At 33.1% G+C, this 144179-nt stretch overlaps 1 protein-coding gene across 3 annotated transcripts; it reads right to left on the reverse strand.

Moving 5' to 3' along the window:
• Nucleotides 1–2303: 2303 nt before the first annotated feature.
• Nucleotides 2304–121189, reverse strand: LOC115878584 (PDZ and LIM domain protein 1-like). Of its 3 annotated transcripts, none has more exons than XM_030895132.1 (5): nt 121027–121189; nt 62683–62850; nt 15524–15675; nt 2590–2663; nt 2304–2446 (listed from the first exon to the last, which is right to left on the reverse strand). In XM_030895132.1, exons 2-5 carry the CDS (start codon nt 62776–62778, stop codon nt 2319–2321), a joined length of 450 nt encoding a protein of 149 aa, XP_030750992.1. In that variant the 5' UTR covers nt 62779–62850; nt 121027–121189; the 3' UTR covers nt 2304–2318. The 3 variants fall into 3 exon arrangements, with proteins under 3 accessions (XP_030750992.1, XP_030750991.1, XP_030750993.1); XM_030895131.1 differs by lacking the exon at nt 121027–121189 and adding an exon at nt 96533–96778; XM_030895133.1 differs by lacking the exon at nt 121027–121189 and adding an exon at nt 96529–96778.
• Nucleotides 121190–144179: the final 22990 nt, after the last annotated feature.

The raw sequence follows: 144179 nt of genomic DNA on the forward strand, positions 1-144179 counted from the left end.
AGGTCGTACCTGGAGTATATTTGTAAGTCGACTGATAGAAGAGTTCTGTGGAAAAGTCTGAACGGTATGAATATTTACCGTAAGGCTAAAACCAGCAGAACTCTTCCCAAGCATTTATGTAATCCAAATTCTATTAATGACTTCTTTCTGGACTCCATTAATAAGCTAGCACTGACTGTCGATTCTGACATAGTAAAAAAATACGAAAATGGCCGGGGCTCGAATCATGTTTTTCAATTTAGAACTATACTGGAAGTTGATGTGTTGAATGCTATATCTAATTTAAAATCAAATTCTTGTGGCTTTGATGGGTTATCCCTACAAATGATTAAGTTGTGCTCTCCAGTGATTATTCCTTTTCTAGCCCACATATTTAATGAATGTATAACTTCCAGAGTTTATCCGACTCAATGGAAGGTAGCTACTGTAACGCCTATTCCTAAAATAAATAATCCTGGTAGTTTTTCAGATTTAAGACCCATAAGCCTTTTACCTACCTTGTCAAAGATATTTGAAAAGACGATATACATACAACTTGTTAGTTATCTGAACGATTCGAACCTTATACCGCCCACTCAGTCAGGCTTTCGAAAGGGATATAGCGCAGCTTCTGTGTTATTAAGTGTGCTTGACGACATTATATCTGCAGCTGATGAAGGTCGAACTTCTGCTTTGATAATGCTGGATTATAGTAAGGCATTTGACACGTTGGACCACATGTTGCTTTGTGCTAAACTTAGGTATTACGGGTTCTCTGTGGCTGCTGTTAATTTCTTTCACAGCTATCTAGTTGATAGGTCCCAATTTGTTTCGATTAATGGTAATCAATCGGAGGCAAAGTTTACTACTAAGGGCGTTCCTCAGGGATCCATTCTCGGTCCGTTACTTTTTATTATATACACCATGGACATGGCAGTGGACGATAACCACTGCAAAATGCATAGATATGCCGACGATACCCAATTACATTTAAGTTTTAGAAAATCAGAAGCATACGAAGCCCAGAACAAGGTTGAACAGTGTTTAGAAAAAATATACACTTATTCCAGCAAGAACGGGTTAAAACTAAATCCGACAAAGTCAGTAATCGTTTACTTCGGACCAAATAATAACTGGGCGGCCCAGAACATGAAAATAAAAATGTCTGATTCGATTATCTCCGTAGAAAGGGAATCAAAATATTTAGGACTTATATTTGACTCGCAGTTGAGGTTTAGATCTCAAGTGAGTAAAGTGGTCAGGGCATCGTTCATCTCCTTAAGAAACCTATACAAAAACAAAGATTTTCTAAACTATAAATTAAAAAAGCAATTATGTGAGGCTCTTGTATTATCACAGTCCAATTATTGTAATTTTGTTTACGGGCCTTGTCTCGATCAAAAATCTAAGAGACAGTTACAGAAAGTACAGAATTCATGTATTCGCTTAATATACGGATTAAGATCGAGAGACCATGTTACATATAAACTAGATATGTTGAATTGGCTAAATATTGAAGACAGACAAAAGTTACATTTTGCATGTTTTTTACACAGAATTTTGCGGAATGGTTTTCCTGAGTATTTAACTAATAAACTTAAATTTCGATACTCTAACTATGCTATAAGGCAGTGTAATAATATGGAAATTCCCAAACATCGCACGGCGCTATATCAGCGTTCTTTCTCCTACCTGGCAACCAAGATGTACAATTCCAACTTGAATCTATACTCCCTTGATTTAAAGACGTTCACTTTCAAAACAAAATTAAAAACTTATATGTTGAGCGGATATAGAATTACACAATAATTTGATTTATTAATTCTTGTATCCTTTACGGAACAATTTTCATTTTTTACTGTTTTTGCTTTAACTTATTAAGTTGTTGATTTTTCTTTATCTAAAGTATATTGTTAATTTTCATTTTTCTTACTAATTCTTTTTTTTTTGGATGTTATTTTTTAAGAATGTATTATATTATTTACTTTTTTTATATGCTCGGTTAACTTAACAGCTCTGCTGAATTTCGCCGAGTAAAAAATAAAGACGTTATTTATTTATTTATTTATTTATTTATTTACTTCTCTAATGAAACTCGACTTTATTTTCCTCGTAGAATTCGAAAATCAATTAATATATAGGGTGTTCCATTACAAAATCACAACTTTGAATCGTAACTTTTTTCTAGGACACACTGTAATTTTAAAAAATGCTCTAAACTAACCTACATATATTCACAAAATTTCATTTCAATACAAACTGTCGTTCTCCTTGGAGCCTCAACATCGTATGAGAGGCGCCACACTGTATACCGTATAGACAATATAATGAAATTAACTTTAATTATTCTTACCTTTTCCGTTCAAAAATCCGGCAGATTGATTATTAAAGGCCCCAATTTCGTTGCTTGAAAATTTCTTGTTTACAGTTTCGATAGTTTCATTTAATGAATAAGTTATGCTTGATCCTAGAACGTAACAGCATACACACATAATTAGTATTATTAGGAGATTTAATAAGTATTAAAAGAAACTAATAAATAAATTAGAGATAGCAAGCAATTTGTTAATTGTTGCGAGCAAAAAACAAACATGTTTTGAGTCTACTTACTTTTTATGGTTTCTTGATGAGTCTCTTGGCGTATTGTCTTATAGTTTCTTCTTTTTGGAGAACCGTCGAGATCTCTGCAAATGATAATGTTTTTTAGGACAATATGTACTTTAACATATGATATTAAAATAAACACAAGATAACTTTGTATTTATTATTTAATTATTATGTTATTTAAACTATTTATAATATAAATAACGTAATAAGTAAATAATTAAAAAATAATAAATATAAAAATGTAAAATAAATTTTATACAGGGTCCGGCAATAGAGCGTCGGGCATCTTAGAAGAATAATAGGAAGTGGGCAGCTGCTAGAATAAAAAACTTGAGAGTTTTGTAAAATATGTACGAGGATGTATTTCAGGAAAATATTTCAACTTCTATAGGGTTGCTCAAAAATGTGTGAGTAGATTGGGCATAATCCTAAGATATGAGTAAAAGTGTTTCAACAATTTCAGAGATATTAATAAATAAATTAGAAAAAATGATTTTTCAGCCTCTATTAAAATAATTATTAAAAATACAGGAACCTGTTCTGAAATCAAAACTATATTAGGTATTAACTTTAGATGGTCTATACCCAGTGGCGCATACAAAGGGTGGGCCCATGGGGCCCAAGTCCCCCATAAAATCTATAGATTTGGTTAGATATTAAGATTTTCGGTTAAGTTATTTTTTACCTACATTACTTATTATTTGCCACCCCCTAAAATAAAATAATAATAATTCCTGTGACCGTCCCTGTCTATACCTCCTTTGCTATAAATATCGTATTCTTAAATCATACAGGATTTTCAAAATTCTATGCCAAACTCTCTAAAATATAAAATATATTTTTTTGTTTTTTTAAACACCCTCACCTAATTTGTTTAAGAAAGGCTAAACAATATAATTTGTTTATTTATGTATTAATATCTATGAAACTATCAAAATACATTTACTCATATCTTGGGATTAAAATGCAATAATATACAGGGTGTTCCATTTTAAAACATCCTCTCAATCCACTCACAGTTTTTTGATCTACTCTATAGAAGTTAAAATATTTTCCAGAAATACATCCTAGTACACAGTTTAGGTTTCCACTTAAACAAAATTCCTAAGTTTTTAATTCTAGGAGCTACAGAAGCCCGACGCACTATTGCCGAACCCTGTATGAACGAATGAGCGAATGAAGTGAATTATGAGTTGTTAATCAACAAAGCGTATTCGAAATTACACTATTAATTTAATATAGATAAGTTAATCATTTCTAATGGCTATAAATTTTATTTCCTCCGTTTTAAACTTATATTTAGTTCGGTTTCTCCTCTGTAGGTTGAAACGGAAAGGATCCCACTTGAGTAATTATATTTTTATTACATAACGGCGTGGGTGTAATGCAAGATATGAAGTACGTAGGTATTTTTATGTTAAAGAATAAAAAAGATCGTGCAAAAACAATCATTTTTAATTATTAGGTCGTCAGTTCAATAAGTTTAAGACTTTTTAAACAAAAATAAGGAGTTGAAACTGTAGAATAAAGTTTTCATGTTATGTACATATTTATGTTATGTAAAAAAATGTCATGTTATGTACAACCCTGAGGTACTGACATATGTCTATGTCTATGTCAGAATGTCAGATGATTGTTAGAATTTAGAATGGCGCCTAACCTTGGCCTAGCCAGCAAAAAGCTACTTTTATCTTTGACGAACCCGATGTTTAATAAATGTATTTAATAAACTTGTTTATTATTATTATAAGCTAACAATATAATACAGAAATTTTTAACGTAGTTGGTTTTGATTAAATCAAAGTCTTGCCCTTAAATTTCTTATGGAAAATGTTCGCCATCTTGTTAGCATTTTTTTAGAATATTGCAATTTTCATTTTTCGGCATAAGAAGTTATGAGCAGATTATATTCAAATTCTTAAATGTATATAGGGAATTAATATATAAAGTATATAGGGAAATCTTTTCAACTACACTAAAACTTCTATATCTTGAACTTAACATTAACCACCTAACTCGAAATACCCTGTAACTCAAAAATTGTTTTTAAGTAATTTGGTTTCGATAATTAGTGGAGTGCCCGGAGAGTTTTACCTCGGAATTCAATTACTGTGAATGTACTAATGAGAAAAACCTTCTGTATGGTGTTTTATACATAAAATACTAAAATGTTTACCCTTTTTTTTTCGTTGATTTTCATTTTTTATTTTTCATTTTTCATTTTTAGGGCTTAAGGCACCCCACTAAATCTGACTGTGTATTTTTATCTCTTTAAGTCGAATTTCTTTATATTTTATACACTCATTCGAACTGAAATTTACTTCTGTTCGTTTCGTTTCAAACAAGTGAGCGACAAGCTTTACAGTACAGGGTATCCCATTTTAGTTGAAATCATATGGTATCTCCGTTATTAGTATAGATAGAAGGGTGCGGTTTGCACAAACCTGTGCCACTTTTTTGTCAAACGGAAGATGCCGTAAACAAAATTTTCATAGCTCTCTTTGTTTCTGAGCTACAGGGTCTTTTTGAAAATTTTGCAATTTGGGACACCTCTTGTATCTCTGTTACTGTTAAATCTATCGAGAAGGTGAAAACTGTTTATTGTAGAACTTTTTACATATAGAATACAGCGACGTAGTCTGTTGTTCTACGAAAAGAATATTTTTAAAGATATGAACTAAAGTTATGTTTTCTTAAATGGAACACTCTGTATATTTATGAATTAAATGATCGGACTTGCCATAAGCTTCTCAAAAATATATAACACTCTATATTTATTTTTATTATTTAATGCAATATTTAAAAAAATATATTAAAAGATCATTTTTATTAGTAGGCCACGATTGATAATAAAAGAAACGAAAGAATTATTAAAAGTAATATTGCTATCTGTCTCTTGTTTTATTTTGAGAGCCACTAATTAATTCTTTGTATATTAGGGAAACTTAAATCTCTACCGCTATATGTAAATCTTGGAAGGTATCTTATTGGAACTTTTAAATATCTCTTTAGCTAATTTACCTGAAATATAGTTTCAGCAAGATGGGGCTTCCCTTCACAACTTAACTTACAACGAAAATATTAGAAATTTGCTAAATTAGTATTTCTCAAATCAATGAATTGGAACTAATATGATGACCTCTCTGATTCCTGGATTTGTCCGTTCTCGATTTCTGATTTTAGGGATTTTTGAAATATGAAATATATCGTGGCAACTAATACAATGTCGAACACCTGGAAAATGCTTTAATAATGCAAGCTTTTAGATATTTGCAAACCCATCCCATTATAATAAATTCCGTTATAAAAAAGAGAAAAATATATTCAGAGGTTCAGTGGTAACAATTCAAAAGTAAAATATATTAATCCCAAATAAAATTTTAATATGTGTATGTCTATGTTAGTAAATACCATTTTGATTTTGTTATTTATCACGGCCTACTATTAATAAATGATATATTTTAAATATTGCAGTAAATATTGAAAATAAATATCAAGTGATATATATATTTGAGAAGCTCATAGCAAAGCGGATCATACGACTTATAAATATACAGGGTGTTCCATTTGAAAAAACCTAACTTTAGTTCATATTTTCAAAAATATTTTTTTCGTAGAAAAACAGACTACGCCACTGTATTCTACATAAAAAGTTCTACAAGAATCAGTTTTCATCTTCTCCATATCATCTACAATAACGGAGATACGGGGGCTGTCCCAAATTGCAAAATTTTCGAAAAGACCCTGTAGCTCAGAAACGAAGAGAGCTATGAAAATTTTGTTAACGGCATCTTTCGTTTGACAAAAAAGTGGCACAGGTTTGTGCAAACTGCACCCTTCTATCTTCACAAATAACGGAGATACCGTATGATTTCAACCAAAATGGGACACCCTGTACTCCAGATCGGTACTATAAATTCTAATTTTTTTCTTCCCGGTACTAGCGATTCCCTGCGAATTCGATCTCTCGTCGTCCGCGGTACTTTCCGCTAACGGGTCGTACGGCGACCGATTGAAGGATCAAGGTCTTTCGTACAACGAAATTGCCTATCAAAACTCTTCGTGCCTATCCGTCAAGCAATGAGTTTATTTGCGGCAAAATGGCCACAAACCAGAGGCGGGAACAGCCAATTAATACATATTTATTAATTGTGATAAATTAAAAATATATGTACATACATAATATAAAAGGTAGGGGGAAAATAACGATATCCATTTTATAGGAATTTGTAAGTAATCAACTTAATCTGTTGTGGATATCTTATCCCAAACACATCCTAAATTGTAATTGAATATAACAAACGATGTCCAAATGATAACGTAATAATTTTTATGTGTGATTTATTCTAACTTTCATACGGGTCAACATGATATTTGGTAACATTAAATTTTTAATTTAAAGTTTTCTCTGCGAAAGTCAGTTTTGTGACATCGTCTGTTTTTCGTCTTACCCTTGCCTTTTCCTCCACCCTTACTTTTCCCCCACCCTTACCTCTTACAGTAAATTTTTGTCAAAGCCACACAATGATTTCTCTCGTATTTTACCGTTGAAAGAGCCATATGAAATATACCGCGAGTATATGCGAAACTGTTAAAAATTTTGAAATACTCTGAAAAAAATGATATTATTTTAATTATCCATTTAATAAAAAATAATATACAGGGTGTTTCATTTAAAAAGACATAGAAAAATTATTTTATATTTTAGAAAGTTTGGCGTAGAATTTTGAACACCCTGTATGATTTAAGATTACGATATTTATAGCTAAGTAAGTATAGACTATCTAAAGTAGATAGGTACCTAATATAGTTTTGATTTTAGGATCTCCGAAACTGTCGAAATATAAAGTAAAATTTTTATTAAATTTTACTAATAACTTATAATAATTAATGTAAATTAAAAATTTTACTTTATATTATTTCGTCTCATTTTTTCGTCTCATTTTTTTCTCATGAGTTTATCAACTCATATCTTAGGATTATGTAAAGTGATCTGAAAGGTAGCCAAAAATTCAATAATATACAAGGTGTTCCATTTAAAAAAAATCATCCCGATCCATTCATACTTTTTGAGCCACCCTGTAGATGTTAAAGTATTTTCCTGAAATACACTTAAACTTGCACTTAAACAAAATTTCGCTTGCACCGTTTACACTTAAACAAAATTTCCAAATTTAAATAATATTTGGGGGGCGTTTTCACCCTCTTGGAATTTGAGATTCGAGAAACCCCTCCTTATCGAACCTCTACACCCCACAGTCAATCCGTTTGCCAAAAATCAGCTTTAAACGTCAAGCAGTTTAAGCAGAATAGTGATTACTCAATGGTCATATTTTATGAAACACCCTGTATATATTTTTAAAAAATCTTAAAATATGTAAAACAACAAAATAAAATATACGTGTTTTAAGAGTTTTTCCGAAAAACTCATTGCGTTTTTTTTTGCATCTGAGTGTAAATTAAAATCGGAAGTCAAAGGAATTCTTAACGGTAATCTGTTACCCAAATTTTAATCCGTGGTGGTTCGGCGTCTATACCGGGTGCGTCTCAAAAGTGGCTCACCTCATAACTTTTTTTATTTTTCCATGAACTCGTCTCGTTCTCGTCTCGCGCTCGTCTCGTAAGGTCTGTACGCACCATAATGAAAATATAAAAAAATACACGAAAGCGCCAGCTATCTTTCTCCTTCTGAAGACTCTGGCGTCAATGGGCGTCGATGTAATTATTACTTAATTAGATTTTGATAAAACACCTTTGCTTTGGATTTTCCAGGAATTTGGTGATATGAAGTAATTCCCTGAACTATTTTGTAGAAATTATGCTCTCCTAGTAGGAGTTCCAATGCCTCTGCCCCTGATGAATTTTGAGGTTGTTTTTTTTTGACCTTTTGGGTGGTGGTTTTGCAATGGGAGAAGAATAATAGACCTCAAAGTATGATGGTTTGTATACATCGTTATTATAGTTAGTCGTTATTATAGATATTTAAGGTCGCGGTGATTAACCCCTCTCTCCCATCCAAAAAAAATAAAACCTCCTCGTAATGGCCTATAGAAACATATCAAACATTCACAAGTTATTGATTAGAAAGAAATTTTATTCGTTAACACTATTTTTTGCTAAAATCCGTTTAACCGTTGATTGAAAACGGTTAACTATGGCACAATTGTGCTTAATTGTGTATTCTATTTATATCGATCATACAAACGTTATCGATCATACAATCGTTACCGTTTGGGCATACAAACAGTAACAAACTAATACATGTTCTCATTATAGAAGATATATTGAATTAGAAAGGAAATATATACGATTGAACAAATACTACGATACTACGATAAGTGTGATATATAACGAATATCACACTCTATGAGACTGCTCGTTGTATGAAAAGAAGAGAACTGGAATTTATTTTAATATTCCCATAAGTTCCACTTTAAATTACATTTACAAACCTACTTAACGTTAATCAACGAATACTATTTTAAAATGCGCATTTAACTAATCAATTCATTAATCTGTGTCCATCGATCTCTACTTAAATTGCCGTTTGATAAATCAAACGAGTAACGCGACGATTTTATAAGGATGACTGCAACGTTTAGCGGTTACGTTTTGGCCTCACCCTTTAGTTTCGGTGAATACGACTGTTATGTCAAGCAGAAATCCTCATTAGTTGCCGGTATATATGTTTCGACTCCCACATGGCAGCCAGTGGCAGGTATATCAAAATTGTTTATTATTAATTAAATACCAAAAAAATAAAAACCCATGCATTTTTGTTTTAATTTAAAGTGGATGTTTTTTTTTCCATATTTCTAAATCAGCTCTTATAATTATTTGTATTCATTTAAAAACATTTTATTCAGTTATTTTCATTTTAAGAGAATACTTAGCAAAAGATTAGAGAGGATTAAAAGCTGTAATTAGTGTTGAGCGATTGTAAGACCAACACCAAGCCTCGCTTGATCTTGTCTTGCAGGGGGTCTTGCTGACTCTTGCAATTCTTGCACTTTTTAAGAGATTTTTACTAAAGACATTTTTTATAGTTCACATCAAATAAACTTTTAGTCACGTGGTTAAGCTTGACCGGTACAGCTTTGCCCACTTTGACATATTTTCGTTTAATCAAAATATTTTAGGAAATAAAAATAAATTAATTGAAGGGGTGAGCGGCAAAAGGGTTCAAGTGGCATTTTAGAAAAAAATGTGTTAAGTACAAATTTACCTATTTGAAATGACTATTTTTTGTGGAAAAAGGAATCAAGTGATTTTCGAGGTTTTAGCGCCATCTCTCAACCGGTAGAAGAAGTATGTTAAGAAAAAGCTGGAATTTGTTTGAGGCAAAGCGGTCCAAGTGCGCCTAAGACCTGTTTGCCGCTAAACATTTCGTTTGTTATGATCAGCAGTGACTGAATCTCACCCTGAAAGTGTCGAGCATCTTATTTGCTACAGTGATTCGTACGCTGGACAAGAATAAGAATATAGCAAAGCTTTTTATGTTTTTAGTACAGTGTAGTCATGTGAAAATAATAGATCATACATTTTTTGAGGCAGGTCATTCATACACGGAGTGTGACAGATGGTTTGGTCAAATTGAGAAGCAAAAAAAACAATCCGTAAGTGTATTATTTATTCCTGAGCATTGGTCAGATATCATTCGAAAAACATCAAAAAACTTCTGCATAGTCAACATGAACAGTTAGGTTAGGTTACGTAAGTTTTGATTATCTAAACAGTATAATATTGGATCCAAAAAAGGATGAAGAGAGAAACGCTATTAAATGGCGTGAAGTTGTATGGTTTTGTTACAAAAATGATGAATTTTACTCTTTTTCATTTAAAACTACAAGAAGTTGCCTTTTTCCATTTTTGAAGACACAAAAATGTTCTAAGCTGCCACAAGGAAGACCATCTATTAAAATTACCAATTTAGACAAAACATTATATCCCACGGGTTTAAAAATAACGAATGTAAAGTGGGAAAATTTACAACAACTTTTACCCTATGTATACTCTGTTTTTTTTCTCAGGTAAGATTTCGACAGACGATGACAGAAGAAAAGCAGATGACGTCCCATACCAATCTATTTATTTTACTAAAAAAAGTTTCTAATAATTTTTAAGTTATCTATGGATGGGTTTAAATATAAATCCGTCCTGCGTCGTGTCTTGTTGTTTTTAACCAGTTTTATTGGTTTATTTAAAAAATGACAGATCGTATTTCAATTTTATTGGTTTGACGGAACGATGAACGACAAACGGACGCCGATGCGTATGAACTCGCCTTTAGATTTTTGTCATTTTTGACGCTTGTCAAAGTCTTGCCAAATTATTGGTTATAATTTTGTGTCAACTTTTGTTAAATACCCTGCATTTTGAAAGATGATGCATTTTGATTCGTATTATTACGTGTGTTTTGTGTCTTTTGAAGTCAAGTGGAGGAAAAATCGAGTGAAAATTAACTGTAGGCCCAGAGCACAGTTTATGGTTAATACACGCTGCCCAGGCAGAAAGTCTTATACACCAATGAAGTTGCCATCGATAAAGTTTGTATACCATTTCGTCGTAGATAAGTGCATTTCGTATATAAGGATCAAACTAAACACATACTAAAAACTGGAGTAGCTGTAAAATATCGACATCACACGATAGGTAAATAATGGATTTTAGTACTGGTGCAGAAAAATAATGTCAAAAGGTACTGGTTTAAAAAAATTAAGATTAAAGGTAATTAATCCACCTTTAAGGTATAAAATTTGGTAGGTGTTATTATTAATAAAATAGTTGTTGTATTTACCTATGTTGTTTTATTTATACCTGTGGAATATTACAAATTTGTATTTGTACATAAGTTATATTGATAAATATAATCATAAATGCGGGTAGTTTCATAAAGCTTGAAAGTAAATAATAGTTCTTTTTTATATTTTTTTGGTATGTAGTGTCTTGTTCTTGTTTGTTTTGTATTAACACATACCGTTTTTATTAAATAAAATAACTCAATTACATTTTTCCAGTTTTATACAGTTTTTTTTCGCAATATTTTGAAGTAATCACTTGTCATCTTGTCAATCAAATTTTAAATATATCCTGCTATGCGTTCCAGTTGTACCAACTTATTTCTTTGTAAAATAAAATAAACTACTTTGAAATTAAAATGACAGACACATCTATCACTGTCAAGGATCTTCTCGTTGGACAGACTATACCTCCTATCCACCATAAGTTTTATAATGAATTACAACATGAAGGAAAAAATACCAAAAAATAATCGCGCGCCAATTCGAGCAGACAAATTGAAGAAAGCAACGATGACATAGCTCTTAGTGAACCAGATAGGGCAATTTTCGACTCAGACTGTAATAATTAGAAACAAGAACATCCTTTTCGTATTTTTGTACTACATTTTTTGAATTTTTGTTATCATTTTGTACTTTTTTCTACCAATAAACATGATTTAAGTGCTATTTTGATGTATTTTTATTGTAGGCAAAAGGGTTCAAGTGCATTTTTTCAATATTCTATCGAAAGGTAATAAGATGTTAACTTAAAAGCATTTGGATCTCGAAAAAAGGTTTTGCAAATTTTTCACCTATATTTTACAAAAATGAAAAAACTTTAAACCGTTTTTACTCTATTTTTTATATTTTGCTTTCCTTTTGCTTCTGACCCCTTCAATTATAAATATATAAACAAAACTCACCTTCTTCACCTCAATTAAGGAACATAAAGGGCTATTTACTACCGCTGTCCCGTACAAAATATTCTAATAAAATTGCGATAAGTTTTTTACGGCTATTAAGCTATCTTGTACATTACGCACTAAAAGAGGTTCTAAAAAGAACAATGTTCGACTGTAAGGTCTGCTACTAAAGATTTTAAAGCTTAAAGTATCACAACACTATTTATTTAAACCAAAAACTCGTAATACAAAACTAAAGTGTCAAAACGAATGACAGTGTCACAAAATAGATAAGTAAATGTGGCAACTTGGCATTTTTCACAGCAGAGCTACCACCTGAATCCCTAGCGGGAAATGCAAATTCCAATTACTCGACCGGGCGTCGAATATTTCCATGGTTGGCAACAATGCATTTAAAAATCGCGCCCTCAATTACATAACTAAAACTTTAATTGATATCAAATATACATAGAAAATCTTTAAATAAATAATGTTTTAAGTAATTTTAGTAATACAGGTTCCGGAGAAAAGTTATTACTCTTCAAAATAGTTAAACAACATGTAGCAATCCTTCCAAGTGGGAGTCTTACGTCTTACTAACATCAAAATCCAATTTCTCATGTAAAAAAAATATCCAAGCATACCAATTTTCATCCAAATGTCGACGTCATTTCAGAAAATTATTTGGAAAAATCCTAAATAAAATTGAAATTTCTACACTGGGTGGGTCTCAAAAGTGGCTCACCCCTATAACTGTTTTATTTTTTTCAGATAAAAAAAACGAGCTTAGGTATGTTAGTATATGACATAAATTAGGACCGACTGACGTATACAATTGTTTTTGGTCACTTCCTGTTTTACCGGAAATGACTACAACTTTTGATTTTTAAATGGCACCCTCGGTATATTTCTATTTAATTGGATAGAAAATGACACTCTGAATAGAATGACATATCATATGTGAACTTTTGACATTTTGGCTTACAAAAAAATCGAATTTTAAATTCCAATTTAGAGTTCCATGGCTGTGTTAAAAACACTAATTTTTAATCAAGGAGCCTTTGAAAAATAGATTTGATCATCTAGTGTTTTTCGTGTCTTGTCCTGGCAGGTTAAAAGATGCCCAAATCGTTTTTTAAATCATATCTCAGTTTTTTCAAATGGAACAAAGGTGGCTCATTAGCATATTTGGAGAAAGCATTTTTTTTAAGAATAATTTGGTATCACAGACTTGGTATTTCGAGTCAAATTGTCATATAAGGAACCGCATGTTACAATTTCAATTTATCCATATTCGAAAATGTCAAAATTTGACATATGATATGTCATTCTATTCAGAGTGTCATTTTCTATCGAATAGATTAAAAATATATCAAGGGTGCTATTTAAAAATGAAAAGTTGTAGTCATTTCCGGTGAAACAGCTAGTGACCAAAAACAATTGAATACGCCAATCAATCCTAATTTATGTTATATACTGATATACTATAATAATAATAGTTCCCGTATATAGCGTTTAACGCCTTGGGAGTAGCAAGGTGCACCTTGCCATGCTAGAGCCGTTCGGTATACAAGGAAGGTTTTGGCTAGCACTACGCTTAACAGCCTATTATTACCTCAGGATTGTGAATCCCAAGTACTCATTTAAGGCTTAGTCGACCTAGGTACCCAAACTATTTTTATTTTATTAAAAAGAGTCGGCTGCTGAACTGCAGACTGTAGGATTCGAACCCACATCCTTTAAATTGGTAAACGAGAGCTGTACCTCTACGCCATCGGGCACCTTACTAACATACTAAATCTCGTTTTTCTATCTGAAAAAAAAATAAAAAAGTTATAGAGGTGAGCCACTTTCGAGACGCACCCGGTATATCTCCGAAACTAAGCCATTTTACGACATTAATTTATACGAACTTTATTTGCTTTAAAACACTAATTCACCACAATTTACCAAAACACTTATTTTCATGCAAGCGCAGAGAAAAAGAACTTCTAATTTTTGTTTTCTTTAAAAGAATTATTCAATTTTGTTTTCCTTGATACTTTAAGTGGGTCATGCAAGATATTGTAAATAAGCCAAATCTGTACAGCTATAATTTTTATTTACATAGATAAGACCAAGTTGTTCCACCACTGTCACTGAAAATTTATAGCACATTTTATCTGGTTAATGCTGTTCGATTTGGATTCGGTTATATAATACCCATTACCCATTATTTATTGTTATTTTTCCCTTGCTGTACAATTACTCTTCGATAATGTACATCTCGGAAAACAATGTTCTAATGTGGGATAATCGATATGTAGAATTTCTATAGATGTTCAAATAATGCACTTCTATTCTGCTAATGCGCCATTAGAATTGAGCAATCGCTATAAATATATTAACGGATTGTTTAGTTCAATAGGTAGTTTGGATGAAAGGACAATTTATTAACATAATTACGTATCCTATTAATTAAAACTTAAAATTTATCATAGATTTTTATTAGAAAGGACAGGATCATGTGTACAAATGACTCAATTTTAATACTACTTACTACATGCTTAGATTTAAACATATGATGATGATGCTAACATGGCTAGCGTAACGCGCATCTTACAAGAAATCCTATAAAGATGATTGATATATAAATTCCCCAAATTATCTTTGAATCCACTGTGTCGGGAGATAGTTAACTTCAAAATTATCTTGAGTTAGTTTTACTATCTTTTCATTCAAGTCTTTCCAATAAAGAAAACACAAAAAGATTTTAATCAGAAGAAAAATACTACTAATACTACTAGATACCATGTGATTTGAATGTGATGAAAAATTTACATTGAGAATACGAACAGACTATTTTATATCTAAAACATGTTTGCTTAAATTAACATCAGATCTAGTGGCCAGAGGATACAGTTTGGTGGTCAAAGATAATGTAATATTTTCATCCAACCTATAGTTGAAGTGCCAACGGATTTCAAAACTTTTCTAAAGAAACACAGTGCAGAAGTCCATGTGGTCTGCCAGAGGGAGAATGTGATTTTTATACTAGAATAATTATAACTCGTATATAAATTGTGTAGCTGAGGATGTTTAACTATAGTAACCAATTGATAAGGTAGGGCCATTTTGTGATTTAGTTTTCTACTGGAACATGGAATTTAATTTTAGTTGTATTAACAAAATGAAACGCTCAATCAATATTTTATGATATCTACTATACTAATTTTCAGCTCATTTATTTAGAACAGAAGATCACGTTTTACTTACTCGTTTAATCCTAATTTTAGGGTGTTCCCGGAATTTTTCAGTAAATTGTGTGCCTCGCTATTCGTTAAATTTTTGGTACTCCTGCTGTTTATCGTTGTAATTAGGTCCCCCTCTCTTATTCCCCTCTGCGCCGCTTTGCTTCCAGGATTAACCTAAATCAAGAGAAACACCATCATTTATTACTGTCTTTAACAATAAGTTTACTTTCCTTATATTAATCATTTAGCTGTATTTGCAGGATGTGTAAATATTAGAGGAAAGTTCTCAATCTCAATCTCAAAGTATTAAACAATAAAATATAGGATAACCTTCGTACTACCACTTAATTAAGGGCATTATACCGGGTGGTATGGAAACCTAAGAAATCCCATGCAAATTTTGAACTTTTTCTGAAACTATCGAAATATATTTATTCATGTCTTAGGATTATGTAAAGTGATCTGAAAGGAAGCCAAAAATGTAATAATATACAGGGTGTTCAATTTAAAAAAAATCATCCCAATCCACTCACACTTTTTTGAGCCACCCTATAGAAGTTAAAATGTTTTCCTGAAATACATCCTTGTACACATTTAAGGTTTATACTTAAACAAAATTTCCAAGATTTTTATTCTAGGAGCTACAGATGTCCGACGTATTATTGCCGGACCCTGTAATAATCATTTACCACTCTTATTGTATCAAATATAACTACAACAAACATTCATTATTTATTATTGACATTTTGTAATATAACAAACAAAATTAGTATGTTTAATAATGAGCTTTTGACGTATTTTTTGAACTGTACTATAAATGCAATATATTTTCTATTTAATGTCTATTAAATAGAAAATACCCTGTATAAGTTTTCTATGTAAAACTTATTTTGATGTCAGCAAAATAAAAACACTAATTTAGTACAACATATACACCAACACACTTTACATTTAACATTGGACGCGCGTTTCGCTAACCATGTTAACATCATCAGCAGATGATTAAAACTAAAAAAAAACTGAATGATAAATTTTGAGTTTTTTTAGTTTTAATCATTGTTTTGGTGTATTATGGTGAATGAGTGTGTTTATTATCCTGTTGTAACACCAAAGGTTCCAACCCCCAGCTGTAATCTTATTTCGGCCTGTTAATTTCGATCTTGTGTCATTAAGAAATCTAATTAACCTTCGTAAGACACCGTGGGGTCGCATATACCCCAGGCTTTATATTACTGTAAATAAATTTGAAATAAAGCGACAAAATGTGCTACCCTCTGGTGTAAATTTAAGTTAGCATGTTATCCATATGTCGCCCGCAGCGTTCGTTGACATTTGAATTAGTTGACTTGCAACAGTAAGATAAACTGTGTGTGGGGTCCGTTTGACCCCAAGGTGTCTTTGACGTTACATACTTATTAGTAGTGAAAGTTGTTACTACTTTACATAATTTCTATTTGGTGAGTACTTTTCATCAGTTTTCCTGATTGTTATTTATTACTTGGCTATATTTCAGAAAAAAAAAACATGGATCAAGCCAGCAGTTCTTTCGGCATCAAGCGCCCTTGATAGAAAAAGAGCTCGAGGAAGAAATGAATGAAGTTCTTTTAGAAGAGGAAAACGAAGAGGATGATTTTTTTAGTGACAATTACACGGAGAGGGATTCAGATTATTTGGAAGAACAGTAGGTGTCAGATAGTAAGCAGAGTGATGAAGAAATGCAAGCAGAACAGCCTCTAGAGGAAGAGCAGCAGGAATCAGGAAGTGAGTCAAGTGATATGGATATGCAAGAAAAACAGCCTTCTATGAATAGAACTGCAATACTGAAAGGTAAAAATGGCTATGAATGGAGTACTGAACATCATGAAAGTAGAGGAAGACGTCCAATAAGGAATATTGTATCCATTATGCCAGGTCCTAAAGGACAGGCTCGCAGCGTGAAAACACCACTTGAATAAAAGTCTATAAAAATAATGTTGGATTTAAAGATATAAGAAATAGTTGTTTTTTGTTAGTTAAGGTGTTATCTAATACATATGACATATTTTTTTGACCTCCAAAACCTATAAATAGTCTGCATGGGTCTGCATGACCCCATGGTGTCTTTCAAGTTTGAAAAATTAACGGTGTCTTATGAAGGTTAATAACAGAAATTTGCCACTGTTTCACATTCTAATTCTCGTTATTTTAAGCATTGATATAACATAAACATTTTTTAGTTCCTCCAAATGGAGATATTATATAAAAAAAACATGTGGGGAAACGAGCAAGAAAGCTTTAAATTTAAAAGTCCATTTTTGGTTCTATATCGAAACATATTTTAGCACTATCATTATTGCACGTTTTATTGCCCTTCTGGTCTTTTTATATTTGTACTGTTAGTTTTAGCATCATTTCGAAAGCAAGCCATGTTTTGAATGATCTGAAAAGAGAGCTGAAAAGAGAGTAAAATCTGTCCAATGAGTCAGGGAAGATTTCGATGATATTCAAAAAATCACGGAAAATAAAATTTACCTGCAAAATAAAATTACAAAAAACTGTCACTGTCATGTATTCGCTCGTAGGATAGACTTTACATATACAGAGTGAGTCTTTTAAGACTCTTATCACTTATTTATAAGTGCAAATATTTTCAGGGCTGGTATATTTCGATCCCAGGAACACGTCTGTGAGGTTTATTTCGCAAAAGAATGTTCAAAATTGTGCATTTTCTTTTAAATTTCCCTGTATATTTTTCGAAAACTTTTTAGAACTGCCTGTTGCACTGCAAATTTTCCCACGGTATAATTTTTTAATCTCTGATATTACCATGGTTATGGCACTAAAAGGGATGCAAAATTGCCAGTTCCTACAAGAGTTATATTTTTAATCATTCATACGAGAAAATGCAACTAACAAGTAAAAAAATACTGAAAGAGGGTGAAAATTTCAGAAAAGGTGGGAACAAAATACCCTGTATGGTAAAGTGCAGAGATACTAGCCAATTATGATTAATTTATCTATTTCAGTATAAAAATATACCCTTTTAACCGTTTTGAAGTTTAATTAGAAATAACGAGAACTAAATCTTATACAATGTATCTGTAATCAATCAAATTAGTACAATATACCTGTAATAACGAATCACGAAACGTGTGTTTTGAGTAGGTAATAAATTGTACTCGATTTTAAGTGTCTTACCTTGTCAGATCAACTCAATGATTCAATTTTACAGATGAGGGTTGAAACTTTGGTGTTAGAAAAAAATAAAGCACTAATTTACCACATTATACACCAAAACACTTTTCTTTTGCACCCCTAATTTATTGATACATAATCCGTGAAATACAAAATATTTTTCCCACTTCATACAAATTACACGAAAAACATTTTTTCTATCTATACGTCTCCTTGTAACATTACAATTTTTCAAATAAGAAAGAAAACTTTTTTCTTTGAATTTTCAAACTGAAATAACTCGGTTATTTTGACTTATTTGAAAAACGGCAAAGAGAAAATATGTTTCTTTTATCGAGATAAGGGCCTACCAGGCCTGAAAATATTTGCACTTATTTAAGACTCACCCTGTATATCTATTCTGAAAAATTTAAAATCAAAATTTACTAACCGTTAAGGATCGACGTTTTCCATAAGGCGAACAGAACTTCAACATCTTTTTTTGCAAAAAAATCAACAAATCACATCGATTACTCAACAGACCCGTTTTGCGTTTAACCGTCGCGTCAGAGGCCGCTGACATAAACTATTAACGATTTTAACGATCAGTGTATTAATCCTTTATTTACACTGTAGAAGTTTCAATTAAGACTGCTTAGACCATGTAATGTAAAAGACATTGTGAAGGACCCTCGACTTCCTTGAGAGCCAAACAGTGGGCCAGTTGTAGCCAAAAACGATCCAAGAATAGCCTTTTTCATTTTATAAATTTTGGTAATGAAAAACTAACTTTTTTGTTACTTTCCACAAGAAAATTATTCATACGTCTTTTATAATGTTGATAATATGTAAATACCTAGTATTAAATTATTTGTTTGGATACCCATTTTGTTTGATGTTGATTTAATAACCATCTTATAGCCTAAATTTTAATCACAATTACAGCTATTCTGAGGCTGTTCGATCTACAATTTCAATAGTTAGGTTAGACAAGTAAGTATCTATTGAAATTGAAAATTGAAATTAAGAAAAAGTAATTGGAAATATCAATTATATAAAAAAATATAATATAATAAATTGACATGAACGGAATAGATTTTCATTTTAAATTTGGTTTAATATCTAGATTACTACTAGTTCATAATACTATATGAAAAAAAAATCATGATACTGTAAAAATTTAGCTTGGAAATGAAGAATTGATGATATTTCCCATATAATTTTACATACAAAATAACAGCGATCTTTATTTCCAAGTCATCTCTGACTTTTGTAGTTCTGCATAGAGATGATACTAATGTCTGTAAGAGTTGGAAGATTTCGACAGAATACAACCAAAAAATAACAGAAAAAAATACCTGTGAGTTAAAGTAAAGCACACAACTGTCGATATCACTCATCCACTTGTTGAACAGACTTTAGCTGAACTTGTTTAGAAAGAAAACTATATTATCTATATAAGTATACTGGATACACAAATGTCAATGTTTTTTATTCTGGAGATAGTGGGTGTTGTTGAGTATTAGACTATGGAGTGTAGAGGTAAGGAAAATAATTTCTTCGTACATTAAAAAATGGCCATAAAAAGGCAAGACTTTAGATGGCGCTGCTGTAGCAAACACCTAAAATTTAAAATATGCACCGAAAACTTTTAGAACAGAAAATGATTCAAAAGAGATAAATATTTGATGTGAAGGCACGAGTTTCAATAAAATACAAATTTTATTTTCATTTTAACCTATAACTTTTTCATTTCAAAACGATTTTTACTCAGCAGCAATAGACTGGGCCTCTAATACCGGGTGTGTCTCAAAAGTGGCTCAAACTTTTTTATTTTTTCAGATAAAACAACCATATTTGGTATGTTAGTAGGTATATTACATAAATTGGGATTGATTGACGTATTCAATTGTTTTCGGTCACTTCCGGTTTCACCGGAAATGACTACAACTTTTGATTTTTAAATGGCATCCTCGGTATTTTTTTTTACTTTATTCGATAGAAAATGACACTCTGAATCGAATGACATATCATATGCCAATTTTTGACATTTTGGCCTATGGTTTATTTGAAATTGTAACATGCGGTTCATAACGACAATGTGACTCAAAATACCAAGTGTGTAGTAGCAAATTATCCGTCAAAAAATGCTTTTTCTAAATATGCTAATCAGCCACCCTCGTTCCATTTGAAAAAATTGAGATATGATTAAAAATACGATTTGGGCATCTTTTAACCGACCAGGACAAGACACTAAAAACATTAGACGATCACATCTGTTTTTTCAAGGCTTCTTGATTAAATTAGTGTTTTTAACACAGTCATGGCACTCTAGATTGAAATTTAAAATAGAATTTGTTTTTGAGTGACTATGTCAAAAATTCGCATATGATAAATGTGTCATTCGATTGTGTCCCCAAATGTGTCATTCGATTCAGAGTGTCATTTTTTATCGAATAAAGTAAAAAAATACCGAGGGTGCCATTTAAAAATCAAAAGTTGTAGTCATATCCGGTGAAACCGGAAGTGACCGAAAACAATTGAATACGTCAATCAATTCCAATTAATGTCATATATTAACATACCAAATTTCGTTGTTTTATCTGAAAAAATAAAAAGTTATAGGGGTGAGCCACTTTTAAGACGCACCCGGTATATAAATAAAATTGTTTTATATTCTAAAAAACAAAAACAAAGCTTTTTTGGGTAATATTTGGTTATGTTACTTTTATTCTTTTATCCACGGTTACTTTCAATTTTTTAGATTTATGCGTCATTAGCGCCAATGTGGTCATTTGGTGAACCCTTATGCTTCCCATTTTTGTAGCCACTTTGTCAAATAAAGTCCTATAAGAGATAATTTCTCCTCATCTCTACACTCCTTACAGTATCTAGACTTAACTGCTGTTAATAAATTTAATGGATACCTAATTTTTTCGTTTAAAATAAAATTCTTTTTCCCTAAAGTTTTCCAAAATTAAAAGTTGTCTAAAATTAATCTAACTATCTAAATTCAGACTGAATATATAGGCTGGGTATATTCGGTATCACTGACTGTTATCAGTTCACACTTGATAACGGTCAGTGATATTTCTGACCAAAACGTGTAAGCGAAAATAAATAAAGACAATGGAAGTTCGAAATTCTTTTAGTTTTAATCTTGTCTATCACATTCCAACTATCTAAATGTTAGATTTGAAATTCGAAAATGTTAGAAATCGAAAAAAAATTTGGTTGCTCTCAAACTCTGTAATTTGCGAACAGAAAAATATGTGCTTTAAAGTTGAATCTGAGTAACAAGATATCTACTAATGGTTTTCGTTAATTTTTGTTCATTTTATCCACTGCTATAACCACTGCGTATCCAAGGACAGAAAGACGTGTATCTGTCCATCTGTCCATTAAAATTCATATAACCATTCCTGTACTTATCTGCATTTTAATTTATATATTGCATTGTTTTTTGGTTAACTCGCTACTATATTTGTACGTTTAAGTTCTATCAGATAAGGAAAACGAAATGGAATATATAGAAGATATGGAAGATGAAAATATGAGCATCTACTATAGTGTGTACCGTCTTTTTGCATTATGCAAAGGTAGGTAGTTGAGACAAAATAAAACGAAATATTACAAGTTTTTCTAATGAATGGTTTAATCATCTCGTTGATGTTTCCTTAATATTTATACAGTTGCAGAGGTAAAGTGTGCATCATATCTGTTTTTTGTTGCCGGATAAATATTGGACTGAAAAACTACCATCAACTTTGTTGTGATGGGATGATTTTGTTAAAAGAGATTCTGAAATAGGAATGGAGAAATGGCCAAATTACATAGTCAAGCAGCCTTAATAGCGATTAACTCAGTAACCATCAGTTCGAAGTTGTTGAAAGAATGCCTAGAAAGCTAAATAAATTAGACAAAGAAGATAAAGTCCTTCTACTCTGGATGTCAGGCCACCACGGGATAGAAAGTAATGAAAAAGCAAACGATCTAGTTAGAAAAGGAACGCACACTCCGCTAATTGGACCAGAACCGTTCTGCTTCCTAAGTGGAAACGAACTTAAAGAGGAATTCAAGAACCTGGAAGACCTGGAATGGGAATCCTCCATCGGTCTAAGACGCTCGAACAGATTTCTCACAAATTTTCATTTCTTTCGATTAAAAAAAATAAAAAACGTTTATTTAGATTTTTTTTTTAAATTTTTAGTTAAATAACATAATAACATAACATTTTGACAATATGGTGTAACATTAGGTAGTAGATTAAACGAGGGGTAAACCGCTGCGCTGGTGGTATTTATTGTACAGGCACTTGGTAATACTGGTATTTTTTGGTACTAATTTCGTATTTTTGGTACTAATTTGGTATTATTTGGTAATAAACTAGTATTAAACAGGTATTTTGTTGGACATCTGGCTGGATTAGACGCACGTGGCGACGACGCGAAGGCCGGGAAGCTGATTGCATAATTTCTAGCCCATTTGCATCTAAAGCTAATACTGAAAAATATCTGGAATCTAAAGGTGCTTTGACAAAATCGTTTAGTTCTGGAAGTCTTTCAGAAGATACCACTCTACATATTTTGGTTTGGTAAATACTAAAGCAATGGTTAAAGTCAAAAATTGGTGATGAACTCTGGAGTACTCAAAACTGCAATAGTCTGTTTAATAACTTTATTTTTAGCACATAAATTTTACTTCCAAATTCGATTGCAAACTTCGAGGCAAACTCGACTTCGGTATCGACTTTAATATGCAAAATAACCTGATTTTGTAAAAAGCAAGTAACTTTACAAATAAAATATCATCCTTCTACAAAAACCACAAAAACAAGAGCACGCTGGGTAAGCTCAAATTTTCAAACACACTTGATAAAGCATTTTGATATAACAAATAAATTATTTTTACCAAAAATTAGTAATAATCGCAGTGTTAAACCCGAGGTTAAATCAGACGTAAGCAATAATTCTTCAAATACCTCTGAGGCACAATCAAAAATAACTTCATTTCTAAAAAAGCCTTCTGAGCCTCCTACGGAAAATACAGAGGAAATTACAGAGGCATGCAAACCTCATGTGGCAAAATTGTACCCCCTAATCTAATATGCGAAGCTCCCTGTAATCAAAGAAATTCTAATGTAAAAATACTAGACTGCGTAATTATCCCCCCAACTAAACGAGCCTTGGAACTACCCTTATCAGCCGCCACTTTATCCATACTATCCACAAGCAATAATAATGATCTCCCCGATGTTACCGCCAACAAGCAATAATTCCATTTGGAAGTCTACAAAATACAGCTGCTCGCAAAGGAATAAAAGAAGAATTGAAAAGTTTCAGTATAATCAACATCTTATAGCCAACTTTATTTCGATATTAGAGAAAATAAATTCTGCTCTTTAGGAAAATGGAGAAATATCGAAAGCTCTTAAGGAAACGATGATGGTTTGTCTAAATGAACCCGAGAATGAACCTGATGAGAATAAGCCAGAATCGAGGCCAGATCAATGCCAGCAAACAAATTTTTAAACATGTTGCTTAAGACAGACTTTGGTACTAATTTGGTATTTTTGGTACTTTTTTCCCAAAATTGGTATTTATTGTACACCATTTTTGGCAGCTGTTTGCCCCTCGAGATTAAATTTGCAAGAAGGAAAACCCAGAAAATGTCCAATGGGTCTAAAATTTAAATATAAAATTGAGAATAGAATAGATTTATATTTTTAATGAGTATTTTTTTTATCTAAAAAATTAAAAACTTAAATCCTATTTAATGTGAGTCAAAATAAAATTCACACACTACAACGCGCTTTCAATCAGAATCTTGTTTATTTTTTATTTCTTTTAACGTCCGAAACACAAATAATTTAAAATTAATATCCATTCATACGAATACAGTCTCTTCACTTTCTTCATTTTAATGTAGACATACACGCTTCACAAAAGACCTTATTGTATGCCACGCATGAGACTAACCAACTTTGAAGAGGTCTATTTAGTATGCGCCTGCGGTGGCGAGATACGATGACAGACAGTTTTTTTAGACACTTTGCATGCAGCAGGGCAAGTTATTCGAGAGTTTTTTCGTAGTAGAAGATAATGTAAATGTTGTTTGAATTGTAAAGCGGTCCTTTTAAAATGAACCGTTTTATAGTGAACACAGTATTGGAGGACTATGTTAAACTATGAGCTTCTTTGTTTTTTTATATTTTAAAAAGATACACTTCTTTTTGAGATTACCGATATTTACATAAGTTTCAATTCACTGTCTGGGATATTTTTTAATTGTAGGTATCAGTATAATAATATACAGGGTGGTCCAAACTGTTATTCGGGAAACTTCAGCAGAATATTCTGCAGATAAAAATAAGTAAAAAAGTTCGTATGCATATATGTCCTAAAATGCTTAGTTTCGGAGATACAGGGGGTAGAGGTTTCATTTTTATTTCAATCTTTTCTAAATAATTTCTGAATTAACGTCAATATTTGGATGAATATTGGTGTTTGGGAGTTTTTTGGTATGAGAAATTTGATTTTGATATCAATATGACTCCTGCTTGTAGGGGGCGCCACCTACATAAGTTTTAACTGTTTTGAAGAGTAATAACTTTTCGTCCGGACCTGTATAAAACTACTGAATGAAAAAATATCATCTACGTGATTTTTTACGTAAAAAATGTCTCTTGGTAAAAATCGCTACGAGCAACCGTTCTCAAGATATTGAGAATGGAAATAGTCAATACATGTCATTATTGACAAAAAATAAACACGTTGAGTACATATTGGACTGAAATAATAAATTTGATAAATTTTTTATTTTTTTTAAATTAATCATAATTTTTTTTGCGAAAGAATGATTATATTTTTATTATATATTATTTTCTTATTTATTAAAAACGTCGTAAATGTACATTTTCTTACTAAATAGTTTTATACAGGTACGGACGAAAAGTTATTACTCTTCAAACTAGTTAAAAATATGTAGGTGGCGCCCTCTACAAGTAGGAGACATATTAACATCAAAATCAAATTTATCATGTCAAAAAACACCCAGACACCAATTTTCATCCAAATATTGACGTTATTTTATAAATTATTTGGAAAAAATCGAAATAAAAATGAAACTTCTACACCCATCTTCGAAACTAAGCATTTTTGGACATACATTTATACGAACTTTTTTACTTATTTTTATCTGCAGAATACGCTGCCAAAGTTTCCAGAATACAATTCGGACTACCCTGTAAATGCAAGGTTTGTGACATAACCCCATACATTAAAATAAAATAAAAAATGCATCTTTCGCCCCCTTCTTATCTTGGTTTTTTATAACTTATAGAAGAGGTGAAAACTGAGCTCCATAGAGTTTTTCACGTAGAATCGAATAGTGTAAGTAGTTTTTTTGCTGAGATCTGTCATTTTCAAAATATGACTCAAACTCATGTTTGTTTAAATGGGATACCCTGTATATTTTTTTTTATTTTATTCGCCTTGCAAAAAATATAATATAATATATTTGCAAAAAAATTGCAAAAATATAATATAGTCTATTCCTATTTTCACAAATACAGTAAAAATTGCATTGTTTACCTTTTTAAAGATAATCCAGATTAATATCAAATATACTTTTAGACACGTGCTTAGATTAAGCTTGACGGGTACAGCGTTGCCAATTTTTAAATATTTTCTTTTAATCAAAATATTTTAAGAGACAGAACTAATTTTTTTACGGCTATTAACGCGAGGTTGACGGCTATTAAGCAGGATTAAATTGTTGTGTTGCAGGAACAATGTTCGACTGCAAAGTCTGTTAGTAAAAATGATCAAGTTTAAAGTATCACAGCACAATTCATTTAAACTAAAAACTTGTAATACAAAACTAAGTGCCAAAACAAATGGAAATGTCAGAAAATAAATAAATAAATGTGGCAACTTGACAATTTTTACAGCAGAGCTACTACCTGAATCCCCAGCGAAAAAATTAAATTCCAGTTTGTCAGAATATGCCTATGGTTGGCAACAATGAATTTAAAAATCGCGCCCTCGATAACGTAAATAAAAGTTTATTTGGTATCGAATATAGCTTTAAAATGGTATTATTTTATGTAATTCAACTGGATAATTTTGTCAATGGATTATATCGTGTTATCTTAATAAACTGCACTGGACATTAATTTTTGCAGCTTTTAGATAACACACTGGCAATCAGGGTTATTGATATTTTTGAGGCACTTGTGCAATATTTTTACAGACAAAAACTGGGTGGAAAAACTAATAAAAAAATTTGACGTTTAATATTATTCGATTATTCGCTATTTTCATAAGTGAGGTAAGAATGTATTTTTATCTCATTTGTGAAAATAGTTATACAGGGTTTTCAACTCATTCGACACGGAGTATTTTTAAGCCACACGTGGTGGGATCGGTCGAAGACTACTAAAGCTACAATTTAAAATTATATTCAGAAGGAACAGAGTGTCCCAAATAAATAAAACACATCAAAGTTGCATTTTTTTAAATGGAACACCGTGTGTATTATTACATTTTTAATTTCTACGACTGAAATAAAGGTAAATTTGGTTTTACCGCAATTTAATCTTACCGTTTTTGAAATATTTATGATTTTGTGAAAGTGCAGTAACATTTTTAATGCTTCATTTCTCTTGGCGTATTTAAGTTTTTAAAACCAAATATTGTACTGAAGTTTTTATATTTACTAAATTTTGAAATTTTGTGTTGCAATAATAAAAATAATTCTACCTTTTTACAGAGTGTCTAAAAATCTATATTAAATAATTACCTACTAGCTTAAAACGGCAATAACTTTTTTAATTATAGTAGAACATCCTGTATATTTTAATTGTCTATGTAATTGTATTATACTTTTATTTACTTATCTCTTCACGTTTTCGTAGAAACTGCATTTTCTTACATCAATCTCATTTATCAATATACCCATGGAATATTGATTTTTTAGATATTTTTTTAAGGCAACAAATGAACAAAATGTACAGGCGCTAAAACGATAATATTGCTAGCTCATTTGTTTACAAAGGAAAACTATTTAAATCTTAGTAAAAGAGAGTACAAATTAAATATACCACTATTATTTCCGCCCAAATATTAATTAATTACATACTTAATTGAGTTAGTTTGCATTTGAATCAGAAATCGATATAATAATAAGTTATGAATGTGAACGTCTCTATTATTATAAATAAGTATTCGTCAAAAAATTAAATAAAATTTCTATGGTGTTACTTTTTACCACACTGCCTAATACACAAACAAAATTCAGTTTTTTTTAGTATTTGGAACAATTTTTAATCAACGCAAACAGTCAATTAATTTAGTTCAAATAGTTGGATCATATTAATTGGTCCACTTTTACAAGTCTTTAAACAACCTTTTTTCATTTTTTAATGAAGTAATCCAAAAGATATCGACAATATTAGTATACAGTATTCTGAAAATTTGTCATATTTTTAAAAATAATCTAAAATGTCAATATTCCGTGGATATATTGATAAATGTTGTATACATTATAAGAAAAGAAAATATATAATATTACAAAGAAAAGCATTTTCTACAAAAACTTGAAGATCTTTAAACAAGTTATTGCTGATTAAAGCTAGAAATTATTTAAAATAAATGTTTAGACACTCTGTATAAGTTAGTATCATTTTGTATAAGTTAATATTGTAATATACAGGGAGTTCAATTTAAAAAAAAAATACAACTTTGATATTTTTATTTATTTGGAACACTCTGTACCTATTGAAAAAAAAATTGTAGCTTTAGTAATCCTCCAACGATCTCATCACTTACAATTTGTAAAAATCTAATCGTGTGGCTACAATACTCCGTGTCGTATGAGATGAATAACCCTTTATATGTATTATAACTTTCGAAAACTCATAACAAGACAAATATAATAAAAAAATAATATGTAGTTTCCAATGTAAAGAAAAAACTTTGGGTCATACTTCATGAATGACAGCGGCCATAAAAAAACTAGTTATGGCACTGAATTTTGCGTGAAAAACTCTGCGATAACCGAGATACGAGGTGTCAAAAAATGCAACATTTTCGCCATATATTTCAGGAACTAAGATGGCTAGGACAAATCTGTGCGTAGCATCTTTAGTTTCATAAAAAAGCATTCAATAAATAAGTATTCAATAACCAAGTATTCATAAAAGGGAGATTCTGTAAAACACACGAAAATGGGGCACCCTGTATTTGCTGCTTTTTATAATATTTTTCCAGTTCAACGGAAATTGCGGAAATGGAAAATATTTTAGAGGGAATGTATCATTTTCATTACTAAACCACTGAATGTAGATCATGGGAATAAAATTAAACATCTTAAATAGTTATTTTTTATACAAGACGATAAAATTGTATTTTATCGTCGACCGAAAAGATTAATTCACGAGAGATTAATTCCGGGAGACGATAATACAATTTTATCGTCGTGTATAAAACAATATTTCTTTCCATAGTGAGTTACGTTTTAAAAAATATTCAGAAATTATTATTTCAAGGAATTTATTACGAGTAGAAAAAGTATTGTGCTGGGTTGGCGTTGGTTTCTATGTAATTTGACAAATAAGTAAGGCTGTCACTTTGGTTGTCAGTTTTGAGTCAATATTTTTTAATTTTCTTTCGTGTCGATTGCTGATTGAATTGGAGCCAGAAATGGCTCAAAACGAAATAAGTAAATTACCAACAGATATTCAGGCTGAGGCGACAAACGCCATATCCAATCTACTTCTATTTAAATCCCGAATAACCTATGAAAAGGAATACAAAAAATTTCAAAAATGAAAGCAATTAAAAAACTTGCGAGAAGAAATAAAGTTTTTAACCTATCCTCGCTCTTAAAGTATCATTTAATCTAACCTTGCTGTTAAAGTACTATTCTATCTACTATTTTTGATAGATGTAAGGCAATTTTAACAGTTGCTATGGAAAAAACATTTAAATATATTTGCATCTAAATTTAATCCTTAAATGCAATTAATGATTGTATTTTGTAAAATATCCTGTGTACAGGGTGCGTCAAATTCGACGCTTTTAAATGGAAACAACCTTTTCTATAGGAGACAGACAAAAACTAATATCGGTGTCTGGAGCTCAATTTTTGTCAAAAACATGATGGTGCCGCATATCGATATCTGTTACCGTTTCGGAGTTACGGGGTGTTTTTCAAAAATATGCATTTTTAACAAATCGCTGTAACTTTTTTGCTATGGAAAATTTTGTATTTTTATGCAAACATTTCCAAAGCACCTTTTTACGTAGAATTTAATGGTTTAAGTATAATTTTTTTAAAATTAATAATGTAAGAATTATCAACAGAAAATTTGATTTTTTATATGGGACACCCTGTATATTTTTAATTAGCTGAAAAGAATTTAAAATTACCTTTCCAAAAATATAGCACACTTGATATTTTGTTATAATCCCCTTCGAAATACAGATTTTTTAAAAGTTCGCCACTTTTAACTAGTAGCCTTTGGACCCCTCATTGATCATATGCCCTTAATGGAACTCGAAAACATATTTTTCCAGCAAGACGACGCACCGCCTCTGAACGCTGAAGTTATCAGCAAATTTCTGCAGCCAAATTCAAGAATAATTGAATAGCTGACCAAGAACCCAGCCGTTGGCCGTCGAGGCCGCCTGACTTAGTGCCCATGGATCTAATCCTATGGATATATTTGCGAAAGAATAAAGGTTCCTTATTCTTCTGTATAATCTAGACAAGAATTAGAAATACTTAGCAGTCATGAGAGGGTATCTTTTACCCCCACTGAGTTAATGAATTCCGCAAGAAATGTTCAAAAACTGCCCCGTCTGTCCATAACAGAAGACGGTCGATATGTCGAACACCTGTAGCAAAATCTCATGTCCTGGTTGCTATTTATTTTTACTGTTATGAGATATAGTTTAAATGTGTTGATGTTGGTTAAATATATTTTAAATTGTTATAAAATTCTGCATCTCTCATAGCAAATATTATTTTCGTTTTAATTGATGCTCACAGCTAGAATTTTTTTGCATTACAGTCGGTGCCGTTCAAAGCCTACTTATTTAAAGCGGGCGAATTTTTATATACTCTATATCTCGAAGAGGAATCGAGCAAAATATCAAGTGTGTTATATTTTTGGAAAGGTAATTTTAAATTCTTTTCAATAAATTAAAAATATACAGGGTGTCCCATATAAAAAATCAATTTTTCTGTTGATAACTCTTAAATTATTAATTTTAAAAAAATTATACTTAAACAATTAAATTCTACGTAAAAAGATGCTTTGGAAATGTTTTCATAGAAATACAAAATTTTCCATAGCAAAAAAGTTACAGCGATTTGTTAAAAATGAGTTAGTTTTCGTCTATCTCCTATAGAAAAGGATGTTTCCATTTAAAAGCGTCGAATTTGACCCACCCTGTACATTGAGTCGAGATTGCAATATTTTATATACTATTGATAGAAACAATTTAGAATAAATCATGCAATTTTGATTATCCAAATATAATATGTGTGTGTGTATCAGCAAAAATTACACAATTTTTTGAAACTGGAAATAAACCTACAATTTAAGTCAAAAGTAACAAAATCCCAAATAATTTTTATCTTACGGCATTTTAAGACAAAATAAATGTCAGTTTACGGGTTTAAAAAGCTTTTTCAGTCAAATGAATGATCGTTTCATTTGCACTAAATTGTGCATTCGCTAAAGGCACTATTCAGGAACGTTTTTGGCTCAAAACTAAAAAGAAATTACTTTGTAACAATTACGATCACTTTGTTTCAGTTCACTCACTAACTTTGACACTGAAAAATCGAGACCTACATAACAACTGATGTTCGCCGCATGTTAATTTTTCAACGTTCATTAAGCGAGAAATTTGATATTTCAATCTTTTTTTTATTTACGCCCCATTTAGCTATCGAGTTACACGGCCAAACGTTACTACCGGTGTTACTACTATATAAAAGAAAATTCATTTTAAATGTTGTTTAATTACAGTATGCCTGCTTTTAGTTGACGAAGTACACGGTTATTCAAAATTTTGGACTAATGGTAAAATGGCAAATAAAAATGCAAAATTGGTTCATGGGATTCAAAAAGGACTGAGTGGTTGGAGTATATATGCTACTGTAAATATCCGAAATGCGGTAAAATCTAGGATAAGCGCGCTAAACCTAGGATTTACCAAAAGCATTAACTATTAGGTTAGCCTGGTTATGTGGAGGATGTTAATGCATTCGTTAGCCTGGTTATTTGGGGGGTGTTAATGCATTGGTTAGGTGGTTATTTGGTGGGGTTGGTTGGTTTTTACTACCACTTGCTTTTCGTAAATCCTAGGTTTTACCGCATTTCTGACATTTACAGTAGCATATATGTAATGAGGGGTTTGGATATTTTTTACTATCGATAGCTTATAGGAATTTAAAAAAATGAATATGAATTAACTAAAATTAGTTTTTTCTCTGATATACATATATCATTGAATTTTTTTTTATTATAGATGGAAATAATATAATTTAACCCTTATAATAAATACCTTTTTTTGGACCCAAGAATCCAAAAATGAAATAAAATACAGGGTGTTCCATAAGAAAAAATATAACTTTGGTATGGATCTTAGTTCTGAAACTCCCTGTATATTTCAAAATAATTTTAAATTGTGCACATTGCCTTCCCACATATACTCATAAAATATTTTGTTTCTACATCTTTCCGTTTTCGTATAATCAACCGAGGCGAATAAGGTGCGCCACCCTGTATATTTCTACTATTATTACTATTGTAACATGTGGTTCATAACGACAATTTGACTCGGACAGCTGAACGAAGAGTCCCAAAAATTAAGATTTCCGATCTAGTTCCAGAGATGATTCGATCCCCAGAAAATTGGAATAGTGTTCACACTTTTATGGAGACACTAATAGATGCAAAAGAGAAAGAAGCTAGACGAAGTAACTAAAACATCGCAGTAAAACCGCCTCCTCGAGAAGTAATGCCGAAAGTTAGTTTCTCGGGGAGATATTCAAAGCGGCTTGTGGAGGTTTTTTAGTCGGTAAGGTACCTCAACCACCCCGACAGTACCACATACGGTCTCTGGTTTGCAGATTTTTCCCCACAAAAAAAAAACAAAAAAAAACAACGACAATTTGAGTCGAAATACCAAGTGTGTGGTACGAAATTATTCGTAAAAAATGCTTTTTCCATATATGCTAATGAGCCACCCTTGTTCCATTTGAAAAAAATTAGATACTTATTATTAAAATACGATTTCGGCATCTTTTAACCAGCCAGGACCAGACAGGATAAACATTAGAGGCTCCTTGATTAAAAATTTGTGTATTTAATATTTAATACAGCCATGGTACTCTAGATTGAAACTCAAAATACAATTTTGTTTTAAGCGGAAATGTCAAAATTTGACATATATGTCAAATCAGTAAAAAATACCGAGAATGTCATTTAAAAATGAATAGTTGTAGTCATTTCAGGTAAAGTGGCCGAAAAGAATTGAATACGTCAATCAATCCTAATTTATGTCATACATATCAAATCTGTAATAACAAAAAATAAAAAAGTTATAGGGGTGAGTCACTTTTGAGATGCACTCGGTATTGTAAATTCTTAGATAATATAAAGGGGGGGGGGCATGTAACTCGTTTGACATTTTGGGTTGGATTTATAAAACTAGAATTATAAATTGACGAGATTATTGTTTATATTAAAATTTATTATATCTTCTAATTTTAGTAATTTTAAAAATGTGATTTTTATGTAACACTCGGCGTTTTCGTCAGGGCGTTTGGATGGGTGGTTATAGAACTATATGTTCTGACATATAAGAATATATTTGCTGTATGAGATGAATTAAAAACCTTTAATATAAATTGTTTAAAAGGATATGTTCTTTCTGATTATGAATGAGAAATAAATAAAAATACTTCTCTATTTATTTAATGTGCTAAATTTATAAAAACTTATCTGTTCGGAAAAACATATGCATATAACAGTATAATGCTAGCTGACACTCATTTCCATGAACCGATTTGCAACGGCTGTTAAGAGTTAAAAACACCAAGCCCTTTTTCTTAAGAAAAAAGTAAATGTTGAATTTACTTTCACTCGTTAGAATTGCAAATAATCTATACATATAAATACATTTAGAACGTATGTTTATAATTTTCAAAATTGTAAATATGGAAATAAGTTGCAAAATGTACAGACAGCATAAAATCGAAAGAGTTAAAAATGTGTAATTATTATTATATTACACTTAGATAATACATAACAGGAGGAGTTCTCTCTCCTCTTCTGTGAACCCTGTTAGCGGACGACCTGATGGCAATCATCGATGCATACGAGGCTGAAGCACAAACATATGCGGACGACCTGGTAATCCAATTAAAAGGACACAAAGAGGAGGACATCTCCTCAAAAACACAGGAAGTCCTAGATGCAAGTCACGGCTGGTGCACACTGGAACAATTAAGTGTAAACCCACAGAAAACCGTGATCATACCATTCACCAGAAGAAGGAAAATAGACAAACTGAAACCGCCCATTCTTCTTGGTGAGACAATTCCGTTTGCGGAGGAGGTTAAGTATCTAGGATTAAACCTGGACAAAAAACTTAGCTGGACCTCTCATCTGGAAAAAAACATGAAAAAAGGCTTGCTATGCTCTATGAGCATGCCGCCGAATTTGTGGTAGAAACTGGGGATTAAACACCAAAAATATGTACTTGCTCTACGTGACAGCCATCGGACCTACTATCACGTATGGTGCAGTTGCCTGGTGGCAGAAAGCCAACCAAACAACGGCAAAGAATAAATTGTCGAAACTACAACGACAAGCATGCTTAGCAGTGACTAGTGCTTTCTATGCCACGCTGTCAAAAGCTATGGAAACCCTACTCGATTTACCTCCTCTTCAAATTCATTTGGAAAGAGAGGCGAGATGGGCTACAATACATATAGGTCTCTAAATATGGCACGAGAAAGCCAAGGAACAATCATGTTCATACGAAACCGACTAGTAGACGAACTTCAGTCTGATGAGATTCTGGGAATGGTTTCGGATCTCTCACCACCACTCCAACTCTTGACACGCACCTACAACTTCCTGTTTCCGACGAATGGGATAAGCCGGGAAACGGTTTAATATATGCGGAAATGTGTTGGTACACGGACGGACACAAAAACAAAAAAGGATCTGGCGCGGGAATTTACTGCAGCAGTCCAAAGACTGAGATCTACCACAGTCTTGGAAAACACACCACAATTTTCCAAGCTGAGCTATATGATATTGAAACTGTGTGCAACTGCTGGTAGAAAGGCAATACACCGGGAAAACAATATGCATATTTTCGGATAGTCAAGCCGCGTTGAAAGCACTTGAGGCAACGAAAAGCACACGTCTATGACGATTCTTCATTGTAAGAAACTACTCAATATATTAGGAGATAGGAACAAAGTGTCGCTAATATTGATACTGCTGATTCCCTCGCCAAAATTGGTGCAGGCTCGCCATTCGTGGGTCCAGAACCGACACTTAGCGTTCCAAAAAATCTCGCAAGAGACATGCTCTGTGGATGGGTTAGGGGTGCGACGTTCCGGGACTGGAATGACAGCCCCGGAATGGAACATGCCAAGAAAATCCTAGCAGGGCCATCCAAACATAGAACAGGAGAACTCCTAAAGGCTGATTGAATATACAGGGTGTCCCAATATTCGGTAAACATAGAACTACTACGTATTTTTGAAATCAAAATAAGTTTGTCCGCTATAGGGCACCAAACTTTTAAAAAATAAACACATTTTTTCAGATATTTGAAGAACTGTTATTCCGATTTGAATGAGATTTTGGGTGTCTATGTTTCGCTAAGTGCGCTAACATTTAGTTTTCAGAAAAATCAAGAAAAACTACGGGAATGGTAAAAGCTACCCCCAGCCCTACATAAATTTTAGTATAAATATTTTCAAACACCACCGAGGGCCGATTTTCTTTCGAGGGACCATTTGGTAAAATGAAAAGAAAGCCTGTCGTCATGGAGTTGAAAAATATTTATACTAAAATTTATGAAGGGATGGGCGCAGTTTTTACCCTTCCCGTACTTTTTCTTGATTTTTTTGAAAGCCAAATGTTAAAGCACTTGCCAAAACAGATACACCGAAAATCTCATTCAGATCGGAATAAAGGTTCTTAAAATATCTGAAGAAATGTGTTTATTTTTTAAAAGTTTTGATGCCCTCTAGCGGACAAACGAAGCACTTTTGGATAGAGGTAAATTGTATCCAATAAACGTATTTTGATTCCAAAAATACGTAGTAGTTCTATGTCCACGGAATATTGGGACACCCTGTATAAAGCGTCTGTCCGAACTGGGAATCAAACAGGCAATTCGAGTCAGCATCATCAGGCCCAATTGAGCCACAGATAGCCAAAAAAGCAGTATAATTTTTGCAATACAAATTAAAGTCAATTTAAAAACGACAAATAAGAATTTTATACAAGCAACAAGCACACAAGCAATGCATGCGTATACAAGCTTGCGTGTTCCAAAAAATAATTTGGATATTTTTAATTTAATGACAAACATTGTGAGTAATCAAAACTCATTTAAATAATTATATTAATCGAATTATACCAGCAGTGCACGAATAAAATAGTTTTGTATAGTACTTTCAATTTGTGTGCAGCATTTAGTGCGTACGCTTATATGGTACGCTTCGACTGATGTCGTTCAAGTGATCTGACCTTTAGTGTGCTCGAAACCTCTTGACTCTTTAATTCGTCTCAATTAGAAAAGGACCATTGAAAATCCGTGTTATTAGGTAGGTATTGCGTGGGAACAGAACAAAAGACAAACCGTGTCGGTTGATTATCGCTGATTGCAGAGGATTATGGCTGGAGATTAATAATTATTATTTAGTGAATTACATGTTGTTATGTAAAAGTTGTTTAGGAAAGAATCGCTCTTAAGGAATGATATTAGAGGTTTATATAAATAGGAACGTTTATGTCTTGTAATTTTTATACATTCTTTCTACAATCTGTGTAATACAGTGTGACTCGTATAGATTTTCTTTTTGTGATTTTCACTTCAAACTATTTCACATATATTGGGTGTTTTTTAAAAGTGGCTCGCCCCTATAACTTTTTTATTGTTTTTTCAGGTAAAAAAACATTAGGTATTTATATGTATGTCAAATGAGGATTGATTCACGTATTCAATTAGTTTCGGCAATTTCCTGTTTCACCGGAAATGACTACTAAGTACAATGACTACAAGGTATATCTTTACTTTATTTGATAGAAAATGACATTCTGAATAGAACGATATATCATATGTCAACTTTTCTTCGCTGAAAAAAATGTATTTTAAATTTCAATCTAAAGTGCCACGGATTTAATTTTTAATAGGAGATTTGATCGTTTAATGTTTTTCGTGATTTTTCCTAGCCGGTTAAAAAATACCCAAATTGTATTTTTAATTACTATAACTCAATTTTTTCAAATGAAACGAGGGTGGCTCATTTATATGCTCATGAGCATATTTGAAAAAAGCATTTAGTGAATAGTTTGGTATCACAAACTTGCTATTTCGAAACAAATTTTTGTTATGAACCTAGCCATGACACTCTAGATTAAAATTTGATATAATATTCATCGAAAATGTCAAGAGTTGACATATGAGATATCATTCTATTCAGAAGATTATTTTCTATCGAATAAAGTAAAAAAAATGTCAAATGTACCATTTAAAAATCAAATGTTTCAGTCATTTCCGGTAAAACAGGAACTGACCGAAAATAATTAAATTCGTCAATCTATACTGACTTATGTAATTTACTTACGTAGTACCTTTTCTGTTTTTTTTTTGTTTGAATAAGTAAGAAAATTATAGGGATAAACCACTTTTGAAAAACACCCGGTATACGGTGAATGTTAGACAGGTATACAGGGTATCCCAGGCTGAGCGTGTATTAGAAGTTTCTAGAGAACTACTATAGCTAGGTCGGAGATTTTTTGCATGTTATTGTCTGACAACGAGATCTATCGAGATATCGATTAAAAAATATGTTCAATATGGCGGCACTTCCGGAAATACCGGAAGTTGACAGCAACTTTCTTATTTTAAATCGGCACCCCCCATATTTTGATACATATTAAATTCTCTATAAAATTTTTAATATTTTTTTTAATATTTTTCTTCTCAAAAACGGTTAATGTTAAGCTTCATTCAGAACTTCGAAATTAGTAGAATAAATTAGTGGTTTCAATTACACTTTATACTTTTTAGTTTACGATCATTCACAATGTTTAAAAATCACAATTAAAATTAATAGAATATGCTAGCAACAGCTTGCGTTGGTCAGTTGTATCCATAGAAAAGCCTAATATTTAGCTTATAAAACAATCAACTTTTGATTTCTATAACCACAATTTCTCTTGACGGAGATAATCAAAGGCCAAAATGATATTTCTCACAAATTTTGAAGTATAATTAGTGGAAAAGTTAAAAGTTTGATAACTTTACGAGTTTTTGATAACTTTAGGAGGCAATTCTACTAATTGAAAATGTCTATCACTAATTTTGACGTTCTCAATGCTTACATTGAAATTAAAGGGACAAACTTATACGCTAATTGAAATTACTAATTTATTCCACAAATTGCGAGGTTCTGAATGAAGCTTTATGTATAGAGTGTTTACCTAATATCCAAATTCATAAAATTTTACGTAGAATTTAATTTAAGAATGCAATGAAAAATGGGGATACCTATTTAAAATAAGAAACTTGCAGTCAACTTCCGGCATTTCCAGAAGTTCCGCCATATTTGAAAATATTTTTAATCGATAGATCTCACTGTGAAAGTAAAAAAAGAAAAAGGTGAATTACATATGTGTTTTATTTTTACAAAATCTAAACTTATTCAATAAATTAAATGTAAATTAGGAAGTCCTATAGTAAAAGCTTGCGTAGAAAAATCATCTAAAAATGGTGGTATATCAAAGACGCTAGGTATAGATTATGACATAATTAGATTTTTAAAATACAAATTGTATGCTACAATTTACGTATAAAAATATATTTGAATCATTCTGAATATTTGTGAAAATATTTTTAAAACTTGCACTTTAATGCCAGTATATTTTAAAAAAGACTGGAATGAAAATCTCAAATAGAAAATCTGACATGGAGCTTTTTAGGAACACTGGGTCATCCTGTATAATGTAATTTACATATTAATTGTTAATTTTATTTTTCATTTGTTCGAACCTCCATAAAATATTATGTAACTAGTAGTTTTATTAATTATTTCCTAATTCTTCGCTAATTTAATTTATGAATAACTAACTCATTTGAAATGCATATAAAATCCAGCATATTGCCTTTGGCATGTACCTTGACATATTAAAATGCTTTTTCTCTTACCGAAAAAAATACCTAATTGTCTGTCGCTGTATATTGTTTTTCTGAGAGTGTTAATTTTTTGAACTTTAACTTATAACCTATTTTAATTAATTATATTTTGTTTCGGGATGAACGCTATTTTATTAACTTAATAAATTTTAATCTGTTTTAGTTTCAGCGCTCTTATATGATAACAATATTCTTTATATTATTACTATTATTAGTCTTTATATTAACCATTACGTTATCCAGATACTATCTATTTTTTATTCCTCATAAAATATAAAATTAATTTATTTGTTAATTAAGTTTACAGTGTTCGCCAAAAAGTTCTTCATAACAAATGAAAAAAAATATTTCGAATTATGGATTTTTTACGGCCGAATCAATTTATTATGCCTAATAACAAATAATATACACTTACGTGCATAGAAATCGGCCCAAGGGAAACTTTTGAAGTTAACTATTAATTTTTTAAAATATATTTGTCAGATTAAAAAAAAAGAATATACTATTTGAAAGACAATTTCATATTCTTTGAAAAGAGTTTAGAGATATTAATTTGTATTTCGGTTTCTTTGGACTAAAATTATTAAATTAATGCATGAAACAAATTATCGTTTTTTATTACTAAGATGTATGCCATTATTTAATTTATTTATTTATTGACAATTAACTAAAATAAAATTTCAATAATGGGTATGACCCCTTCTTGCTCTTACAACATCACTCATATAATTTGGCATAGATTCAATCAAGTTTGATATTGTTTCTTGTGGGATGTTAAGCCACTCTTCTTCTACTGCAACAATGAGCTCTGTGATAGAAGTTGGAGGTTTTCGTTTAGCACGAATTCTTCGTTTTAGCTCATCCCATAAATGTTCTATCGTATTTAAGTCTGGACTGCAGGCTGGCCATTCCATAACCCAAAAACCGACTTCTAAAATGTAATCGTGTACGATTCTTGATTAGGTTAGGTTAGTTGTGCCCTCGCTTTGCCATGCATAAAAGTGAATTCGTTTCCAATGTAGTCGACGTAAGATACCACATGAACTGCTTAAATCTCTTCAATATACCTAGCACCAGTTAAACCTCTTCTCCCATGCCGACGGTCGTTCCAACGGATGAAAACTGGGTCGGTTCGCGCAGTCATAGAAATTGTACCCCTGATCATGCAGAAACCACCTCCATAAGCAATCCGCTCCTCAATGCAGCATTCTGCGAATCGCTTACCTGGCCTCTGGTACACCCTTCTTCTTCGGTCGCTATCATAAAGGCATATCCTGGTCTCATCTGAGAATAAAACACATTCCGATTGTTCTAGTATCTAATTCAGATGTTCCGTGCAAAAGACAGGCGTGTTTGACGATGAGCTGGGGTAAGTTATGGACCAATTGCGGGTATTTTGGGGGTCATGTTACTTTCCTTTATTCATCTTCGTCTTACTGTTCACTGACTAACAGTCACTCCTCGTGTGTCACTCCTGAGCTGTTGTTGAACCTGAATAGCCTTAAGATGCCGATTCCTTAGTATTGTTGACACAATAAAGCGGTCATCATGATCCGTTGTATATCTCTTTCTACCAGTTCCAGGTCGCCTACGAAAGGATCGAGTCTCCTCATATCGTTCACAAACTCTTCGAACCGCTCCGTGTGTCATATGCAGTGTCATGAGATCTCTGTTTAATTCCATTTTCGATTAAAGCGATTACTTTGGCAGTTTTTTTCAGTGATGTATGCATTAAATTGAAACACTAATAAAACAATGAAACACAACAAATCAAACAACGAAAGAACAATGTGCAAATTTCGATTACAAAGTAACAGTAAAGTAGTAATTGCAATATTTGATAAGTTTTTTATTCTTATTGTCACCATCACAGAAATGCCTTTCATTTGTTTACCCGTTGCTACGCATATAAACGATAAGTACTTTGGATAAATTTATACTCTTATCAAAGCATGTTAAATTGTCTTTGAAACAGCTCATATTTCTTTCTTGCTCTGATAAAAGATTCTAAAAGACACAGTTAAAGTCAAAATTTCACAGTGGACCGATTTCTATGCACGCAAGTTTATATTCTATAGACCCATTTAAAGAAAACATCCTTTACATATGCATAAAGTGATATTAAATAACGAGATATCATCATCATTATCATAATTTTCTCACCTCATCATATTGCTCTCACCGAACAAGGAATGCTCCAGAGAGACGTAGCAGAGATAGTAGGCGTTACCCAGGGTGGTGTATCGAAAACATATGCAAGGTAATTGGAATTAGGAACACACAAGGATAGGCCCAGACAAAGTCGTCAAAGAGTCACAACACTGAACAACAAGACAGCCTTGTGTGTTAAACTGCTAGAATAAATCCCAATATTCCTCGTCCAGAGCTACAAAGACAACTTTTGGCAGCTACAAGTGTGAAAGTTTCAGTTGAAACCATAAGAAAAGGGCTTCGTGCATGAGGGTTTTACAGTAAGAGAGAGTCGTAACTCTGAGATAACTGTGGGATCCGTAGATCCCACAGTTATCTCGGCAAAATAAAATTGACCGGCAAAACTGGACAACTGAGAATTGGTTAAATCTTATTTTTTCGGATGAGACCAGAATTCGGCTAAGATCAGATAACCATCGAATTCGGGTTCTTAGAGCTCCAGGAAGACGAGTGAGACCTCAGGCTGCTAAATCTGTACCAAGATATACAGGAGGAACTGTAATGTTTTGGGGAGGTATTATATACTGGGAGCAAAAACTCCATTGTTACCACTTCAACAAATTTTAACAAGTCGAAGATATGTTGATTTGGTGCTAGAACCAATCGTTAGTCTTTGGAGAGCTGCAATTGGGGATAATTTTAATTTCATGCATGAGAGTGCACCTCCCCATACCAGCAGAGTGACTAGAGAATGTCTTGAAACGGAAGGTGTCATAGTTTTGGACTGGCCTGCCTATTTACTAGATCTAAACCCTATCGAACACTTGTGGGACTAGCTCAAAAGAAAAGTTAGAGCTCGTCCAACACAATCCAGGAAATCTAGCACAGCTGATTGATGCAGCATTAGCAGAATGGGAAAACAAAAGTGCATGGTTTTAATATAAAAATACATAAAAATAAGTGTCTTCTTCAAAAGCGAATATCTCCAAAAAAAGCTATTGGGTTGAATAAAAAAATAGACTATCGAGAAAAGATACACCTAGATAATAAATTCCTTATTTTGATAACTAAATATCAATATTTTGTTTTCCCTCGTTTAATTCACAGACGGTAACTTTAATTTTTTAATTTAAAAAGAGACACTAGAAAGTAAAATAATTTAGCTACAAATTACTTAAAAAATCATCAAAATCGGTTAACTAGAACATAATATATAAAATACTGTGTGTTTTTTTCTGTAATTGACGTTTTTCATTAAAACAATGAGAACTGAACTGAAAGAGTTATTTGAAAAAAATACAGAATATTTTTTTATATCTACACTAAAAAAGCGACAGATTTATGTCATTTAATAAAAAACAACTTACTCAAAATAGTAACTATAGAGAGAGATGAGGAGCCTTAATTAAGCGAGACTATAAAACTAAATAAAATAATAACGACTATGATGATATTGATGTATTTTTAGCAGTGATAATGCCAAAACGGTTAGTTGTCTAATAGAAGTATTTGTATGAGATGTTTTTAAAGAAATTAATGAAGACCCATCCATTAGCATAACTAGAGAATATGTGTTTTCGTTTCTTTTAATAATAATAAATATTTAAACTACATATTATAGTGCCAGATACTAGATTAGATTATAGTTATTTTTTATACAAGACGATATTTGATAGATATAAGACAATTTTAACAGTTGCTATGGGAAAAAGATATTTTTTGGGGGTGGTTGTTGAGCAATTCGACCTTTACAGATCTATTGTAGTGTTCTCCTCCTTCCTAGCAGTCGTATCTCTTCCAAACGTTTAATAACTTGGAGACTAAACCCTTCATCTAGGTATTTGCCAATGACTTATAATTTCCTAATTTAAAGAGCCTCGCATGATCCCAACTGAATTTTTCCATATTCCATTTTATTATTTTATTTTTCTGGATTTTGGAATAAACCTTTTAAATATTGTACATATTACATCGTTGATAAATGTGCAACGTGTCAATTAAATTTGATTATTACTAAAAAATATAGGAAAAATGAGCAAGTAAAATCCTCTTCCGTTTTTGCTGGATCATAAATTATTACTTTTCAAAGAGAAATAAAATGAAAAAGTGTCAGGCTCACTACATAAGAAAATATATAATACACCGGTTTCTATTGCGTAAAATTAAAGAGTAAGTATATAACAAATACTATGAATATATTGCACAAACAAAAGGGAATGGAATGTCGTAAGCAACAAAGATTTTTTATGCTGATGAGTGATTCAAGAGAATTTTAAAAATAGTAAAAGTAAATTGCTCAATCATATTTTCAAGATGATGCGGTTTAAGTCTATTTATAGAATAAGCGTAATTAGTATAGTACTTTTATTTTTGTAATAAATCTAATATATAAAAATTATCGTGTCACTCCTCCAAAACGGCTTAACCGATTTAATTGAAGTTTTATATCTACATACATATGTATATTCAGTAGCTCTAAGAATGAATTTGATGGTGAATGTCGTGAGCGATATTTTGATAAAATTTTATATCTATATTTAGTAGGTCTGAGACTACGTTGTTATCGATTTTCTTACACGTAAATAATAAGGGTGGCCTACCCCAATTTTTTTTATTTTTTGGACAAAATTGTTTATTTTTGTTTTTTATGACTTGGCATTAAAAAGTACATAGAATTCTAAATTTTCACCCTTCTACCATCAACCCCTATTCTTTAATAGTTTTTTTTAGTTATTTGTTACTATGCTCCTTGCTTGAACGGCTTTGGATGAACAACTAAAAAAATAATAAAATGAGGATATGCCATTCAAAAAGCCAATATTTAGTCTACAGAAATTAATAATTATTCATATTAAGGTGCGTATTCATTATCTGAACGAACGAATGAACGAGCGAGCGAACGAATGGAATTCGGTATATTTGGACGGTGGACCGAACGCATGCGGTCGTTCGTTTGTTCGTTCGCTCGGCCATCCGTTTCGAGTCGGTACATCAAAGGCTTTCGCAAACGAATGGGTTAAGGTGTTTTCGTTTGGTTCTAAAATCCGGTCCCGTCAATACTACTACCTTTATATTGATCATTCGTTCGTTCGTTCGGATAGTGAATACGCACCTTTATATGTTTCAATTAGGAATACAGGGTGGGTGACAATTTCGATGCTCAACATTGGCATCTCAGAAACTACAAGAGATACGAATTTGGTGAAATGGGACAATAGTTGCGTAATTAAAAGTTTGACAAACATCTATGCCTATGAAGAAAACCCCGGTATCTTGTTTAGTTTTGGAAAAAATGAAAATAATACGTTTATTGTATATAAATAACAATATCTTCAAAACTATTGAATCTATTGCAAAGTAAGTTAGAAGTTTTATATTTTTGACCTCGGCCAATTAAATACCATTTCAGAAAAATTCTATGCCTTTTAGATTTCGGACAATAACAGTCAAGTTTTTGTTTTCTTATGGCCGCCATTTTTTGCCATTTCGAATTTTTATACTATTAGATAGAGCGAAAAGTCTATACGGTAGTATCTAATTTTTATCCATTTTTATTGAAATTTACTAAAAAATAGATTTTTTAAGATCAAGTCTGCCTTGGAAATCCAATTGACACTTTATATGTCAGCAAGTTATTTTTTGTTTATTCTATAAGTGTCAAATCTGGACGCATATTAAAATTGTATAGTAGAGTTCAATACAGGCCAATACAGAACCTAAAATATTATTGTCAAGAATGCCAGCCCAGACGTTCAAAGAATATCTTATTTGTGGTCTGGTTTCTCTAATTAAATAAGGATTTTCTTTCGCGTAATGTATTTTTTTCTGTCAAAGGTACCAGAATTTGTAAATAAAGATTCATGCATCCCGAAACCAATGGCAAAATTCTAATCTTCTCTCGTGATCACCAGCATGTAAGTTTGGTACACATTTAAATTTAAAGTTGGTTAGGATCATAAGAATCACTAATACAACACTCACGACTTACTTTACGGCTAGAAGTCTCCGGATTTATTTCAATCTGAGCTGGCACATTAATATCGTTAAGCCTTTTAAAATATTGCTCTCTTGTTTATTAAAGCTACCAGTAACTGCTAACTTTCTTGAAATCCTTGCGAAAAGAGTACGATGAGGATACAATGTTCTATAACTTGCGCATGCTATATCGGAATTTCTATTATTTTTTATGTAAACGTCATACATATCTCGTTTTTCCTCACTGGTGAACATTTGTTGACTGTTAATACACTTTACACTATCTACTATAAATTTTTGTGTGTCCAAATTTGACACTTAATAGAATAAACAAAAAATAACTTGCTGACATATAAAGTGTCAATTGGATTTCCAAGGCAGATTTGATCTTAGGCGAATTTTTAAAAAATCTAATATTTTTAGTGAATTTACATAATAATGAATAATAATTAGATACCACCGTTTAGACTTTTTTTCGCCCTATCTAATAGTATAAAAATTCAAAATAGCGGTCATAAGAAAACAAAAACTTGACTGTTATTGTGCAAAATCTAGAAGGCTTAGAAATTTTCTGAAAACGGCATTTAATTGGCCAAGATCAAAAATATAAAACTACCAACTTACATCGCAATAGATACAGTAGTACTGAAGATATTGTCATTTAAGATAAACGTATTATTTTCATTTTTTTTTACATAAATCCAAAACTAATCAAGATACCGGGGTTTTCTTCATAGGTGTTTGTCAAACTTCTAATTACGCAACTGTTGTCCCATTTAACCGAATTCGTATCTCTCTTAGTTTCATTAGCATCGAAATCACCCTATATAGTTGTACCTACTAGTTCCATTTCCGATCTCTCGAATTGTTTTTTCAGTGTATATTTAGTAATAAACATATAAAAAAACTTCTGAATGAATTCCATATTGCTCGGATATTTAGATACATTTATGATCTGTTTTAAGCTGCTTTAAAAAATTAAAATTAGAATAGACCACAGACCATCCTCTCATTCGAGTTTATTTTAAATTTAATATTATTTAGGACACTGTTTTTGATATTTCTGTCACTTTATATTTTCCTGCTCGTAAATATAACTCTTGTTTATAGAGCACCGTCACGGTACGCTATGTTTTCTAGTTGACATTTACATGTTTTCGACCGCCACTAAAAAAACCTAAATTTGCGAATCGATGTGGTCTTTATTCTACATCCTGCTTTCTACTTTGCAATGATCTATTTTCTGGTAACAATGATTAATTACTGAAAATGTTTCATGCATTGTCTACTCGTAGTTAATAGACTAAAAAATATCGAATTATTAAAATTGATTGAAATGAGCTTTTTACCTTAGATATACCGGGTGCGTCTCAAAAGTGGCTGGTATATTAGTATATGACATAAATTAGATTGATTGACGTATTCAATTGTTTTCGGTCACTTCCTGTTTCACCGGAAATAATTACAACTTTGAATTTTTAAATGCCACCCTCTCCTTTCACTATTCGATAGAAAATGACAGTAATGACAGTAAGTGCAGCAACTGAATCGAATGACAAATCATATGTCAATTTTTGACATATTCGCTCAAAAACAAATTGTACTTTAAATATTAATCTAGAGTGTCTGACTGTGTTAAAAGCACTAATTTTTAATCAATGAGCTTTGGAAAAATAGATTTGATCGTCTAATATTTTTAGTGTTTTGTCCTGGCTGGTTAAAAGACGTCTAAATTGTATTTTTAATCTTATCTCAATTTTTTTAAATGGAACGAGGGTGGTTCATTAGCATATTTGGAAAAAGCATTTTTTACGAATAATTTAATACCACATTGGAAAATTTCGGGTTAAATTGTATAGTTATGAACCGCATATTACAATTTCAAATATACCATATGCGAAAATGTCAAAAGTTGACATGTGCTATGTCATTCTATTCAGAGTGTCACTTTTTTATTACTTTTTCTATCGAGTAAAGTAAAAAAATACCGAAGGTATCATTTAAATATCCAAAGTTGCAGTTATTTCCGGTGAATCAGGAAGTAACCGAAAACAATTGAATACGTCAATCAATACTAATTTATGTCATATACTAACATACCAAATGTCGTTGTGTTATCTGAAAAAATAAAAAAGTTATAGGGGGTGCACTTTCGAGTGTGTACTTTCGAGATGCACCCGGTATATAATATTTTAAAATAACTTCTTTTAACTTTTATGATATATTCAACATTACACCTGAATTGAATTAAACAAAGCTTGTTAAATATATCAAACATTGATACTTTAGTTTTTGTATTAATTCTAAAACAATATAATATAAGACTATTAGGATCAACTATTACGAGCCTTGTCTCAGTGAAGTTGGCCCAACTACCAAAACTATGTTTTTAGAGAGATTTGCTAAATTAATGAAAAATATCAAAAACTATAATATATTTCTTATAACATACGATATTTTTAGTCATTTGTAACCTAAAATACTAATTTTTTTGTAACAGAGAAAAAATGTGTCACAAATTAAAAAGAGTGCCAATTAAAACAAATCAACGAAACCAAATAGCATCAAATTACCACTGCATTACAATCGTGTTTTCGAGTAATTACTGCTTCGATAGGTCTTGACATAGTGTCAACTAATGTTTTGTAGTCAACTGAGTAAATCTATTCTAAATTTTTTGAAGACGCGTTTGCAATTCTGGAACTTCATGATTTGCCATAAGATTTCAGCGACAGATCTGGGCTACTGGACATCCATTTTAAGAGTAAAATATTGTTTTCTAATATTTTCTAATATTATTAACGGTGTTATTCTGTTCATTGACGTCAAGTCTCCTCTGCATAGATGCTAGCGCTGCCTTTATTATATAAGGCCTTCCTTCCATATGTCTCCCAGGTCACCGATAGAATTGGAAAAGTTCTCAGGAAATACAACATCAAAACAATATACAAACCTACCCAGAAAATAAAGGACTGCTTGAGACCAGCCGAAGATAAAAGGGTACCATTATCCTCTGCAGGGATCTACCGTATACCTCGTTCCTGCGGTAGCGTATATATTGGAACTACCAAACGCTCAGTAGGAACGAGACCTACGGAACATAAGAGAACAAGAGATGGTCTAAGAGATGGTGACCACAAAATCCAGTTCGAAGACACTGAAGTCATTGCTACAACATCTGGATATCACCCTCGTCTGGTCAGGAAAGCTGTTGAAATTCACAAACATCCAAATAATTTCAACAGGAAGGAAGAAACTCTCTACCTAAACAGAATTTGGCATCCAGCTATATCTAGGACCAAGGTAGCAGTACAGAGAAGTAGACCAGTTCCGCAAGAACTACCACTTGAACAAGCCACGCCCCCTCCGCCGACGCATAAATACGCGCTACGCCGACGCGGAGGCATCAGTCATCAGTATAGTCAACGACGTGACGACGTACGTTACTCAGCAGTGGCAGTTCCTTTAGTATTCGCGCTCGGTAGTGCTCTCGCGCTCGGTAAGTGCTTCCTATCATCATTAACTTACTCGATTCTTCAGAGTAAGCTTCGCTCCCTACGGCCCTTTCCAAGGGTCTTTCTTTCCTAATCGCCTATCATGGCTTCCAAGAAAAAGAAGGTTAAAACCCGTCCCATAGATTCTCCCCTAATATCTTCTAAAATAGCATCCTTCCCAGACCCATTCATCAGTCTTGATGAATCAAGGAATTACTCCCGCGACGATATCCCAGACTTAATTTATTCTTTCCGTTTCTTTGAGGAAAAAATAATGACAGTGAAAAAAATTCTTCTCCACCAGCATGATCTCGACTATGTCGGGATTTACTCCTATAAGAACGTATGCAAGAAGACACGACAGGCTAGTTCTGACGAGTCTCTTGCATTACCACCCATCCCAGACAAAAAGCCAGCCTCAAGGGAGGCTTCCCCAATCCGAGCACTGTCCTCATCCCGCTCAATTTCATCTGGTGCAAATCCTGATGAAAGTGAGCCTGATTGTCCGGAACGTCAGGTCTCAAAAACCGAAAACCCTCCCGCTGTTGCTCCTCAAGCGCAACAGGCGTCCCATCCCATAACCCCCCTGCTGTTCTTCAAACGCAGCAGGTGCCAAGACCTAAAACTCCCCCTGCTGTTCCTCAAACGCAGCAGGAACCACAATCTAAATCCAAAGGGCCCAAAAAGCCTCCCCCAGTCGTACTTCGTGATACTCGTCTCTGGATGAGCATCACAAGAGCCTTCAAAGAGCAGAAAATCTGCTTTTCAGACGCAAAAACTGTGCCTCTCGGCATTAGGATCACTCCCTCCTCCTCTGATGACCATAGGGCCATCGTCGACTATCTCAAAAACAAGCAAATTCCCTTCCATACTTATTTTTCCCCTGAAGACAGGGATCTAAATGTCCTAATCAAAGGTGTAGAAGTTTTTGTCGATAACTCGGCAATAATTGAAGACCTTACTTCCCAAGGCTTCGAGGTCAGAGAAATGCATCGTCTCTCACGAGACGGTATTCCTATGGCCGTCATCAAAGTCAGAGTACCCAAACACCAAACCCACATCTTCGACATCACGCACGTGGGCTCGCTGAGGGTTCGAGTGGTGACGCCGAGGCGCGGTAATGGGGTACGTCAGTGCCACAATTGCCAGCAATTCGGCCATGCCGCCTCGAACTGCTTTGCGGCCCCGCGTTGCGTGAGGTGCGCCAAATCCCATCACACCAAATCCTGTGATAAAGAGGCTGATGCACCTGCAATTTGTTCAAATTGCGGAGGTCCGCATCCAGCCAGCAATAATTCATGCCAAAAAAATCCGAGAAATCGTATTCCCAATCCCAATATTAACGTCTTTAGTCAGCCGGAACCCCCAAAGGTCCCTACTTCTATTCCTCCAAATCCTACACTTTATGCTTCAGTGCTCAAAAGCAATCTCAACAACTCGCCACAAGGAAATATCCCTGCGCCATTCCTTCCCATCTCTTCAATAAACCAAGAACTCCAAAAACAACTACTTGAACAAGTAGCCAGTCATGTCAAAACCATGGTTTCAAACATACTTACAAGTATGTTACCCCCTATGATCTAATTTCCATTCTTCGGTACCAAATCCCCCCTCCCAAAACTGTCTTCCGGACAATCACAAAACTCTTCTGGATGTAGTGTCCAATCGCTCCTAAATCTCGCATTCCAATACTAGCCTTCAGGCACCTAGGGCTTCGCCCCTTCCCTTCCCCAACACATAAGCAGGAATAAGAGCAGCCTTTCCTCGACCGCTGATTCCTCGGAGGTGGATCATTTTTAGTGGGTATTTCGAATCCCACACTGTCTAGGGGTTATTTCTATGACTATTTCTCTCGAGATGGTCATGGAAATGATCACTATTCGTCTATAAAAGATTTTTAAACCACCCCCTCACCAAAAAAAAAACGGAGGCATCAGTCTAGTGTGAGCAGTCGGAGCAAACACACCTCTGAGGATGCTAGCCACTCGTGCTAGCGAAACGTTAGGAAGCAATTCTAACCGACAACGCGCGACCGCTAAAAACCCGAAAAAACAAATTTCTTCAAACCGTGATTTATTTATGAAGTTCAAATTAATTTAACATAATCACCACTTTACTACACAACCTCGAAATAAACAGATTACGGTCCAAATCTTCTTTAGTACCTTTTTTAGCCAACTCCCTAGTTTTATACTGGTGACACTTGAAGAAACCTCTGCGAAATTAACTCACTCTTTGAAAATGTAACAAATGCACCAATGCATAATCACCAAAAGATACCTATATCGGAATTACCGAAGAAAATATGGACAGGTACCAATCAGAATTAGAACAAGGCCAGGAAGTTGGTTTGCAAACAGAGCGTGAAATTCTCAATACCTATACAAAATTACTGTGAAGTTGCACGGATCATCTGCTACATTATCGAAAATATCTTAACGTTATTTAATAGAAGATTCAATTTTTGTCTATAATTGAATGTTTAATTTAAGCGATCATGTATACCTAAGTAAATAAATAAAATAGTCTTAATCTTAGAGATTAAGAATGAGTTTTAATCATGACATGGTCTAGAGGATAACTGTTACTTCTTCGCCAAGTAGGGACAGGTGTGTCTAACCAGGACTGTTACATACACCTTGTAAAAGCTCCGCAAGCGACCAACTTCGCCAAAAAGGTAAGGGACGAGGACAAAGCAATACCAGAATAAGATTCGCAACATCCTGAGAGGACCATTCAAACTGAGAACGATTTTTTTTTTAAATTCAGACACCAATAGCGTAAGTATTCTGAAGTCAGTGAAGTGAAACTGAGATCACACATACAGAGAACGGAATTGGCAGTAGCGTTAAAACTGAAAATAGAACTAATCCTATTTCCAGCTTAAATGCGTGGTTTCTACAAACTAACCAAACCAAACTATGCCAGAAGTGAAACTGAAGTACAAAAATCATTACTAACATTAGACGAATTCTGATTGTATCGTCGAGACGTATTCTAAGTAGAAATACAAATATATCAATAGGTTACCAGAACCGTTCTGTTTTCCAAGCGGGAACCAACTGAAAGCGGAACTGAAAAATCTGGAAGACTCCATCCGTAAGCTGGAATGGGTGTCCTCCAACGGTCTAAGACACTAGAAAAGGTTCCTTAGAAGTTACGACCGAGAAAAATCAAAGGTTCCCAAGCAACACAGATAGTTCCAAATCCCTTCGGTTTAAGCCTGGCTACCAAAACATAGTTCCTGGGTGCACCCTGTTACCTAATTTGTCACTATATCCGGTAATACCACTGCAAAGTATTTTTGGATAGTATCTGTTACCACCCTGTTACTAGTCATTTGGAATTTAAACACCCAAAATTATGGTAGCAAATGGGTTGTTGCGTCTAGTAACTGGGACTACGCAAATCCTTTCATTGTTACCACTAAGTGGCAAAATCTACATAGTGACAATAAATACGGAACGGTTACCAGCCTGTGCTACTAAAATGGGTGTATAAAGTACTTGTTACTATATAGTCCCATGCTTAGTCGCAGAATAGCCGCAGCACCCTATATTTTGGGTCTTAAAGTTACGAGGTATTTGGGTACTAATTGTTGGTCCCAAAATAGTAGCTGCGACTATGGTTTGTTACTATAAAGTAACGGGTACTATACTCTTATTGACGTCTTGCTACTATAAAGTTGTGGAAACTAAAAAATATTTCTTTATAGTAGCAGATCGCGTATTTACCCATCCTGTCCATTACCACAAGAATAAAGATCAATAAAATTGTTTGTTCACTGCGCTGCTGGTGGAACTTCCTAGACAAGTTCACCAGGATAAAGGGTTTATTGGATTAAATTTAGAGAAATATGACTGGGCTTTGATATGACAATAAATTATTTTAAATCTATATTTGAAAATTCATATACATATTATTATGTATAATAGTCGTATTTTCTATATATTTGTAAAGTTCTTATAGATGCATTTTTCTAGGAATGTCGAGTTGATGACTACTGATGAATTTAAAGATAAAACAGAGCTCAGAGAAGACAGTAACATCAGTCAGGAACTAAGGCATTGAGTCTTAAAACACCAAATTAGCAACATTGCTTTAACAGATTTACTGAACAGCAATGAAGGCTTAACATCATTGCCAGGAAACAGCAGGACTTTATTGAGTACACCGAGATATTGTGCCATTGTTCCAATGAAAAATGAAAAATTTTGGTACAATGGAATAAGGAAGATTTTAGTAGCACCTTTATCCGAAGAGACCAACCTAGAATTGGCGTCTCTAATTTTTAATGTTGACGACTTGCCTCCATTACAATTTTGGCCGATACTCCTAAGAATGCATGAATATCCTTGCGATCAACCCTTTATTGTGGCGAGTAAAAAACTCCATTACAAGAATTTTTACATGCTTTTGTAACAGAATTAAATGAGATTTTGGAGACTGGAATTGAAGTAAATTAGATTAGGGCGAAAGTAAAAATTCGATTTTCTCATCCATCATTTTTTTTATTCAATTGTTTTTGGTCACTTCATGTCTCACCGGAAAACACAACTTTTGATTTTTAAATCGCACCCCCAATATTTTTTACTTAATTCTATAGAAAATGACACTCTGACTAGAATGACATATCATATGACATTTTCTCATATGGTTTATTTGAAATTGTAACATCGGTTCATAACGGCAATTTGACTCGAAATACCAAGTGTGTGGTACCAAATTATTCGTAAAAAATGCTTTTTCCAAATATGCTAATAAGTCATCCTCGTTCCATTTGAAAAAATTGAGATATGAATAAAAACACAATTTAGACATCTTTTAACCAGTCAGGACAAGACACGAAAAACATTAATTGATCAAATATATTTTTCCAAGGCTCGTAGATAAAAAATCGGTGTTCTTAAATTGTTTTGAGATGAGAGGTAGGCGGAACTTTATAGAAACATATGGAACTATATTGTCACAAAATGCCTGATTGTCCGACTTTCTGGGTGTTCAAAGTAACTTTCTAGTTCCAGTAGTTACCATAGTGTACACAATTTAAATACATTTAAGAATAACAAAGTTCCAAGGTAGTAACCGATACTACAAAGTAACTTTTGGGTAGTAACAACTTAATCACTGGAAGTAGCGGATCTTTTAAAGTAAAAAATGGGTAGTCTCTGCTACTTCATAGGGAAGAGCCTAACTTTATCGTAGCGAAGTGTGCGTCAGCCATTTTTTACTGTCAGACATTTTTTAATTAAATTTATTTGTTAATATATTTTCATTTTTTATTTATTTTCCCAAGTTTTATAGTGCCTTAAGCATTTATTTTTCCAATTAGAACTCGAACACACATTCGTGCATTACGAAATATTATTTTTAATATTTTTGATATTATTTTTTGTCCTTAAATATCTACAAAATTAAATTAATTCGAAGGCGCGTTAAAATATTTCCATCTAACTCGGTAATATTTGTCAGTAAAGTGACGTGCGTTATAATTAATATTAGTCCTGGAAGTGTCCGAAATGCCCGATTAGAAACCATCATTTTCCTCATAAACATAACACGCCATTATTAACTTAACTTTAAGATGGCCATGCACCACGGTTGTCATATCATATTATTATTTTATTTCAAAACGTTTTTTAAAAGTAGAGGTCGCTAGAAGAATGTTTTGCTACAATATAGTAGCAGTTACCAGGCGGCTACGTAGGGGCGACCAGGCCGCTACGTATCAGGATAGTGGCCGCTACTACCCTTTCACTTTATAGTTACGAAATATAGTGGCAGCGTTAGTCCCTAGAACCACCCGGTATACTACCAAGTTACCCTAAATTCTTCCCCATTTTAGTAACAGTTACGTAGCGGCTACGTAGCGGCAACGTAGCCGTCGATAGTGGCAGTCTACTTGATGGTCGCTTTTCTACTGTGTTGCTTCGGTTTTCATTGAAAAACAAACTTCGGATTGTCACGGGGTTTCTAACAGGACACTGTCTCCTCAACGAACACCTCAGCAGGCTGAAGCTGAGAAACAACGGCGAATGCAGATTCTGTGGAAAAATGGAGAAACACCAGAATATTTTAGCACTGAGTGCGCCGAGACGACGACCGTTCGTGCCTTGAACTTTGGTACGGCTAACGTCGAGAATGGAGAGCTGGCCTCTGTGGAGCCGTCTCAGATACTGGCTTTCTTTTTTTTAAAGGTCTGAGACTGTACGATGAGTTATAACGCGTTATGACTCAAGAAAGGGTAATAGATCTGTAAGGTCGCGGTGATTAACTCCCCTCCTAAACAGTCTGCATTTTATCACAGGTTTGTTCCAATGTTATCGACTTGGATAGTTCTGTTACTATACCAGAATTAAATGCGGGTTGGAACGGTTCTTGAACCGATTATAGAATCAAATTCATACCATAATTTTTAATTATTAATATATACATTTAAAATTTTGAATTTTATTTGATTTATTTACGGATTATTCAGTTTATTTAATTTTTAATCACAAAACCACTTTTGCTTAATTTTTACAAAAGCTACAAATAATTTTCAGTGGTATCTACATACTTAGTTATTACTGTCCTCTTCGTTACTTATCATCAAATTAAAAACAGAAAATAAAAGAGAAACAATATTCTGCCGATAGACAGGCTTGCTTTTAGGCTGGTATCGAGATCACGGTTCCAAATACGGTTCATGAACGGTTACAATTCTGGTTGGAACGCAAAAGTTATCATCCCCTAAACGATTATTTCGTTGTGGGAATTAATTTTCTCTACTGCGCATGAGCGTAACCGTACCAAGAACGATTCTCTGCTATGCAGTAATAAACCTAATATCAAGTTTTAGGATTTGAAACTAGTGTATTAAAAAAGACATTATACTATATATTATTCATCTCATTAGGGTAAACAATATAAAATATAATAGGTACTTCTTTTAAATATAAAAAAAATAGATAATATTATTTTTGTATCAAACTGAAAAACAATAAAAATCTGTCGGTGTTGAATGAAAGTAAATAATAACAAACACAATGAATAAAACAATAGCAATTCATAGCATCGTAGCGAGCAAATTGCATTACATGCAGTGTAATCTATGACAGCCCACATCGTCGGAATAGTGGGACTCCTTCCAAAAAAATATCATGTGACTGACCTGGCGGTGATTCATACCAATGCAAAATATATGCAGAATAAATAAAGGAATATTGTCTAATATTTTTTGAAATTAATTAATTAATGCCAAATTTTTTTAATTTCATTTTGTCATTAATTTAATTTTTAAATCAGTGTTCATTTTTTCCTTTGGTATCATAGTGCAAAATATAGCTTAAAAAAAGTATGCTAATGCTTTAGTCTACATGGCAAAACAGTGACGTGTTCCAGAAAATCAGGCTATCTGTGTTTATTATTTTCCTAGTTTTAAATAAGCTGTTAAATGTGAGTTAATTAAGTGTAAATTGATAAAATACGATCGCGAGAATTTATACAGCTATAAAACTTGTACTTATAGCAGCATTTCCTTCTTTCATTTGGTTATGGTAAATCTATATAAATAATATTTAATATCGTGAAGAAGGGAACGTTAAGAGTCCATAAGTAGCAAAATAAGCGTTAGGCATTTAACGTTTTATGTAAAACTGGTTAGGTATTTTTACACAAATGAAGAAGGAAATTAAAGATAAAGGATTATCTAATATCCGTATTGAAACACATTTTTAGACAACTTCTTTATTTTTAAGATTTTGATGGTCAAACATCAACAAAATATTCCTTATGTTTCGACTAAATTTTCTCGAAAATATATAAATTAAAATTCTGTTACAATACGGAACTTGACTGAAGTTTTGTGGTTACAGTGATATATAATTTTTATGGTTTTGTAATAAATTGTTCGCTATTTTATGGCAAATGCTGAAGCTCTGCAAACTTTAATCAAAGCACGTGTGTTTGGAATTTTGGATGTGGCTTAACACGACAGGATCGGGCTAAGCCTTTGGCAGATTTCTGAACATATATTTCGTTCGGTCACATACCCACTTTACCCGACCCCTTACAACGATCCGAACAATACAGCATAATAGACTGTTTAGGGAATATTGTCCTAGTATTTTTAGGAATTAGTATGTATATTATCAAATGATTTTTAATTTTATTTTGTTATTAATTTAATTTGTAATTCAGTGTTGTCCGTTTTTTCTTTGGTATCATGGTGCAAAATAAAACTTTAAAAAAATGTATGCTAATGCGTTAGTCTACATGGTAAAACAGTGACGTGTTTCCAGAAAATTAGACTCTCTGTGTTTATTATTTTCCTAGTTTTAAATGAGCTGTTAAATGTGAGGTAATTAAGTGTAAATTGATAAAATACGATCGCAAGAATTTATACAGATATAAAACTTGTACTGATGGCAGCATTTCCTTATTTAATTTGATTGTAGTAAATCTATATAAACAAAATTAAATACTAGCTTAATGCTGTTAAAGAAGGAAACGTTAAAGGGTCGACCCGGAAATTTTTTAGTCTCAAAAAAAATTTGGAGAAAAATTATAGCTTAGCGTATTTTTTATACAATGATAGCTGAAATATTTGTAAAAAATGGAGAAGAACATAATTAAAAATTCAGAATTCAATTTTGTGTGTGCCAGTTTCGAAAAATATACTTGTATCTAATGGTATAAAAAATTATAAATGCAGTTTTCAGGATATGTGTGTGGATACATAGATAAAAAATGACAACTGCAAACAAAAAAAAGATACATAGATAGATAGATAGCATATCTCCATAGCGTGATCCACTGCTACCTTTTCAGATCTGTTGTGGTCCTCTTCTAATCCTTAGGTTACAATCTCCAGTTCTATCCTTTTCAACAACCTTTCAAGGAGTCTTGGGGACTGAACCCTCTTGTAGTTCTCTGTCAATGGCCTAACATTGCCTATTACCCAGAACCGCATATTTGCCACGTTAGATGACTATTCAGCTTACAATACCCTGCTAGTAAACCCACGACAGCTTTGGCTGTCTTTCTGTCTTTGATTACCAGATCTCCCGTGAATTTTGGCAAATGTTCTATGAACTTTTTCGTCTGTCTCTGCCCTGGTGAGTTTCTCCACCTTTTTAGAGATTTGTCGGCCCCTCAGATTTGTTTGCAATGCCGCTGAAAGGTTCTAGGCCTATATGATTGATACTGATGAGCCTTGCTTAGCCATTTCATCTGTCCTTTGGTTGCCCAGGTACAGGGTGTCCCAGTAAGAATAGCTCTCGGCTGTATATCGGAAAGTATTAGCCGTAGGGCTTACGGAAAAAAATATTTGTAACTAAAGGGGCTATGAGAAATTGCTGGAAATTATTTTCAAGTTTATAAAACGGCCGCTAGAGGTGGAGAAACTGCTATGGAAAATAAGAAAATAGAATTTATACAGAATTTTGCCGAATTTTACAAACTTCATCAACATTTTGATAGTCTTTTATCTTTTGATTGCTTTTTCAAAATGTCAACAACTTCAACTACTTCAAATAATAAAGGCATTTTGAAAAAGCAATTAAAAGATAAAAAACGCTGCTAAGACCATCAAAATGTTGATTTAATAACAATTTGACGTTTATACTATTACGTCAAAAGCAACTTTTTTCCAAAGCCTACCATGACTTCACTAAATCATCGTTTCTTGTTCATTATTATTAGTATCTTAATTATTACATCTGGTATTATGGTATTCTGGTACTTCGTCGATTTTAAATAAACTAACTGTTTCCATCTTATTTTTTTGTTAGAATGGGCATAATCAAGAGGGCTACTGATACTGTGTGGTAAAAATAAGGTAATTAATGGCTTATTTTTTGGTATTTATTATAATTTTGCTAATATCTTCGGTTTGAAACAAGATATCAAGATGCGGTTTTCGCTGACTTTTTAAGCTTTTACTACTCTTTACTATCAGCTAAAATTACATATACTATCGTATTTAATTTTTTTGAAAAGACGCGCTGTTTGTTAAATTGTAAGATAGCGCCCCCTAGCGTCTACGTTCAAAACCTTATTATTATTATTTTTATGGTATAATATAGAGTAAGAAACGCTCTTTTAAACGAGCCCTCGTTTGTTGGATTCTGATCATCCATTCCGGAGTTATTAACATTTATATAAAGATAGATCTAACCTTCCCCCCACCATTTCACGTTTATTTTAGCAGATAGGGAAAAATGGTTCTCACAAAAAAAATCCAGAATTTACCAAAAATTAAACTATTATTTATAGTACCCATTATTTAGGTAAAATTCTGTAAAAATTCTATTTTCTTATTTTCCATAGCAGTTGCGCCCTTTAGCGGCCGTTTTACAAACTTGAAAATAATTTCCAGCAATTTATCATAGCCCCTTTAGTTATAAATATTTTTTTCCGTAAGCCCTACAGCTAATACTTTCCGAGATACAGCCGACAGCTATTCTTAGTGGGACACACTGTACACGGGCTAATGTAACATTGCCCCGTCCACCAAAAGTATTTAGTGTATCACTTTTTATGTATAATCTAGTATTTATAGCACCACAATCCCGCACTAGTCTAGAACTGACCTCCGTAGAACCGAGTGCCTTTTGCGTTATCTGGCTGTCTCTGAAGATGGCCACTGAACGATGTGTTCTTTGATGCCTTACTATTTCTTCAATTTTTGTTCGGTTATGTTAAATTTGCTGTTAAAGCTATACCTTGTAGCTGTTGCATCTAGCGGTAATCCAAATACTGCTTTTAGCTCGTCGCTTAGCTTCTGGTTTTCGGCACTATGCATCTGGCTTATGTGCTTCTGACCATGAATTAACCTGTGCGTGACAGATCTGGCTTCGCCTTGTATGAAAATATGTAGTGGTTCAACAAAATTTCCATAGCATTTGTGGGAGTTGTTTTTATAGTCCCCTTTACACACAGGCAAGGAAGCCTTTGTGTGAAACTTAACAGCCTTATCGCGCCCACTTGCAATGTTTTTGTTCACCACACCACCGACCTGTAGGTTATCATGGGTCCCTTGTGGACAACCATAATCATTTCAGGGTTAAGTATTCAGTTTTTTCCACACATTCTTCTGCACCTACCTAAAGAGATGGCAACCTTCTGTGCCGTCTTCGCTATGTAAGTATTCCATGTGAGCCTTTGATCAAAAATACCCCAATGTACTTCTTTCTTTATATACTTTCTCCTCAACAAGTATCTCTTGTTTATACACATATCTGTTTTGTTTAGGGCTGTCTGCTTTCTTCCTGATATCATCCCAGCGAACTTACCCCAGACCACAATTGCATATCCTAGACAATAAATAGACAATAAGAATACAATAAAGATGTGTATGTCTGTTTCATTGATTTTCAAAAGGCCTTTGATAAAGTCCAACACGACAAACTTATAGAGAACTTAAAGAGCATCAAATTGGACCCAAGTGATATACAATTAATAAAAAATATCTACTACAATCAAACGGCAGTGGTTCGAGTTGGGGACATCGAGACTGATGAAGTCGAGATTCAAAAAGAGTTCGCCAGGGCTGCGTTCTATCACCACAACTGTTCAATCTATACTCTCAGTTTGTATTTCAAAAAGCACTTTACGAGAGACCTGAGGGAGTAAACATTGGAGGGACATTGATTAACAACCTAAGATTCGCCGATGATACTGCCATAATGGCGGAGAGTGCAGAAGATCTTCAAACCCTGTTGGAAGGAGTCAGTCGAGAGTGTGAAGAAGTGGGACTTGCAATAAACACGCAGAAAACTAAAATGATGGTCATAAGCAAAAACCCAAATATTAACCCTATTCTGACAGTAAATGGGAACCGAATAGAGCAGGTCCAAAAATACAAATATCTCGGCTCTACCATAAATTCTGAAATGGACCCTGATCAGGAAATTAAGATCAGAATTGAAATGGCTCGAAATGCATTTATGAAATATTCCACATTGCTCACAAACAGAAATTTAAACCTTGTCATCAGGTTGAGATTCGTGGAGTGTTATGTGTGGTCGGTGTTAATGTACGGAGTAGAAACTTGGACGCTGAAGACTCAAATGATTAAAAAGCTCGAAGCATTTGAGATGTGGCTCTATAGGCGCATTCTGAAGATACCTTGGACTGATAGAATAAGCAACGACGAAGTGTTGAGACGCATAGGCCGAAAACGAAAACTTCTCACAATCATTAAGATAAGAAAAACATCTTACGTGGGACACATATTACGCAGTGACAAATATCTACTATTACAAAATATTATGCAGGGCAGAATTGAGGGGAGGAAGGGTATCGGCAGAAAGAAAAAATCCTGGCTCCGAAACATTAGAGAGTGGACAAATCTTGGCGTTGGAGAATTGTTCCATGTTGCAAAAGACAGAGAAGAATTTAGAAAAGTGGTCGCCAACCTTCTATGAGAAGACGGCATGGAAAGAAGAAGACAATAAAAGTGTTGTGTGGACAAATCGTTGAGGAGGTCAGGGTTGCCCAAATTAGAGGATCTCCTCCCTGTGGACAACTTCCAGTCGCAACTGCTTTGGTGGTAGCTTGCCCCAGCGTGGAAGTTTTGTGTTATCAGAAAAAAGTTGTTTTGGTAACTAATGTTACTTTTTTGTAACACAAAAGTTAAATAAAAACAATTTTATATATCGGTATACGTTGATTTATATTTAGTCTATTCTCATTTTTTAGTTAAGAGTATATTTATGGAATGAAATTATTAAGTTTATTTTTGTAAGCCAGTAATTCACATTAAGATTCAAGTAATGATTTAGCTTTGAGAAATGTAAAGGAATTTAATTTAAGAACTTTAACCGATTCTTATTGCATTTTAAGCGTTTTTTCTTTCAGTAAAGTTCAAGTGGTACATTAAACAGACTCGTGTTCCTATTTTTAATTTCATTTGTATTGCAACTGAGCCATTTCTTAACTTTCTAGATGTATGCTTATTTTTATATTCCGATCGTCTAAATATTTTCAAATCGTGCACTCGCTAAGTTTACTTTTTAGACAAAAATATTTTTTTATCGAATATCCTAAAATATATTAAATAAGTGATTGACACCACTGTGGTTGATCCAACTGACGGAAGAAAGATAAAACCTCTACACCCTAAAGTCAATGTGTTTTCCAAAAATCAGCTTTTTACGTCAACCGCTTTAAGCAGGATCGTGATTAATCAATGACCAGATTTTTCGAAACACCTTGTATACATTTTTAAAAAATCTTAAAAAATGTAAAAAAACAAAATAAAATATACGTGTTTAAGCGTTTTTCTGGAAACTTGACCGTTTTTTAAATAAAAAATGTTGTAATATTTGAGGGGTGGTTTCACCCTCTTGGAACTGGAATTTCGAAAAATCCCTTCTTATCGAACCTCTACACCCTAGAATCAACCTGTATGCCAAAATTGAGCTTCTTACCTTGAGTGGTTTGAGCAGGATTGTGATTAATCAGTATGTCAGTCACTTAAGGATTTTATATATTAGTATAAATTGTTTCATCAGCACGTAAATAGCCGTGTCTATGCAAAAAATATTAAATGATATTGATAAAGTTAGTTTCCCTCATTTTAAACATTTTTTATGACTATAGGGATACATTGTGCTTATTCTTGGTTAGGCAAATTTGTTGAACTATTAAGCAAACAATTATTAGGCAAATTTGTTGAACCAAAAACTGTTGAGTGTATGATATACGTTGAAATCAAATAACATTTTACAAAAATAAATATTTACAATTTTTAGTTTTCTCTTTAAGTGTCAAAATTCCCGACTGTCTAGTAAAACACTAAACAATTTCCTATATCACAAAAATAATTCGTTTAGAGAAAACAGTGTGAGAAAACAACAAAACAATAAAACGGTTAACAAGCAGCAGAAATAAAACAATGCATTAAGTGCCAATAAAACGTTCCAAAGTCCTCCAAACAAGCCAGATCTACTCACCCTCGACACTTTCAGCGGTGTTTTCGCGTCGACGCCGCCATGCATGCGAAATCCCCAGGGTAGTCCACCTTCCAAAACCACTTCGCGTTGTGTCATAGCCCACTTGGTGCCGGCGTTCGTCTATTTTCGCCCTCGGTCGTTAACGGGCGACTTTTGGAAATGCGCCAGCTGCAAAAACGAGGTTTAGTACGTTAGTAAATGTACTGATTTTTATAGCAATTCTGATAGGGAGCAATTCAGCCTGGACGCAAACAGAAAGAGCAAAGCAGTTTCAGTCAAAAACGTTGACTAGAACTGTTTGCATGTTATGCCTCAATGCAAATTAAATGGGCTAACGCACACTGCTCATTCGTGAGCGTTAAAACAGATTTAAGCTCGTTTAGGGCTCAAACACACTGACGACCAGGTCGCACTGGCCAGGCCGCACCTACCTCTAAAACCATTAAATCAAATGAAATAGGGCACACTAACGTCCTGGCCGTCCGTTGGTCGTTGCGACCAGAAGACTGCACGGTAATATTATTATTTTCTGCCGCTTGTTGCCGGTTTTCTTCCAAATTAATAATTTTTCAGATGAAATCCCTCAAATTCAAGGCACAATATTTTATTTTCTATAAGATATAGTGTTTTAGTGTAATTTTTGCACACGTGCAGAAAATCCAAAGAAATAGTATACAGACTGGATCAAAGGTAAACTTAAATCTAATCCCCTTTTTTTATCAAGGGTCGATTCTAGTAAGAACTCAAAACATTTTTATATGACATACCTACTCTATTTATGGTTGGTATGATACCTGTTATTATACCTTTGAGTTTCGATGTTTAAAAAATAAAAAAAAATAATATTTCACGTTTTTCTACAACCACTTGTTTTTTTTAATTACTTTTTTTAGTTGTATTGTAGTCATGTACAAGGAGAACAACTGTATTTTAAATATGATATTTAATTTAACGTTTTTCAAACAGGGTTCATTAGACTATATTTCTACTAGGTACATTATTTTGAAAAAAAAATTAAGAAAGTAACTTAAACATTCATAAAAATAGAAGTAGTTATACTGTTGTAGATTCTTCGTTATATTGTAAACATTGAAATAACTGGAAACTAAACTTTCTACCTGCTTATATTTAGAGCCAGTGTCTGACGATATTTTTTTACGATGGCCCTAATATCACAGCTAATATGTTTACTTCTTAAGTCGATAAGGGCAGTAGAACTTTTTAGTTAACTCGGATATTTTAACATTTCTGAAACAATACTTTCTAATTGGTAAAACGTAAAAAATCGTTAGATTTGACAACTCTGTTGAAACTGGTCGTTCATCTGGCCGCAGCTAAAAACGCAATACATCCGGCCAGCCGATGGCCAGGTCGTTGCGACCTGGTCGTCAGTGAGTTCGAGCCCTTAGTCAGGCATAAAACATTTTTGTCACGACGCAATCGCATTCGATGCCGGGCTACAGCGGCATCCCAAGCAACAACAAAGCCAATGAGGTATAGCTAGGCAAGGATCATCGGCATCCTATCTTGGTCTAGAGCCAGTACTGGTAATACCCAAATGTATGCCCGTAGTGCACTAAAACTCTGGATCAGAGAAAAGCAGAATGTTACTGCAGGAACAAACAGAGGGACATCAAGGCCTTTACCCAAGGCCCTAGCTCAAGAAACTGTAGAACTGCTAATGCTTAGTAGGAATAAAGTGCGGATTACAACAGGCCTCTTGACAGGACTGTCAAGTGTTACCTGAACAAGCTCAACCTGTATGAAGGAAGTCTTTGCTGCAGACTCTGCGATAAAGATCGTGAAACAGCAGAGCACATAATATGTCACTGCGAGGCTTTGGATCGCAAGCGACACTTTTTATTTAGGTAAGCTAGGCTAGAACCGGAGAAACTATGCTCCCATCCTATCAAGGACCTGCATAAGTTAGTGCAGGGCAGAGGGATAGGAGAATGGGTGCAGATATAGAAAGGGGACAAACAGAAAAGGCCTCTCATGTCGCAATGTTTCCGACAGAGGACGGCCCCTTGTTATTGGAAAAAAATTGCAAATAAAACATTTTGCTCCTCTTTGAAACATAATGTATTTATAAAAGACAAAAGAGTTTTGCTCTTTCTGTGTGCGTCCCGCCTTAAAAGGACATATTCTATTTGATATTCATTTTTAATTAATATCTAAGAATAAAATACCTTAATTTTATATGTTGATGGTTTAGGCCAATTATGAAACTTGCCAAGAAATATGAATAAATATGAAGGAAAAGAGAAAAAACTTGGCTTATTTATATTTAAATTGTAAAAGTCAAAAATAAAAACAAAATACCATCTAATTAAGCTGACTTCATAGTGATCATACTACATAAAACTCAAATAGAAAAAATAAAATAAAATAAACTATATTTTATATGGCTTTATTACATGTGTTTCCAATGTGGTGGCACTAGCCGTTTTTTAAAACGTTTCGATGCGGAATCAAAACTTTTAACGTTTCTTAATGTGAAGAAACAAAATACCACACTGAAATAGTCTATGTCTGTGTGTGGATTTCAAAATGAAAACAACCGTCAACAATGTCGACCTCCGCCATAATTTTTTTGGTTTAAGATCTTTGTTTTGATATGATTGACATGGAGTCGGACACAAATCATCTGCATTATATCATATTTGTGTCTAAAAAGCTTTATAAGAGAGAAACTCGTGTTTCCAACATGAGTCGACCATAAATGGAAACCTTGTTTCCAAAATGTTTCGATTTAGTGATATCTGTGTAGGAATTTTGAACTAGTCACCTGTCAATGAGGTCAATCAAAACTTCTGGTCAAAATAATTAATAATAATAATGCCTTTATTTCCAAAAAAAAAGTAAAATAAAATACAGTTAATTATTAATACATTAAAATAGTAAGAAATCATAGAAATTAAATAATTACACCATCAGAATATATATATATATATATATATATATATATATATATATATATATATATATATATATATATATATATATATATATATATATATATATATATATATATATATATATATATATATATATATATATATATATATATATATATATATATATATATATATATATATATATATAATGGAAAATAAATTTCTTGCAGTTTTTAGGTATATAATAAAATTATATAAGAGTTTCTTGCCTTGATCTGCTAATATAAGAAATTAATTCCACGCTGTGTTCGACATAATGTGGATCAACCTGCTCTCACTACCGGTTTCGGGGCCCTACCCCATCATCTGGTGAGCTTGGGTATTTCCACAATATGTCGAGCACAGCGCAGAGTATATAAACACGACTTGTCGTAAAGTAGCGGTAAGATATTAAGTCCCGCATCGCGAGATAGCGGCCTGCGTGCAATGGTAGTACTTTCGTACCACCGAGGCACAACTATCGATAGTAAATAAAGGCTTTTTTCGGCTAGCCCAAATTATATAATGGAAAATAAATTTCTTGCAGTTTTTAGGTATATAATAAAATTATATAAGAGTTTCTTGCCTTGAACTGCTAATATAAGAAATTAATTCCACGCTGTGTTCGACATAATGTGGATCAACCTGCTCTCACTACCGGTTTCGGGGCCCTACCCCATCATCAGGTGAGCTTGGGTATTTCCACAATAATTTCCACAATAATTTATTTTCCATTATATAATTTGGGCTAGCCGAAAAAAGCCTTTATTTACTATCGATAGTTGTGCCTCGGTGGTACGAAAGTACTACCATTGCACGCAGGCCGCTATCTCGCGATGCGGGACTTAATATCTTACCGCTACTTTACGACAAGTCGTGTTTATATACTCTGCGCTGTGCTCGACATATTGTGGAAATACCCAAGCTCACCTGATGATGGGATAGGGCCCCGAAACCGGTAGTGAGAGCAGGTTGATCCACATTATGTCGAACACAGCGTGGAATTAATTTCTTATATTAGCAGTTCAAGGCAAGAATTTATATATATATATATATATATATATATATATATATATATATATATATATATATATATATATATATATATATATATATATATACATATAAATAATCAAACCCAATTTTGGAGTGGAGTGAAATTCAGAAGCATAATGCTTCTGCTCTTCCATTAACTCCGAATGCATCCGAATGAAGTACAACAAAAAAAAAATAGTAAAAGGTGAAAAAGATTAAAATATGTCATATGAAAAAAGAACAATAAAAAAAATAATAATAAGCAAAACAAATCAATAAAAAAAACAGTGAAAAAAAAAACTCAATTTCAAAGAAGAAAAAAAGTTTCAGTTAGATAAAGAAAAAAAAAGACCTACTGATTTTCATAAAGCCATCGACGGGTATGCATCTTAAGGTGCGTATTCATTATCCGAACGAACGAACGAACGAATGAAAGTGCGGTATATGTAGACGGGGACCGAACGCATGCGGCCGTTCGTTCGTTCGTTCGCTCGACCATCCGTTTCGAGTCGGTACATCAAAGGCGTTCGCCAACAAATGCCTCCGGTCTTCTCGTGCGGTTCTATCGTACGGTCCCCGTCCATACCACTAGCGAACATTCGGTCGTTCGTTCGTTCGTTCGTGCGGATAATGAATACGCACCTTTAAATGTATGAATATTTAGAGTTTTTAGGTTTGAAGGTACCCAACTAGCATTTATAGTGGCAGATACGTAACTGCCACTATCAAAGCCACTACAAAGTGGGCGGTTACCATCGGCGGCTACGTCGTATATTCGTAGCGGCTAAGTAACTGCGACCAAAATGGGGAAAGATTTTGAGTAGCCGGGTAGTGTCTTGGGTAGTTTTTGCCACTAAAAGAGTTACTATGATGTGTTACTATAAAGTAGCCTACTGGTGAATGCGACTTATCCGTTACGAAACTGCCTAGTCGCGGGTTCGTGGCAGCCAAGTGTTAGCCACCGACATGTGGAACTTTCGTTAAACCGTTGAACTTTATTCGCAGCGACCTCTTCATGCAATTTCACATTTCATAAAAATAAATGTCATGATGGAAAATAATTATGGAAGCCATTATTATTTTTTCGTTATTTAATTTGTTATTTACCGTGCGATTTTAACGCCTTTTTTAGGTAAATTCTAGAACGCAATCAACTTTACTGAATAAAATAGTGGGTTTATATAACAAAATTTTCGAGCGCCTCTCAAAATATTTCAAATTATTATATTATTTGCAATAAAAACTCATGTTTGTAATTAAAAAATAATAATAATTTGCTTGAAACCGGGGTCAAATTTTAAAATATTAGTCCACCGTCAGAAATAACAAAATAACTAAAGAAAAAAGCTTTAATCTAGGTATATTTAGCTTAAAAACGCATAATGTTTGAGCCATTTGGCTGTTCGTCTAAAAATTCATGAAAAAAATATGGCCGTTTAATCCGAAAAATACTGTATAGTCCCATATGCTTCCACAAAGTACCGGGAACAATAACATATTAGGCCAACCCTACCCGTTTGAACCTTTAAAATCTTCGGATTGATAAAGTGACAATTGTAGCTATCCAAAGGCGACTTTATAGAAACAATAACTTTTTTGGAACTACATGGTCAACGATTCTTTGGAACCATAAAGTGATTTTTCCAAGAATGTTCCCTGCGCCACCAAATTACCACTTAATTGGAGCGTTGCTACACTGATCGTGGTGGTGGCGACTATACATTCCATTGGTGCCACTATAACGTTCCGCCTTGTCCTTTGAAGTTATTTTTTATTTATTGTGCATTTTCTATTATAAGTGTTTCTATATTATTCAGAGCTACAAGAGGTATAGAGTATTTTAACGCCCACTCTTTTAGCTCTTGTTTCATATTGTTATTGGTTCTCAAATTAGTTCTCCTCTGAGATTCAGTTTCAGATGAACTAACACTACACTCATCTACAGAAACAGCTTCAAAAATGTCTCAGTCACTAACTGATTTATGATGTTCATCAGTAGGACTATAGAAAGATGTAGTTTTTGTTTCTGATGTTGATGCATCGGCTCGCAGTGATTCATTTTGTTTAATTCTTCGATAGAAAGTACTAGATATTCTAAATTTCTTTTTATTCACCTTAGGGATTTTACAAAATTTTAATACAGCTTAAAAGCAAGTAAAAGAAAACATTAAAACAGAGCAGCACACTATGCAATCTGACGCAATTATATTTATTAGGGTATATTAAGTTACGGTCACTATAAAGTAGCCGTTTTTGACCCCCGTGACTTTTTAGTGGCAATGGATGTGCGACGGCTACTTTATAGTGACCTAGGAAGGTAGCAGTAACCATTTTGCTACTTTCAATGCTACTATAAATTAGAAGTAACTAGGTGTTGTGGCCGCGACTACCCCGTAACTTAAATTGTTACTATAAAGTAACAAAAACTTAATGGAGGCATTATGGTAGCACTTGTTGGTAACCCCTACTTTGAAAAGTTACTATAAAGTTTTTGGTCTTTTATGGTGTCATATTCGAAGATTCGGGTAGTTCCAACCACTTCTTTAAATTACATGTTTGCGACTTGCAATCGGGGTGTTTATTTTCCACTTTTATGGTAGGTAGGGACTAACCGGTCACTCTCGAAATATACTTCAAAGTGACTATTCCTTATAGAGTAACATTTTAAGTGGCAGATTGGGTCTAGGAACTATACTTTAGGGGCAGTGACATTTTAAAAAGGACTGGGAACTATATTTGCTAGTTGGGTAATTCATTATATATTTTCGCAATACAATAACTGAACGAGCCTTCAAAAAGAGAGGTCTTATGGTAGGGAATTGTAAGAGTGTCCTTTGCGCATTCTCTCTAAGTTGAATCTTTTCAAACAGGTAAGTTGGTTCTTGGGTAGTAATAATAAAATGATACAGACTCAGTGTGCCCAAACGATGCCTATTCTTCATACTGAGCCACTCCAATTCTCGAAGTTTATGCGAAACATGGTCAAATTTTCTTAGATTAAAAATATATCTCAAACATGTATTGCATGTATTGCACTTTTTGTATTCGATACACTTCATGAGTGTTTAAGCCTTGCGAATACAATGGAGCACAATGAGAAAAATGCGACAAAACTAGGGCATTACACAAGTTAGCCTTGAGCTTATGGCTCAGATAATAACGGTGAGGATACAGTCGTCTCAAACCAGCATATGATCTTTGAATGCAGGACGATACATGCCTGCTATAGGCAAAGGATCTGTCTATTATAACTCCCAGATTTTTTGCCTGTTCGACCACAGGCAGTATGGCACCATTAATTGATAACCTAACCTCGCCGAGGAGATCCTGATAATGATTTCCGCCTGCAAACAACATCACCTTTATTTTTGAGGGTTTAATATTAAGTCATATTTAATGGATTCAAGATATATGTTATGTAAATCTAAATTAATTTTATTAAGAGCAAGGCCAAAATCAGTCTTAGCAAAAAACGCATATATCTGCGTATCATCAGAATAAGCGTGTATGGGAATACCGGACTACATTTGTTATTTGCGAAGTATAAATACAAAACATAAGAGGCCCCAAGATTGAGCCCTGAGGCACTCCCCGACCTAACTCAACAGGTCCGGAAATGTTTGCTCCCAATCTAACCATCTGCAGCCTATCTGTAAAATAACTCCCAATCATCCGCACCGCATCGTTCGAAAATCCGTAATAATGAAGTATTGACATGAGTACGTTATGATTCAAACAATCAAAGGCCTTACTGTAATCCAGCAATACAAGGATCGAAATATTACCCCTATCCAACTCTGTCAATATATCATCAGTAAGGCACTCGCACAACTATGACCGGCACGGAAACCCGACTGATGACGGGTCAAAATCTGATTGTTTTTGGCATATGTTTTTATTTGGTCATTCAATACATGTTCTAATATTTTCGACATATACGGTAATATGCTAATGGGACGTAGGTCCTTATATTCCTTAACATCCGGAGACTTGGGAATAGGCCGGATCAAGGCTATTTTCCATTTTTCTGGAAAATAGTTTTCTAAAATGCAACTGTTTATAATATGTAATAAAAAAATTTGTATAACTGGATAACTCATTTTAATCATTGAAGAACTGATTTCATCGATTCCTGAAGCACAAGTTGTTATTTTATTGATTATGGATAAAATTACTTCTTCGTTGATTAAGGTAAAATTAAATTGAGAATCAATCAAATTATGATAAGTATTGTTGTTAAAATATTTCAGCAAATCTGTGTGATTTTGGTGTAGGGGAGGAATGCCCTCAATGAAAAACTTATTAATTGAATCTACATTGCTTAAGCAATCCGGTATATCGTTGTTTGCAGTCAATTTACCAATATTAAAATCCCTCATTTTTTTCCAAAGCGTCCTGGTATTACTATGACTGTATAAATTTTGAAAATAAGCCCTCTTTTCCTGCTTCACCAAGGCTGTAATAAGATTACGCAATTGTTTGTATTCCTCCCAAATACTAAACGATTTTGTTTTTTTAAATTTATATTTTAATTTGTCTCTAGTTTTCATTAGCGACTTTAAATCGTTGGACAACCAAGGAGCAGCAACCTTTGTTATCTTAATAGTTCTACGAGGAACATGTGTATCAAAAACTTCTATTAATGCGTCATTTAAAAACTTTAGTTTCATATCTATGTCTTTAATATAATAGATTTTATCAAGTTCTTTATTTTGTAAATCGGAACAAATTTTATTACTATTGGCATTTTTAAAATCACGATAATTCTTAAAAAGTGCCGGTGATCTAGGCATCGAAAGTATCACGAAAACTGCATCATGGTCAGACAGGTCAGGGGAGTTGACTCCAGAATCAAGTACAACTTCAGTGTTTGTAGTTAAGATCAAATCAATGAGCGTGGAAGTATCATGCATGACTCTAGTATAGTTACCTATAAGCTGATTGAGGCTATAATCACTCATAAACTATTTGAGACAACCAAATCCAGCCGAATACTGATTTAAGTAATTAACGTTAAAATCACCCATACAAAAAATATTTTCACTTAGAACAAGTGCATTTGAGAAACTTACATCTAACTCTTCAAAGAAAGCCTTACAATCATTAAGAGGGGGCTTATAAATAACGGCACAAACTACTTCCCATGTTTTATATTTAATATTTACCCATAATTGTTCGATATTAGGAGTAGACTCAATAATGACAAACTTTAAACTGGTAGAAATATACAGTCCTACACCCCCACCCCTGGAGCCTCTATCTCTTCTAATAAATCTATACCCGTCAATGTTCACATCTCTTGTTTTGATTTTAGCATCTAACCAAGTTTCAGATACAGCCAAAAGATCACATTTATGCAATAAGAGATACATCTTAACGTCGTTCACCTTATTGAAAAGTGATCTAATATTAATATGATGTAAGCTCAATCTATGTTTATATTGTTTATCCATAGTCAATTCTATTCTTAAAATTATTAACATAATTTATATAGAATGAACATTTATTATCCGTCGCCAAATGATCAAAAGGAATATTATTTTTATATTTTTTATTATGGTTAACACAGTTTACACATATATTTTCGGAAGACTTACAGTCTTTAAAGGAATGTTCGCCACTACACCTACCACAGGTAAACAAAAACATTTTTATTTACTTATTATATTAAAAAAACACAAAAAACATGTATTCCATTGTGAAAAAAAAGGAAAAAACTTATGCTGGTAACAGTTTTCTTCTGTGTCTCCATATGTGTCCAATATATTCAAAAGAACGAGCGGTGGCTTTAATAATTATTTCATCGAGACTAATGTCCCTATTGTAGGATTCGGTAAAACTCATTTCGCATTTCTAAATGCTACTAAATCACGTCACTGACCAATACATTTTTTCAGAAATATTAAAATTACAACAACTTGAACTACTTTAATTCAGGATTAGTAAGGTAGCATATGTTCACTTTTTGTCTGAAACGAAATACAGATATTTGATTTCAATAAAATTGATAAATAATTCTAATGAATGTTTTACTTGCGATGGTGATAAAACTGTTTGATCGTCTGGCATTTTGCAGATCGTTTATCACGTTTCAAAGTATTTGTTTTGAGAAAAAATATTCTCTATTATTCCATCCAAAGTTTGAAACGTAATATAATTTAGTCATACTCTATTTTGAAATTTGAAAATACATGAATGCGCAATTATAATAATGGTTATACGTTTTAACACGATGCATAATCTATAGAGCTCAGTAAATCAATAAGCGTTAGAGCTAATTTTGTTTTTGGCTGTTATCCAAATATCGTGCTCAAGTTTATGATTTATTAATTAATTAATTGATATTTGGGGTTATTTTTTTAGGTGTGGTTATATATACTACGTCATTATCATAAATAATGGTAGATTATTTATAGATAGATACTTAGTTTTTCTTAAAAGGAACTTGACTGATTTAATGTATTATTAAAAACGTCCATTGCCCAGTGTGAGTTCATTATAGGCTATAATGAGGCAATAAAGACACACTATCCTCACAATCTTGTATTAAATGTTTTTTATTTCATTTTTTTATAATAGTTTGTTAATAATAGTTTGTTAATAATAATTTTTTATAATAATTTGTTAATAAAATTTGATACCATTATTGTTCTAAAATGGTATCAAATTTTATACTCTACAAGTATATACTTATGAGTATAACATGCAAATTTCGTGCGAAAAAACAAAATCTATGGTAATATTTAAAGATCCAAAACGGTGCGAACTAGTAGTAAATGAGCGCATTATAAATCAGGTAATGAGTTTCAATTATTTAGGGATAGAAACATCGAGCTGCGGAAATATAACGAAGTGGACAATCAGATTAAAAAGGCCTCAAGAATATAAGGGTATTTATGTGATGTAATATGGAAAAATAAATACATGAGTACAGAGAGTAAGATAAAGACGTTGTCAGATGGGTAAGAGCAAGGCGTCGCTGGAGAGACTACATAGACAGGATAGGTCCAGATCGAATTGCCAAGTGGGCCAAAACACAAAAGCCAGAGACAAGATGCCAAGTTGGTAGGCCCCAAAAGCATTGGTATGAGAGGTGGACATCAACATCACAAGAGTGCAATAATTGACAGGACCTCGTACTAGAGCACAAAAAAGAGCTAGTACGCATAATTGTAGGTGTCGTCACTGGAAAGTGCCCCACGGGGGTAAACCTCATGAGATGGAACATTTCTAACGACGACTACTGCAGAGAATGCGGAGAGGAAGAAGAAACCATAGAGCACCTGCTATGCCACTGTCCGGCACTGGAATACCGACGGTTTAAAACTCTAGGGCAAGGTTTTTGGAGGGACTAGAGGAAGCAGCAGAAGCCAACATCAGCGACCTCGGGAACTTTGCTGAAAGTTCCCCAGGAAAGAGCTGGAAGTGCTTTAACGTAAAGAAAGAATAAGGGAAAGGTTTGGTACAACAATACATTATGGGTATCGCAATGGACCCAAGGCCTCCAAGTGAGGGATCAAACATGATTCCAAACCCCAGCAACTTAACCTAACCTAACCTAACAGGACCTCGTCCAATTGCAAGAAAAAGAAGATGCTTAAGAGTATTTATGTCAATCTAAAAAATATATTTTTTCTAATTTTAACATTTAAAATGACACCTTTCATAATCCTTCGATGTTTAGAAAGTTGTTTTAATTGGCAACTAATTAGGATTTAATTTTCTGTTTGCATCTAGTGATGAAATAAGTGATTAATTTTATTGATTATTGTTTTATTTCGATTATTTAATTAGGCAATATGTGCTTAAGAAAGGTTGTTGTTTGTTGATTAATGTAATATTGTTGATTGCCATCGGTTTCTATATTCCCTAAATTTCTATCCGAAGTTTTATGAAAATTGATAAAAAAAGGTAATTAATAAAAAACCTAGACAATGACAAGGCAAGCCTGGTTGGTTGGTTGAGTGGCGAGTGCGATCACCTGTCGAACGCCAATTACCCGAATTGCCTTTTTGATACCACTCCCTCTGAGTCCCTATCCCTACGGAGTTTACTAAGTTGGATTTTTAAGTATTTATAATGTAATAATGTGGCTTGTGTGTGTGTGGTGTAATAATTCGGTGGCATTGAGGTAACGGGTGTGACTTTCGTTATGCTCTTCCCGATAACATCTTCAAGACTTACGAAGTTGTAATTTTCTAGGAAAGGAACAGCGGCATATGAAATGGAGGACCGTTTCCCCTTTCTTCGGGTCCTTGCAGCTTCGGCAAACTTCGTTAACAGGAATGCCCTTTTTCGCCAAATGCTCACCAATTGGTCAGTGTCCCGTATATACCACCGTTAGACTGGCTTACATGACGTAATTATGAGTTCTCTCGGTTTCTTAAGGTCGTATTTGGGCCAAGTTTTCCTAGTAGTCCGCCAGCTGCTTAAAGTTTTCGATCTAGTGTTCGCCATAGACAAAAATGTCTCTTTTATGGCATTGAGAATATAAAACTTCAAGCTTCCTCTGATTCCTAAATAGCCTTTAGCTCAAGGAACAATCCTCACCTTGCAAGTTCATCAGTGCTTTTGTTCCCTTCGATGTTCCTGTAGCCTTGAGCCAAAGCAAGGTTATGCTTGGCTGTCAGCTCCTCGAACAGTCTGCGATATCAAAGCCCATCGAGAAAATCAATGATCCAAGATGGATTCAGCCGTAGATGCGGGGGTATTATCGAAGATATATAAGACATAATATATATAAGACAGCGCAGGTACTTATCGATATTAAACTATTGCCCAACTCCTTCACTAGTTTGTTAGTCTCTCACTCCTTTCTGGTTGGGATTCTGACCAGATAGTTCCTGCCAAGTTCCAACCTAGAGGGTTTCTCCGTCCAGCAACCAGTTTCTCTGAGCCTGATTACATTTACTAGTGGCTGTATATTTAATATGAAGGTCTAATGTTAGGAGGTGTAAGAGCACGTTTAGAGTATCTGTGGGGGTTCTGGCACACGCACGCATTCCGCTGTACCTTTCCAGGCATGGAAAGATTGGTTGCATGTTGATTGGTCGCACAATGGTAATGAGACAAATCTACATATCGAAGAACAACATATCTTAAAGTGTTGTGTTTTACCGAGATAATATTCAGAAGGGTCTGAATAAAAGCGTCTTTGAATTATTATAAAACACATTATTTTTTATCTGCTCTTGAAGTATAAAAAATTGACGGTACCTACTTGTTACAAAAAAACTATTAGCTAAAGATCGTTTCAATAAGGTTAAACAGTGTGAAGGTAGATGTATATAGAAATGTTCGATCCAACCAGTTTATAGTTGCGCGTCTAAATTTAACTTTTTACTTAAATATTGAGGTCTTGATGCTATTGGAATCTTTGAATAAACATTAAGTAATGTATTACGGTGTATTCTTGATACGTAGCTAATTAACAAATCGACAAACGCATTTTCTTATCTGAGTAAAATCAATAATAAGAGATCTTTTATTTACGACTAGAATTAAAGTATGGATGAAAACTATACAGTTTATTACATTTTTTATATGATAGTATAACTTCAGTAGTCCGGGCAGATATGGATCCGTTGTACGTCTGGATTATTGAGACGTCCGAATTACTGGGGCCAAGTAAAATTATTTCTTTAGGAAATGGAAATAGAGGTTGAAAATTTATTAAAAATTACCTCTACTAATACACACTATTACTATTACATAAAAACGACTTTTCCTATAAATATCCAATCGCGCGCTGCGTTGCAAATTATAAACGGTCTTTCGATATCTTTCGACATGGAGTTGATGTGATTATTTCATTGTTTTATAAACCAGTTGTATGTATCGGGTGGCCAACTAAGAATGGACGCCGGCTCTATCTCAGAAACTACTTATCGTATAACTTTGGGAAAAAAATTAATGTAAAGAAAAAAAAAAAAAAGTAAAGCGACCAAGAGAAATCGCTGGAAATTATTTTCAAGTTCGAAAAATGTAGGGGGCGTTTCTCTGATCGCCAATCAGAAAACAGGATTTTTCTCAAAAATATGCAGGTGAACAGGTATATTAAATATTACTAAATTGTAATCATCGAGAAATTTTTAATTTTTTAATAATTAATTTTGAGTATTTTGCTCTATCTCATAAAATAGGGATAACTCTGGTTTAGGTTAGGTTTAAACAAACTAGGGCTCGTTTAAAAGAGCTTTTCTTTCTTAATTATTTTAATATAATAATAATATATTTCTCTTTGCACAGTTAGATAGAGCACAAAATTTCCAAAATATCAGCGATAACCGCAACTTTCTATCTTCTGTCTAACCGGAGATATTAAGAGAACAAATCATGTTAGGCTGCCGCTTAGGATTATAAGATCTAAAATTATAGTAGTAGGCTAGGAAACAAAAAGAGATAAATTGGTTATATCAAAATGTTAGAGTTCAGTTTTCATGCATCTGAATTTCCGGCGTTTTCTGAAAAAAATGACGTCATAAATTTTTAAACGTGTTTATGTAACATTATCGTCCATCCATACGGGTGTTGCATCGTCGAGCGGGACATAGGAAATCCCATGTAAATTTTAATGGGGTCAATTATTGGCTTCCCTAATTATTTTAGAGAATAATTCTATTTAGGTTTATTGAAGAGCACTAAAACCTACATTCAAAAGAATAACTTTAGATATTTTTGATTAGCTCGTTTACGTTTACGTTTAGCTTATTATCCTTTTTAAATATTTCTCCTTCCTTATGGCCCTGTATTTACTTATGAGGACCAGTCAAGGTAAAAGATAACTGTCAAATGAAGTTGTCATTTCAGAAATTTACCTATTTAGTGCTTTATTATTATTGAAAACTCATTCCTACATCGGAAATCTTAAAGATATATTTATAAATACAAATTAATATGAATTAAAGTAAAATAAAGTAATCAATTACAAGGTTAATTATAGTATTATTACAATATCCCTGTCCAAACATTTACTTTCTGTGGATATTGCGTCCTTGTTTCGACAAACCTGTGTTGGTTTTCTTTGTTCCAATATCGATAATTTTGAACATTGGGTTCATTGTTTAAGGTAAACGTGCATTCGTCAGTGAAACATATGTTTTTTAAAAATTCCCTATCCGTGTTTGCTCTTTCCATCATATCAAAACAAAACGCCTGCCACCGTATTTCGTCCCCATCTCGTAGCTCTTGGTGCTTGTCATATTTGAAGGAATAGTATTTATGTCGTTTCAAAATTCGAAACGCTGTAGTGTGATCTATTCCTATTTCATCCTCAAGTTTCTTTGTGCTGATCTTTCCATTGTTCTCTTCCACGCACAATAAAACTTCCAAGTCGGTATAATTTCTTGCATCTTCTCTTTGTTCCTGCCTTGCTTCACATCTGCAGTTATTTATTAGGGTACCTTTGGTTTCAAATCTCTGGATATTCCTTGGGATTGTAGATTCTCCAGGTATCGGTCTATTCGGATACAGAGCAGCAAACATGTCCGACACCTTTTGATAACTATTTCCTTAATAATACCATTTAATCAACAATACTTTTTCTTCGGTAGTGTAATTCATGGCTAATATTTTCGATGTAGGTATGAGTTATTAATAATAATAATAAAGCACTAAATAGATAAATTTCTGAAATGACAACTTCATTTGACAGTTATCTTTTACCTTGACTGGTGCTCAGAAGTAAATACAGGGCCATAAGAAAGGAGAAATATTTAAAAAGAAATCGGCGATAACTCGTAAACGGACTAATCAAAAATATCTAAAGTTATTGTTTTGAAATGTGGGTTTTAGTGCTCTTCAATAAACCTAAATAGAATTATTCTCTAAAATAATTAGGGAAGCCAATAATTGACGCCATTAAAATTTACATGGGATTTCCTATGTCCCGCTCGACGATGCAACACCCGGTATAATTTTTACTTTTTGGTTAAATATACTTAGGTAGTTCTCAGATTAGACTGTCCGAAAGTCGGACAATCAATAATTTTACTAAAGTTTCTAGGAATTTTGTGCCGCCATATTGCAGAACAGAAAACGGCCGAATTTTGTATGGCCAAAACTAGGGGTTTATTTTATGTAACGTCATTTAGTTATTAATCAAAAGAGGTTATAAGTTATAAGTTCGTCCTTGATTTCACTTGTTTTCGTCTTTTACCTGTTGTTTGTGTTATTTATTATTAAAATTTATTATTTTATATTATAAAGTTTATGTCGTTTGGGCCACTTTTTATATAGCACCGCTGCGAATCTTAACAATATGCACTACTGGTTCAGCACCAAGTTGGTCGGTAAATTTTTAGGCAGGAATTCTAGGATGGCTAATGATTGGACTTTTTTAATTATCTGCATGAAAAAAACTATCCATAATTTTTAAAAGATGCATTGACAATTTTGTTAGGGATCCATTATGATGAAATTGCATTTGTTGCAATTTCATCAACATGAACGCAGTTGGTGGTGTAGTTGATGCAGTTATGCCGCTTATTTTGCTATGAATGTGTGGGGCTTCTTGGATATCACTTACTTTAGTAGATAGAGACGCTGGAGCGGCATATTTCCATGGCCAGTTAGGTAATCGGATTCAATATGCCTGTGGTTTAATTTATGGGGTCCAATCAAGAACGAGCATGAATAAATAACAATTAGATTGTATTAAAATTAAATTAAAATCTATGTTTTGATACTTTGACTTAACCAATTTACCTCTTTTTGTTTCCTAGGTTACTGCTGTAATTTTTAGACCTATAATCCTATAAATATGATAATAATCTCCCGTTATAGAGAAGATAGAAAGTTGCGGTTTGCGCTAATATTTTGGAAATTTTATGATCTATATTTAACTGTGCAAAGAGAAATATAGCCTACTATTTAATTTTTTTATGCAAAAGCGCAATATCTGTTACGACGTGAAACAGCGCCCTCTAACTACCGTGGAAAAAATTATGGAAACAAAATTTATACTGGATATCATTAAGGAAGAAAAGCTCTTTTAAACGAGCTCTAGTTTGTTTAAATCGGCTAACCTAAACCAGAGTTATCCTTATTTTAATAAAAGCAAATTTAATCTTCCTCCACCACTTTATTTGATATTATTTTGAGATAGAGCAAAATACTCTGTAACAAAAAAATTAAAAATTTCTCGATGATTAAAACAGTAATATTACTACCACTTTTCAAACGATCCGGCTACACTGTAGCACTAATAATATTTTGACAGATGGAGCAGGTCCCTTTATCTCAAAATCCAAATTTAAAAAAAATACTAACACCAGTTCTCCATAAACGTCTAAATCGCCGTGAATCGCCCTCTACATTATGCTAAATGCATTAAGGTTTGATTTTTTATAAAGTTCGATTGATCCCATGTCAAGAATATAATATATTTTCCATATTACGATGATTTGCATCGAATTGCTATACATTAGCACTACATAGCCATGAAATTTTCTTAATTAATAGGTGAGTCGTATCAAAATACCGAGAATCTGAGAGCGACTCGCAACTGCTATGCAAATACGTAGTAATTATTGGTGTAGTTACACATAGTAGCGGTGTTTATGTTTTCGTAACGTGTCAAACGATTTTATTTACTCAATTAAGTACCTAAACGACCTTAGAAATTTGCATTAGCTAATTCGTCTCGAATGCCGAAACATGCGAACTGAAAGAGCCGAGAGGAATATCTCGTAAGGAAATTGCCTGTGAAATTAAGGCTGGTTCACCTGACGGTTGTCGATGTTCAAGAGCCAGTGGAGAGGAAAGAGACGTGTTTTATATTATATGTATATTAAATAAAGTATTTTAAGTATGCCCTCTATAATATGTGGGATATATTTTAATTTTAATTACATTAAAACCACTTGATAGATAGAAAGAAATGCACGGTTCTCGAAAAAAGTCTTGGATATTCGCGGCTGGAAAAGAAATCTACAAAATGTAAAATGTATATTTTTATAAACACCACTGCGTTGAATTCATATAGAATCTAGCTTCTCAGTAGCTGTCTACATTAGTAAATTAAAAATGCATTTTTCTAAGCGACAAAAATGCTTAACATTTAATGAGGTATAGGTATATCTCCCGTCGCCTCGCCAGAAGCAAAAAACAAATGAAAAAGAAAAAACTCTTTTAATTACAATATCTCTCAATTCCATGACAGCCACGCCCAATATTTTATGACATTTAAACAATTTAATTTTTGAAATAGATAGCCACATGTCTTCTCTTTATGTCACAGTGGCTATGGCAATCACTAAATTTGGCGTTTAGGCTATACGAATTTTTTTGGCAGGCAGTTTTTTTCCTCCAAAGATTTTAAATATATTTTTTTCTTAAAAATGGTTAATGTTAGATATAGAGTGTTTGATATCAAAATTCATAAAAAAATATAGAGAATTTAAGCATGTAATAAAAAATGGGAGTATCCATTTAAAATTAGAAAGCTGCTGTCAACTTCCGGTATTTCCGGAAGTGCCACCATATTAAAAATATTTTTAGTTGATAGATCTCACTGTGAAACAATAATGTGCAAAAAATCCACGATCTAAATATTGTAGTTCTTTAGAAACTTCTAATGCGCGATCAGCCTGGGACACCCTGTAATTTTTATTAATTGTATTGAAAAAAGTTCTCAATAGACACCCCCCATTCTTATACATTGGTTATGTAACAAAAAATGTTGGTTATCTCGAAATAATGATTTTGGCACTTAGAACATTATTTAATTCAAGTCAACTATTCAATAACACTAGTGATTAGTAGATACATATATCTACTATAAAACTTTGACGTTCTGTTAATATGACATTTTGCATAAACTCAGACGTCAAGTTATTATTCATTATTTACTAAAGTTTTTTTTAGTAAACATTTACCACCTTGTCACAACTAATTAATGAGGTAAAATGAAACAGCCTTTAGGTACTCTTTATATAGGGTGAGTCATAAGTGGGTTTCTATAAGTGGAAGCATTTTTAGGGGTAGTATATTTCAACCCCAAAAACACGTCTAAGAGTTTTTTACTCGATTTTTTTTTTAAATTTGTTTTTTTTGAAAAATGTTTTGGACTTTTTTAAGAAAAATTATCATGGCCAGAAAGATCGCCAACGATCAAAACGGATGAAGAGGCACCATCAGGAGAATGACCTGCCTTGATAAAAGTGCTTTAAAAAGTTATTTAGAATATTCGGTCGTTTATCTATATTTTGCCTTTAGTCGCAAATTATCATAGCAATTTGTGCTTTAGTATTATGGGAAATTAAAATAACTTTGGTTGCACATCATAATACGACCACCAGCAAACTCCATAAGACGACGCATGGTGTCATTGATGACGTGCAACCAAAGTTGTTTTAAAAAATGTCTATACCTATGTGGCGGATTCATCTCTCCAAAAAAATCCTTTATGGGTATTTCGCCACTGCAAGTAAATACTGCTTGTCAGAAGTAAACATAACTTCTGATAAGCAGTATTTTCTTGCAGTGCAGTGGCGAAATTGTTGCAAAGTTGTTTTAATTTTCCTTTAGAAATATATCCTGGTATTATTCCTATCTATTTATATTTTTTTGAATTAGAAAGTTCATTGTTTTGTTGCTATCCTCTCTTTCCTTATAGTCCTATTATATTATATTTTATATCCTTTATCCTTAACACAATCAGAATAAGTATTATTTAACATTTTTATAAAGCTTGTCATCAATCAAGTTACTATGGCCATAGTAATGAAGAAATGATGATTAAATGTAACCGACTCTGCAGTATGAAAGAACTATTCATCATTCTATTCCTACAGACATATTACCATAGAAACATTCTTTTCTTTTATATTTAACGTGATTTTTTTTAGCTAATCTTCGGTGAATATAATAATTATTATCCGGCTTAATATGTCGACATAAAGTCATTAAAGAGGTCATTAATTCCTTATATTTAAAAAAAATATAATTTTGATTTATAAAAGATTTTCTTATTTTAAAAAGTGCGTAAGTTTAATACTTGAAGTTCTAATACCTACTGGTACTTTTAGACGGTCAGTTCAGGTTTCCGTTCAGTTTCAGTTTTAGTGCAGTTGTCAGTTATTATCTAAACACAAAAAAAATTACTGAAAAATGATGAAAAACTTACGGATCCCTGGCTCGATGGATTTTCCAAAGTTTTTGTATCAGTTGTCAGTTAAAATGATGTGTAAACAAACATGTCAGTTTATATGTCAGTTTTCGCAGTAGCATAATAAGACATACTTTGAAGACATATATAATATCTTGCGCAATGACCAAACACGACTTTCTCATGGAGTTTATTGAGCTTTATGAAATATCCATGCTTGCGGAGAAAAAGAACCCACATTACCATAACAGACACAAAAGAGAGGTATGATCAAAAAAAAAATCAGACATCATTTACTAAAAATTCGTTAGAACGTTTTCAAACACACAAACCTAATTCTAAAGATTTTTTTTTCTAATTTTAAACTACACCATTTAAAAATAATTTTTACTCAATATAAATATAAATTACAACAAGCGCCATTAAAAAATAAAGAAGGGTAGGGAGCCAAGTAATGACGTCTAGGGCTTGACCTCGCCAAAATTATCATCGATTCTCATTCTCCAGCCATCTTTTAGGCTGTTTTTTTTATCCTATGGTACAACCAGATAATAAAAAGGAGCTGATATTACTGTAGGAAATTTACGACCATCGTAAGAACTCCCAGTTGCCAAAAATCTTACAGTTGCACCTAGCTTTAGTGTGGCGATTGTTTTTTATAATAGTGGTTACTAAATGCAGCAATTCTTTACAAGTATCCTTATTCGTTCATAAATAATTTGACCAATCAGAAGATTCAAAGTGATGTCCATTAATTAAATTTACATGAGACAGTAATATTGTCTTTAGAAGCCAGTCTTTGCTCCATTTACTTCTTTTCTTTCTTGGTTTCTTCTTCAGTGCACTTCTGCGCTGTGCACGACAATAATGAAAACTCAATTGATTGTTTAAATAGGTCGTTATTTTTTAACTGAACGGAAAACTGAACTGACCGTCTAAATAGATCGTTATTTTTGAACTGAATTGACAACTGAACTAAAACTGAATCTGAACGGAAACCTGAAATGACCATCTAAAACTACCTTCATAATTCTATAATTAGATAATACAGAAGAATGTGGCAAACAAATAGATCAAAGTATTTAATATTTTAATGCCAAAGTAAGAATTATTGTTAGAGAATATGGCCTCGAAACAGAAACAAAGAAGAACAGAAACAAAGAAATTCAAAAATATATGGTACAAACAACCAGACCGATTGTTTTTGGAAATCATTAGGGCCAACGCAACCAGATAGATCATCTCATTATTAATTATGTATTTACAAACCTAATAACTACAAGTTTTTGAAAATTCAGATAAAAAGTTTCTGCAAAACGATTGATTTGGTTTGGTACCTAGAGTAACGTAAAAACAATATAAAATTAAAAATTTGGAATGACATGGAGACATCTACCTAGACACCTACAAATACGAAACAGAAATTAAATCAGGGTAGCAAAGCAAACATCCTTTACTGAAAGAATTAAAAATAATCTCGGTCCTCTTAATATGTTAAATGTCCTCTTTAAATGAGAGTTCATGAGAAGTTTAAGCAAATAACTGGGATCTACTAATCAAACAATTCATCAACAATTCAGTACATGTTATTTAAGATGAAAATAACAGAATAGTAGTAGAAGCAAACAGAACAGCTGAAATCTCGAAGGAATACTCAACTAAACATTTTATAGATTAGATCGAACAACTCATCAGATGAATTAAAAGAACTAGAAAAAGAAGCTAGATTAAGAAGCTTACTTTTAATTAATTGATTTTAAAAATACATTTTCACTAAAAAACTTGTTTTCAACTAAAAAAATTGATATAGTTCTAAATGGTATTAATGAAACAATAAACGTTTTAATGCAAGACACCAGCCTTAAGTCAGCAGTTGAGTTACTATTAAAAATTCGTTCATTCACGTTCTTACCTCAACGTATCGTAAATATCTATAATTTTACATAAATTATTTAACATAAATTTACAATTCCGATGCGATTATGTGTACATATATTACAGGAATGTACAGGATGGTCAAATTTGGTATGTATTGAAATCATTAAAACTATATTGAAATACTATTAAAATGGTTTTTGTTTATTTGTTATGGTAAAGCCTAGTTTTGATTTATTAAACAAAAGTCGATTTTAAAAAAGTATATAGGCAATTTTTTCATTACTTCGGTATAGAAATATTTTCTGAAACTTTGTGTAATGGTATAGGTAAATTTTTAGCATTATTATAAATTATTTTGCTTTAACAAAATCTTAATAATGTTCTAGGAAATCTAAACATAACATGGCAAGTGGCCAGTCCAATTCAATATCAATATTATAGAAAAAATACTCTAAAAACTATAAAGCAAAAATTACTCTAAAATGAGAATCTCGAGGAGAAAGGGAAATAAGGGCAGTTGTGTTTATTGAAATATTTTCACTTTTTATGTCTCGAATTGTAATGTTTTCGAAACGTCTATTACGATAATTTTTAGCTATATTTTCTTTAAAGATAGAACTTCCAGAACCAGGAGTACCTATACGTACGCGTAATTCATATTGATTTGAAGAGTCATTAATGTGGCATAAATTATCAAACTTTACTGCTAAGGGAGGGTTTAGAGAAAATTTTGTTCTGAGAAGTTCAGGTTTGGATTCATGTTTTCGAGATTCAAAAGCTAGTATTATTTGTGTCTCAATTTCGGATGTGGGATCTTGTGTTAAGGTATCGGGTGGTTGGTCTTTGATCTTTGTAATTATTTATCATTATTAGGGATATCATAAGAACATTCTTCGTAGTAGTCATTCTCTTAAGAATTAACATGTCGTTTAAATCATAATTAGGGTATTCTTCATAAGAATCTATATAGATATTATAAGTTACTATTCTTAAAATAGGTAGGCAACCTCTGAGCGCCTCTGATAAGTTTAACTGTGTTTCACCATATTTTGTATAGGAATCGGGACGTTTTATTATTGTAATAATCAGAAGCAGCGTTCCGATCCATTTGAGTTCTGGTCATGACATGAATAAAATCTCAAATAATTGCTATAGGTACGCGTGTGATATATTTGATAACAACCATCACCTAAATATCAAAGCAGAAATATTAGTAATTTAATTAGCGAAATATAATAATAGTCTAGAATTTATACACCTAGAGAATAGCAGGTACGGCTTACTAAAGCCGTCAACAAAGCGATAGTAATGTGCTAAATAATAAATTTATTTGGGTATATACAGGGTGAGTCTTAAACAAGTGCAATATTTTTAGGGGTAATATATTTCGACCCTAACAAACACGATTATGAGTGTTTTCTTACCGATTTTTTTTTTGAAAATTTGGATTTTTTTAAGTTTTTAGTTAAAAACATAACTTGTTGATAATATAGCAGCAGAGGTAGTGGGTTAAATTACAAGAAAGAAATTACAGTAAAGATCAAGTGGTTCTCAAAAGTTTAGCAAAAAATCATTTTTTTTGGAAATAAGTAAAATAACACGGTTATTTTGGATTTATTTGACGAACGGTAGAGAAAAATTATGTTTCTTTTATCGAGATCTACCAGCCCCGAAAATATTTGCAGTTATTTAAAACTCACCCTGTATAGTAGTAGTAGTATTATACGAGTATTCCAAAACAAATGATTATTTAATTTCTTAAATGAGATACATAATAAACATATTAGAGGATCTGGTAGTTTTGCCACCCTATATAAGCAATTGATATGCAGAGTCGCATTTTTAAGTATAATTCTCGATTTCTACGAAATTTATTCTTGTTTATATCTAATTTTTTGGTCTAATCAACGGTTAAATCTTCAGAGTAATAGTATAGTAATAATATTCTTATTAGGAAGTGTACAATTAATACGAAATTATTTTAATTATATTTTTTTCGCAAATTTATTTAATTTGCCATTTGACTGTGTTTCAATTTTTTAAGTTTTTTTGTTCTTGACTTTTGCATTTTTTTAATAGGATTTGGTTATCACTAGTATAGATAGACCTATTTACAACAGAAACTGAGAATTACTTGGCGAATATAATATCTAGTTTTATTTCTCTTATCTCGCTTATTCTTGGACCGAACATACAAGCAACGAGGAAGTTCTTGAATAGCTGAACAAAATCGGGAACTGTTAACCACCATCAAGGCCAGCAAGGTTAGCTACTTCGAACACATAATGCGTGGCACCAAATATTATATTCCTCGTTTGATTATTCAAGGAAAAGTCGAAAAGAAACTGTCATGGCTCAGAAATATACGGAACTCGACCGGTCTGGGGTGGAGAGGCTGTTTCATGCAGCAGAAGATAGAGAACTCTTCCGCGAAATAGTCATGGAGATCGCCAACGCCTGAAGACAGGCACGGCACCGCAAGAAGAAGAAGAAGTTTTATTTCACCCTGGTTGGTAGTCAAAACTATATAGAAGTGGCAATGCAGTATAGTGTATTTTAGTAGTATACCTACCTGGTTTTGAAAACTACAATTAAAAAATATGAAGTATTTGCCATTTTGCGGGAACCAAGAACTGAACTGAAGAATCTGGAAGACTCCATCCGTAACATGGTATGGGTGTCCTCCAACGGTCTAAGACACTAGAAAAATTTCCTCAGAACTTACGACCGAGAAAAATCAAATATTTTCCTTGATTTAAATAAAAACAATCTTTGGATTGTCACGGGGTTTCTAACCAGGACACTGTCTTCTCAAACACCTCAGTAAGCTGAAGCTGAAAAACAACGGCGAATGCAGATTCTGTGGGGAACATGGGGAAACACCAGAACACCTTATCACTGAGTGCGCCGAAACGATGACCGTTCGTGCCATGAACATTAGTACGGCTGATGTCGAGGATGGAGAGCTGAACTCTGTGGAGCCGTCCATCCACATAAAACGTGCCGTGACTCCGTGTCGTATGTGGTGAACAACCCTGTATATGTATATTATAGCATTTTTGAAATGGGAAATTATGGTAGTTCCACTGAACAAAAAATATATAGGCGAATTCATTTAAAGACTATGAATAAATAATAATTACGACGAAAAATATATCTGACTTACCCCGTATATCTATGACAATATATTTATTATATGTGTTGTGCCATTTCGTATGCGTTTTGTAAAAAAATTGGAGTAAAAATTTCAAATAGTCTATTTATTTTTAGCAACTACTGCACTATCAAAAAAAAAATCAATGACATTTTGCTTAAGATATTGGAAAAAAATAATTATTTATTTATATAAAAATAAGTAACGAAATATCACACTTGTATTATTATTTATAGGTGACAGGCAGTTACGTGTCTTTATTACTCTAAAGATATTCTTAGTAGAATGTCACTTGTGTAATAAATTTACAGTCCAGGAATACTAGTTGTAATAAAACGAATCACTTTTACCGACGAGTCGCTTAACATTAAACATTTTTTTGCGTTTCGATATGTCAGCGATAAATCTGTACTGAAAAGAAAATTATTCGGACAGTAATTTATTTCTTTAGGAAAATCTAGTTAGATGTTTTTTCATGTTACATGAATCTGTGTAAAAATAACCGTACTGATATGTTGAATAAGTATACAGGGTGGCCCATCGAAAACGTTCCGCAAGGTATAACGGCCAGGGTATTTATTTTTCCAAAAAATCCAAAAACACGTCAATTTTGTTTGTGTGGGGAACTTTTGCCCCAAAAATGATTGCAAAATATTCAACCCTCTAAGCGGGGGTGTCATCCCCCAACTTTTTTCAAATGTAAAGGGGTGTCAAGTGGCGCCGCAATGAAAAGAGCTTTCTATTCTCTATATTTCCCCTCTTCGTTTTTGAAAATCGGTCGAGTCATTGAGAAAATATGAAGGATTGAAATTTGAAAAGTTTATTTAAGCATTTATCAGGGTAAATGATAATTAAGGATAAATTCGACCAATTTGCTGTTTTTTTCTTATTATTTCTAGATGTTTAAGCATTTTATCAATTGCCACAACGTTGAACGACCAGGTGCGGTAGTTGCGAGGGTAGTTGCTAGATAGCTGTTCTGTGACTTGTACGTTGAAGTTCTTCTCAATATCGTTAAACTGACTCACAATAGAATTTACAAAAATACCAGCCCACACGTTCAATTTCTGAGGGTTTTGTGTGTGCACCTCGTGAAAATCCCTGGGGGTTGTCCTCAGCTCAGTACCGACAGTTGTGCCGATTAACTACACCGTTCAAAAAGAAAGTACACTCATCCGAAAAACACGCATTAAATAGGAAATTATTATCATTCGCCACTCGTTCACTCATAGTTTCACAAAATTGCAAGCAACGATCAAAATCGTCTTCATTGAATTCTTGTACCAACTGAATTTTGTACGGGTGGAACTTGTGTTTTTTTAATATCCTTTGGAGACTTGTACGATTCCCGCGGGTCTCATTGGCTAATTTTCTTGTACTCAGAATACTGTCCAATGCAACTTGGCCCAATACAAATACCTCCATAGCTTCGTTTACTACAGGATTTCGTGAAATTTTGCTACTAACTGGCGAACAATTTTTCCATAAAGGTGTTTGTCAGGATGGCGTTCATTGAATATCTGCGCAACCCGATTGCAAACATCTAGAAATAATAAAAAAAAACAGCAAATTGGTCGAAGGAATGTACGAGGATGGTCTGAAAAGTTTCCGACCTCAACGTGAAGATGGCAGCACTCGTAGATAAAAGCTAGTGAATTTTCATTGTTCATCTGTTGACAGTTATTCACCAAAGTTTCAGCCATTTTGGATGCGCAGTTGTTATGTAACAGTCGTTTGAGTGAGTTGATGTCAGTGTTTTTGTAAAAATGGGCAAAATCGAGTATCGAGCTGTCATTAAATATCTGGTTTTGAAAGGCAATACGCCTACACAAATTAAACATGAGTTGGATTCTCTGTATAGGGACGCTGCACCATCATTTACCACAATGAAATTTTGGGCAGCTGAATTTAAACGTGGCCATAAAGCTTGGGAGACGATGAACGTTAGGGACGTCCAAAAACTGCAACTATCGACGATATCATCGCCAAAGTTCACCAAATGGTGCTAGACGACCGCCGAATTAAAGTGAGAGAGATAGCAGAGGTTATGAGCATATCAAAAGAACGTGTTTGTCATATTTTAATTCAAGATTTAGGCATGAGAAAGCTATCCGCGCGTTGGGTGCCGCGTTTGCTCACGTTAGACCAAAAGCGTGTTAGTATGAACATTTCCAACGCTATGTTAGCGCAGTTTAGGCGCAATAAATCCGAGTTTTGGCGTCGATTAATTACTGTAGATGAAACTTGGATACACCACTATACACCAGAAACAAAAGTACAGTCCAAACAGTGGACGGCAAAGGGAGAACCGGCTCCAAAAAAAGCAAAAACTGTTATTTCGGCTGGGAAAGTGATGGCGACTGTTTTTTTGGGATAGTCATGGAGTTATTTTAATTTATTATCTTTAAAAAGGAAAAACCATCACAGGAGCATACTACGCATCATTACTTGACAAGCTAAAAGCAGGGCTTACGGAAAAACGGCCTCATTTACAGAAAAAGAAAATCCTGTTTCACCAAGATAACGCACCGTCTCACACCTCAGCGGTTGCCATGGCGAATTACGGTTTGCACTGCTTGACCATCGGCCTTACTCACCAGATCTAGCCCCTAGCGACTTCTTTTTGTTCCCTCATTTAAAAATTGCGCTCGGAGGACAGAGCTTTTCGTCAAATGAAAAGGCAATCACCTTCGTGAACCACTATTTTGCAGAGAAAAACGCCGAGTACTGTTTGGACGGGTTACAGAGATGGGAGCATCGCTGGGAAAAGTGTGTAGAGTTACAAGGGGACTATGTTGAAAAATAAAATAAAATATTCAGAAAAGATGTCTTGTATCTTTGTTAGGTCGGAAACTTTTCAGACCACCCTCGTATCCTTATCATTTACTCTGATAAATGTTTAAAAAACTTTTCAAATTTCAATCCTTCATATTTTCCCAACGATTTGACCGATCTTCAAAAACGAAGCAGGAAAGTATAGACAATAGAAAGCCCCTTTCATTGCCGTACCACTTGACCCCTCTTCCCATTTGATAAAAATCGGGGGCATGACACCTCCGCTTAGAGGGTTGAAGATTTTGCAATAATTTTTGGGGCAAAAGTTGTCCCCCTCACAAACAAAATTGACGTGGTTTTGAATTTTCTGAAAAAAAAATTACCCTGGCCTTGCGGAACGTTTTCGATGGGCCACCCTGTATAAGCTGTGCCATAAAAGGATGTCTACTACAAGGATTTCGTAAATCAGAAGAGATACAAATATGGTTATATCAAAGTCCATATTATACAGGGTGAGTGGCACCCTGACCACTGTGACACACAGTTAAATAAATATAAATATTTTCAGGGCTGGTAAATCTCGATAAAAGAAACATGTTTTTTCTTTACCGCTTTTCAAATAAGTCCAAAATAACCGAGTTATTTTATTTTCAAAATTCCAAAAAAGTATGTTTTTTGCTTAAATTTTGAGAACCACTGGATTTTTTCTGGGTTTTCTTTCGTAAATTTACTGTACTATCTACGTTTCCATATTATCAAGAAATTATGTTTTTTAACTAAAAACTAAAAAAATTCCCAAATTTTTTTTTTAAATTTTCAAGTTTTCAAAAAATTTATTTCGCGAAAAAAACCACATAGTCGTGTTTCTGGCGTCGAGATATAATACCCCTAAAAATATCTGCACTTATTTAAGACTCACCCTGTATAGACTTTTATTATACCTATATGAAAGAAATGTTTTGCCTTACTGAACCTTACAACTCATTTAAAACTAAAAAACTCTAATTTTATTGCTAATTATCTATTATTATTTACTCTTATCAACTTAATTTTTTTAATATGGATCTGGATTTTTATTTTATTTTATATTTTTCTGTGTGCATCTACGAATTTTGAGTAAATTTTATTTTAAAGCAAGGGTGCAAAAAAATTATGATTTTTTTACAAAAACCAAAAAATCGATTTTTGATTTTAATCAGATTTTTTTTTTATTTTAATCAATTTTTTATTTAATGTCCTATCCTAAACTTCTAAATCTTTGCAACTCTGTCCGATATTGACAATATTAACATTTGTACGGCGCCGGCGCGGCGCGTTGTCGTTTTTCCACATCGGTCACCAATATATTTTATTCTCTAAACTTTGCCGATGCCCCTATTTCCGCAAAAAAAAAATCGGCCGCTTAGATCAAAGGGATTTTTTTTGGAAATAGTTATGACTGTCTCAAGTCGAAAATGAAATTAGTACCATCTAATATTCAAAAATATATTAGGGAATAAATACACACAATAAATTATAGAAGACGGAAGTTAGCTTGATCAACATTCAGCTGTTTCAAAAAGGTATAAAGCAGCCTTGACTCCAGCTTACCTTTTGACTAGTCCTCGGAAATAAAAATATAACCTGACATCAGAAGAAACTAGTTCTGCACTAGAGTTTGCGAATGAAATGTATTCGAATACCAGATTTCTGGCACTTCACAATTTCAATATAAATCTCTGCCATTTAGAAGTGTAATGGATTCACACGAAATAAGTACAAAAATCGGTCCAGCATTTTAAAGGATCAATAGATATTAGGGATATATGTTATATGTTATATCTTTTAAAATAAAATTATTTTTCGATCTATTAAAGTATTAAAACGTTACAACAGCAAGTGTAACTTTGTACTTATTTAATAAAAAATAAATTACTTATTTGATGAAAAATAAATTACTTATTTGATGAAAAAAATCGGAATAATTTTTTATAGCTTTATACGAAAAGTTTTTATAATTTTTACAGTTATCTTTCGATTTATCATTAGTTTTTAAACAAGTTGATTTTTTTTATTTAAATCCATGATTGAAATAAAAAAATCATTGAATTGCACCCTGTTTAAAGCTCTTAAGTTATTTTTTTTTAGCCATACGCACATTCTTTATTATTCATAAGACGAGACATGAAGCCAATTTTTTGAACAATATCGTTTAGTTTTATGTTAAATTTTGGAATATTAAATTTAATAAAACCAGAATAAACTGAGTCTGTATTAATTGAATCATTGTCTGAATTGTTACTGAATCATTTTAATTCAGGTTATTATTGAATCATTGTCAGATATTTGCATATTTTTGGAAGTGCTGAGTCTTTTAGTAACAGGTCTTTTTTTTGTAGAAGATGTGCTAACATAGAGTGAGCTAAACGCACATCAGAGTATTTGGATATTTTAGATAGTTTTTTTATTTGTTCATTGTGTTTTTTGCTTCCGATAGTCATTTAATTTAAAATTCTTTATTATTTTAAAATAGCAAGATTAGATTTTGATGGATGATTTCCAAACAGGTTTTATAAAAAATGAGAGAAGATTGCTAAAAAAATATAGATGAATGTTGCTTAATACCAGTATAAGCTATTTCAATTAAAATTGAAATAAAATATCAAGAAGACACTTTCATTGTACAAATAAAGTCTCGCTTAGGAAATAATGAAGGAATTTTAAATTACACAGGGTGATTCTTAACGCAACTCTGCACTTAACAACACTTCATTTTACTGTGATTCTTGATAACACTACACTTTCTTGATATCACTGCACTACGACTTACCGACGTGTATTTGGCACAAAATACATTCATATTATGCCATCTGAATAATTTAGGAATATTTTTTGAGAACTTTCAAACCAAAAAATTGATAATTCTACTTGAATAATAAAATAATTTCTACAGGCTTGCCTTATATTTGCCTGTTTTTTAGTTTTGTCAGAGGTTTACTGGTTTGAGTAAAATCTCAAATGAATTGGATAACCTGAAATTCAAAATCAGTTGATCTGTTTAGATGTAGGTCAAACGTTGACTATTTACATATCTAGGGGGAGGGGGCGAGAGCACTGATTCAAAAAATTCGAAAAGAAGATGAAAAAAAAAAGATTTGATTTATTCAGTATCATTAGCTACCCATCGTTGGACTCATCGGTAGGGCAAAACTGTGCGACTTGGTGGAATGTCAATTTCGGAATATTTATATTATGAGCTAATAGACCGTACCGTTGCGCCGCCGCGCCGCGCGCCGCCTAAAATGAAAATAAAATTGTGCTAAAAGTTATAATTGTGATGTTGAGTTTAATAGACATATGGGTGTGCACATGTTTGCGTAGAGATATGCTGGATAAAATACTGCTAAATTTTCATCCAAAGAGCTATCAAATCTACAGGGTTGTTCACCACATACGACACGGAGTATTGTAGCTAAACGATTAGATTTTTACAAATTGTAAGTTTTGGGTTTGTTGAAGGACTATTAGAGCTACAATTTGAAAATATTTTTAAAAGATACAGAGTGTCCCATAGTCAAACACCCCAGAGTTGCAATAATAAACAAAATACTACCTTATACAGGGTGTCTAAAAATTTATATTAAATAATTACTAGCTTCAAACGGCAATAACTTGTTTAACTTAAATGGGACACCCTGTATATTTTACGCGAATCAGATGCATAATTTAATTGTCTATCATATTGTATTATACCAGTTTTTGCCTATCTCTTCAAGTTTTCGTAGAAGTAGCATTTTCTTATAATTTAGACCTCATTTATCCATTATTTATTACCCATGGAATATTGACATTTTAGAATATTTTTAAAAATAGTCTAAAATCACAATATTTCAAAGAGTACCAGATACTAATATTGTCGATATAATTCGCTTATTTCATTAAAAAAAAATAAGAAAAACTGTTTAAATATTTGTTAAATAGCACCAATTAATAAGATCCCAGTATTTAAACTCCATTAAATAACTGTTTACATTGATTAATAATAATTCCTCCAAATACTAAAAAACTGAATTTTGTATATGTATTAGACAGTGTGGTAAAATGTAGCGCCTTATAAATTTTATTTCATTTTTTGACGAATGCTTATTTATAACAACAGAGACGTTCATTTTCATAACTTATTCTTATTATGGTATTGATTTTTGAGCCAAATCCACATTTATTTAGAATAATTTAATAATTAAAACAATTAAGTATGTAATTAATTAATTGTTAGGCGGAAATAATATGTGGAATATATTAATAATTAGTAATATAATTGGTATACTCTTTTACAAAGATTTAAATAGTTTTCTTTTTGTAAACAAATGGGCTCGCAATATAATTATTTTTACCATCTGTATATTTTGTACTATGTTGCTTTAAAAAAAAAATCTAAAAATTCCATGGGTATAGTGATAAATGAGGCCTAAATAATAAGAAAATGCATTTTCTACGAAAACTTGAAAAAATAGGTAAAAAATGGTATAATACAATTTCATAGACAATGAAATTGCGCATCTGATTCACGTAAAATATACAGGGTGTTCCATTTAAATTAAAGAAGTTATTGCCGTTGAAAGCTAGTAATTATTTAATATATATTTTTGAACACTCTGCATAAGGTAATATTATTTTTATTATTGCAACATAATATCTGATCACGGTTGAGGGTTGGAACCTTTGGTGTTACACAGCAAAATAAAAACACTAAATCACTACAATACACCAAAACACTTTTACTTTTACACTGGACGCGCGTTTCGCTAACCATGTTAGCATCATCAGCAGATGATTATAAACTTCGATGATTATAAACAAGCGGCACTCAAAAGTTTTTTACCATTTTCCCGAAAATGTCAAGAAAAATATAAAATTTTCAAAATTTTTTTTCGCCAGAAAATTGGGCATCTGGGGTTCGAACCATTGGCGGATACAGAGGGGGGCCATGGGGCCTGGGCCCCCCCTAAAAGCTGTTAATTTTGTAAAATATTAGGGTTAAAAATGGCGCCCTAAAAAGCATATTCGACATTGCTTTTTATTTTGGGCCCCCCCTAAAATAAATTCCTGTATCCGCCCCTGGTTCGAACTATACTACCAGTTAAAATATTTGTATTTATTTCTGGGACACTCTGTATTATATAGAGCAAGGTATCTCAACAAAGAATGATATAATTGCGTTTCTAAAAAATCAAATTAATATTTGTTTGCCATTATATTTATTTGAAATCATTTTTTTTTATTTAAATCAAATTATTGAATTTTTTAGTGTCGGTTGTGAAACCAAAAAATCTGACTGAATAAATACAAATGAGGGACCCTTCTAAATTTCAGACAGCCTAAAAAATTTAAAATGCGCCCATATTAATAGGTGATTATTAATTGATAACTAAAGGGTAAGGAAAAAAACCGACGATGTCCATTTTATAGGAATTTTTAAAGTTTATCTACTGAGAATACCAAGTCTGAAACTCATGCTAAATTGTAATTATTACTACGCATAGAGTAATGTATTTTTGTACCTGTAACATGGTATTTGGCAACTTTAAATCAGTTTTTTTCTGTAAAAGTCAGTTTTGTAACATCGTCGGTTTTTTCTCTTACCCTTCAACTGTTTTCAAATAAGTGTCTATTATTTTTAAGAGTGATATATTTGGATCCCCGAAACACGTCTATGAGTTTTTTTTGAAAATACTTTTTAATTAAAAAAACATAATATCTTTTACAGCGATCTTCATTTCATAGCCATCGCTGACGCCGTTTTTTTTTCGATCGAACGGTATTATTTTATATACAATTGATATAGTGATTAAAACCATATTTTAGCTTTGAGTTGATAGTACAAAATACGACTTGATAGGGACAACTGATCGAATATCAACTGAAATAATTTTTTTCCATGATCTTCTACATTATGTACCTAATATCAATTATTGACTTACCTACCATGTAAATTTTACATCTATGTAAATGTTACACCGAAATTGGTAAAAAACTTTTGATTCACGAAAAAACTTCACTGAAATTTTCAATATCAAACTTCACAATATATCCGGCACAATTCAGTGGCTGCAATTGTTTTGTTTTCTTTTGTTTCCGCGTCCGATTTTTCGCTGTTTTTTTTCTCTAGCGCCGTCGTCTGGCCGTCTACGATCTCGCGCCGGCCGCCGACTTTTCCGCGACTAAACCGCGTCCAAGTTGAACTTAGAAACGCCAAAAAGTCAAAAGCTCCAGTTCTCGCGCGCTTTCGCCGTCTAGATATCGTACATGGCCTCCCCCGAGATTTGTTTACCTTCGGAGCGGTCGAAGATTGAAAAGGAAGATGGATTTAGTGATGATTTTCGGTTATAACCAACACAGGCGTAAAATTGCAATAGTATTACCGTATGATCGATAAAAACGGAATCAAAGAGGACTGAAAAATTACAGTCGATGATTATTTTGGCGATGTCAATCCTAGATGTCATTTACTAAAAATTGACATAAAAATTGTCAAAAATTACTATTAAAAACAGAAAGATTAAAAAAGGATAGAACGTTTACAACCTTCTTAAGGTTAACTGGCTGTATGACATATAATAAGAAATGAAGAAGGGTATGAGCTAAGTGAATAACGCCTAGGGCTTAAAAACTAACGCCTAGGGCTTATAAACGCCTCGCCAAAATTATCATTAATTGTCATTCCCCGTCTTTGACGCCGTTTTTTTCGATCGTATAGTTGTTATTCGATCGTAAGTAATTGCAATAATTTCCTAGCAAGTTACCTGGTTTTATTTTTTATGTTTGAAAGGGTTCAAGCAAAATTCTGATTTCTTTTACAAATACCCTTCAATTTATTTAAATAGAATTGGAATGCCCCATATTAATTGGAATATTGTATATGACATTTTCAAAGCATTTACGAGATGTACTATACGAGACTTTCATTAGATCTGGACTTTTCTAAAATACTGTCTTATTGATAAAATACTAATAAAAGTCTTATCGAGATTCTTGTCTTTTCCACACTGCGATAATGGTTAAATATATAAAGATATAACCTAACCTACCAACTAGGTCTGTTCCAAACACGGAACACTCTTTTAACACCGGTGTTGGGCTGACACCGGTGGCCAAATATAGGCTATCCGGTGTTCCGGTGTCGACACCGACACCGGTGTTGATACCGACACCGATGTTGGTCTGGACACTGGTGTTCATCTCGACACCGGTGTTGGCCTGGACACCGCGGTGTTCATCTCGATACCGGTTTTGACTACGACACCGGTTTTGATATCGACACCGGTGTTGGTAAACGGATTAAAGAAGAAATAACGTTAATTAATAAGTTCAAAATAAACCTGATAATAATAATGTCGTATCGTTGCTTATTGTTATCGTTTATTAAAGCGCACCGACTTTAACTTAAAGCTTTCAAATTTAAATATATTTTTTTTTGCAGACTAATTACTAAAATAAAGTGGAAGCGTCAGATAAACAACTATAAAGTAAAATATTGTTCAATCAAAAACAAATAGAAAACAAAACAAAACATAAAGAAACAAAAATTCGTAGCTGTAAGATAAACTAAAAAATATTACGTTAAAAAAACAAAAAAAAACAAACGGCATCATCGACATCGACACCGACACAGGTGTTGATCTCTACACCGGTGTTCATCGCGATACCGGTGTTGAAATAAACATCGGTGTTGAGACAAACACCGGTGTCAAGATAAACACCGGTGTCAAGATAAACACCGGTGTTGTAGATGAACACCGGTGTCGAGATAAACACCGGTGTCGGTGTTGACACCGGTACGCCAACTGAAACACTGGTGGTCATCAACACCTAACACCGGTGTTCAAATCTCAACACCGAACAGGTCTACTAACAACCCCTAAAACTTTTTTATTTTATTAGATAAATGAGATTTGGTATGCTAGTATATGACATAAATTAGGACTGATTGAAGAATTCAATTCTTTTCGGCCACTTCCTGTTTCACCGGAAATTACTATAACTTTTGATTTTTAAATGGCACCCGCGGTATTTTTTACTTTATTCGATAGAAAATGACAATCTAAATAGAATGACATATCATATGTCAACTTTTGACATTTTTGCTTAAAACAAAATTGAATTTTAAATTTCAATCTAGACTGCCATGGCTGTGTTAAAAACTGTTTAATGGTTTTAATGATTAGCGAAACGCGCGTCCTGGATTCGGCATGACTTTTTTTTTCTCGAAACTCTTTTTTTACTTTTTCCAATCGGGATTGTAGTTTATTAGCCCAATAATGGGTTACGTCCAATGCTTCCCGTTTAGCCAGCCATAGGTCATAGAGGATACATCTGTGGGGGTACACAGGACATTGAAGAAGATGTTCCATGTCCTGAAAGGCGCCGCAGTCGTATTTGTCGTCATTTCTGTAGAGCAAACCCCATTTAATCAAATTGGATTTTACTGAAGACACCCCAGTTCTGATATTGGTTCTGATACGGTTGAGCATTCTCCAGGTTTTCCAGTCGCTAGAAACACCGTTTGGTGGGTCCTCTCTAAGTGGGTAGTTGGAGGGAGGTTCATCCAGGAGGTGGCTTAAGAAACGGCGTCTGGATTTAAGTCTACCTTGGCCACACTCTTGGCCAAAGATTGAGTGACGAGCATCAAAGGTTTGTTTTAGCTTCTCAGTACGTTCATGAGCTTTTCTGCATACATCGGGGCTTGTAAAACCTGCGGCCTTGTAAAGGTTTTCTAAGGGGGTGGGTCATACAACCTGTCACTATTCTGCATGTTTCATTTAGACTGATGTTCACCTTTTTTGCATGGGCAGATCTACACCACACTGGGCAGGCATATTCAGCAGTTGAGAAGCATAGAGCTTGAGCAGAAGTTCTGACCACGATAGGTTTGGCTCCCCATTAAAAAAAGTAAAAGTTTCTCGAAAATTCAATTTTTGTATTTGTTGCAAACTTTCTGGCAGATACTGCATAATTAAATCTTATAACTTATTAGAAAACATTAAACTTTTAAAACCTACTAACATACAATCAAATAAACTTTTAGTCACGTGGTTAAGCTTGACCGGTACAGTGTTGCCCACTTTTACATATTTTCTGTTAATCAAAATATTTGAGAAAACAAAATTAAATGAATTATAAATATATAAAAACAGTTATTATTTACATCAACAAAACTCACCTTCTGAACAACACTTAACATAAAGACATTACTACCGCTTTCCAGTTCAAAATATTCTAATAAAGTTGCGATGAGTTTTTTACGGCTATTAAGCTATCTTGTACACTTCGCACTAAAAGAGGTTCTAAAAAGAACAATGTTCGACTGCAAGGTCTACTAGTAAACATTTTTAAGCTGAAAGTATCACAACACTATTTATTTTAACCAAAAACTCGTAATACAAAACTAAAGTATCAAAACGAATGACATTGTCAATAAATAAATAAATGTGGCAACTTGAACTTTTTTACAACAGATCTACCATCTGAATCCTCAGCGCGAAAAATGTACTAAGGGCTGTATCAAAAAGCGAAATAATCAGTCTTTCTTTTAACAAAACTGGCACATATTTAGTTCTAATAGTTTTTCAGAGGTGGCGTAAGTGTCACTATAGTTCAATGTAAATCGTTACTAAAAGCCAGATCGATAGTGGCACATTATTCAGTACGCCCCCAACCACCCCCAACTTTCGAAAGGAATCTATCGCTCTGTGCCGACGATAGTGGCATTTCTGTGTTGTGCCGGTATAGCAGGAGTTTTGGTGAACCATTTTATTTTTGATGTACCTACTAAGAATAGTGACGTATTTTGACTTATGTCAGTATAGGTTAAACATTTTAATTTATATTTTCCGTTGTGTCAATATTGCCTGAATTTTTAACTTAAACTTTTGGGTTGTGCCAATATAAAATAAACTTTGGTGCTCAAATTTTTAAATATTGTTGGTTGAAGTAGTATTTGTGTTATAAAAATGTTTGTGTTTTTGTATTCTATATAATGATAAAGTTTGTTTTAAACCTTTTGTTTCTTTTAAATTTTATAGCAATTTTAGTAAATATTTTTTATTGCAATGTCTAGATGTGCCATATTATTTTGACAAAAATAGGCCAAAACTGCAATTAATGCTTAAGTCAATAGTGGCACATCTTACCAACAATCAAGTTTAAAAATCAAAAATAGGTAATACACATGGTTCACTCTTTACAAGACCGAAAAACTAAAAAGAAATTGTCGATAAACTTTAATTTTCTATTATTACTTTGTGCCACTATTGTCGCCGGTGAGCGATTTATATTACAGAATTATGGCCATCTAAAAGTAATGATGCATAAAATTTAAAAGAAACTGATTTAGTGTTTACCTTTACGATCATTACGAGATTGATACAGATACGTATGTTTTGTTGTTCTGGGTCATATTGTGTTCTCTTTTACGATCAAAGAGACCCAGGTAGATAACATAATCTTCGATATAACGAAGTTAAGCGCTTTACACGGCCAACAGGACCAATTACGTACGCCCACACGAAAACATCAACATACGCACCAAAGAGTAATAAACAAAATATTTACTTTCGTGCGTTTCCAAGATAAACAGGTCGCACTCAGACCTGAATTTTCAGACATAAAAATGAGATAAAATTTTATTTTTGTGGATGGTTGTTGTACACCGGTTTAATTTAGATAAAAAGTTTGAAATAATTTTTGAAATTTTTATACACTCTTACTGTATTAATATTAATGTATATTAATGTTACTATTATTTATGGAAAGAATGCTGGATGCTGGATTTTCAACTGAAAACTAACAAGAGGATAAAAGTATTCATAAAAGTCCTACGGGTATTTCGCCACTGCAAGAAAATCTACAGAACAAAATAGTTATTTTTTGTAAACACTGCTGCGTTAATTCAACGGAGACTAAATGTCAGCAGCGGCTTACTAATGAACAAATTTGCTTAACGGACAAAAAATGCTTAACGTTTCGGAAAGTATATCTCTTTCCGTCGTCGGAAGCAAAAAAAAAATACAAAAAACAAAGAAAAAAACTATTTAAAATATCTAAATGCAATTATTCGAGAACACTATTTTTTAAACAGATACGTCTACAAAAACCGTTGACGTTCTGTTAAAATTTTTTCTTCTTCATTTTTGACACTGTATACTCAACAAACACCTCAGTAGATTAAAGCTGAGAAACAACGGCGAATGCATATTCTGTGGGGAAAATGGGGATACACCGGAACACCTCATCACTGAGTGCGCGAGTGTGATTTTTAATCTTGGTCCGTTTATTATATGATTGGAATTGGAGTGACGAATGATTATATCGCCCCCTTAGTGTAACAACTAGATAACTTGAAATTTATGCATTTTGAGTTATCCAGTTAAATCTGGCCCAATTTTCATGCTCCTTTTAATGCAACAACTAGATATCTTGGTACGAGCAACCAGACTTATTTTAAGAGTGTCCAAAAACAGATAACTCTCAACATGTACATTCTATAATTAGGCATCTTGAGATAACTTGTTGCAATCAGGTATCTAGCAGTGGCAATATTGAGTTACTCGCCGGTACCTTCTCGGTATCTGTGAGATAGTTCAACCCCAGAAACATGCCTATGAGATTTTTTCGGAAAAAGATTTGAAAATTAGACATTTTTTGAAAATTTTTTTGGTTTTAGTTAAAAAACATAATTTCTTGATAATATGGCAACATAGGTATTAGATTAAATCTACAAAAAAGAAAATCCAGAAAAGATCCAGTGGGTCTCAAAATTTTAGCTAAAAATCATTTTTTTTGGAAATTTTCAAAGTAAAATAACTCCGTTATTTTGGACTTATTTGAAAAACCATAAAGAGAAAATATGTTTCTTTTATCGAGATCTACCATCCCTTAAAATACTTAAACTTATTTCTGGGACACCCTGTATTAGTACATGGTCAACCTGACACGAACTTTGGTCTAATTTGTGAATACCTAGAATGTCTTCATTATTGTAGAATGTAGAATATTTAGGATGGGGATTAGTCACCGTGACCTTACATACCTTTGGTGTGTTCCCCTTTCTTGAGTTATAGCGAGTTATAACTCATCATACAGTCTCAAGGCTTTAACAAAAGTCAGTATCTGAGACGGCTCCACAGAGGCCAGCTCTTCATTCTCAACATCGGTCGTACCAAAGTTGGTGACACAAGCGGTCGTCTTCTCGGCGCACTCAGTGATAAGCGTGTGCACTCAGATAAGCAGGCGGTATTCTGGTGTTTCCCCATTTTGCTCACAGAATCGGCATTCGCCGTTGTTTCTCAGCTTCAGCCTACTGAGCTGTACGTCGAGGAGACAGTGTCCTGCGTGACAATCCGAAGATTGTTTTTACTTAAATGAAGGAAAATCTTTGATTTTCTCGGTCGTAAATTCCGAGGGACTTTTTCGAGTGTCTTAGACCGTTGGAGGACTCCCATTCCAGGTTTCGGATGGAGTCTTCCAGGTTCTTTAATTCCGCTTGGAAGACAGAACGGTTCTGGTCCAGTTAGTGGATTTTTCGCTCCTTTTCTAGCTAGATCATCTGCTTTTTCATTGTCTTCTATACGTAGGTGAGCGGGCGCACCCAGATTAGGAGGACTTTATTTTCTTTACCTAATTTGTAAGCTTCTCTAGGCATTCTTCGGCCAACTTCGAAATTGATGATTACTGAGTTGATCGCGTATAGTGCTGCTTGACTTTCATTGATTCGGAATAAGTATTTAGTTGTCGGCCTAAATACTCCTATCCCTGTCTTCAATATTACATCATGTACTTACAATTTGAATAGAATCATTTCTATCAAGCCTAATATTTTGAGATTTTTCTTGCTCACTACACAGATCTTGAAATTGTTGACCATCGTCTTTTGACTGAATACCGATCGAGTCATCATGATGGGAAGAGATGTAAATGGTAAGGCCAGTCAATATAAAAATTATTTCAAAAATCTACATACTTCAGTTTCTTTGACAGCCAATTACTGACCTTTTTGTATATAAATAACGTAACATTTGTCTTATTATCCACCCTGTATCTCGTAACAGGGCTGTTAAATTAGCGCTATCCTGGATAATATAGTTTATATTATCCAGGATAATTAATTAACAGCTAGAATTCTAAATTCAGCATATTTGATACTCTGATTTATATCATTTTAAGTCCGAAAATTTATCTCATTTTTAATATGAAAAATTGGTATTTTTTACGCAGAATATGCAAGATTAATTTCACTGTAATTTTACCATAATGAGAATAATATATAAATATTTATAACACTAAATTCCTTATATGGAATTAAGAAATATAAGAACGACAAAAATTAATTAACCTCAATATCAAAATGTATCAACTTCTTAGTTTGAATTTCAGAACTAATTAACTAATTCATTATTCAACTACCATATGTTTTTTCTGTTAATTTATGTTAAACTTTAGATAATTATTCATAATTTAACCAGTTATAAATTTGATGCACCTGTGCTAAATTCCATATTAAAAATATTTTGATTTTGAAAAAATATTAATGTATTATTATTTATAACTTATTTAATACTTTACTTAATAATTCTTACTCTATTTTGTTTTTTTATTAGACACATTTTAGCAGAATTTAAATTACAGGATAAACTAGAAAATGTTAAAGTTATAAAACGTATTTTTTCAACAGAATTCTGGTTTTTTCGCCACTACAGGGAAATATACAAAACACAAACGTTATTTTTTGGAAACACTACTGGCGTTGATTCAATGAATGACAACAAAAAGTAATGAAGTATAATGCCAATAAATTGAAAAAAGTTTTTGCACTAATTAATATTTAATACAAAGAAAAGAACAAGAAAAAACGCTATACAGGGTGCGTCTCAAAAATGGCTCACCCCTATAACTTTTTTAATTTTTTGAGATAAAAAATCGAGATTTGGTATATTAATATATGACATAAATTAGGATTGATTGACGTATTCAGTTGTTTTCTGTCACTTCCTGTTTCACCGGAAATGATAACAACTTTTGATTTGTAAATAAAATAAAAAGTTATTTGAATAACAGATCCCAGAAAACAAAAACAGGAGACATAGAAAGCAATAGTAGCATTATAGCTCCATATGGCCTACCACAAGGCGGCAACCTGCCACCACTACTATACATTCTATATAGTAACGATTTATTTGAACAAAAATTTTTTGGTAGAATGTTTGCGTATGCTGACGATTTATGTATGGTGTATTCTGACAAAGATTACAACAATATACAAGTGAACCTAAATAATGATCTAAAGAAATTTTAAATGTGGTGCTTCAACAATTCTCTAACTATAAATGAATCCAAAACAGAATTTATATGATTTAATATAGAAAAGCAAACAAAAGACTTAAATATAATTCTAAACGAGCAAAAAATAAAAAAAAATATCTGAAATCAATTACCTCGGCATTAAAATCCATAACAATTTAAAATGGGACACCCATATAAATAGAGTTTAAAAAAGGAAATGCCAGAACAATTGCAACACTTCGGAAACTTAAAAACATAATAACAACAAATATGAAGAAACCAGTATATCATGCATTATTTTCATCAAGGAATATATATTTAATTAATACGTGGAGTAATACAACAGAAGTTTTTTAAGTTTTTTAAACATGCTACAAAGACAACAAAATAAAATACTAAAAATATTATTTAACCTAGATAAACTAACACCAACAGAAGAAGTGTATCAAAAAACAAAAGAACTAAACATAAGACAATTAATAAAATATCATAATATACTACTTCTACACAAAATCAAAAATAAATTAACTAAAACAAATATTTCTCTTAAAACTAACAAACAAATACACACTTACGAACCTAGAAGAAAACCAGACATCAGAACAGCTAAGAGAACTCCAAACCAAACCAAACCAAACCAAACTAACAACAGGAACTACCGCAATATATAATATGTTATCAAAAGAATTAACACAATTAAATTATAAAAATTTTAAGAAAAAAATTAAAAACATGATATTTGCGAAGAGCTTATAAACGTAGACGACATAGACCAATTTATAAAAAAAGAACAATGTCTTTGATAGCACCTGCCCAGGGAGAGCCTTAAAAGTCTTCAAACTGTTGCAGATGACGAAGGACGCAACCAACAACTGCCACGAAGATAAAGCTTAACAATATTATTGAATTGTATATTTTTAAACAGTTGTATATATTTTATTTAATAAATATTAAATATAAACTAATCGAAATGGTACCCTCGGTGTTTTGTTGCTTTATTCGATAGAAACTGAGACTCTGAATAGAATGGCATATCATATGTCAACTTTTGACAGTTTCGCATATGGATTATTTGAAATTGCAACATGCGATTCATAACGACAATTTGACTCGAAATACCAAGTGTGTGGTACCAAATTATTCGCAAAAATGCTTTTTTCAAATGGTAATGAGCCACCCTCGTTCCATTTGAAAAAATTGGCGCCGTGAGGCCATACATAGCCGCCCATACTAAAATATGTTAATAAAAAGTTGGTAGGCAGTTCTTTTAGTTTCAAAGTAAAGAAATTTTTCCAATTTTGGTCCACGGTTATTTCCTCTATCCGCCACCTGGGGTCGCGTCCGATGGGAGTTTGGAGTTCTCCACATGGATTTTCTCAAAAACGGACTACGGAAACACGGAATATCTCAAAAACTGCTATTTTGACTGATTTTGATGTTATTACAAATTTTGTTGCAAATATTATTCCTAATCTTAAATTGAAAATCGCGTTTCGCTAGCTACTGTAATTTTAGAGCTACGATTTTTTCAAATTTTTAACCCCCTCCCATACACCCTTACCAACACCCCACCCCCACCAAAAACTAATGGCCAGATTCTCGGGTGCCACAGTATTTTTGTACCAAATTAGGTTATAATCGGTTTAGCGGCTTTTGATTTATCGTGTTACAGACGGACAGACGGAGAGACAGACAGACAGACACCATTGAAATATTTTAAATTTAGGTCATTTATGATCCAAATAACTCATTTTGAGTGAAATTAAAAAAACTTTTATGTGCCGATCTTAATAGCCTACCATACCTGTTGGTATGGTCGGGTAAAAATTGAGATATGATTAAAAATATGATTTGAGCATCTTTTAACCGGCCAGGATAAGGCACGAATAATATTAGATGATCAAATCTATTTTTCCAAGGCTCCTTGATTAAAAATTAGTGTTTTTAATAAAGCCGTGGGACTGAAATTTAAAATTCAAATTTGCTTTAAGCAAAAATGTCAAAAGTTGACATATCATATGTCATTCTATTTAGAATGTCATTTTCTATCGAATAAAGTAAAAAAATACCGAGGATGCCATTTAACAATCAAAAGTTTTAGTCATTTCCGGTGAAACAGGAAGTGACAGAAAACAATTGAATACGTCAATCAATCCTAATTTATGTCATATACTAACATACAAAATCCCATTTTTTATCTGAAAAAATAAAAAAGTTATAGGGGGTGAGCCACTTTTGAGACGCACCCGGTATAGAAAACGTAACCATGGTAAACTGTTACAATTACCGATATGTGGCCCTTTGAACTGTCAGAGACGCGTCTAGTTGCTAATGACAATTAACTATACAGGGTGAGTCTTAAATAAGTGCATTTTTTTTCAGGGCTGGTAGATCTCGATAAAAGAAACATATTTTCTCTTTACCATTTTTCAGATAAGTAAAAAATAACCGAGTTATTTAAGTTTGGAAAAAGTTTTGAGAGCCACCGGATTTTTTCTGTAATTGCATTACTTTTAGTGCCGTAACCATAGAGTAAAGCCGTAACTATGGTAATACTCGTATCAGAGGTTAAGAAGTAATACCGTGAGAAAATTTGCGGTGAATCGGCAGTTCTAAAAAGTTTTCGAAAAATATACAGGGAAATTTAAAAAAAAATGCACGATTTTCAACATCTTTTTTTTGCGAAAAAAACTCGTTTATACGTGTTCCTGGGGTCGAAATATACTAGCCCTGAAAATATTTGCACTTATTTAAGACTCACCCTGAATAATAATGAATTCAGAATTGATTTGAGAATTCAGATTGAATTGAGAAACTCTATCTCCTAATTAAATTGACTTAGTAATCAATTAGAATAAACTATTCGTAATGCATGCACTGTAACACTATTGCCATACAACAGTTAGTTAATAATCCCCCTTTTACTTGTCCATGCGAAAGATAAAAACGTCTTCGTCTAAAAATTCCATTTCTCTTTTTATTGCAGTGAAGTCTGGAAATACCAGAGTGTGTCCTAGATTCAAGAGTCCTTTGACATTTATATTAACCCTACGAAAAGGGATAGAAATAAAGTCGACCGACTTTGTCATTCTGTGCTATTTTTCACGACATCGTATTGTAACAGTAGAAAAGGGTTGGTCAGGGCATGAAGATTGCTTTGCTGGGAAAGGGATTAAATTATAAGATAGATGTTTTAATTCGGACTAAAAAGAGAATGAGTTTTTTTAAGTTTTTTTATATGAAAACTGGAATGTGGAGTTTACTTAAAAGATGTTTGCGTATTTGTTTGAAAAAATGGAATTATAATAGTGAATAAGCATTTAAAAGTTTACTTAACGTTCTCTAACCCAGTGTGAGTACATATTATCAAAGCAAACCTTTGAAGGAGGGTAAAAGGACAATAACTCACAATCTTTAAGTTGTTTAATTTAAAAAAAAATTAATGCTTAAAAAAGCAAGGGGGGCGACATGTTTCGGGAATTTTTAAAATATTCCCATCTTCAGGCCCAAAGCTAAAATACAATTACAGAGGTCAAATTTAAAATACAATCACAAACAAGTTAAAAAGTCAAAAAAAAAATTTTTATACAAAGTCAAAAAATTATATATATATATATATATATATATATATCACTGGACAACATTTTGAACAACTTATAAGTTAGGGCGTAAGTGGTGTAACCTAATATTCCAATCATTTGTACTACAAGGAGATCCATTGAAATAATTTTTTGTGTAAACACTAGTCTGAAAAACAAAATCTCAATATAGACATATTTAACTGTTTCTGCAACTTTGAAATACGATTATTCGGAAACCTCTTGAAGTAAAGCAACAAAGTAGGACACCACTAAAAAGAGAATTAAACGTCCTTTAAAACGATGTGCAACTTGACCCCCATTCCCATTTTAGATTGTAAGAGTGACATCTACCCCTCTTAGAGGGTTGAAAGAAAAAGGCCTCAGAAATAAAATTGATGTGTCTTTCCGATTTATCTTAATATTAACTGCAAGAAAGATATTAAGGGTGGGAAGTTTTAAAATTGACACAGGTATTAGGTACAGTAAAATTTAGAAAAGATAGACATATTTAGCATGGGCAGTTTTAGTCATGGTAGCCTAAAATGACCAATGTCCCATAAAAATATTTATATAGCAAAACAATGTTTGCCGGGTCAGCTAGTATAAACAGGAGAAACCTGAACGAAAATATCAGACAGCAATTTAATTAGCAAAATAATTTATCTTATAAATTTTCACGGTTTATATTTCTTTAAATTAAATTATGATTTTATAATTCTTTTTCCATTGTAACAAAATAGTACTAAATAACGGAATAGTACCGTATGATCGAAAAAAAACGGCGTCCAGTTGGCTTGGAAATGAACATCGTTGACATTCCCCATATAATTTTACATATAAAATGACAGCGATCTTCATTTCATAGCCATCGCTGACGCCGTTTTTATTCGATCATACGGTAGTAATTTAGTTGTAGCAATTTAATAAAATAGGGTCTTGTAATAATTAAAATATATAAGTCCTTAATAAGTTTTATATAAAATAATGTCACAACCTTTCTGGAAGGTTGATTTCAGTGGCGAAATATCCAGGCTTTTTCCCAGAAATACTTCTTTCGGTGGTTTTGAATCAAACTTTTAAACAAAGCAAACCTTTGAAGGAGGGTGTGTAAAAGGACAATAACTCACAATCTTTAAGTTGTTTAATTTAAAAAAATTAATGCTTAAAAAAGCAAGGGGGCGACATGTTTCGGGAATTTAAAATATTCCCATCTTCAGGCCCAAAGCTAAAATACAATTACAGAGGTCAAATTTAAAATACAATCATAAACAAGCTAAAAACTCAAAAAAAATTTTTTATACAAAGTCAAAAAATTATATATATCACAAAATTTCGAAAAAAATCAATCACTGATGACAACATGGTATGTTAAATTTGAAAAATTAAAAAACAACTAGACTAAAATCATAAGGTGAGGGGAGCCGTATAATCCACCATAATTAGATAAATTGAAAGAAAAAACAAGGTAATAATCAAATCATACCTCAGTGCACAATTCAAAGAAAAATACTTAAGCAATAGTTAAATTTATTTTTAGTGATATGTCTTTTTTATATATATTTTTTATATATTTTTGTATTAGTAATGTAAGTTGAGAGTAAATTACTTCAATCTGTATATTATGCTGATATTCAATTTTGTAGAATAGATTTTTTTTAGTTATGTTAGTTAAGAACCAGTTAAGAATTTTGTTTATTTTTTATTTTTTAATTAGTATATGTTGAATTTTAATTTATATTTCAAATTTATTTATTGTAGAAAATTAATATTTAATTTAGTTTAATTTTAAGAAATTTAATATTTATTTTAATTTATATATGTAGAAGAATTATTTTTTATTTTATTTTACTTAAACTTGTGTTCTTTAAAATAAAAGCATACTCTCACAAAAGTCACTTAGGAAGTACAACCACTCAGAATCAATAAAACCAATTAGAGCCATCAACATTTAGAAACAACTCATTCATTGCAACTTTAAATTATATAACTCTTCAAAGCATTTCGCTGTAAGTGAAGAGTTTGTTTTTAAGTGTGTTAATAAGTGAAGAGTTTTTTTTGAAGAGTTATATAATTTAAAGTTATCAAAAATATATAAAAAAAAAATATATATAAAAAAGACATATCACTAAAAATAAATTTAACTATTGCTTAAGTATTAGATATGATTTGATTATTACCTTGTTTTTTCTTTCAATTTATCTAATTATGGTGGATTATACGGCTCCCCTCACCTTATGATTTTAGTCTAGTTGTTTTTTAATTTTTCAAATTTAACATACCATGTTGTCATCAGTGATTGAACAAATTTTGTGATATATATAATTTTTTGACTTTGTATAAAAATTTTTTTTTGAGTTTTTAGCTTGTTTATGATTGTATTTTAAATTTGACCTCTGTAATTGTATTTTAGCTTTGGGCCTGAAGATGGGAATATTTTAAATTCCCGAAACATGTCGCCCCCTTGCTTTTTTAAGCATTAATTTTTTTTTAAATTAAACAACTTAAAGATTGTGAGTTATTGTCCTTTTACACACCCTCCTTCAAAGGTTTGCTTTGTTTAAAAGTTTGATTCAAAACCACCGAAAGAAGTATTTCTGGGAAAAAGCCTTGATATTTCGCCACTGAAATCAACCTTCCAGAAAGGTTGTGACATTATTTTATATAAAACTTATTAAGGACTTATATATTTTAATTATTACAAGACCCTATTTTATTAAATTGCTACAAGTAAATTACTACTATTCCGTTATTTAGTACTATTTTGTTACAATGGAAAAAGAATTATAAAATCATAATTTAATTTAAAGAAATATAAACCGTGAAAATTTATAAGATAAATTATTTTGCTAATTAAATTGCTGTCTGATATTTTCGTTCAGGTTTCTCCTGTTTATACTAGCTGACCCGGCAAACATTGTTTTGCTATATAAATATTTTTTATGGGACATTGGTCATTTTTAGGCTACCATGACTAAAACTGCCCATGCTAAATATGTCTATCTTTTCTAAATTTTACTGTACCTAATACCTGTGTCAATTTTAAAACTTCCCACCCTTAATATCTTTCTTGCAGTTAATATTAAGATAAATCGGAAAGACACATCAATTTTATTTCTGAGGCCTTTTTCTTTCAACCCTCTAAGAGGGGTAGATGTCACTCTTACAATCTAAAATGGGAATGGGGGTCAAGTTGCACATCGTTTTAAAGGACGTTTAATTCTCTTTTTAGTGGTGTCCTACTTTGTTGCTTTACTTCAAGAGGTTTCCGAATAATCGTGTTTCAAAGTTGCAGAAACAGTTAAATATGTCTATATTGAGATTTTGTTTTTCAGACTAGTGTTTACACAAAAAATTATTTCAATGGATCTCCTTGTAGTACAAATGATTGGAATATTAGGTTACACCACTTACGCCCTATCTTATAAGTTGTTCAAAATGTTGTCCATTTTCCTGTAAACAATAATAGAGTCTGTTTTCAAACTCCTCCCAAACATTTCGGTAAACTTCACTGGGAATTGGTCGACATTCTGCTGATTTCGCCTTTTAAGATCATCAATATCAGTAGGTTGTGTTTTATAAACAATGGATTTAAGATGTCCCCAAAGAAAGAAGTCTAAGGCTGTTAAATCCGGTGATCTTGGAGGCCATTCAATTGGTCCACATCTGCCAATCCATGTACCCGGAAATCTCTCGTTTAACCACTGTCGGACCGGAAGAAAATGAGGTGGAGCACCGTCTTTCTGGAATGTTAACAAATCCTCCTGTAAAACTGGATTATCCTCTGCATCAATTTGAGTTTCTAGCTCTTGAGTAATAAAAGGATGAATAGTGCCTCTTGAAGCATATTAAGATGCAGATCACCTGTCAAGTTTCCTTCAATAAATAATGAACCAATTCATTCAAGCATTTCCAAAAACACCCGTCCAAACATTAACTGGGGATATTGTGTATGTCCTTCTCGAAAAATATGAGGGTTTGAGAAAAATAATAAATAATTTGAGAAAAGAAACGATAATGGTTATGACGTTTTCTGTTTATTAATATATCGATCCCGCTAGAAAAATGTAATGGCAACGTCTTCTAATCATTTGTACTACAAGGAGACCCATTGCAATAATTTTTGTGTAAACACTAGCCTGAAAACCAAAATCTCAATGCTGACATGTTTAATAAAATTGTTTCTGCAACTTTGGAACGCGATTATTCGGAAACCTCTGGAGAAAAAGCAACAAAGTAGGATACCACTGAAAAGAGAATTAAAAACCCTTTAAAACGATGTGCCACTTCACCCCCATTCCCATTTAAGATTGTAAGGGTGATATCTAACCCTCCTAGGAGAGGCTAAAAATATTCATTTAAAGTGTCCCCGTTACAAATAAAATTGACGCGTCTTGAAGAAACATATTAAGGGTGGGAAGTTTTAAAATTGACACAGTGTATATTTTTTATCTAGAAATCTTACGATAATTTTAACGAATAGTAGAAAAATACGTCGTTCTCAAATTATATCCTTCTGAGGAATCAAATAATAGGGCATATAAGACTAGAGTCTATTTCTCACTTGCTAAAAAGAAAATTGTCAATGTTATGTGTAAAAAATCATAATTACGGGGATATTTTAAAAAACAAAACATCCTCTACAATTATGGAAACTATTTGATATACACTTCATTAGATGTTTTGGCAATATCTACAAAAAATCGAAAAGATCTCGTTACGATATGTCTTATACGTACTGGTGCTCTTTTCCATGAGGCATCTAATAATAATATTCAGTACTGATTCGATGCCATTTTCTAATTATACGAATGTTATCATCTTTTGTGCACGGATATTTTGCTTGAAGCCCTCGTGAAATGTTATTTATAGACCTATTCTCTGCCACTTTCTTTAAATCATTTTCGAAATTTATTGTGCCGTGCGTTAATGATATGCATGTGTCATATCACCATGAAAATTTTAAAAAATTCCGTCAGATGCTGATATAACAGCAGTGCGGCGTGAAAACAATAAGTATAAATAAATATCCTCCAATAGGGGAATAAAAGACACAGTATCCTTAAAATTTTATATTAAAATTTATTAGAGGATATTTATTAATAAAGAGGATATATTCATATTCATTAATAATAATTCACCCTGGGACACTGAACCTTTATTAATAAATAATTTATATAATGTTTTAATTTTAATAAATAATTTATATAATGTTTTGTATTATCTTTTGTTTGTTTGTTTGTGTACCTTGTTTTTTTTTCTACTTTGTTTGTTAGTTTACCTTTGTCTACAAATTGAAAAATTTTTTGACAATAAAGGCATTTATTTATTTATTTATTTAACAAACATCAATAAATTTGAAATTTAACGTTAATAAATAAAAAATATTCTCTCTCATCCTATCCACTCATACTTTTTTGAGCCACTCTATAGAAGTTAAAATATTTTCCTAAAATATATCCTAGTATCTATACATTTAAGTTTGTTCTCTTAAACAAAATTCCCAAGTTTTTTATTCTAAGAGGTACAGATTCCAGACGCACTATTGCCGAACCCTGTATAAATATACTGGAAGCCATACTTGGATTTGAAAATATAATAAAACTTGTGATATAATCTTAATAGTAAACTGAATTTGAATTAGTTGAAGAAATATATTTTAGACATTAATTCTGCATCTCACATAATTGACTTACACTTTCTTAAATATTTTTAACTAGTATCAGGGGCGGCTTGTCCTATGCAGATGAGGCAGTGCCTCACCAATACATTTGAAAAATTACACGTATTAATCGATACATCTTTAATCACAATTTTATATTTTTTCCCTATTTGCATCAATAATAATTGTATTTTTTAACCGTTATTCTACAATAAATTACGTCGATGGTATTCTTTAAACGCGCTTCCTTTCCCATATGCGACAAACTCGACTATGTATATCCATCTCATTTGTTCTTTAAGAAGTATATGTGCAGAGGTTTGCCTCTCGCCTTTCCTTGTCTAGCGTATTATGGTATATCGCACTGACGGAGCGACAGCGTTCACTGCAATCTTAACTCTATAGAATGAAAAGAAAAAGCATAGGCAAAACCTTTAGTTGAAGAGAGATAAAATGTATGGAGTAGTAGCGCGTAAAAAGACCGTATTAAGGCGAGCCTCAAATGTAAATTTGAACCTTAAAAGCCGTTCGTTAAAAATATGTATCACTTCCCGATCAGCCCGAGAGATTTTAGGCGACAGGCTGAAAATGCAGAATTGCATTATTTGGGAATTTGGCTTAGTTTGAATCAGAGTTTGAATTAATTCTGCCGGTTATTACAGTATTTTGTCTACGTTTTTTAATGTGAATTGCATGTTTAATTACTCTTTTTACTGATTATTGTACATATTAAATAAATACCTAAAAAGAGTGGGCAGTGACTTACTGTTGATTGATATGATGATTTAGAGGGACCATGGACCATGTATCATCAGAAGACTTCCCCAGGTAAAGTTTTTCGAATCATTTCTAGATAAATTGTGTATAGTCAAAAAATAAAGCGACCTGTTACAGATTCCGTTTTGTTTTATTTTTATTGGATGGGTAGAAAAACAAAATTTTACCATACAGAGTAAAATATAAGAGAAAATATCGCTTCGATAAAAATTTACTGTTGCAATAGCCATATCTAATAGGTACCGTATGATCGAGAAAAAACGGCGTCAGCGTTGGCTATGAAATGAAGATCGCTGTCATTTTATATGTAAATTTATATGGGAAATGTTATCGATCGTCATTTCCCAGCCAACTGGATGCCGTTTTTTTCGATCATACGGTATAATACTGCGAATTAAATTACATAAGGCTATTTCCGCAGCTGCTAAAAATTTAGAAATATTTTAAATACAAAAATGCGCGCTTCTTAAGTCTGCAGGTATCTAAAATACTAAAAATAATATGCAGTGTGTATTGCATTTAAAAAAAACAGATATAGCAGTATAATATTGCAATGTTGGCCGCGCCATAAAAAAATCTCTGTGAATGTGAATTTTTCTCGGATTTCTTCTTTTATCCTACATACCTCGCTATATTATACGTACTTAAGCAATAATATATCAATAAGTTAAATTCACTCCAGGTTTTTACCACTTTTTAAAAGATGAAATTTTTCAAATATGAATTATCATGGAAATCCCGCATATATAGTGCTTCAAATAAATCAATAGTGTGATGTATGCTGAATTTTATGCTGAACCCAATTCTGTACAGAAAAATGGTAATGCGATTGCAATTTTAAAGAAAATATTTTTTTAGGATATGTACTTTTTTATATAGAACTTCCTCGTACTAATGGCCACCCTATATACATACTAATAAAAATTTTCTTCTAATGTGCCTCAGCATCTTCCAGTGCTACGAGCCGCCCCTGACTAGTATATGTTACACCTAACAAGTTCCTTTATAAAAGTCATTCATCAAATGTTACGGCAATATTTTTCAATCTGTCCAACTAGTAGAGTTTTATGTTTGGCAAGAGAATAGATTTTCATTAATAAAAGAGTGATACTATTTGCGTGGACAAATACATACACATATAGTTGCATCATTGACTGGAATAACTATGAATGTATAGTAAAATATTTGTCTACAATATTTTTCACCCTAGATATTTTTGGATCTAATATATATACACATTTATATGTTTTAGGTTAAGAATATTTTAAAGTGTACCTACTGTTTTAAATAGTTTCATTTCTGGTACTTCCTGTTCAATCGGAACTGGCTCGCATTTTTCATATGTTTTATAGAAAATAGTCAATATTGATATACGGGATGCATCTCAATAGTGGCTCACCTCTATAACTTTTTTATTTTTTTTCAGCTAAAAAAAACGAGATTTGGTATCTTAGTATATGACATAAATTAGGATTAGTTGGCGTATTCAATTCTTTTCGGGCACGCCCTGTTTCACCGAGGGGTAAACCGCTGGTGGTATTTATTGTACAAGCACTTGGTAATACTGGTACTTTTTGGTACTAATTTGGTATTTTTGGTACTAATTTGGTATTTTTGGTACTAATTTGGTATTATTTGGTAATAAACTGGTATTATTTAGTAATAAACTGGTTTTATTTGGTATTAAACTGGTATTAAAAAGGTATTTTGTTGGTCATCTGGCAACGCTGGATTAGAGGCACGTGGCGACGACGGCCGGGAAGCTGATTGCATCATTTCTAGCCCAAGTACATCTAAAGCTAATACTGAAAAATATCTATATTTCTAGCTCCAAGTACATCTAAAGCTAATACTGAAAAATATCTGGAATCTAAAGGTGCTTTCACAAAATCGTTTAGTTCTGGAAGTCTTTCAGAAGATACCACTCTACATGTTTTGGAAACTGATTATACCCAAGAAAATAATATAGTTTCTAAAGTATTAAAGCAATGGTTAAAGTCAAAAATTGGTGATGAACTCTGGAGCACTCTAAACTGCAATAGTCTGTTTAATAACATTATTTTTAGCACATCAATTTTACTTCCAAATTCTACTGTAAACTTCGAAGCCATCTCGATTTCGAGATCGACTTTAATATGCAAAATAAGCTGCTTTTGTAAAAAGTAAGTAACTTTACAAATAAAATATCATCCTTCTACAAAAACAACAAAAACAAGAGTTACAATGGCACGCTGGGTAAGCTCAAATTTTCAAACACACTTGATAAAGCATTTTGATATAACAAATAAATTATTTATACTAAAAATTAGTAATAATCCCAGTGTTAAATCCGAGATTACATCAGAGGTAAGCAATAATTCTTCAAATACCTCTGAGGCACAACCAAAAATAACTTCATTTCTAAAAAAGCCTTCTACCGAGCCTTCTACGGAAAATACCGAGGAAATTACAGAGGTATGTATGCAAACCCTCATGTAGCAAAAATGTGTACCCCCTAATCTAATATGTGAAGCTCCCTGTAATCAAAGAAATCCTAATATAAAAATACTAGACTGCGTAATTATCCCCCAACTAAACGAGCCTCGGAACTACCCTTACCAGCCGCCATTTTAGCCATACCATCCACAAGCAATAATAATGATCTCCCCGATGTTACCCCTTTACTACCATTATCAGCTGCCGCTTCAACCTTACCGTCAACAAGCAGTAATTCAATTTGGAAGTCTACAAAATACAGCCGCTCGCAAAGGAATAAAAGAAAAATTGAAAAGTTTCAGTATAATCAACCTCTTATAACCAACTTTATTTCGATATTAGAGAAAATAAATTCTACTCTTAAGGAAAATGGAGAAATGTCGAAAGCTCTTAAGGAAACGATAATGGTTTGTCTAAATGAACCCGAGAATGAACCTGATGAGAATAAGCCAGAATCGAGGCCAGAATCAATGCCAGCAAACAAATTTTTAAACATGTTGCTTAAGACAGACTTTGGTACTAATTTGGTATTTTTGGTTCTAAGTTGGTATTTTTTTGGAAATAATTTGGTATTTTTGGTACTTTTTTCCCAAAATTGGTATTTATTCTACATCATTTTTGGCAGTGGTTTGCCCCTCGTGTTTCACCGACTACAACTGGAAACGACTACAACTTTTGATTTTTAAACGGAACTCTCAGTATTTTTTTACTTTATTCGATAGGAAGCGACACTCTGAATAGAATGACATCATATGTCAACTTTTGACATAATCGCTTAAAAAAACATCGTATTTTAAATTTCAATCAAGATTGCCATATGGCTGTGCTAAAACCTTAATTTTTAATCAAGGCGCCTTAGAAAAATAGATATGATCGTTTAATGTTTTTAGTGCCTTTTCCTGGCCAGCTAAGAAATGCCCAAATCGTATTTTTGGTCATATCTCAATTTTTTCAAATAGAACGAGGGTGGCTCATTAGCATATTTGGAAAAATATTTTTATACAAATAATTTGGTACGTACCACTCACTTGGAATTTCTGGTCAAATTGCCGTTATGAACCGCATATTACAATAATTTATATTATATTATATATATTATATATTTCAAATATACCATATTATGCGAAAATGTCAAAAGTTGATATATGTATGATATGTCATTCTATTCAGAGTGTCATTTTCTATCGAATAAATTTAAAAAATACCGAGGGTGTTATTTAAAAATCAAAAGTTGTAGTCATTTCCGGTGAAACAGGAAGTGATAGAAAACAATTGAATATGCCTACCAATCCTAATTTATGTCATATACTAACATTAAAAAAGTAGAAAAAATACTCAAAATCTCGGTCTCAACGTTTATATAATGTTAAACTGTTACACGTGTTTCGCTCATATATGAGCATCATCAGACAAATACAATTAAAATTAATCCAAATACACGTTCACATTTTACATGTTAAAACAACACTCATTGTGTTATGCTAACATATACTAACATACCAAAAAACAGTTTTTTGAAATATTTAAACTAGGTATATGTTAAAACGAAAAAATTAGCAAAGCTGTTTTATATATTTCATTCTTTTTCTAACCGTCGCAAGTTCTTTAGGGTTTTCATCCCAAGGTACCTTTTGTTGACTACTCGCATCTCCTATGACAATACATATGTAATGCTTATACGCAAGGTTGCAAACGATGTCAGAATAGCTTTGCAGCTACGTCAAAACATCAGTTTCTGATATATCACTAAAGTTATGGAAGGTTGAACGTCTGGAAACTCTACCGTGCTGTCGTTCCATGACAAGAGTCGGATTCTCACGAGTGAGAGTTGTTTTCGATACTCGCCAAATCGGTAGGCCATTGACCGTGGTTCGAATTCCGTGTAATCAAAGTAGGCCCCGTCCAGATGAGTCTTAGCAGCAAAATGGAGACGTTAACTAAATACTTTTTACTTTATTCATCTTCTATACCATATTTAACAGCGAACAACTCCTAAAAAAGATTATACTCCAGGTAGGTTTTTGTTTCGTCTTCTTCTTCTTGCAGTAGGGTTATCCCTGTATAAAACAACTATTTAAGCCTCTTGTGAACCGGATGTCCAAGTTTCGTACCATCTTTTTGGTGGCCTGCCAGGTGGTTTGGTTGTGTTGGGTATTTGTGTTCGCTTTCATTTTGCTATTCTATCGTGGTCCATTCTTTCAATATGGTCTTCCCAGTGACACCTTCTTGATCTTCCCCACCTCACTATGTCTTGCACTCCCAGTTCCTCTCTGATGTCGTGGTTTCGCATTCTATCTATTAAAGTGACTCCGAGTATTGTTGTTAATACTTTGATTTCTGTTGTTCTGAGTATTTGAACTATTGTCTTTGTTTTTGATGTTTCTCTAGCATAGATGATCTTGATCTTATATACGAGTAGTTTATTTGGTTGCTTATAAAATACATATAAAGTATTTTAAATGTATTTGACATAATTGTCAAACCTATCATCAACTTATCAATGAGAAATAGTAAAAAATCTTTGAATAAAAATATTAAGCTATGATATCCATGTATTCATGCATGGTGGGCGGAAAAAGGACTCTAGGGTGGGGATCTTTGACAGTTCTGTTTGACGATTCATTTGAGACATTTGAGTTTGATTTGGAATTTTGTGAATTTGTCAGTCTTTATTAATTATAATTAATTATATTTTTCATATTAGAAGTGTTTATTGTAAAATTATTACGGTTATAAAATAAGTCAATGTAATTTTGCAGTTACTAATCAAAGAAGGTCTTCCACATATATAAAGAAATATATCCTTCCAAATGTTTGTGGATAGCAAAGTGGCCAGGCATCAGCTATTTTTCATATATTTCTGTTAACTATACTTATGTAAGTTTCATCAAAGATATTTTGATTTAATTACTAGCTTGTAGACAAAATTTATTTTTAATAAACTGTAAAATTTATCTATTTTCATGGTTTATTAAAGTTACTCTGATATACTAATATATCAGATTAACTTTAAAAATAAATCCTTTGAATTCAAATATAGATATAAAAAAAAACATTTAGTGCAGAAAAGGCGAAGGCACTGAGTTAATCGTAGTCTTGACTAAGGACACAGAGGGGCGCTTTAACCTCACATTTTACTGTTAAGTTTCATATCTATGTTAATAGATGGTTATTTTGTTTTATCTATGACATAAACCAATATAAAAAAAAATGTGTTTAGAGTTTTTTAAAAAGGAAAATAGGTAACATTTATATGTAGTTCAATTTAATTAAGTACTCGTTAAAGCGGATATGCCAAAAAGTGGTAAATACTTTAAAAATAAAGTAGACTTAAGAATTCTTAACCTAAAACATTCCATATTTGTATACAAATTAGATCTTAATATACTTTTAATATAAAAGTTGGGTGAAAAGCTCATGCAATTACCAATGCAGTATATTTTAATTATTTTAATACTGTAAATATGGTTAAAAGCAACGAACGATGAACTAAATAATTATAGGAAAATTTAATGGCATTTATTCATAATGTTTCATATTTAAATGTTGGGGTTTTATTTGATTATTTCGTTTTTATATTAATTAATTTTGGCACTATTCCTAGTAGAATAGCCTATAGTCTTTCTATTATTATATAAATATTTACCTACCTTTTGGTGGTTTGGTTACTCTGCTTTAACTCCCTGCATACCATTTTTATTGACACTTATGAAACCTTCACCACAACACCAAAAAATCATTTTTCGGACGCCGAATTGTTCAGAAAAACCAAAATGACCTTTTTAACCGTGTTCCATATTTACAAAATATCCCGTCTTCTGCACTAAGCTTCTTCAGTCTGTTTGGTTAGATCTGGGGGTGGCATGCCTGAAACTGAAAATCGATACGGTCGAGACAGCTGATTTTCAGGCGCATTTTTACAGCAGATGTTAAATAAAACCTATATTAACTGGTATTTGGGGATATATTGCGGATCATATTAAAAGAGATAATAAAAGGGGCTCTAGTATTTTTTATCATGGACAGTTGTTTATAATTATTGTATAATTGCTTAACTAACCTATACTTTGCATACTATTTTATCTGCCTTGGAAATACACCTGCCAATTAGCGAAGCATTAAGAACTCGGAATAGCCAATAAGTTTTCTTATTTTTTTCTTACATCTTCAAAAATGTAATATACTGAAAAAAATAACCTCCTGAAACGTTAAGCCTTTTTTGTCTGGTTTCCGTTTGGATTCAGCGCAGTAGTGTTTAGAAAGAATAATATTTTTATTTTGAATATTTCTCTTCCAGGGCAACTCAGTGTTGCAAAAAAGCTTCATATCAGATTTTTTGTGTTAGATTTTACTACTCTAGTTTATTACAATATATGCGGGTAATGGTTAATAATTACTGAGTTATAGCCAATTCTTATAATTTTTAAACAATTTCACTTAGTTAGCCATGGAAACAAGTTCTACTAGAGTAGTCTACTAGAGTAGTCTTTGCTCTCAGAAATGTGAAGCTGTCACATCCAAATTTTGTAAATTAAAATGAACAAAAATTGTAAATATGAACTTTCAAATGAAGAAAAGCGTGTAGATACTCACGCATCAATAGAGGGGTTCCAACATGACTTTCATTATATCCTCCCCCCCCCCCATAATGAAAGAAATGTTAAACATTATTTATATCATAATTATGCAAACTCAGAGATAGGTGCACCAATTGCATGGACCGCCTCGATCACCTGACCTATTCATTTTAGATTTTTTATGCGGTATGTTTAACAATATAATTTAAAAAAGAACTTATGAATTAAGAGAGGCACTCGAAGTGGCGGTACGAGAGAAGTTTAATTAAGTCGACCGGCCCTTCTGTGAGAATAGGTAGTAATTCATTTTTAAAAGGATGCAACTCAAAACAATAGCGGATTTTTCTAAAATAACTTAAAGTGTATATACTGATATTATTTTTTTAAAGTTTTAGTTTGTGTAATGTAAACTGTACAGAACCGATAATAGTAATATAGGTATTCTGACTTTTTATAAGTTATTAATCATAACAGAATAAGAATACCATGCAATCTAAGTAAAATTAGTCAAGAAAGATAAGAATTGGCTATAACTAAATTTAACTTTTCTAACATGTCTTGAAAACCGTTCTCTAAAAAACGTAACATTCACCGGTCAACGTATCATCAAAAATGTATGGTCAAGACAAGTTGAACCAATAATCCTACACGCTTTTCTTCATTTGAAAAATTCATATTTGTAATTTTTGTTTATTTTAATTTACAAAGTTTGGATGTGACAGCTTCACATTTATGAGAGCAAAGACGATTAAACTTGTTTCCATGGCTAACTAAGTGAAATTGTTTAAAAATGATAAGAATTGGCTATAACTCAGTAATTTTTCGAAGAAAACATATTATAGCTTATATCGCTGAAAAGCTTAAAATATGGCGCTTTTTATTAAGTCATGGCCAACTATGGTTTCCATTTAAAAAAAATATGTTTGTGTTATATGTCATAAATGACAGGCTTTAGAAAAAAACCGAGGACACGATCTCATTCAGGATGTGATTATCTACAACTTTTATCTGAAAACGTTTTGTCTAAAATAGCTTATGAAGAATTAGGGACAATTTTTACAAAAGCCGAAATTTGTTTTTTTTTCGAAATATCTAGTAAGCCATCCCAAGCAGCATTTGGACGTCGGGACAACGTTGTGTCACGCGACCAAACGTCGGGGCGCAACGTCGGCACAACCTCGTACCAACCCTAGTCTGCACTACTTTGGAGAATAATTTTTGGGTCGAAACGACGTTGGATACCGACGTTGGCTAGAAGCCTAATTTAGTACAAACTGCAACGTTGTTTAATATCCTAATTCACAGAAATAAGTCGCGTTTTATCCTAAATTGGGATAGTTATAGTAAAAATATTATTTTTATGATTTAGTTAGAGACATATGTCAGATGGCAGTGAAGGAAAACAAAACAAAAGTATTTAAGTGTGGAGGATGTTTGAAGATCATAATTATTGAAACACTTTAACCGACTCTGTAACTCATTACCCAAAGGAAAAAGTTAAACGCAAACAACTTTATTGATAAATGTATTGTTTCTACTTTGAAAAATACTAATGGGCCTTAAAATTAAAAAAGTTTTAAAAATTTTCTTGAATTTTTTTTTAGTAAAATGAGAATAATTTATTCGCAGTCGAAAAAATTGTTTCCGCGTGATTTTTAGGGTCAAATATTTCAAGTTAATGTATTCAAAAAGCAAGAATTACTATTTTAGGAACGAAACATTTTCTTATTTAACAACATGGCGGCTTTCACTTTGTTGTTTTGGGAGATTAAGATGGAGTAGTTCGAGTAGTCGCATACTGGACTAATAAAGTCGCAGTTCGGCCTTAACAGGTAGTATACTAGTCGCAAGATTGCCTAATTTAGTCATCCTAGAGCCTCAGCTTGTGCCGCCCTCTATAATCTAAATAAACGAGGGAGTGGATAAACATCGGTAATATATGTCGATGTATATTTAAATTTAGTTTTATATGTACCTTTCTTATGTCCCATTTTAATTAAGTTTTTTTTTATAAAAACAAAAACAGCACTGAACTGTCTGACTGAACAGAACAATGAAGTGAAAATTTAAGATTTAAGGTTATGGTTCAATACAGTTGCAAAAAGTCGTGACTCGACGTCCTACCAACGTAAGAATAAAGAAATCTAAACAACGTTGGAATTAGTAAAACAGACGACGGCGACGTTTACATAACGTTGGAATAGGTCCTGAAACTGACGTCGGAAAACTCTATATTGTCCAACGTTGTAACTACGTTGTCCGAATCACCTAAAGATCACTTAAGCAAAAAAAGGTTACAAGACAACGTTTATTCGACGTCGCAGAAGCTTCTACTTTGCTGTAGTACTAGTCCAACGTCGGCACAACGTTATAAAAACGTTTAAATTTATTTTAATACCCAAGGTAGGGATCTAACTATTTTTTGTAACTAATCCAACGTTGTGTTTAGTAAATATGTGGTCGCAAGTCGTGAAAATGCTACTTGGGATGAACTTTTTCAAAAATCTGAAAGGCGCATTTTTATGACCCCACAAAACTGCAATTCTTTTCCCATTTAACCGACTCTCTATCTGCAGTAGTTTCCGAGATGGTGGCTTTAGTGTGTGGTAGTGTGTGGCAGTAGTTTCCGAGATACAGTGGCGGATACAGAGGGGGGGCATGGGGCCCGGCCCCCCTCCCTATAATCTGTAAATTTGGTTAAATATTAGCCTTTTGGGTTAAAAATGACGCCCTAAAAAGCATATTTTACATTATTTTTGATTTGCCCCCCCCCTAAAATAAATTCCTGTATTCGCCCTGCCCATAGAGAACATCGTAGGAAACTCACCCTGTACAACTACAGGTATAACCCTTCCCCTTCTTGGACTTCACCATCATCAACCAACAGTTTAAGATTATTTTCAAAACTATTTTCTTATCTCTTGGATTTTTACAATCGATTATCCTTTTTTAACTAATTTGACTAGAGTAGTTTTTGAAAACACGATGATAAATGAAATTTCGACTTGTTGCTCGAGTTTGCAACAAGTCGAAATTTCCCTCCAATAAAATATTAAATCTACTCCTTCGTATATTAACATGTATTTAAACTGCTTCAGCTGTGTTTCAACAAAGTTGCTTCAAACATTTTAAGTAAATGACGTACAGCTTCCATTGTGAGTATTTCAAGCAAATAATCAATAATCAATATTCAGAAGGTATTCCTGTCAAATATTATTAAACGAACATCTGTGATCTCCAAACAAACACAGGAATGCGGCATGGCTGGCGAAAATTTAACGATCTGGCTTTCATTTGATGTCGAAAATAGTTTTGAACCCGGAAAACACCATAATGTAAATCGAAAATCGTTTCGAGTGTTACAGATTCCCATTAATGCTGCCTCATTATGTTAGGTAAATATAACATTTTTAATAATACTTAGGTAATTTGCCACTAAAAGGAAAATATAATAGGTATTTCTTTTGTAAACACCATTGCGTATAGAGCTGCAACAAATAAGTTTCAAAAGACTTAAATCTTGACCCGCGCTTTCCATAACGCGACAGGTTGCGTGTTAGGTTTAATCTAACATAAAAAAGTAAGTCGAAATCACTTTTTAAACTTTTTATTTCAAAAATGTTAGGGTTGTTAAATAAATTAATACAAAGAATAAACTAATATTCAATTTTACTTTTTAATATATTAACTATTTGGTTCTTCTAAATATTCGTCACAGTTACGTGACATATACTGCAAATTGTTCTATATTCTATAAATATTTTATAAAGAATTATTGTATATTTCTTAATAAGTTTATATAAAAAACATGGGACTTCAAAAAATATATTGAATCTTGAAATTTTCCAATAATTTTCAATATATGCTGTTGCGCGCCATCTACTATTCAATTTGTAAACTAACAATGTATTCCTGCAACAGTTGGTGCCGATATATTTAAAGTAAGCCGATATTTCTACACCAGATGGCGCTGTAGGTATAAGCGCGCTCATTAATTTTTGTACTTATATTTTTTGTACTTACATTTGTATGTATTCGAATAGTATGTTATTATTTATAATATTAAAAAATAGCCATGTTTTAAAAACTTTGGAACTTTCAAAATAAGACTTAAAACTTGTTAAAAATAAGCATATAGGTACTTATTAAAATTAAAAGCATAATAAAAATATAAAGAGTTCTTGTGATGAATTACTCATTCCTTTACTTATTTTTTTTTCAAAAATATTATTCTGAAACTTATTAGGTACAGTTATTGTTTTATAGAATATCTATAATAATAATAATAATGCCTTTATTTCACAGATTGTCAGAGATTACAATAGAAAATAATATTTATAAACTATCTATACAGAGTGAGTCTTAAATAAGTGCAAATATTTTTAGGGGTAGTAAATTTTTGATCCCAGAAACACAATGTGAGGTTTTTTTACGAAAAAAAAATGAAAATTAGGATTTAAAAAAAATATATTTTTTTTACTTTTTAGTTAAAAAACGTAATTTCTGGATGATATGGTAACAGAAATAATAGGATTAATTTTTCAAGAAAGAAAACCCAGAAAAGATCCAGTGGTTCTCAACATTTAAGAAAAAACATATTTTTTTGGAAAATTTTAAAGTAAAATAACTCGGTTATTTTGGACTTATTTAAAAAACGGTAAAGAACAAATATGTTTCTTTTATCGAGATCTGCCAGCCCTGAAAATATTTGCATTTATTTAAGACTCACCCTGTATAAACCTTTAAAAAGGAGTGGTGTAACTAATGAAACAAAAGCAATGGTAATATTTTGTTTTACGTATAATGTTTTAATAGAATGTTCTTTTTGTCTTAGTAAAATAAAAATTCCGTTTTCAAATTAATAACAATAATTAATACAAATCGCCCAGAAATAAACAGAAAAAGTAACTATTATTATAGTAACTATTAACAATTTAACCATGTAGCAAACATATTATTTTTTAAAAAATTGCATGCATTAATTATTTTGCTGTTGTAACACCAAAGGTTCCAACTCCCAACTGTAACTTTGGTTAAAGTATAAAGCTTGAATTAGACCTTAGTTTCCTATTTGTATAATCTTGGAGCGAGGCTTTGAAAAACTTTGTCATTATTAAATTAACTTTTCAACTTATGCAATCCGCTTAAAATTTCTCTCTTTCCTAAATTTACATTATTTGACTGAAAATAAACTTTTCTGGATAAAAATTAAAAAACTTATTATAAATAAAACTTTCAGCTCTTTCAACTTACATAATACTGTATATACAGGGTGGCGCCTCTCATACGACGCGCAGGCTCCATTTGTTATTGAAATAATATTTTGAGCGTATGTAGGTTCATTTATAGCACTTTTTAAAAATATAGCGAGTTCTACAGGGTGTCGCTAAAAAGTTACACATTAAAGTTGTTTTTTTTTAAATAGAACACCCAATATCGGGTGCATCTCAAAAGTGGATCACCTCTATAACTTTTTTATTTTTTTTAGATAAAAAAACGACATTTGGTATGTTTAGTATATGATATAAATTAGGATTGATTGACGTATTCAGTTGCCGCTCACTTCCTGTTTCACCGGAAATGACTACAACTTTTGATGTTTAAATAAAAAAAACTAGTTATATCATTTTGTTAAAATAAAAAGAATTCTCAGAAATTTGTCGAAAATGAAAACTTATCTTACATCAGAGATAATAGATATGATTCTATTAAATGGTGGCATGAGAGGCGCCACCCTGTATGTAGCTGTGCAAATGGTTTTTGTCAAGGCAAATGCTATCTGTCTGGGCAAATAGCTTCAAAAAAATATTTTTCATTTAAAAATAATATGCCTAGGAAAATGGCATTTAACGTAGTCGTTGTTAGGAAAATGACTTTGGTGTTTGGTGGACGTATTAGCATTTTTTAGTGTAGTTTTGTCAGTAAAGTGGAACATATGAAGAAAACAAATGTTCAAGCGAGGAAAGAAATGCAGGCACTCTACAGGTTATACAGGTGTATCAGGAGGATGGTATATTTACGCAAGCAACGGTAAATTAAATGCCTATAATGAAGATGCTGCTGGTGTCACCACAGAGACGGATACCATGACTCCTTGAGTCTTAGGATGCTGTATTTGCGGCAATAAAAACCAAAGCAATTAGAATTATTATTAGTTATGCAAAAATATAGTACACGATATTTGCAGTACTGCGAATAAAGCTGATAACAGTTTTAATATTAGTATTACTTGAAGTTTTTGTGTTAGTAAAGAAAATATTTTAGAATTAATAGGAAAATATCTCACGATGGGCAGGTGAAAGCTGCCAAAATAATGACAAAGAAAAGCAAAATTATTTATGCGACGTAGAAGTAGGTAAATATAACACTGTTGCTGTTCCACAATTTGATAGCGGACCATCAGATAGAAAAAAAATGCGGAGGGTATTATATTTGATAATTAACAAAAATGTTGATATAAGAATGCCGTGTAATCGGATAGGCATAAAGACGGATGAAGAAGCCTAGACTCAAGATATAGCGAAGATGACTAGCTGACTACTGAAGCTAAACTAATATTATTTCAGTAATAAAAATGAAATAAGGTTCCAATATTCTCTTTATATCCCCTCTCCTAAATCATGAGAAAGTCATAATAATAAAATAATGTTTTAAAATATTATAATCAATAAAAACCAGATGGCTTTAATACAATATGATAGAAAAAAAGGCGTCAGCAATGGCAATGAAATGAACCTCGCTATCATTGATCGTCATTTCCAAGCCAACTGGGCACCGTTTTTTTCGATCATACGGTACTTTTTACAGAGAGACTTATAAAATAAGATATAAAACTGACAACTACTAATCTAATTAATTTATGCCGAGTAATAATATTATTAAGTACATTATTTAAAATAAGTGGAGTCACAGATATTGTCTTCATTGATTTTTATCAAGTGTCCTTTTTATTTAAAAAGAACACATACTGTTTCCTGATACATCCTAAATTTTCCCAGTAAACAATAATGACAAAATAATGGAACAAAGCCTCTTATCGTCCAGGAAGGATATTCTATCGTATAATAGGCCGTTATAAATTCTAAGTAATCTTGAGGAAAATATAGCATACATACAGTCTGTTTTAATATATTTTCGTTAAACCTTTTTAAAACAAAAAAGATGTCTGTAATTAGAATCTATAAATTTATTGTTTTTTTAATATTATAGAAGAACACAGAATAACAAGAAACAACAAATAATGGTTCAATATTTTTATGTGATATAATTAAATTAAAAACATGAACGAATTATAACATGGATAATAAATAAACCAAAATTCTTCGAGACGGTTTAATAATAAGTGTGTGTATGAAATGTTTAAGCCCCATACTCACTATTTTTTTAGAATTTTTAGAATTAGAATGAGTGGGAGGGGGGTTAATCACTTCGACCTTACAGATCCATTGTGTCCCCCTTTCTTGAATCATAACTCATCATACAGTCCCAGGGCTTTGACAAAAGCCAGTATCTGGGACGGTTTTATAGAGGGTAGTTCTCCATCTCCAATATCAGTCGTACCAAAATTCATGGCACGAATGGTTGTCGTCTCGGCGCACTCCAGTGATGAGGTGTACTGGTGTTTCACCATCTTCCCCACAGAATCTGCATTCGCCGTTTCTTCTTAGTTTCAATCTACTGAGGTGTTCATTGAGGAGACAGTGCCCTGTTAAAAACCCCGTGACAATCCGAAGATTGTTCTTACTCAGACCCAGGAAGGTCTGTGATTTTTCTTGATCATAAGCCCTCAGAAACTTCTTCGAGTGTCTTAGACCATTGCAAGATTTCCATTCCAGGTTGCGGATGGAATCTTCCAAGTTCTTTAGTTCCGCCTTGAGTTGGTTACCACTTGGAAAGCAGAACGGTTCTGGTCCACTTAGTGGAGTGTTCGCTCCTTTCCTAGCTAGATTATTTGCTTTTTCATTGCCTTCTATCCCTTGGTGAGCAGGCACCCAGTGTAGGAGGACTTTGTTTTCTTTGCCTAATTTATTCAGCTTCTCTATGCATTCTTTGACCAATTTCAAATCGATTGATACTGAGTTGATCGCCTTTAACGCTGCTTGACTATCAGATAAGATGGCTATTTCTTGTTTCCGATAGTTCCTATCTAAGATAAGTTGTACGCATCTCTCGATAGCGTAGATTTCTGCCTGTAGGATACTAGGGTAAGTGCCCATTGGTTCGGAGTAATTAGCTCTCGGCGCAAACACTCCGATCCCTGTTCCCGTATTGGTTTTGGAAGCATCAGTATACCAAGTTATGGTATGGTCTTTTAACTGCTGGGCAAGCGTTTCGCTCTTCCAATCCTTCTTATTGCTCAATACTACATTGACATGTTTGTCAAAGTTGTACGTTCTTGGCATATCGTCCATTGGGAGTTGCAGAAGTGGTATTTCCTTTTTGAGGGTGTTCCAAGCCCCTGATCTGACAATTCTCCCAGTACTAATTCCGTTAGTGACCATTCTAATCATTGTCGCATTGGCATATCTACCAATGACAATGTGCAGTGGTGTTAGATCTTTAAGTTTGTCTACCAAATAGGGTGGAATTTTTTTAGTCGGTAGGAATCCGGCACACCTCGGTCGCCAGAACAACAGACCAGGCGTCTAAGAAGATTTTTTTACCATCCTCAGAAAAAAAAAAAAAAAAAAAAAGTGGTGTTAGATCTAGAATGACCTCCATTGCTGCTGTTGGACAGGTTCTCATGGCTCCTGTGATGCACACACATGCTAGTCTCTGGACTTTGCATAGGTTTAGCCTTGCCGTCCGTTGCTCAGTTTTGTGTACCAGGCAACTGCTCCATAAGTAATCATGGGTCTTACTATCATGGTATACATCCAGCGCAAAATGTTAGGGGAGCAGCCCCATCTATTTCCGGCCAGTCTTCTGCATATCATGAGAGCCTTTATGGCTTTGCTGGTAGTGTTCTTAATATGCCTGTTCCACAGGAGTTTACTGTCCAGGGTTATTCCCAGGTATTTAACTTCCTGTGTTGGCAGTATTTCCTTTCCATCTAGTTGGATTCTTTTCAAGTTTTTCAGACTTCGCCTTCTGGTGAATGGCACTATCGCGGTTTTGTCTGAGTTGATACTCAGCCCGACAGTCCTACACCATCTCTCAGTGATACGGAGTCCTCTTTGGATAATATCACACAAGGTGCCTTCATGTTTCCCCCGAGCGATCATGACTATGTCATCTGCATACCCAATGCAGTGTATTCCCGCTAGAGTTAATTCATCTAGTAGTTCATCCACCACCAAGCTCCACAGCAAAGGGGAGGTTACTCCACCTTGTGGAGTTCCTTGCGTTGTTTTAACAGCTACAGTTTTGGTGCCCATCTGAGCCTCTGCTGTTCGTGTTGACAGCATTTCCCAAAACCAGCGAATAATAGTTCTGTTCACCCCTCTTGTTTCTAGAGATCGCCTGACCACCTTATGTGGTATATTGTCAAACGCCCCCGCAATATCCAAGAAGGCACAAATTGCTGTTTCTTTGCTATCCAGACTTGTCTGTATTAGCTCCGTTAATTGGTACAGAGCAGTTTCTGTGGATCTGCCCGTTCTATATGCATGCTGACTATCATGCAGTGGTTTAACCTTTAGATGATTTTCTCCAATTGGTTGTCAACTACTTTCTCCAGCGTTTTTAGTATGAACGATGTGAGACTAATAGGCCTAAATGACTTGGGATTTGTCCAGTCAGTTTTGTCTATTTTGGGTATGAAGATTACTTTTGCTCTTCTCCATGTGGTTGGTATATATCCCATCGCTAGACTGCTTCTTGTAATGCTTAGTAGATGGTGAGTAGCTATTTGCTGACCTTCCTTTAGAAGGGCAGGAAAGGTCCCATCTACTCCTGCTGCTTTATAGGGCTGAAAGGTGTCGATCGCCCATTTCAGTTTTTGTTCTGTTATTACTAGCTTGGCCACTTCCCAATCTTCCCTGCAAGGATTGTGGGGTTCAGTGGGAGCTACATGAGTATCAATAGGTATGCTACCTGGAAAGTGTATATAAAGTAGGAGATTTGCTCTCTCTTCCTCTCCCTCCGTGTAGCTTCCGTCAGATTTCTTAAGTGCCATGTTGAGGATAGATCCACTCTTGGCCATAGCTTTATGTAATCTAGCTGCATCAGGAGTAGAAGTGATGTTTTCGCAAAAGGATCTAAAGTCAGACCGCTTTGCTCTTCTTATCTCATTATACTCAGTTAATTTCTCGCTGTAGAGCTGCCATTCGGCACTGGATTTAGCTCTATTAAAGAGTCGGCGGACCTCCGATCTAAGATTGGCCAACTTCTTGTTCCACCAGGGCTTGTTGTTACTTTTTTGTATGCCTTTACTTGCGGGGCAACTAGATTCGTATGCATCCAATATTGCACCGCTGACTTCCCTTTCGTACCATTCTAGATGCAGATGGTTTCTGGCCCTACTTGCATCTATACGGTTTAGGTTGTCTACGAGATTGGTGTTATATATGTCCCAGTCTGTTTTTCTTGGATTCCTTCGAGTTTCTGTTTGGAGTGTGATTTCTCCTAATTTGAACTCGATGATTCTGTGATCTGATAGGGAGAGTTCCGTTGAGACCCTCCAGTGTTTCACGTAACTGATTACACTAGCACTCCCGATTGTTAAATCTAATACTTCTGCCCGCGTTTTTGTCACGAACGTGGGGCTGTTCCCTACATTGAGAACTTCAAGATTGCATGCTAAGAGGAATTCAAGTAAACACTCACCTCTAGTGTTAGTGTTAGTGCTTCCCCATACCTCATTGTTGTGTATTGGAGTCGCATCCCATTAGCAGAGGTAGTCGCCGTTGGCTGCAGAATCGCACGAGCTCCCGTACCTCCGGAGGCGGTGCCTCCCCGTCACCCGGAAAGTAAGCAGAGGCAATCACGATGTTTTTACTGCAATCCTCGATATTAAGCTGAACCATGATAGGAACAAGATCTCGGGTTGTAAATTCTGAAACACATGTGTAGTTAATGTCCTTTTTATAAGAATACAGGCTCGGGGAAATTCCTGCCTGTTATCATATATTACCTTTGAATTTTTTCCAGACAAACCTCTAATTTGTCCCTGATACACCCAGGGTTCCTGGGCTAGTACCATTGCATAATGATTTTTCTCAAAGAGTCTTGCTATTGTAGCGGAAGACCCTTTTGCATGGTGCAGGTTTATTTGGGATATCCCATGCATGGGGGGAAGGAAGAGAGGATAAGTTTGGGGTGGGAAGAGGGGCTGAGTAGGACTTTGGACCTGGTTTAGGTTACTGGGGTGTGTGAGGATTCTCCCGTTGTAGAGGGGATAGGGTATTCCTCATCTTCCTCTGACAACGGAAGTTCCTCCTCCGAGAAGTGGCCATCAACCTTCTCCGAGGATATACACCCTTCCACGGTTGGGGTTTGGCCCTCCGTGCCCTTCACAGTCGAGGAGCTAGTCTTCGGCTGAGGTTCCTGTGAGGTAGAGGCTGGAGGATATGTCTCCATTTTCTCTACCTGTTTAGCTTGGTCTCTTCTTAGACCTGATACCGGTGTTGTCCCGAATCTATAGTAAAGAGTGTATCCCTCTTTCTCTATTGCCTCCTTGGATTTGAGGTCAATTCCTATTGTGAGGACTCACTATGCGCTGATGCGTTCATTTGATTCATACATTCACGAATAGTGAGTATGATGCGATGCGCTTTGTCAATGCGCTTTGTCGATGCAATTCGTTTGTAAATTCGTCCATTTTGACTTGATATTTCTTTTGATGGTTCGCCCATGCAATAACCGTCATTCCGTTGAACCGCCGCACAACCGCTTAAATCGACGCAAGACCGTATCGATAATCCGTATCAGCGCATAGATGCAAGATGTTTGACTTTGGAGCGCTATACTCACTACGCCTTGATGCGTCGATGCAACGGTTCGTATGAATGTCGGTTTTTGGACAAACTATCGAAAGAAATACCACGAACACAGTGGGCGAACTTCTAAACAAACTAACGAACGAATTGCATGATAATCTTAAGTTAAGCAAATTGTAGAATGTAGAATGTTTAGAAGGGGAGTTACCGCGACCTTACAGGTCTATTGTGTGTTCTCCTTTCTTGAGTTATAACGAGTTATAACTCATCATAGAGTATCAAGGATTTTCAAAAGTCAGTATCTGAGACGGCTCCACAGAGGCCAGCTCTCCATCCGCGACATCAGCCGTACCAAAGGTCACGGCACGAATGGTCGTCGTCTCGGCGCACTCAGTGATAAGGTGTTCTGGTGTTTCTCCATCTTCCCCACAGAATCTGCATTTGCCATTGTTTCTCAGCTTCACTCTACTGAGGTGTTCGTTGAAGAGACAGTGTCCTGTTAGAAACCCCGTGACAATCCGAAGATTGTTTTTACTTAAATCAAGGAAAACCTTTGATTTTTCACGGTCGTAAGTTCTGAGGAACTTTTTCGAGTGTCTTAGACCGTTGGAGGATACCCATTCCAAGTTACGGATAGTGTCTTCCAGATTCTTCAGTTGGTTCCCGTTTGGAAAACAGAACGGTTCTGGTCCAGTTGGTGGAGTGTTCGCTCTTTTCCTAGCCAGATCATTTGCTTTTTCATTGCCTTTATGCCTTTTATCCCTTGGTGAGCAGGCACCCAGAGTAGGAGGATTTTCTTTGCCTAAAAAGAAAAAGCAAATTTATTTATGAGTAAAAAGCTACGGAGTAGTTTCCGTTGGATTTTAAACTCAAAGACTTCGTGTGTACGATGAGTACAGTCAATGTGTTCAGTATAATAAGATGTACTGAACACAGAAGAGCAAGTATATTGCAAAGCGCATGTAATAACGTTGGATTAAGTTGTTATACAATAAATAACATCGTTAGATCGTCGCGATGATCGATTTACTTCAAGACATGTAAATACAAGTCCCAAGACTCTAGTTGCCGCCAGGGTATCAATATCAAGAGCTAAATAACTTTTAAAATTTTACTTTTTTTGCTGTTTGCTTCATTGGTTACTGAATTGTGATAAAATAGGTCATGTTCGGAAAATTGCCCGAAAACTAAAGCTAAAGGAAAGTAACCGAAAGCAAATCACCGAAAAGAAAAAAAAATGGAAAATTGCCCGAAAAGATTGAAAACTTTCTGGTTCGTTAAAATAACTGAAAACATTTTATTGAACCAGAAAGTTGCCCGAAAAAAAATATCAGGTCATTGTTCATTGCCGTCTCTTAAAATTTCTGTGCGTATTTATTTTGAAAATTGTTTTTGTGTTTATCGAGTATAAATACGTAGAATGACAGTCAAATTTGCGGTCAGTGAAAATGGAAAACAAACTTTTACTTTACAGTTATTAGTATCAAAAAGAAGAAACAATTTGTATTTTACTCAATGTTAAAATGGAAAAGTCCAAACCACTATCAAAAAATTATTTATTAGTATAGTAACTAATAAAGAATTTTTTGATAGTGGTTTGGACTTCTGTGAGAATGAACAAACTTTATAACTTATATTTTACTATTACAAACCAATTTGGTTGGGTTTGCTTGTCGTGCTTAAATGCCCTGTATTAGAGCAAAATTTTACCAAAAACCGACATTTCGAGGAATTTTTACTCCTGACAATTGTAATTCGGTAAAATTTCTTTTCGGGTAATTTACTCTTTTCGGTCTATTATTTTCGAGTAATTCTCCTTAGATCAATTGTTTTCGGGCAATTTTCTCGGATCTAAAATAGGTTAATCCCAATTAAAACAATGATGCAGATGATAACTGTAACCTGATTATGTGACACTAGACGTTACAGTTAACGTAAGATAATCAAAACACCTTTAGTTAGCAATGCATATATTTGTATTGATGCAGAGATATCTGCAGGAAGATATTTTGAATGTATGACGTAACCTTTGTAGTTTTGTAGTATTTGAGGTGTTATTATTTGAGGAAACAATTGTCAATTAATAACACCTTAAATATCTGCGTCAAAACAAATCTCTCCAATGTAAATTGAAGGCATTTTGGTTATCTTCTAAAGTAGGCCATAGATATATTTAAAACGTTAATTCTTAATCTTATGTTAAATAGTATGTCGTAATTCTGTAATCAGTAAGGCAAAAGAAATAAAATTTTATATAGATTCTTAGCTTTTCATGTAAAATCGAATTTCTAGAATTAATTACAAAATTCAAAAAATTCTGAATTACTTTTAACACATAATTTCTATTTTTTTTTAATACGTAGACATACAATTATTACTATAGTAAACGCCACGAATGTTTGGGAGTGATTCATCGCTTGATGAAGTTAGAATGGACACGCGCGCTATCATTTTTACATTAAAAACGTAAATTTTTAATGCAGACGTAGGTTTTTAAAGGCCCGGTCTAATTATCTACCTGCGCTCCTCCTACTTATTCTAAAATGTTAGCGTGATTGACAAAGACGATACTTTATCGCGTTTCTTTGATTGATTCGTTTGTGTGCATCAGTCCATTGGTGTGCTTGCAGTGCGACCAATGGGGCACTCCAGTTTATATTTATAACCAAATATATGTTTTGACAAGACTTTGACAGTTTGCTGGAATCCTTTTTAAGTAATTTGTTACTAATAAATATTTTTGTAATATTCATCAATACCAATAAATTTAAAATTTCATGCACAAAAACATTAACAACAGATTATGTATTGATTATTATATGACTTGAAACACCACGGCAGTGGAATTAAGTTTGATGTGACCTTGAACAGATTAGTTCACATGGTAGCGACCGATGAATCACTCCCAAACATTCGTTGCGTTTACTATAGTATCGGAGTATTATATGAACAATTTTATCTGCTGCATCTCAGTTATGGCCATCAAAAAATCTAAGTTACTATATCAATGTAAGAACTCTATTTTTCTATGCTACGTTTTCTTTATCTGACGTAAAAAAAAACAGACATTTCAAAAGCCGGAGCGCAATGGAATTTGGAATGTAAACAAAAACAAGCCCAAAATTCATGCTACCTGCACTTTTCAAAAAGGTTTCAGATAACATTCAATACAGTATCGCCGTCTAAAACAGTATTAGACAGCGTCAGAGAAAGAAGTGGTACGCGCTTATTAAATTAAAACTATTAAAGTTTCTGAGGTTTAATTAAGGTTTTGTGGGTAGTTCTGAGTTCCATTGCCGTGCCGAATAAGAAGTTTAATTAAGGTGAGTTTATTTTATCTCACTGAGCAACTAGTTGGTTACTGTTTATTGTTTTTATTGAGATATATTATATTTCTGAATCTCAGATAAATTTTAAGATATTTGATTGAATATAAAGAAAAGATAATTTTCAGATGATAATATTGAAGTATTTCTTTACAGTGATTTATTTATATTCTGCCTGAAACCGTCTGAAATAAAAAACCGCCTGAAATAAAAAAAAAATTGGCCCTTACATCAATAAAAATGATTATTTCCCTCATCGTGAAATGGACCAATCAGCTAATCTAAGTTTTCCAATAAATTTTGTTTAGATAAGTGATTAAAATCCCAAGACCAGTTTAACCGCGATTATTTTTTCGGCTTCCTTTTGGGTTTTTTTTGTCGTTTATCTCTAATTCGGAGAGATTTTGGCAACAGTTCATTCAAAAACATTGATTTACAACTCATATGTATGACTTAATAACGGTTTTAATCGGTGAAAATTTTTTATTCGATATTATTTTGAACAAATAGGTGGAGAAAAATACGTCAGAATTTGATATGTTGACATGCGAAACGGTCCTCGATGCATTGTTGGGGTGCGTAACCAAGGTAGCAGAAGCACAAACATTAAAAAATTTAAAAAAATGTTGTCCGAAAATGTTAAATTTTATAGTTAATAAAATTATTATAGTTATTTGCTTCATCCTAAGTCATTCGCTTCATTCTAAGTCATTCAGGAAATAATCTAGCCGTATATTACTCAACCTATAAATTTAATTGATTAATCTACCCAAATAATTTTTTTCAATATTTTGCTTTTTAGAAAATAATTTCATGCACAATAATTTTAGAATAAAAACCTTCGACCGCTTTGCGGTCTCGGGTTTTTATTAAATTATTGTGCCATTCAACTATTTTCCAAGCAAAATCACGCGCAAAATATATTTGAATAGTTTAATCGATTAAATTTATAGGTTTGGTTTGGTCTCGTGATATAATATATGATTATTTCTAAATAAGTAAGTAAAATATTACCGAAATTATCTCCAATGAATCTTATATTGGAGTACTAGCAAAAATACTATTCTCACCTATATATATATCTAAAAATTAACATGTTCTTATTATGTTTATGAGATTTCTTAAGATAGATACTTAATGCTTTATGAACTATGAATTTTTGTAGGTGGAAAGTGAGGAGAGTAAATAACTTGTGATACAAATTCACTATCGATATTTCTGTCACTTTATGATAGAAACGAACAAACAGCATTACACTTTCAAATGTATTTTTCAGCATTTCAGAAGTTCAAAATCAAAAAAAAATTCTTCGTAGTAGTTGGCATTAAAAATTTAACAGCTATAACTAGTTTTCCACCTTCAAAACTTAAAGCGGGGCTACACTTAAAACATTTCACGGAAAAGTTTTGCATTTAACGGTTTCTCCTAGTTAGTAAAAAGATTTTTATGGTGTGATGTTTTGTGTAATAAAATTGAATTGCTTGCAGTTTCGGAAGTTTAATTGGACTGCTAAATAACTATTGCTTGTATTTAGTTAAAGAAACTGACTTTAGAAGTATTTATATATTAATTTATTATATAAATAGGGCAGTTATGGCAAATTCGTGGTAGAAATTGTTATGTATTGGATGTTAGATTATGAATTGGATCAGCTAAATAATGAATTCAAGTGGAACTAAGTAAACCTAAAATTTTAAATGGTATCCTGCATACATTCTCATTCTAACATTCTCATCTAACTCTAAAAACTTTGAAAAAGAGACGCAATGAGGAATGGACATAGACTTAAAATAAAATATAGACTGAGCATCTCATTCATAAATAGCTGGAACATGCGGTCAGACACTGTCTTGTTATTGTTGTGTTATTGTTTTAGGTTATAACGAGTGCGACACGAGCGATAGATAGGTTGTCTCTGTCGTAACGGTCGTTCCCTGACGACTCTGCCGAGAAACACAACACTGTCTTTCGTTTCTCAAGTACACCTGAACTCTCCGTATCATAGCCGGGTAATTTTTTTATTTTAATGAAGCTATAATTAAATTAAAAATATATCGTATTTAAACTTTTTTATATTTTATTAAGATTTAGGAGAGGTTTTTTTTAAATAAAAGTTTAGAAAAAAAACGTTTTAGAGTCCAAAAAGGATAAAAATTATAAAATACACGTTATAGAAGAAATTTTATAATCGAAATTACGTAATTTTTGAAATTAATAATAAATTACTAATTTTAGTCAAACATTTACAACCCCTAATATTAATCAAAACAGGATCTATTCCACAGATATAATAGAATCGGCGACAGGGAGAGAAAAAAATAATATATGATTGTTGTAATTTTTTTTCTGGTTAAGTTATGTCTTATGTAAATTAGAGAAAACATAAATCCAATCCATTAGAGCAAGGAAGGTGATAGGAAGTGGATAAAATGAAAACTACATTTATTTAACTCGGTTGAAAACTACATCTATTATACCGGGTGCGTCCCAAAAATGGCTCATCCCCCATAATTTTTTTATATTTTCAAATAAAAAAACTAAGATTTAGTATGTTAGTATATGACATAAATTAGGATTGATTGACGCATTCAATTGTTTTTGGTCACTTCCTGTTTCATCGGAAATGACTATAACTTTTAATTTTTAAACGGCACCCTTGGTATATTTCTACTTTATTCGATAGAAAATGAAACTCACACATACAGAATGCCACCGCAACACCTCGTAGTAATGGACAAGTGGAGAGGTACAATAGAACTTTACTAACTGGATTAAGCACTGCGACCGATGACGAAGCAAAATGGGACCAAAATTTATCACGAATTAAATTTGGAATCAATTCCTCTGTATGCAAGGGTACAGGAAAAACTCACATGAACTTATGTTCGGATATCGTCCAAGAGGACCAAACGACTCCTTTTGTCTTCCCTTGTGGAACTTCAAAATATAAGAACACTTTGTCAGAACGTAGAGACCAAGCTAAGTGTCATATTGAAAAGACTCAAGCTTTACAAAAAGAAAGATATGACTTAAGACGACTAGCAAATGTAAACTACAAAGTTGGAGACCAAGTTCTGATTAAAAGAAATGTGGGCATAAATGACGGAAAAAGTAAAAAGCTTCTGCCTAAATATGCTGGACCATACATTATTACTGTTGTATTAGACAATGACCGATATGTAGTCAAAGATTTGCCTGGGTCAGAGAGAAGTCAAAAGAAGTACGAAGGCATATGTGCTATAGATAAACTTAAGCCGTTTAATATTAGATGTGACAGTGATTCTGATGTGTCCCAAGAGGAAAACGTTCCTCAGGAGCAATACGTTGCTCGTAGGGAAAACGTTTTCCACGAGGAAAACGTTCCTCAGGAGCAATACGTTGCTCGTAGGGAAAATGTTTCCCTGGAGGAAGACGTTCCTCAGGAGCAATACGTTGCTCGTATGGAAAACGTTTCCCTAGAGGAAGACTTTCCTCAGGAACAATACGTTGCTCGTAGGGAAAACGTTTCCCTGGAGGAAAACGTTCCTCAGGAGCAATACGTTGCTCGTAGGGAAAACGTTTCCCTAGAGGAAGACGTTCCTCAGGAGCAATACGTTGCTCGTAGGGAAAACGTTTCCCTAGAGGAAGACGTTCCTCAGGAGCAATACGTTGCTCGTAGGGAAAACGTTTCCCAAGAGGAAAACGTTCCTCAGGAGCAATACGTTGTTCGTAGAAAAAACTTTTCCCAAGAGGAAAACGTTCCTCAGGAGCAATACGTTGCTCGTAGGGAAAACGTTTCCCTGGAGGAAAACGTTCCTCAGGAGCAACACGTTGCGCGTAGGGAAAACGTTTCCCTGGAGGAAGACGTTCCTCAGGAGCAATACGTTGCTCGTAGGGAAAACGTTTCCCTAGAGGAAGACGTTCCTCAGGAGCAATACGTTGCTCGAAGGGAAAACGTTTCCCTAGAGGAAGACGTTCCTCGAACGCAGAACGCTGCGGTAGATTTAAGGCAAATAATAACACGTAGAAAAATGGCCGCCAGGAAGCTGAAGTAGGGCTTGGTTCTACTGGCTGATTGTTGGCTAATTTTTCTTGGTGTTATTTATTTGGAAACTTATAGCTTTAAATTTATATTTGGTTTTTGTCAGTTACAGGTTCACGAGGACGATGAACAGGGTAGCTGTGGCCGACTGTAAGAAACAGACGAAGGCCGATGACGATATATTAGGATATTAAGGAACGAGCTTAGGTTGCAAGACCCACGGTCTTGTTTTCGGAGCGGCATGAAGTATGAGTAGACTTTAAGTTTAACTGAAAGTGTTGTTTTAAAAAAGTAATAACTCAGATTAGAAAGAGCTCTTTATTATATGTAGATAGAGAGTTAAAAGAAATATTGGAATGAAAAAGAAAAATAAGGACAGTCTTAGTTTAGTCTTAGCAAGATCTGTATCGTCATCGGATCGTGTTAAAAATATAATTGGTTTTAGAAGTGGTCGTTTGAAGTTTTATTGGAGTGTTTTTCTATTATTGCAATTAATATATTTGATCCAATTTATCAGTTGTGCATCATATCCGAAATTTAGATTGTGTGTGACACAACGAAGAGTCAAAGTGCAATGTGAACGACCAGAAAAATATCAAGTAAAAAAAAATTGTTAAGTTTTAATTACTAGTTATACAGTCCTTCCCTTGAGTTCTCTTCGCCTAAAATCTATATTGTCTTTCCTAACATTTTAAATATATATTATTGAAACTCATACAAGTTTACCATAATGTAAACTTAAGATATACGAATATATAACCACTTACGAAGTTAATAAATATTAACTATTTCTACTTATTTTTAATCATTTAATAATTCTGATAAAAAACGTTTGATTTTTTTATTTTAGAAATCATACGGGCTATAATCATTAATATGACTATATTAACAATACTTAAATTAAAATTTATTTGAAGGAATGCTACTGTTACTATTACAATAATTGTAAAACACGTATGTAATAATAACTCGGAATAATATAATTATTTAAAACTGCTCATCGCATTATCGATGTCGGCGTCTTGTCACTTTTATTTAAGGATGCTTCACGCTATACCGTAACGGGTCCGAGCCGTGCGTCGGTGAAGACACGGCCAAACAATGTCAAGTGTTCTTTACACATATACATTCAAGCCAGGCCGAGCACGATCCGAGCTTCGCTGGAACTCGTCCGTGCCCCGTCCTAGAAATGTCGGCGTACATTTTTTTCTCGGATCCGCTCCGTTCCCGCCACGTTGCGGAAAGCATGAATGTACTTTTTCTGGTGTATTCCTGCAATCTGCAGTCATGATATAAACAAAGTACGCTTTTTATCATGTCTGTAGTAAGTATTAGTGAATCTTACAGCAGTATTTGACTACAGGGTATGCGTAAAACTGGACAATGAAAGGATGTAATGAACAAGATAGATCCTTCATCTTTTCCTTTGAGCAGGTGTTTCCCCTGCACTGCAGGTGTTGTTCTTTATTCATCAACTGCAATTGGTACCAATTTCAATTGCGAGAACTTTGGCATTGTTCATATTAAATTTTCGTATGTCTATGGGGCTGTGTTTTCTAATATACTCGGAACTAATACGAACCCCGTTATCAACTCGGTGTTGCATATACAGAATGATCGGACGTGGCTCGGTGTCTACTTCACGGAACGTGCCCGGCTCGGGCACGGTCCGGTGTACTGTGAATCATCCTTAGTCTTGTCACTATTATTTTATTAGCCGTTTAGGTATAGTTTGATTTCAGATAATGCAGATTTTAATGTGCAATTTGTGGTTTTTTATTGGATTTTTTTGCATATTTGGTATATTCTATAAAGTGATTTTAAGTGCTCCTGACCATTTTTCAATTATTAAAGTGCCTATATTTAGATACATTTAAAATGAATTAATTAGTGTATAGTATTTGTATTATGAGTTTGTTTATTTTTTATGGAACGTATTTTTTTCTATTAAAATATCTAAAGATAGCTTTACTAGATCACTAGCTAGCCATTTTTAAATACAGTGTGTCTAAGTATCTGGCCAAACTTCAGAAGGTGTTTCTTTGAGTGTTTTAAGGTAAAAAGTTCATATAAACATGTGTCCGGAAATGTATAATTTTAAAGATACAGGGTGTCAGGTGTTTTCTAATAGACCTTTTTTATTAATATCTCAAAGATCCGTTGGCCGATTTTGTTGAAATTTCGCCATCTTGTGAACTTTGATAAGTTAGCACTAATTAAATGATCATTATTATTTACAACAATATTCAAAGGATAAAAATGTATCCCAATAAATATTTGGCAACGCCTTGGATTCATTTGTTTTTACGCCTGTTGGCGGTGGAAACCATGCAAGCTTTTTCTTTGTCCCAAGTTGTTAATTAAAAAAATAATAATCATAAAAAATATAGGTCCTAATAGCCTAAATTTTAGTAAAATGTATTAGCAGATCCGATGAGACCCGAGTTATTATGTTTTGGAACTTATGATTTAATTAATTATTCCCTTTAATGCATTTACCTATCCTACGCACCAAGAAAAATATTGCATTAGTCTAAATTTATTATTTATATGATTCCGCTCTTTCACCTATAATTTGCCCCTTGCTTCTCATACGGAAAGAGTTAGATTAAAATAGCCAAACTGTACCTAACAACCCATATGCCTTGACGCATATTCTTTTTTATAATAATATGGGTTTTCTTTATCCGCCGGCCCAGACAAACATCCATATCCATAAAGTAGTTGGCCCACTGATAAATTAATAAGACCTCATTTCGGCCCTCAAACGTCCTTGCTCCATTCGATGATCAACTAAACTATCGACTTACGTGTTGACAAGTTGATTAGGCAGGGTATTGAACTCGTGTGGCATCGAGCATGTCGTTTGTTCAAAGATGGGTCCCATATAAATGCGGCTAGAAGTATTTTCAATACTAAAATCGGATGATGACTTTCATTCTTTTAGTTACTTCTTTAGAAAGGTTCTAGTAATAAACTCTACGAATAGTGAGTTGTACC

Source organism: Sitophilus oryzae, unplaced genomic scaffold (assembly GCF_002938485.1).
Source record: "Sitophilus oryzae breed Bouriz unplaced genomic scaffold, Soryzae_2.0 scaffold_1518_pilon_pilon, whole genome shotgun sequence".
NCBI lineage: Eukaryota > Metazoa > Arthropoda > Insecta > Coleoptera > Curculionidae > Sitophilus > Sitophilus oryzae.

Coding starts and splice junctions, on each gene's coding strand:
- LOC115878584 (XM_030895132.1), bottom strand. CDS start 62,778: ATGACACAACGCGAAGTGGTTTTGGAAGGTGGACTACCCTGGGGATTT. Junction 15,676..62,682: donor CACCGCTGAAAGTGTCGAGG/GTGAGTAGATCT, acceptor CTCTTGATTTAG/GTTAATCCTGGAAGCAAAGC. Junction 2,664..15,523: donor CTAAAATTAGGATTAAACGA/GTAAGTAAAACG, acceptor TATCATTTGCAG/AGATCTCGACGGTTCTCCAA.